The sequence below is a fragment of the Polypterus senegalus genome, chromosome 2, assembly GCF_016835505.1.
Source record: "Polypterus senegalus isolate Bchr_013 chromosome 2, ASM1683550v1, whole genome shotgun sequence".
Taxonomy (NCBI): Eukaryota; Metazoa; Chordata; class Cladistia; order Polypteriformes; family Polypteridae; genus Polypterus; species Polypterus senegalus.
In genome coordinates, this window is record NC_053155.1 from 96,671,826 (window position 1) to 96,793,721 (window position 121,896).

Sequence of the window (121,896 nt, forward strand, 5' to 3'; positions counted from 1 at the left end):
ACAAGTAAACATCAACAAAAGAAAGGCTGAAAGACAAAGAAAAATACGAGCAAATAGATCGATTGAAGAAAAAGAAAATGAGCGTCAGAAAAACGCTAAAAGAGAAAGACCCAGAAGAGCAAACCTTAGAAATAGTCGGCATTTACTTTCCAGAATCAGTATTCAGCCACGGTCAATTATATGTTGCATTGTCAAGAGTTAGAAGTTTTCCAGATGTTGTTGTCAAGGTTGTAGAGATTCCTGAACAAGGCAAACTGTTGCCAAACTCAGACAGAATATTTACAAGAAATGTTGTCTATAATGAAATTTTATAGAAAAATTTCATGAGGTAAAAAAATAGAAAATTTTACCTAAATATCTTCTTCAGATATTGTATATTACAGATTGTTACAAAGTTTTACACTAAGACAATATTAATTATACTTACTGTGTTGTCATATACGTTTCTATTTTATTTTTATTATTGTTTTACTTTAGGCTTCTTGCAAAAATATTTTTGACAAAAAAAAAATTAAGACAAGAAACAGAATGAGGTCAAGGTCCCTTGCCATTTAATATAGACTGTTCCTACTAATGTTTATGCACTACTGTTCTGGCACCCGTTATTGTAACGGGATTAATGTCTAGTAGTGGTATAACACGTGTCCATCATTTCACACTTGTTCATTGGAAGGTGGGAACATCTAGGCGATTTTAGAAAAAATGAGCGAATCAAAAATTACGAGTTCATTTAGACACAGAGTAATGTTATTCCAATGGAGAAAAGATCCGCACAGCCCAGTGATCAAGGGGAAAACACATGTAAATTACCCTGCATGGGCAAGCAGTTTACCTGAGGGGGCAGATACTGTTTTTGTTCCATCACCCCACATGTAATACAGATGATGTACAAAGCACTGAAAAATGCTAATCAATCCATCAAGTTTAAGCCATTGGAACAGGAAGTGTCTGAAATAAATTCATGACAGTTACAGTCAATGGTCAATTAACATTACAAGCAAGATAATGACATTAGTCATGCTAAACGGACAACTGTTACTAAGGGATTTCATATTTTAATTGAAAGTAATTTGACACATTTTTGATGTATTTTTCTAACCAGGCATACTATTTTTATGTTGCACTGTCAGTAACCTACAACACTGTGCCACTGCTAAACTTATTTTGAGTCAAAAAAACTTACAGGGTCTATGTGAATTCTTTTCAATAGGTAATTACATCAAGTTGATTTGAGCTAAGAGTATCACTGCTAATCTATGTTATCATTGTTGGTGTTCCAAAAAACTTCTTTGAAGAAACAGATTTGTCTTTTAAAAAATCAAGAAGTTGGCTCTACAGCTAGCATGCCAAAAAAGAGCAAAACGTATAGCTCTCAAAAAAGCAATGTTAATGTTAGGCTGGGTTCCGATCCCTGCTTTTGTTTCTTTTAATGCCTCTTTAGTCTAGTTTGAAGTATTTTTATGTTTGTTGTACTCCTGAGTTGGTTTGTCGTGTGGTGGGTGCGCCAATGTGGTATATCAGAACGTGGTCCTAACCTCCTCCTCCTATGTGTCATATATTTGGCTGAAGTTATGTGCATTTCATGTTATAGTGCTGTTTTTGTTACTTTTGAATGATCATTTCTTATGTCCCCTGTGATTATGTTGTATTAGAAAATGGTATGGTTTGGTATTCGTAATGTCTTCATATCATATCAAATGTCTTTCATATATGATGATATATATAACTGTATACTGTCTCTTTAAATGTAGTTTTGCCCCCTGTTTTTTGTAGATGGAGCCCGAGGAGGCAGGGCCACCCTTGTTTCACCACTCCTAAGCCCTCCATCTGGCTATTTAAACTGAATGAGACATTTGCAGAAAGTTTAGGTTAAAAAACTAACAAAGCAAGAATTCAACCTCCACCTGAGGAGAGCAAAGAGCATAGGAAATATTAATTTACAAAATACAAAAAGGGAAATAACCCCTCCCTCCAATATAATAAATTGTATTGATTAAACCTTGTCATGTTTTTAAAAAGTTTTGAAGAGATCCTCTATGCAAGAATTTGATTTTTTCCCATTTCAAATAGTATAGAACAACAGTTACCCAATTACTTTTAACAGGTGAGCTGGGGTTCTTAAAGTTAAGCAAAATAAATCTACTAGTCAAAATACTACTAGTAGTGTAGTATAGGCAATTACAATCAATTTGTTCTTCTCCACTTTAAGGCCATCTGGGAGTTCACCAAACACAGTTGTTAATGGATTAGAAGTGATTGTGATACCAAGGCTGTCTGCTAGGCATTCAAAGATTTTTGTCCAAACTGATGTTCATTTGGTGCATGCCCAAAACATGTGTCCTAGTGAGACTGTAGCTGGATTGTAAAAGCTAGATTCATAGGTTGAATCTTTCCCTGGATACATTTTAGACAATTTTAAATTAGATAATTGTGCTCAATAAAATGTTTTAAGTTGAACTATTGAATACTTTGTGCATATGGAGCTATAGTGTATTCTATGCATGGCTGCCTTCCCCTCTTTTTCTGAGATATTAACTGAAAAATCCTTTTCCCACCGTACACTGGGATGTTTGAAAGGAAGAGACTTTATGATGCTGTCTGAGTCTTCAAGACGGACCAGTATTTCTTCTGGAATAGAAATGGGTGAGCAGTGTGGATAATTGGGTAGGTTTCTTTTAGCAAAATATCTAATTTGAAAGTAGTGGAAACATTCTGTTACTGGGAAGTTATATTTGAAGCGCAATTATTCAAAAGATGCAAGACATTATCTAAATACAGCTCTCTAAATGTTTTAATCCTGAGTGTTTTCCGAAGATTAAATACCGTGTGGGATTCAGAGGGATGAAAAATGTGATTATTATATAGAGGAGCAATAGATTTAGTAAAATCTTCTTTGCCTTGTATTGCATTCTGCATTGGTTGCATATTTTGAGTGTTTGATTGACAATTACATCACTGGTATATTGACAATAATGAGTATTTACTAGGGCAAAAAGCAGGACATATAAAGAACTAAAACTAGATTTTATTTCTATTGCAAACCAGGCTTGTGTATACTCATCAATTTGTGTCGATTTCAAGGTCTTTATACATTGTATATTTGCCACCCAGTGAAAAAAATTGAAAGTTAGGTAGTGCCATGCCACCTTCTGCTCTAGGTTATAATTGAGTCTAGTTTCTTAAAGAATAATTTATTAATGCACAGTATATGGGGATGCTTTAAATATCTAAATGATATTTTTTACATGCTGATACCAAAATTGTGTTGAAAAAGATCTTTATATTTACTTCTGATGTTTAACCCTAGATATTTTTGTGAAAATATAGTTATTTAAATATATTCTTTGTTGCCCTTCAAGATAAGTCAAAGGATGATGGTTATCCTTCTCCTTGTGGGGTTCTCATTATAGGTTTTGAGATTTTTATAGTTGTTTTGCCAGCTCATCACTTTTGGAGCATGTTCCAACTAAAAATTAGCAGGTACTATAGAAGCTTGGCTAAAGTCCAGTGAACCTCTGCTAGGCAGATCAGATAAGGTTCTGATCTGCTCCCTATTTTGTTTGAATGCCTCATCTTTCTTGTTCTGAAGGAAAGTCCATTTTATGACACTATACCCCTTGTGTTTTGTGGATGCTATCCCAAGAGGCACGGTGACCCTGACATCACCATTTGGCTATTTAAGGAGAGCCAAGGGAGAGCTCAGGCATGATGCAGTGAAGTCTCTTGGAGTTACAATAAGTATTTGTCTTTGTTATTGATTGATTAATTTACTGACTTTTTGATATTTTACTGCTCTGTTTTTGGTTTATGATTTCTGAATCTTGTATTGAAATTTGTTAGCTGAGAATTGTCTTTAAGTTGTCTCTTTTCTTTTTTTCTTTAGCTAAATACCTTTTTTTTATAAAGATGCATTTTGTAGTTAGTCTCTCCAAGCCAAGGTGTTACGGTTTATCCCTCTCTTCAAAGGCACTTTGATATTTTGGGACATTTAAGTGTATTTTTGAAGCTTTAGCCTCTTTAGTCATGTGCAGGCTGAAGCAGGCATGTGGTCTTAGGAATCAAGCCAATTAGGGTGAGGCCTAATCCAGGCAGGCAAAGGAGGCCTGGGTTGGTTTGTGACGGCTTTTGGAGGTTTTACACCTTTTTGCTATGGATTAAATTCAAATTAATGACATGTAGAGGTTAACCATGTACAGCCCCTAGTGCATAATAACAAAATAATGGTCCTTTAAAATTTAGTTACATTAAAAAGTCTGAACTAGTGTAATCTTCCCGAATACAGGTCCATGAAAGGCTTGATCCCTAGTAAAGGATCAAAAATCTAAAACAGCACTCTTAAAATGGTACCCCACATGCTTATGTTTGAAATTTGTCATTTATATGCTTCTGGGTATGGCTCTTAGAGGGCCAGGACCACTGGTAAAGAATCAAGTATCAAAAATATTAACATACCTTGAAATAAAATAAAATGACACACAACACGCATATATTACCATACTCCATTATTTTCCAAAGTTTTGTGAAATGGTGTATCCCTTTGGCAGTGAACAATTTCAAGTCCTTCTAATAATTCTTGCTGAAGACTCCTATTGATTTACTTTTTATCATAAGGGTGTAATTTCCTACACAAAATATGTCAGAATTGGTAGAGTTCATTTAAATTTGTTGGATTACTTGCACAGACCCAGCTTTTAAGCACAGTTCACAAATTTTCAATAGGGTTGATGTCTGGGCTTTGGGAAAGCCAGTCCAAAAGCTTAATGTTAGCCTTCTTTATCCATTCCAAAACCAGTTTTGATGTGTTGGAACACAGAATTGTGTCCAAGTTGCAACCATCTATCTATTGATTTGAAGAATTTGGAGGTAGTCCTCCTTCTTTATTATTCCATCCACTTTGTGCATTGTACCAGTACTACTGAGATATGAGATAATTTGCAGTCAAAAAGAAAAAAAATTAATAGGTTCTGTGGCTGAATTGTTTGTTGTGAGTTGTGCGCTGTGATGGTGTCGAGGCTGTGGTATGAAAGACCTGAGCCGAAAGGTGAAGAAGTTAATGGGAGACCTTTTATCTCATTACCTGTGTCTATAGCTCTCAATGAGACTTCAGGCCAACTCTTCCTGAGCAAACTGCTCCAGCTGTGTTTGGTTTGAAAGGTTTCTTATTCAGACTGTTCGATAGGATTTAAATCTGTGCTCATAGAAGGCCACTTCAGAATATTCCAGTGTTTTGCTCTTTGCCATTCTTGGGTGCTTTTAGCTCTGTCTTTTGGGTCATTATCCTGTTGGAGGATCCGTGTCCTCCAACTGAAACAGAGCTTTCAGACACTTTTAGAACATACTGTTGTGGAGAAAACCTCTTCAGAAAAGATACTCAGAGTCTCTAGATGAGCAGTCAGAATAGACTTTATTGCAAAGCACATTAAAGCATAGTAGAGCATGCAAAATTGTCTCAGTTCAGTGAAGTGAGACCCTCACTCTAGATGAGCCTCATAGTTATTATAATCTTATTCCAAACTTCCCTGCTTCACACAGCTTCTCATCGTCCACTTTACATGTTTCCTCATGACAATGACCTCACTTTATACCTTTTCTCATAACAATCACATGGGACCTCATGTATAAATGGTGCATACGCACAAAAATGTTGTTTATGCCTGTTTCCACGCTCACATCACGATGTATAAAAACTGAACTTGGTTTAAACCCATGCACATTCTCGTGGCAGCATAATCCGTTGCGTACTCACGTTTTCTGCTTGTGTTTGCAAACTGGCAGCACCCAGCGTCACATCCCTGACGCTACTTTACCAAATACACTGAAATTAACCGCATATTGTTTATAAGTTTAAGGCATCTGATTGTAATCAACCTGTAACAATATAATGGTCTATGGAATGGCCAAACTATTCCAAATATCATAGCTGCTTTAGCGTTGTTACTCAGGGCGCCACTCAGTGTATTTTAACCCATTGTATCGGAGTGTGGAATCACAGCTGTACAGCAGCTGATCAGAAAGCTCTATGGCAGATTGTGTCAAGAATGCAGAGGATTATCAGGATACAGCATCTAGCCCTGGAGAACATTTATAGCACACACTGCCTCAGCCAAGCGCACAGTCTATTTAAATGTTTCCCATTCAGCAAATGCTTCAGAGCCTTTCCTGTAGGGACCTCTCATAGTTCAGAAGCAGTTTCATCTGATGAGCTATAAATGCACTCTGTCCATCTTTTGCTTCTGGTAGAGCTATTTGTACTTATAAGTACAATTACTGCACTGTAAACTTGCACTACAGTTGTAATATTGCATAACTTGAGCCACTTTATGGACCATTTGCACTATATGTACATGTATATTGTATTTATGCTTTCATATTGTATATTTTTAATTGTTTTTTTATCATATTATTATTATTGTTATTTTATCATTTTATAGGAAAATAAGTTAATGGAGGATTTGCATATTGAATCTCATTGTACCATAAATAACAATAAAATAATTCAATTCAATTCAATAGAAGAGAAGAGAGCGCATATTTATGGTTGATGACCACTGGCTTCTAAGTCGATTTAGATTTCCAAGAGCTATCTTCTTGGAGCTGTTGATATCATTTTTAAGATAAAATGCATTTAAGTATGTATATTACATCATACAGATAAATAAATTTAAATTCATTTAAATAATGTATACTTTTAAAAATGAAACGTATGGGCAGTGTTAGCTATGAGCTGGCACCCCGTCTATGAATTATTCCTGCCTTGATATTTATATTGATTTGCATATTAAAATATGCAAAATTATGGGAGGAGTCAGGGTGGGATGGTAGGCGTGTGCAGGTGTGTTACTTTTCACAGTGACCAGTAAAAGTGTGTGGAACTTGGCTTATACACAGTTTTGTGCATCTAAACTTTTTTTGTGTATGCACATTTCCACTTTTGTCTGTTCTAGTGTGAATTCTGTGCACGGCGTTATGCATAAGGCCCCTGGTCTTGCAGACTTTATCATAACAATAACCTTGCCCTGTAGACTTCTCCATAGCAATCTCCTTCGCATTAAAGCGAACAGTTATCTTGCTGACAGTAGGTTTCTATCCTTCCTTTGGAAGACATCAGCGCTACTATCCAAAATGCAAGTCACTGGCTCTTCTTTGGGATCACATTTAAATTGCATGGCATGTACCCAACTCTCATTAAGGTTCAAATCTTCTGTCACCAGCTCTGCTCCTCAATTTGAACATGGGTTTTTCAATTCTCAAACTCGACACTCATCACTCCATCCATAAGACAATAAATCTCCTTTAAGATGAATTATTACTTTGTTTGACTATCTTGTATAATACTTAGGCTTAATAAGCTATAAAATTAATCACTTGTCGCAATGAACATGTCAATCTAAACTATATCTTTATCTATATTAATGGATGTGGATGCTATCACACACGTGCGCTTAGGAGGCAGTCAACAAGCCCAGAGGTGAGTGAGATATCATCGGATGTCGGATCTCTGATGTTATAGAACCAAGGAAGATAAATAAACCTCCAATGTCATCAACAAGTCCTAACCTGGAAAACGACTCCACAACAAGACCCACTTCCGGTCCCTCCATGATGATGTCACTTCCATCCAGCCCGAATGATGCCACTTCCGGTTCCTCTGTGATGACGTCATTTCCTGCCACATCATCGCCGGTGGCCATTTTGACTACTGTATAAAACTAAGCCAAACTGTACTTATTTTTGTCGAAAGTTTGATTCTTTTTTGAGATCTATTTTGATCTTTTGGTGTCAACAGTCACCAGGGCTTGTTTGATGTAGGGACTCGTGGTCCCTTTAACTAGAACTTGAATATGTTGCAACAAGCAGAGGTCCGGTAGTCAAATGGTCAATGGCCTGGTCCACAGCTTGATTCCCCTTTCTGGCATGGCTTGTCTCCTCTTGGAGTCAAATGGCTCTGTGCAGTCCTTTAAAACAACCCAATCTCTCTGTTTAAATCCTTCAAGTGCATTTATTTCCAAAGTGTTAGGAAGAGCAGTTTCTATCTGCAGGTACAAAGAACTCAAAGGGTTTCGCTCAGTATTAGTCAGTATTGCATTTCTTCATCTTATAGTTACTTATGGATCCCAAAAAATAATATCTCATAAGGTGTTAAGTCTGTTTCATTGGGGATACCCCTTATCAACAAAAATGTAGCAGTAAAACAGATGGCCTTTTTAACCCAGTCTCTGATTGTATCTTGGTAAGCATAATGGTTAACATTTCTTTCAATATGGCTATTATATTAAAAAATAAATCACTAAATGAAAACTTTGCTTTTATATTTGTATTCTGCTGTTGCAAACTCCACTTACTTGAAAACATATTCATCATAACAAGTAAATCATCACAAAAATAAAGTCAATCTTTATATAATGTATATCAAGGGAAAAGTGTTCAATTGACCTCATAATATTAAACTTTTAGCCCATAACCTTTGCTGCTAGGAAAATAGCTTCAAAAACTAAAATTAATTTACTATAAACACACAATAAGTCCTTCCCCCCTTATTGACACTCTTGTCGATTTCGATATTATTATGCATTTATTATTTTTGGAGGAAATGTTGAGCAAGAAGGTATCAGGCTGTAAAAACCCTAAAACTGATCCTGTTACTATAACAACTTAATAAAAGGAGAATGCTGTAACTATTTAATACAGAATACAAATAAGTCCAGGAATGGAAAACAGAAGTAAATAGAAGGCAGACTGGAGATTCCAGTAGAAATTAAGAAATTTCCAATAATTATTTTAAAAAACAAACTTGTCTCTATGTTCTCTACATCCTCCCCTCAATAGATGATGTATACACCAGTGTCCCCGAGAGAGCATCTCCCAGTCGGCATAGGAAGCAGAAGTCAAAAAAGTAATTCATAGACTGGACAGATAAATTCCTAATTGCCTTTTGGAAATGAGACCAAATAACTAAAACAAATAGGCTCTATATCCCCTTTTACATTGTTCTAGTGACAGAAAGTTGTTCAAATATGTCAAGGCTCAGATTTTCAAGTTATTTGTAGAAGACATCTATATTTCACTATGTCTAAGGCTAACAGAGCAATTCATATAAGATATATTTTATCCTTCCCCATATAAAACCACTTAGATTATTTCAAAGGTCACTTAGATCAGAAGTAGTTACTTTGAAAAATATATATTGTGAAAGTGTACACATGACAAAGTTAACGGTTTGGGGATCCATCCCATATACTTGAATAAAGGTTGGTTAGGTAGGTCTTTACAGACTTGTGCTCAAAACAGAACTAAGAATAAAAGGAAAAATGGCTGCCATTTATAGCTGGTAGACGGGAACTGATATAACTGATAATGGACTCCTAGGAACTGGAAATGACATCAGGAGGTGGGATCTTGAGGACCGGATGTTGAAGTGATGTTGGCTGCCTTTTGAGGACTGGAAGTGACTTTAGGATGAGAGTTCATTGGCTGCTCTGCAGGCAAAGAGAAGAAAGATTTAGAGGGCAGCGCCAACCCCTGGTCTGGAAGGGACATACAGATATTCAAACCCATAAACCATTGGGTCAGGCGGTTCAAACCGAGAGGTCATGAACCTTTCCAAATTCTTCTCTTCTGACTTTTCTCAGGAATCAATTCAGCCTCATTACAATAGAACTACATTACCCAGAGGTTTCCATGTTTCATTTTCTCTCCCCTCACACACGTATACAGCTCTGTTCAAGCTTGCACACTAATAAGTTTCAACAAACTGTTTTCAACTTACACAGTACTATAGAGATGATAAGGAATTTAGAAGCAAGTTTACACCACAACCATAGCTGTACATGGGAGAGACGTGCACACACATTGAATATATTCAGCACAAACACACACAAACGCACAAGGATACACAGAACAATTAATAATACACACACAAATGTCAGTGTACGCCAAGCACTTCAGAACCAAATACGATACATGTTTCTTTTTGTCCCATTTAATTACAGGTACATTATTTTCCCACACAAATATATACATATACAAATGCACGCATAGTCTGTATGCTCTCAAATTTTTCTGTTGCCTCATCCTTCATTTAGTGCATTCTTCCTACTCCTCTCTCGGCAAACTGTAAATATGGCTCAAATTGTTCTTCAATAGGGACTCACATCACGCACAGGTATTTGGCTCGAGTTAACTCTTTCAGCACTTCTTTTAGGTTTTTATTATCCAAATTCTACTTAAAATACTTCTCCAATTCACATATACACACACTTTTTTTCTTATGCTTATTTCAGTTATGTTTCTTAATAACATGTTCTTACTGTCATCTATAAATTTCTGTTTTCTTTTTTATCAAATCCTAGTAGGCTACACTACAAAAATGAAATCTAATCCAAGTGAAAAGCATTTAAATCATGGCATTAAGCTTACTTTAAGAAATCTTGTCAAGTAAACTTTGCTAACTCCTTTGGTAGATTTCCTTTTTCTTTTCTTTTTTCTGCATATGCATTTTTTGCAGTGTATTCTCTGCTCTATCATTTTTTTTTCTGATATTCCATATACTGGCTGAAAGCAATCAGCTAGGCGTGTGCGATATACATAGTTTACGACTATATCTTAATTGCTGTTTTAACGATGTGCGAGATTAAATTATCGAGTATGTAACTCACTTTGCAAAAAAAAAAAAGAAACACAGAGTTAATTCACTAATGCAACAGTATAGACCACTGCGCGTGCGCAAAGCGGGTTGCATAGGCGTGCATGTCCAGCAAGCTGGAAGTTAGCGTCACTCCCTGCCTCAAAATAAGTGAACAAACAGCCTCCCCATTTACGTCGTCAGAGTTAATTGCCAGACGTGGTTCATTCTCACTCGCATGGCAGTGGTTTGGTTTTGAAAAGACTGATGTTGCTCAAAAGAAGGCAGTATGCAAACTATGTGGTAAATCGGTTGCCTTTAAAGACAGCTCGACAACTAACTTGTTTCACCATTTGCGAACTAACCACCTCACAGAATACGAAGAATACGAGAAGCTTAAGGAGTCAACTCTCCAGCACAAGTCTAAAGTAACCAAGGTACAAGCACAAAAACACACTCAGCAAACTTTAGAGGACTCATTCTGCAAAAAAGTGCCTTACGACAAGAAAAGCAACAGATGGCATGACATAACAAACGCCGTCACCAATTACATTGCAAAAGATATGGTGCCAATTCAAGTGGTTGAGAGAGATGGTTTTAAACAACTTTTTAATACTTTAGACCCAAGGTACAAACTGCCTGGCCGAAAATATTTCAGTAAAACAGCTCTGCCTAAATTGTATGATTTGTGTCGCCAAACTCTGACGCATAAACTGCAAAAGGTTTCACATTTTGCCACAACAACGGATTTATGGTCAAGCCGAACATCCGAGCCATACCTCTCCCTGACGGTGCATTTCATTGATAAAAACTGGCAACTGCAAAGCTTCTGTTTGCAAACATCCTACTTCCCACAAGATCACACTGACGACATCATTACGCAATGTCTGAAAGCTGCGCTGGCATCATGGTCACTGCGAGAAGACCACATGGTTTGCATGACAACAGACCACAGGGCTAACTTTGTCAATTTACTACGGATTAATAACTGGAAGAGGCTACCTTGTTTTGGGCATAGGCGTCATATTGCGATTGGTGAGTAATTTGGTGTTCCTCTATAAAATGCAGTTTAGGTTAAATTGATCTTATTTCTTATGATGTTTAAAAATACAAAAAGACCTGATATGTAAAGCTATACTGTAGATGACAAAAATATAATTCAATATAATTTCAAATAATACATTACATTATCTTGGAATTATCGTTATCGTCAAAGTCCCAGAAAATATCGATTTTTTTTTCCAATATCGCACACCCCTACAATCAGCACAAACATATCTCTTCTAAAATGCAATTAGTTTTGTCCTGCATGAACTTGGATACTCCCAATTGCCACCTTTCTCTTTTATAGTTATAATTTTTGCAATTTATACTCATCTAATTTGAACTAAATCACTCACATCTCTAGTTTATATTTCTTCTAACAGTGACACGGTTCATTTTACGACCACTGAAGGATAGCAGAGCACATACAAACACATCTATAGTATACAATCAGTCACACAAACATTCGTTATTTGGGGATAGGGAATTTAAAAAAATGTATATGTAAGGTTGTGCCTACACTTCACCCCCATTCCTTTAAATTAGTGATGTTAAGCTAAACCCAACCTACACCCTCAATTCATGCTTAATATCAGGGCTATACTAGCAATTGCTTACAGAAAATTACAACATAACCTATAATATACAGTATGTATACTCAAACCATTATAACCTACTAGCGAACCCGCGGCGTACCATACGCCGCATAACCAGGCCGGTTTTTTAATGAATTTTAAGTACAGGGAGAAAATTAACATTTGAAAAATCGGTAATGTAATAAATCGGCAAGAAAAGCAACATTGTAACAATGCACGGAACGAACCAACACACAATCGTCCGTGACTGAAAACCGGCGGATCGTCCTCGCGCCTTCTGCTGCCAGACGGAGGGATGGGGGTTCACGGCGCGGAGAGTGGAACGGAAGGAGAGAAGGACGTCCATTCAGCTCCGTCCGTCATGCTAGTCTGCTGATTTCTCGTTCAGTATGTACTGCCATCATGTGCCCACCTCCAACTTGTGACTTGAGTCGTCGTCTTTACACAGTCCAGATGTACATGTGACTGACGTGGACTTTTCATTGCTCTGTGCGGTTTTGGCCGCTTTTCTATATATAATCCACCAAGACACCTGACCACGGTAGTAGCGAGGTGGGAGGGGGGTGTGTACAAAGTGCAGGAGCATAAGAAGACGCATGTTTGTCGCGACGCAAACAGTGGGAGCGTCAGGGCCGATCCTGGGTAGACGGCGGCCTTTGTGCGAATGTGGTTTCGCCGCCCTACGTACCTATTTTCTATTATGATATGACGGATATTACTATTACATGTACTACTTCAAACAGGATTAAGACGGTGTTAGGGTTAGAGTCGGGATGTATAAATAAAATTTAATTTCAAACCAAACCAGCCTAGATTAGAAAGCCGGTTTATTGAATCGTTCTAAGCGACAGGCAGCTCTGCACACAGTGACAGTCAATTCAGAGATCGCCGCAGCCCCGCTGTCTTTTGCCGCTTCTCTTGACTCGCAATCCCGTTGAGGAACGACGCGTCTCACATGAAATCTATCGCCTTCGCGCAACTATGAAACATGCAAGTTGAACGTTGACTAAGGGACTACACACGTTTAGAGAGCGTGTCGTAAACACATGGTAAGCAATGGAACCGTTCAGACAGAGCGTGCGATGAGCCGGCGACCATCAAAGGCTTTTGCGCCCGCTGCGCGAGCAAATCGCTATGTATGTGCAGTCCCTAATAGGCATCAACGCATCGACTACAATACACGCCACACGCAACTTTGTCAAACTTTGCTCACTGCAAACGCCGCCGCCCTCAGACTTTAAAATTCAAAGGCGGACAGCCGCCAGTCGCAGGCTGCTGCACGTCTCCTCAACGGCCGCCTTTGAGTTTGGCCGCCCACGTCGCGGGCACGTTTTGCCCGTCGCCAGGATCGGCCCTGGAGAGCGTATGAGTCGCACTTAGTGGGAATTCCACGGTTTGCAGCCCGAATGGGGCTCAACGGCTTACCCACGCCGGGTAGACACACGGTCAATGTCATGCATAATTATTTATTGAATGCTAAACACTTCTGGGAAGACACAGTTGTCTAAAAAGGGAGGGTTTGAGGATACAACAGAAAGTGAATGAAAAGATGGAACTGTAGACTTTTCATTGCTCTGTGCGGTTTCGGCTGCCTTTCTATATATAATCCATCAAGACACCTGACCACGGTAGTAGCGAGGTGGGAGGGGGGTGTGAACAAAGTGCAGGAGCATCTAAGAAGACGCATGTTTGTCGCGGATGCGAATTGCTGTATGTAGCGTGTAAAACAGTTTGCCATGGAGCACGTGGTGGAGCGTCGTAACCGAAAACTCAGTTTTAAAGACTGCTCACTTCATTGTGTTTTGACCTCAGTTGTAAAGGATTGTTTTAAGGATCCCATGGGATACCCCTCGCAAACCGTTTGACACGCTGCACCATAGAGTCCGGACGTATTCATGTAATCAGCGTATTGTTGAGCAGACTGTATAACAATGCTTCTGTGACTAAGAACAACGGACACCACGTCACCGAAGTTATCCCAATGTTGGCAAACAAAGCTAAGAGCCATGTCACGAAGTTTGAGAGCAACAGTTTCGTCAATGACATTTCTCCAAAAAAAAACCCGACTGACAGAAACAGTTACCTGAAGCAAGAATTGAAAGAATTGTTGTTTCCATGAAATACATTTGAAGCGGCAGCCATGGAGGGCAAAAGAATAGTCAACGTGGCTCACAGCTGGGTTTGGACCGGAGCACAGACCAAAGCGAGTGAGTATGTGTTTGATGAGCTGTTTGATTTGGCGGGCAGTGGTCTGAGGTGCGTTCCTGAGCACGTGGGAGGAGGGGTAGAGTTTCTGGGCGGGGCCTCGTTGTTCCTTTCGCATGGTTTTTCATGATCTCGAAACCAAAAAGAATAATGAAAAGTCAACGTGGCTTAGACGTGCATGTGGACTCCTAGCACAGACGAAAGGGGCTAACTGGGTGGTCGGTGAGTTTTTGCGTCCAGGCACATGGGCAAGGCAGTGTGAATGCCTAGAGAGCGAGGGTAGACGCGGGCCGGTGAAAAAGGAGTGTTGGTGGGTAGGAAAACGTCTTCCGTGTTCCTGCAGGAGCATCTAAGAAGACGTATGTTTGTCGCGGATGCGAATTGCTGTATGTAGTGTGTAAAACAGTTTGCCATGGTGGAAGCGGTCATGCGTTGTAACCGAAAACTCGGTTTTTAAAGACTGCTTACTTCATTGTGTTTTAACCTCAGTTGTAAAGGATTGTTTTAAAGATCCCATGAGATACCCCTCACATGCTGCATATGGCGATTCACCTCCGCGAGAAACATGCCTCTATGAACAGTCAACGTAGCTCGGAGGTGCATGACATGAACATGACATTAACCTGCCCTGCACCGCATGTGGCCTCCACGACAGACGAATATAAATGACACCACTTTTTCTGTGTCCTCGCGTCCGACTTGGTGGGCGTGGCCCTGCGAGTTGTCGTCGTATCCAATGGAGTTGGTGGGCGTGGCTCCTTCCTTCGTGCACCATAGGTGTCTCACTTGTCGGCGGCTTAGTGAATCCACGCCCCTTCCGGCGTGCTTTTCATGGTTGTCTTGCCTTAGTGAATTATATATATAGATAATATACAGTATGTATACTCAAACCTGCATAGAAAGATATACTTACATCTGTGCAGAATTTACATTCTGTCAATTAGTCAGTTTCCTCACATACTTCATAACCCCTATTCTATCCTAGGGGTGCTCACCTTCACACTTTTTAAGGAATTGAGAGCAAACCAGCAAGACACTTTTACCTATGCGAGCAGGCCATTGTCTCTAATTCAAGGCAGTAACCATAGGACTCACACCCCATCATGTCAGCCCCCTCACCTGTAGACCTTTTATAGGATGCAGTGAGAAGGGAGGGCCAGACCCTGTGCACTGGCGGCTGTGACCGCTTCAACTGAATCATTCCCCTCAAACAACGCCTTGCAGCCTCCAGCCGGCTCAAGCACAGCAACTCCTCGGCAGACTCCTGCCCAACTGTCCTAAGCCTTGCACGAGGGAAACTGCTCAATTCACAACTGAGAGTGATACACAAGATTTCACCACAACTGTCTGATACAGCCCCTTGACTCTGGCAAGGCAGTATCCCACTGCTGGACAAAATTATTGGCACCCTCAACTTAATATTTGGTTGCACGCCCTTTGGAAACAATAACTGAAATTAAGTACTTCCTATAACCATCAACAAGCTTGTGACACCTCTCAACTGGAATTTCCGACCACTCTTCTTTTGCAAACTGCTCAAGGTCTGTCAGATTTGAAGGTGCCTTCTCCCAACAGCAATTTTGAGATCTCTCCATAAGTGTTCAATCGGATTTAGTTTTGGACTCATTGCTGGCCAGGGATAGTTCAAGCTGACACTGTTGCACCCTGAGTCTGCAGAACAGCTTGAATATGTTTTGAAGTGGATTGGGGCTGTTTATCCATCATTCAGACTATCCTTTGTTGCAGTCTTTTATCATTTTTCTCTTCCGTCCACATCCAGGGAGATTAGCTACAGTGCCATGTGTTGTGAACTTCTTGATTATGTTGCGCACAGTGGACAAAGGAACATGAAGATCTCTGGAGATGGACTTGTAGCCTTGAGATTGTTGATATTTTTCCACAATTTTTGTTCTCAAGTCCTCAGACAATTCTCTGCTCTTCTTTCTGTTCTCCATGCTTAGTGTGGCACACTCAGACACACAACAGAAAGGTTGAGTCAACTTTTCTCCATTTTAACTCGCTTCAGGTGTAATTACTATATTGCCAGCACATGTTTCTTGCCACAGGTGAGTTCAAATGAGCATCATATGCTTGAAATTAAGCGATTTACCCACAATTTTGAAAAGGTGCCAATAATTTTGTCTGGCTCATTTTTGGAGTTCTGTGTGACATGATGTCAGATTTGGCTTTTTTTCTCTGTTTTTTTGTGTTGTTCCAATGCACATAAAGGAAATAAACATGGTATACCAAAACATTTGTAATTGCAACAATTTTCTGGGAGAAATTGTGCATTTTCTGGGAAAATTCCTGGGGTGCCGATAATTTCGGCCATGACTGTAAGTAAAATCAAACCTGTCAAAATGCTCCATTATCAAATGTTAATGGAGAGTAAGGCAAGTGCTGAAAACAAAAAAACTGTAATATGTTTACTACATATTTAATTCTAAAAATTCCCAGACAGTTTCCCTGGGATAAGGCTAAGAGTCTCATTTATTCTGGTTGAGAAGAAAAACAATAAAGGACAAACAGAGGAAGAATACTTTTTATAGTAAGCAGGCTTCTGGGTTAAAGCTGAAACCTTCAGTGCATGAATTAAGTTAAATGAGAAGAAATAATTACAAACTTGGAAAAAATCCTGTTTCTATTTATAGCCCAAACTGCTTACCCTTTTGTTTATGGTATCCATTTAGGAAACTGAGAAATTCTGAGCTTCAGCAAGCCTTAGCAGTAAATTATTCATTCGATACAGTGCACTAAAAAATGTATTTGCCCCTTCTTTGTTTCCTCTTTTATTGCAAAACTTTGACGCTAAACATTTTCATGTCTTTAACCAGATCTGATAATAGATAAACAAATGACAAATAAACCTTCAGCTCTGTGTGAAAAAGTAACTGACCCCCAGTTCAGCCAATTTGATTCAAGGGTATTAGAGTTCAGCTGATTAAACACAGCCAGCTCAGTGTAAACCTCACTTGTTTTGACTCCTTCCGTTAGACTCAAAGTGACAGCACAAAGATAAAGCACAAACATATTTGCTATATTCAAAAGAAATTCTCCTGAAGAGAAAATGCTTACTGGTATCTGTCATTCTTTGAAAGGCTTAAAATTGACAGTATTTTTAAGGCTCTGGGACTCCCTCAAGACAGTGCGAGAGCACAATCTCCACATGGAAAATACTTGGAACAGTAGTCAGAATTAACAGGATCCAGCCAAAATGACTTTATGTGTACATCATATAATGAATTGTACAGGAAGTCACAAAGGATTTTAAAAATACATCCAAAGAACTGCATGTGTCTCCTTGCACAGTGAAAGTCAGTGCTCATGATTTCACAATCAGAAAGATGCGGGGCAAAAATGAGTTCATTGGAGAGATGAGAGATTAGATTAGTGATCTTTATTGTCACATACACTTCAACAGCATTGGGAAATTTTTGGGCACAGTTATGGGGGTTAGGTGGCAGGGAAGTATATACAGACAATAAGCGTTAGTACAATAAATTAAGAGTAGCAGAAGTATGGCCTAATGTACACATTTACAGTGTCTAATTGGCTGGAATTGCTAATTGGCTTGGATTGGAGAGCTGAAAGTCACGTGTGCTTTGTGCTGGCGTGTGCTTTGCAAACGCTAGAGTCTGTTGAGAGTTGTTGGTTTGTTCAGTGGTGTGAGATTTAAATAAAAAAAAATACATTTTACTCTTAAAAACTTGGGTTTTGGTTGCCGCTAAGGAACCGTGTAGGAATTTTTAAAGCTTTTTTTTTGCTTTTTTTTCCCGCACAAGAGCAAAGGTAGCTGGGTGTTTGGAAGTGCGCTTGAAAAAGTTATTTGTACTTGTTCTTTTTCTTGTTATCTGTATTTGAATTAGCATCGAGGCTGCAGGGTAGAAAGCAGCAGTAACTGGTATCGCCATTTCTAAATAAATAACCGCGTCGTCGTAACATCGATTCCTTAGTTTAAAGGAAAAGAAAAAAAGGCCGCGGCTGACTTCAAAGCAGTAAAAGGAGGAAACTCGGTAGTGCGCAGGTAAGCGGCCTGTGTTAAGGCACAAGGAGCAGTAGGAGCAAATAAGGTAGTAAAGTTTTATTTATTTGTTTATTTTAGATTAAACAGTCCTTAGCGGTCCAGAGGTAGAACAGTTAAGTGGGCGACAGCGTATTGGTTCATTAATACGGGGGAATACAAACAGTGCGAGTGAAGAGCTTATAAGTAAGAAGAGCGCAAAGTTAGGAGAAGAGACAGAGAAAAGTAAAGTTAACCTCATAGAAAGGCAAATAGCAGGCAGCTGAGAGGGAGAACAGTACAGGAGCTTAAGGGGAAAAGGTGTAAAATATCTGTAGCAGATCTTAGTGTTACCATTTAAGTTAAGGAGCAGCTGAAAGAAGAAGAAATTTAATTTTAAGAAAAAAAAAAAATAGTTAAGGCAGCTTAGTAATCCCAAATCAAATTTTAATAATGAGGCCAGTGCAATGCAAGTCCTGTTGGATGTTGGACTTTTTAGATGATGGTTTGGAAGAGCCAGTTGTCTATGAGGGCTACATCTGCAAGAGATGCCAGCTGATCCAGCACCTGAGCTCAGGGTCGCTGAACTGGAGGAGGAGTTGGCTGACCTGCGTTGTAATAGAGAATTGGCGGACTTGGCCCAGATGTCCTTTAGAGAGATAGTGTGCACCCCTAAGGTGGCGCGGGAGGAGATTCCAGACCAGACAGGTGGGTCACGGTCACAAGGCGTAAGGTAAAGGGTGCACACTGTCCTGGGGCATCAACCCCAGAATTAGAAGTGTCTAACGTTATCATGTCCTGCGGAGCTGGACGGTGACTCTGATAATTCTGAGGTGGTAGGCAGGGTTGAGGAGCCCCAACGGGCCACCTCAAAACCAGTTCCCAAAAAGAGAGAGGTAGTGATAGTTGGGGACTCAATCATTAGGGGGATTGAAGCGCAGGTGTGCTCCAGAGAGAGAGTCTCGACTGTGTGTTGCCTTCCGGGAGCACAGGTGGGAGACCTCCTGGAAGGGTGGATAGGCTCTTGGCCAGAGCGGGGGTGGATCCAGTTGTCATTGTCCACGTTGGAACAAATGACATACATAAGGGTAGTCTGTCAGTTCTGCGATCCAAATTCAAAGAGTTAGGTACCAAGCTGAGGAGCAGAACTGACAAGGTAGTCTCCGAAGTTCTGCCTGTGCCACGCGCCAGTCCAGGTAAAATTGAGGAGATTAGAAGGCTTAACGCTGGCTCAAATCTTGGTGCAGGGTAGAAGGGTATAGGTTTATGGGGCATTGGGACTCCTTTTGGAACAGATGGGACCTGTTCGCGTGACGGGTTACATCTGAACCGGAGGGGCACCAATGTATTGGGGAGGCGTATGTGTAGGCTAGTCGAGGATTGTTTAAACTAGGGAATGGGGGGGCAGGGAGTTTAGGACAGGCCAGATTTAGATCTATACATGGAAGAACAAACAATGGTGTAGAAATAAAAATGCATAGTAATGTAAATTTAAGCAAACACGTAAATGTAGAAGGATTAACACATTAAAAATAGCTTGCCTTAATGCTAGAAGTATCAAAAATAAGGTAAGTGAGTTGGAGTTGTATGTAGCAGAGCATAATTATGATATTATAGCAATAAAGGAAACCTGGCTAAATAACAAAGATGGGGATGAGTGTAACATAGAGGGATACACATTTTTAGGAAGGATAGACAGAACAGAAAAGGAGGTTGGGTTGCTGTTTATGCCAAACAGGGTTTAAATGTAAGTCATCTTCAGTTGGATGATGAGCCCCATCTTAGTGAGGACATGTGGCTGGCCTGGAAAATATTAGGAAAAAGGTCTTATTTTAGGAGTGTGTTATAGACCACCCAATTCAGACAGTAATTTCAACACACATCTTTTTAGTAATATCAAAAAGGCAAGTTTACAGGGGGATATTATAGTCATGGGGGACTTTAATTATCCAAATATTAACTGGGATAACCTTGCAGATGGAGGAGCACAAGAGCAGGAGTTTTTAGAAGTAATCAGCGACTGTTTTTTAACACAGCATGTTAATGCACCAACAAGGGGTGAAGCCTGTCTGGATTTAGTATTCTGTATAATTAGGATAGAATTGAGGGTGTAGAGGTGATTGAAGGACAGATACATACCTAAATTTGGAATTAATAGGAAACTAAAAAAAACTCCACGATGGATTAATAAAGATTTAAAAAAGAAGTTGCAAAGGAAAAAACTGCTGTATAAGGCATATAAGACTAATGACTGCAAAGAGAATCGTAGTGCGTATGAGAACATGAGGGCAACCATTAAGGATATCAGAGAGGCTAAAAGACAGATGGAGAGGAATATAGCAGATAACGCGAAAGAAGACTCCAAGAGATTCTTTCGGTATTTTAGTAGTAAAAGAACAGTCAAGGAGTAGGTCAAGTTCATCAGGAATAGTAAAGGGGTATTAAAAGATACAGACAATGAAATAGCAGATGCCCTAAACTTACATTTTTCTGAGGTGTTTACAAGTGAGCATGTGGATAACCTCCCAGAGGTAAACACGACTACTAAGGAGGTACTGAGGGATTTGGAAATTGTAGAGGGAGAAGTGCTGCTCAGATTAAATAAGATGAAATCAAACAAATCACCAGGACCAGATAATATTTATCCTCGTGTTCTTAAGGAGGCTAGTGAGTACATATATAAACCCTTGACACATATTTGTAGGAAGTAATTGAGCACTCTAGAGATTTCAAAGGACTGGAAAAAGTCAAATATCATTCCATTATATAAAAAGGGTGACAGGGCAGATCCAAGCAACTATAGGCCAGTAACCTTAACATGTATCACAGAAAAATTAATGGAAGGAATTATTAAGGATAAGATTGAGCAACACATGGCAAGGACAGGAGTTATTCTGAACAGTCAGCATGGGTTCAGAAGAGGGAGGTCGTGTTTTACTAAAATGTTGGAATTCTATGAGGTTGCAACAAAAGCATACGATCAAAGTGGAGCTTATGATATTATTTATCTGGACATAAATAATAAAGCATTTGATAAGGTGCCACATGAGAGGTTGGGCATCAAGTTAAAAGAAGTGGGAGTTCAGGGTGATGTTTTTAGATGGGTGCAGAATTGGCTCAGACACAGGAAGCAGAGGGTGATGGTGTGAGGAACCTCATCAGAACTGGCCGATGTTAAGAGTGGTGTTCCACAGGGGTCAGTGCTAGGGCCGTTGCTATTTTTAATATATATAAATGATTTAGATAGGAATATAAGTAACAAGCTGGTTAAGTTTGCATATGATACCAAGATAGGTGGATTAGCAGATAATTTGGAATCCGTTATATCATTACAGAAGGACTTGGATAGCATACAGGCTTGGGCAGATTTGTGGCAGATGAAATTTAATGTCAGTAAATGTAAAGTATTACACATAGGAAGTAAAAATGTTAGGTTTGAATACACAGTGGGCGGTCGGAAAATCGAGAGTACACCTTATGAGAAGGATTTAGGAGTCATAGTGGACTCTAAGCTATCAACTTCCCAATAGTGTTCAGAAGCCATTAAGAAGGCTAACAGAATGTTAGGTTATATAGCACGATTTGTGGAGTACAAGTCCAAGGAGGTTATGCTCAACCTTTATAATGCACTGGTGAGGCCTCATCTTGAGTACTGTGTGCAGTTTTGGTCTCCAGGCTACAAAAAGGACATAGCAGCACTAGAAAAGGTCCAGAGAAGAGCGACTAGGCTGATTCCAGGTCTACAGGGGTTGAATTATGAGGAAAGATTAAAAGAGCTGAGCCTTTACAGTTTAAGCAAAAGAAGATTAAGAGGTGACATGATTGAAGTGTTTAAAATTATGAAGGGAATTAGTACAGTGGATCGAGACTTGTATTTTAAAATGAGTTCATCAAGAACACGGGGACACAGTTGGAAACTTGTTAAGGGTAAATTTCTCACAAACATTAGGAAGTTTTTCTTTACACAAAGAACGATAGACACTTGGAATAAGACAGTAAGATGTTAGGGACTTTCAAAACTCGACTTGATGTTTTCTTGGAGGAAACCAGTGGATAGGACTGGCAAGCTTTGTTGGGCTGAATGGCCTGTTCTTGTCTAGATTGTTCTAATGTACACAAGGCAAAACAGAACTTTCCAAACATAGAGATAGTGTTGCTTGGGACTTGGGACTGTTGAAGCCAAAAAGAGGCATTCCTTGTGTGATTTAGGAATATACAAGAAATACATTGCTGCTGTTAAACAGTACGAAAAAAAGAAATGAGTTAGTAGTACATATGGATTGTACAGTACAATTACATGTAACCATAAAACTGTGGGTACAGTGCAGGATATGTAATATTAGGTTACCAAATTCAGTGAAGTGAGTGGAATGAGAGATGAGGCTCCCTTAGAATTTAAGAGATGGCAGAAGTGAAAACAGGATGAGCTGGGTGGCTGTCATCAGAAATGATGGATTCAGCTATCCTTACAAATTTGGTGGAGTAGATGGCATGAAGCTGTGGAACATCATCTCCAATGATTTTACTAGCTGTAGGAAAAGTCATTTGAAGAAGTTTGCAGTCCTTACAAATTAGGTTGTCAAACACACCATGATGCACTTGGTCAAGATACTTTCAGTAGTGCAGCAGTAGAAGTTCACTCGTATTAATGTTTCAAACCCCAAAGTGCTTTGGTCTCCTCAGGGAAAAAAAGCCTCTGTTTTACCTTTATGAGGATGTAGGTGGTGTTGATAGACCAAGAAAGGCAGTGGTGATATAGCAAAACGCAAACCAGTGCTAACCAAGAAGAACATAAATGCTTATCTCCCATTTGTGAAGAAGTTCCTGGATGATCTCCAAGATTTTTGGAAGAATCTTCTATGAATAGGATGAGTCAAAAGCGGAATGTTTTGGATGACATGACTTGCATTATGTTATGTTCTGTATCAAGCATTTTAGAGTTAGTGTGATGGTGTGCGTACCCTTTGCTGCCTCAGGACCAGGATGACTTGCTCCAGAGGAAGAACTTGTGAATTCTGTTCTGTAGCATACAATTACAGCCATTCTGTCCAGCAGAGTAATTTGGTCATGTAATAAGACAATGAACCAAAATGCAGAAGCATCCACATATGCATGGCTGGAAAGGCAAAATGAAAATTTTGCACTGGCCTAGTTTAATAGTACGGACAGTGCAACATACTGTAATTATGTTTTGGTTTTGGCCAATTGGTAAAAAGATTATTTTGGTTGCTGTATAATACAGATTCCTACCCCAATTTTAATGTGTAATATTATTGAACTTGTAAACATGTACCACGATTTCCAGGATGTTTTTAGGAAATGTTATGTATAGGTTCCACACTGTGTCTATGATTGTGCTATCAATATACTTCCTGCTGCATTGTTTTACTGAATTTTACTGAATCAGCCCACAATCTAGGAGTTATCTTTGATTCTAGCATGTCATTTAAAACGCATATTACAAAGTTATCTAAATCATGTTTCTTCTATTTTAAAAGTGTTGGGAAATTAAGGTGTTTTCTAAATAAGCAGGATTCATGCATTTATTTCTAGTAGGATTGAGAACTGCAATGTGGTGTTCACTGGATGTTCAAACCGTTCTTTATACAGTTTCTAGTTAATCAAAAATGCTGCTGCAAGAATTATTACAAGAACAAGAAAATATGAACACATAACTCCAGTTCTTAAATTCTTACACTGGCAACCGGTAACATTTAGGGCAGATTTCAAAATCCTTGTAACATATAAAGACTTAAATGGCCAAGGTCCAGCTTACTTGTCTGAACTTATCATGACTTACAAACCAGAGCGCACATTAAGATCTCAAGATGCCGGTCTGTTTATGATTCCAAGGTTTAATAAAATAACAGTGGGAGGATGAGCTTTTAGTTACAGGGCCCCTAAACTGTGGAATGGTCTGCCTGCTACTATAAAAGATTCCCCTTCGATCTCAGCTTTTAAAGACTCGCTACTTCAGTTTAGAATATCCTGACTAGAGCTGCTGAGAAACTGTATAGACTGCATCTCTGTTGTTAGTCATTAGCACTAAAACATAAGTAATATGATAGTTATAATTTGTTACTAACCCTCAACTATTCTGTTTCTCTTCTCGGTACTCCTATGTGGCACTTGGTGTCACTGCCCACCTGCCAAGTTGTTTTGCCTGCCTAAGGTAAAGTCATCTCTGATGGAGGATTGCAGGAATCATTGGGTAGAGGAGTCTTTTAATCGGATTGGCTGGCCCAGTGCTGACTCAGCTGTGGAATGGCCAAATGGGGGAGGCAGCTTGATGGCGGAGGTCCCCAGGACTCTGAACAAATCCAAATTGAATTATGTGATATCATCTACTGTTGAATTCTGCTCTGTACTTGTAATATTTCTGTTGCACCATTATATTATATTGAGGATTACTTATGTTCTGTTTGGAATATTGTATTGTATTTACCCCATTTTTTGACACCTACTGCATGCCCAACCTACCTGGAAAGGGGTCTCTCTTTGAACAGCCTTTCCCAAGGTTTCTTCCATTTTTTCCCTACAAGGGTTTTTTTTGGGAATTTTTCCTTCTCTTTCTAGAGAGTCAGGGTTGGGGGGCTGTCAAAAGGCAGGGCCTGTTAAAACCCATTGCGGCACTTCTTGTGTGATTCGGGTAATACAAAAATAAAATGAATTGTATTGTAATGATGGTAATGGGTGCCAAGTTCTAATTTCATTGCTAATTAGTCAAGTTGCTGGTTGTACTATCTCTGCTAAATTGGTTTTGAGAATAATACTTAATCTCCTCCCACAGTCCAAAGACATGCAGGTTAGGTGAACTGGTGATCCTAAATTGTCCCTAGTGTGTGCTTGGTGTGTGTGTGTGTGCCCTGCGGTGTGGGCTGGCACCCTGCCCGGGGTTTGTTCCTGCCTTGCTCCCTTTGCTGGCTGGGATTGGCTCCAGCAGACACCTGTAACCTTGTGTGTATATATAGGGTAGGATATATAGGATATAGCGGGTTGGATAATGGATGAATGGATGGATAATACATAATTTTATTAGAATTCTTTAAGTGTACAGATTGAAGACCACCTTTAATACAAATACTAGACACTATGAATATCTTTATATCACTTAGTTGAGGCACTGTTCCAGCATTTTTAAAACCTTTCTGAATAACATTGTCAGAGGTATCTTGGGTAAATATAAACTAGTTTATATAGGTGACATCTTAATATTTACCTGGATTTTGTCACCCATGTATCGCATGTATGAGTTTTAAGTTACCTGTGGAATAAGTAGTAGTTCTTAAAATTAGGGAAATGCAAGTTTTACAAACTGTCAGTGTTATTTCTTTATGTGATATTTCATGACAAGGTCTTAGTATGGACCAGACTAATGTAAAAGCCATTCAAGACTGGATGCTTCCTAGTTCAGTGAAATAGATTCAACAATCTGTTTGTTTGTCAAGCTATTCTGTATATTTTGTTAATGTATTATGTTAGTAGAGTGATTGTCCCTTTTATAGCCTTTAGGGGGACAAAAACCACAGAAAACAATTCCTGGATTACTGAAAACCAAGACTCTTTTGACAATTTGAAAAAAGCTTTGACGTTAACTCCTATACTTAGATGCCCATATACTTTTACTTACCTACAGTTTGAATTTGAAGTTAAAAATATTGGCATGGCAGTCATCCTGTTACAATAATTACAAGATGCAAGTTACACCTTTCTGCTTTCTTTTGTAGAAAACTGGCTAATACTGAGCATATTTATGATGTTGGTATTGGGGAGTTGTTGGCTTTAAAATGGCCTTTACAAGAATGGAGACATTGGCTTGAGGATACATATCACCCTTTTTAAATTTATAATCAATATGTATATGAAGTCCACTAAAGGCCTTAATACCCGACAGGGTTTCTGAGTTTACTTTTTCAGCAATTTTAATTTTGTCATTTCATTTTGGTCAGTGCACAGGAATGAAAAGACTGATGCAGTTACAATAATCTGACGTAAGTCATTGTTTCTGAAACTATAGGATTTGACCCAAATTGGGTCATTGGACATGTTCATAATGGGCCACAACAAGATTGTTCATTTAAATTAGATATCAAAAGGATGAGACAGCATTTAGCACAAAGCTTAGCATTAAATATTTCAATCTTGATGGTTCAGTGAATTCTTCAACATGATTTATCCTATCACTGGTTTAAAATTAAAACAGTGCATACATTTTTTAGGAATAATTTAGCTACACAACTCAACTTTTTACTCAGTTTATTGTTAATTGAAAACCAGGATATATTTCTCTCAACTTTACTAAATCTTAAACTAAGCATTTAGACTGGCATCTACTCGAACTGATTTACTATTTTGAATGATGATTACTATTTAATTAACAGTTTGATTTCCACTTTTCTATTTTAGTAACATTCATGTAATAAGTATGCTTGAATGGAAACAAAAATGTGTACAGTGGAACCTCGGGTCACGAACGTCTCAGTACACGTACAAATCGGGTTACGGCCAAAAAGTTTGCCAAACTTTTGCATCTGTTCACGGCCACACACTCGGGTGACGAACAAGCCAGTTTCCCTTCTGGTTCGTACACGCCAGTGATTTACGCACGTGTTCTGTCTCTCCACAGTACATCATTCTCGGTCAGACGTGCATCGCGCAGAGGGTTTACCACAAAACTATAATCTCCTCTCCACTTCCTTCATGCCAGAACTCGACTCATGCAAGGTTAGTTTTCTTTAAAAAAAAGTGTTTACAGCGATCGGTTCGTAAGGCTATAGTGTGAACTCCTGCAATGTTACTTTTATTGGTTGTTTATGGTTAGTTTTTGTATAAATTACAGATTTTTCAAATGTTCATTTTTTTCCCTGTGCTTAAAACTTATTAAAAAAAGTGTTTACAGCGAGCGGTTCGTAAGGCTGTAGCGTGAACTCTTGCTATGTTAGTTTTCGCTGTTCAGGGTTTTCTCAGTGTTATTCAATGTTTTTTACATTTAGTTTACTATTACACTGTGCATTCTATGGTATAATTAACTATTGTTGTGCTTAAAAATCTTTAAAAATATATATTTACATACAGCTCGTACAGTCTGAAATGAATTAATTGTATTTACATACAATCCTATGGGGGAAATTACTTCGGGTCACAACCAAATCGGGTTGCAACCAGAGTTTTGGAACGAATTACGGTTCCACTGTACTGTTCTTTATTACAGTGGCCATTGTTATTGGTCCATTTATGTCTCGGCTTTCATTATGTTAATAATCCTCTTTTGAGGTCCTAATATGGTACTCACTTTCTTATTTGAGTTCTCTGATTAAAAAGTTTAAGAACCCTGATTTAGATGAATAAGAGAATGAACCCGAAATTAGTGTCTGGAATTTGATTCAACCGACAGATTTACTAGAGAAAAAAAAAATCAGTACCTCCAACGTTGCACCTCCTCCAAAAGTCCCACCTGGGTTAATATGTATGCACCCAGTTTGGAGGAATTATGAAAACATACCAAACAATTCTGAAAGTTAGATTTTTGATGGTCCACATGCCTAACGATGTCAAGGACTTTGTGTCTGCCTGTGAGGCGTGTTCTATCTAAGGGTTGCTCAGGTTTTGCTGTTGGGTCATTGCAAGCATTACCCAATTGTCGAGACCATTGGAAGAAATTTCTTTAGGTTTTAATATGGACTTAGCCCCAACTAGTGATTTAACTACCATTTTTATTATTGTTGATAAATTTTCAATAAGTGAATAGTTTGCTCCATTGAAGAAAATCCTATCCGTTAAGGAATTCTGTTGTTGTTGAAAACATTGTTTAGCTGTATAACTGGATGCCATTTGGGCATTCAATTAAATTTAACACTTATGAATCACCCACAGACCAATGGGTAGAGTGAAAGAGTGAATTAGGAGTTGGAAAAATATTTGTGTTTCCTTGTAGATAATTCTCAGCCTGATTAGACAGAAATCCTGCTTTTTGAGCTAATGTCTAGAAATGCCCATCACAACACCGAAATTAGGATGTGCCATTTGAATGTTTGTATGGTTAATAATATCCTAGGCTTTTTGAGGTTCATTCCAAGCCCTTCAGAGTACTCTGGAGTTTTGAAAGAAAAAGTGTCAAGAGAACCCATTGACAAATGGAGACACTGTCCAGGTCAGGATGATGGCGTGGTTCTTGATAAGAGACATCCACCTGAAGTCCATCTCAACCACTAGTTGCAGTCAGGAAGTGCTTTGCTACAGCTTTGTCCAAATTGGCCACTTGTGCTGAGCATAGAAATGTGCTTGCTGTGTTCAGGAGATTGTTGTAAATGTTTTGCATTTTTAAATCTTTAATGTTATGCTTTAATTGATAAATCTCACTGTAAAAAATGAGCAATGAAAAAATTCAGATATTAGACTTAGACAGTCAAAAAATGAGGACTCCATAACCACCTACAGTCCAATCTTGACCAGACTGATTCATGGCCAAGCTAATAAAACGTTGATTCCCCTAGTAAGGCAGCCACTCACTGGATAAGCACAGAATAGAGTTGCATAACATAAATACATACAAAATTTATTCAACTTTATTCTCACAAACGTGAAAGTCAAACATTTATTCAAATGTAACAAGTGTACACAACCATATTGTGAGCAAACAATTGAACATTTTTCTTTTATTTATATACCTTGATGTGTTTAAAATTTGCTTTGTGTTTTTTTTTTTTGGTCATTAAAACATTGAACTTAATTTCTGTTTAATCAACTTACACATAATTTTATCACATGTATTTTATTATAGTCTTATTTTAGTGTTTCATGTTTAATGCATATATTTATATAGTATATGAATACATAAACACTCAGTTGTAGGTACCAAAATAAATACTTAAATATCTTGATTATTTTATCTGAAGGAATACATAAATGTATTTAATTATAACAAGAGTACAATACCATAACAGAACTACAAACTACACATCTTAATTATATGAGGCAGTAATTTTTTGGTTCTTTTTTATATGTTCCTCGTTCAAGGAATCTACACAAATATATTTCTGATAAATGAATTAACTAGAAGGTATGTAAGTAAAATGCAATCCTGTTTCCTATTCTGGAGTTTTATTGTAAATATTAATTAAATAAAACACTTCTTTATTCTACAGACTCATTAGACACAAATAATATGGACACAAACTCTGCTCAGTCATTTTTTTTTAACAATTTAGAGACCATTTTACGACAAAGTTCAAATAAAGAACAATATTATTGCATAAAACCTATTTCCACTCCTTGTGCTTGTGCCTAAGATATTTGTTTGTTATGCAAATAATAAAATTATTAGCCTGATTTGCAACTACAGAAGCAAAATGCAAAAAAATGAAAGGAAAACAAACAATAGTATCTTGTAGATGCCACCAAATTAAGGCTTCAGTGTAAGGCTGAAAACAGATTCATTTTTCACAACAAATCTGTTTCTTGTACTGTCCGTCATTTATTTGAGCCTCCTTATTCATGTACACTGGTGGTGAAGTGGTGTCCTGGCTCGACTGAATGTGAGGCAAGTACCAAACCGCAAGGGGTTGTCAGTCAGCTGAAGGGAATATTTAGCCTAAATCTAACACTTCAGAGGATCTCAAGAAAAGGCCGCGTGAACTGGGAGAATGGGTAAACTCCATACAGACAGAGCCAGGGTCTACATTGTAGGTACAATGTGAAAGGTCTTTGACTAGTACTGGTGAGGACGTCAATGAGTCTCAGTAATAATGACATTGGTTAATCGCATGTATGAGAAGAAATATGTAACTGACAATGTACTTTCCTGTATATTCTGTAAACTGTTCTAATTGTGGTTGACTAACAAAAGGGTAAAACCTCCCTCTCCTCGAATGCTGCCTGTGGGTCGTCAAGGAACTTAAAAAAGGTAAAACTGAGTAACGCTCATCTAAGATAAATGTTGTAAGCCAGAATGGAATTGTTATCCCAAAGTGGTTGAGAAAAAAAATGTAGCAATTGCTACTTTTAATGACATGGAGAGTATGTGGATGATCTTATTTAAACTCTGAGTGCTGATTAAATTGTCTGGAGTAGCGCACTGGCTGATGGGAACTAAGTATTTGCATAAGGATACACATAAAATGAAGGGGGTGAGTGATATATATTAAATACATTTCTTACTGGATCAGTTCCACAAAATTAACTACAGCCACGGCACCTGGCAAGCACTCATTAAATGCATCTTCTTTGAGCTTCGCCAAGCTTGGCTTCTTTCTCTTTGATTCTACAATCTACAAATGCATAAACGACATACACCATTTCTCTTTGAGATTATTGTCAGTGCCTTAGTGAAATGGGGAACCTTGAAATATTTTTATATTGAAATGTCCTTTCTTAGTGGATATCTACTGCCCTATGTGTATCATGTAGCTTTATTTAGCTTTTTAGCTAAATAGGAAATAGTGTTTTTATTAATGAGTGAGTGAATGACTGAATGAGTGAGTCAACTTTATGTATATATATATATATATATATATATATATATATATATATATATATATATATATATATACTGTATATATGGATATTTCATCAACTCTTAAAAAAAAGAATTTGAGGTATACACCTCCTTTATTAAAAGAAACTGAATTTCCCATCTGAAAAGCATGTGTAAGGAAGATCAACAACAAATGCCTAGTTTAAACAATCTTACTATCATAAGAAGCAGGCTGACGCTAATTTCATCCCAGACCTATAAAAAACAGTGATTTGGCTATTGAGGTCTAGTATGACTGCTTTACATTAACATTTTAATTAAATAAAACAAATAGATCAATACAACTATTTTTCTTATTTATAATTATTTAATTTGCATTAATTGCACTTACTGATGTGCACTATGTTAATTGAAGTAGCATTCCACAGATCTTTCTGATGAAACTAACAAAATTCACTCATACAGAGGCACAACTGCTATATCAGGCTGCATGCTCTTTGACAATATGTTGTAACGTTTGGGGGCATAAGATATTTTTGTAAATGCATTCTCTCTTTATTTAAAATATTAGAACCTTTGCAGTTTTGCAGTGACAGGCATGTACGTAATTTCTGACTATGCAACTTCTAAACCAATCCAATGCCTCATGAATGTACAGCTCAAAGTATGTTTAGTAATTTAAATGGTACAGAGCACTGGTGGTCTTCTTAACCTGGCCCAATCAACAGCAAACCTGTGGTTAAAACATACAAACCTTCTGAAATGTTTTCAAAAAACATATGTGTATCATAAGTGCAAAGAACACATTACACGTGTTAAAAATAAACATCACAAGTTGCAAGGAAAAAACCAGATATACTTTGGCTAATGGTAAAAGTAAACGATGCATTTTCACCAGTTCTATATACTCTTTTGTCACTCATTTATGATGATGAAATTGGAGTCAATGTGAGTTTGAAAGAATTGGCAGCTATGTTCGCTCACTAATGAATTCTAAAATATGCAATTGAACTATATTGTGGGCTCTCACAAACCAGGAAAAAAGAAGCCGAAAAGAACTGCTGAACTGATAAAGACGAGCCATGGGAGATGCAGAATTTGTTTCTCAATACAACTGAAAGTGTAAATGTGCCTAACATCAGTGACATTAATCCATGAATGAGGCTGCACTGCATCCACATTCTTACTACACATCTAAATGATTAACTAAAGTAAATTAACATTAGTTTCAGATTGGAAATACCAAGCAAGAAATATCAGAATACTGTACAGTTGCAGGCTTTTTAACATACATACATACAGTACTTCTCTACACCCTATTTTCTATTGTAATGCCATGTAGCAATGCAATAGTCAAAATGATAAGATACATAAATTAATGTATTAGGCTTTAGTTACCTTGTGTTACAAAGCTCTTGAATTGATAACTGGGCTGTGAACTGGACTAAGGGGATTGGCCCATCATCATGCTTTTCATGATCAACAAATTGCATGTTGTCTTTGTCCTGTGTTCCACCAGAATACATTGACCATTCCAGTATACATGGATTTATATCATTTCAAAGACAAAACCGAACTGCAGTTGATTTCTAGCTAGTGTCAGGCATGGGCAAAAAGAAACTGAAAGCCCTAGTAGACCTTAGCAATGGAAACTGCCTTTCAGAATGTGCAACGTCTGCCAGAAATAATACATATAATGTACCTATATCTGAAATCAATTAAATGTGTTCTTTACATATTCTTGTTTTACAAGCTTACTGAATTAATATGTTTAGGTTTAACAAATATATACTACAGTTAAAAAGGGATTATACATTAAAAGAACAAACAGAGACCAAGGACACCTCACCACATTCTAAAATATCAAGACTCTAAAATGCCTAATGCACAGATTTTGTTTATTTGGCAAGGGGCCTTGCCTGAACTTTGAGAGTGCTACTAACTGAATTGTTAGAGATCAGTTGCTGATATTTTCAATAAGCTTTTAATGTAATCTCATCAGATAACCTCATAATGAAATCAATTTTTTTTTTGCTTTTTCAAAATAAGCATTTGATGTTACTAGATCTAAGGTTACTTACTCTGATATGGCTCATTTTGGCTGACACAAATTGCCTTCACTTTGTTCAGTTTCAAACTTCAGGCATGTTGTGGCACATTACACAATGAAAAATAAGAATACTGCATATGAAGAATTATTAATGACGCGTTTTCTACAGTACAAACAAATAGTTCTTAGGGAGGTTTCCATTGCCATTGCTGACTAATGTTACTGTATATTCTTATATTAGTATTGTATCTCACAAAAGTGAGTACACCCCTCATATTTTTGTAAATATTTTATTATATCTTTTCATGGGACAACACTAAAGATATGACACTTTGTTACAATGTATACTCACTTTTGTTGCCAGCGGTTTAGACATTAATGGCTATGCATTGAGTTATTTGGATTGGCAGCAAATTTACACTGTTATACAAGCTGTACACTGACTACTTTACATTGTATCAAAGTGTCATATCTTTAGTGTTGTCCCATGAAAAGATATACGGTAATAAAATATTTACAAAAATGTGAGGGGTGTACTAACTTTTGTAAGATACTGTAAGTAAAGGCTGTAATGCATGACAGACCACTTAAGGTTTTACAATGTGTAAGAAAATTGTAAAGATTTACAGACCTCAATAGTTACAGCATCCTGAAAATATAACTGTGTGATTCAAGGCATACCCATATATCTATATTTAATAAATTATTGTACTTTGGGGTAATCTTATACTCAACTATACTGCATGGCAAATACAAATTATCATATGTGAATCTCCTTAGCATTTTGCTGTGAATGAACTAAGTGAAAGACACAGATGTAATGATTTTATCCCTAAAGCATAAATTCTTCAATTTTGTTCTTCAAATTTTCCACCATTTCCTCTGAACATCCTTAAATAAGCATAATGTAGAGTACTTTTATATACTGGACCGATTTAATCAAAAAGTATATTCTGAGATTAACTAACCGTTATTCCAAAAATGTCTACATGTCTGAGAAAGTCCCAAAAAGAATTGTGAGTGGTCAACAGGGCCACAACACTGCAGAAGTATACCACAAAATGTAATATTTTCCTATATATTTTTTTTTTTTTTTAAAGTCAACAAGTGTTATGTGGCTATATCTTAATTGATAAGTTTGTAAAGTACGTATATATGCACCAAGAAGTGGATATTGAACAATTTAAATATTCCACAACAGCTTCACAAAAGAATGTTGAACATTAGATAACGCAAGATTTGATACAAATTCTGATAATAACTAGCACTTTTTAAAAATCATACTTCTCACGCAAGTATAAACATTAAAAGCACTTTGAATTTCTAAGATTGGAACTAAGTTATCATAAATAAAAAAAGAAAAATTACTACTGGTGAAGAGCTAGTTGCTGGCCATCCTTCTGTAGTTGTAAGCGTTCTTTTTCCACTTGAAGCCTTTCTTTTTCAATCTGAAGTCTTCCTGACTCAAATTTAAAAAACTGCAGCCGCTCTTTCTCCAGCTGCAAACGTTCTTTCTCAAGTTTGAGTTTTTCTGTCTCCAAATCAACAGGCTGCCATGGTTTTCTCTCTATCTGCCCATGTTCACAATCTAGTGCAGGTCTCTCAGACTGAAACATCAGCAGCCTTAATCTCTCCCGCTCAATCTGCAGTCGCTCTTTCTCTAGCTGTAACCGTTCATGTTCAATGTCGATTCTGCGCAGCTTTTCTTTCTCAATCTGCAGACGTTCCTTCTCTACCTGCAGCCTTTCTGACTCCACATTCAGACGATGCTTCTCCAGGTCTAGCCTTTGCTTTTCCAAAGCAATCAGAATGTTAGTTCCATCTGCAGTGGCTTCCCTTGCTGCTGCTTTTGTGGCACTTAAAATCCCAAACTCATCAATATGAGCAAACACCTCTGGTACCCTGCCTTCTCTGTCAATATCAGGGAGGATAGAAGGGAAGCTCTCATCTTCTTCTTCTACAGATCCCCCAGTTGTTGCGCCTTCAAGCTAGATATAGGTATTAAAAGATACAAAAGAATGTTATTCAGATTCAGTCAAAAAGCATAAAGCATTCCAGTGAGACATGTTTATCTTCACTGAGATCTTAGTTAGGCTGTTTAAAACAAGGCCAAACCCAGTAAATAATGAAGCAGTGACTTGAGCCATGTCACAAACCCTTAGCAGGAAAAAACAGTCACAACATTTCCAGACATATTGCATATTTTAGTCTAAACAGTATATAACTGAATATTTTAAAAATCATAATCAAGCTGCACATGGTTGTTCATACATACATTATTCAGCCACTACCATCCTGGTGCTGCAAAGGTTTAGAAGCCATAATCTCACTGATAGTCTCTGTTTTCATAAAACTAACATAATGTGAGCATTTAAATGTTACATAATGGAATAAACTGAACATACTAAATGTCTGACTGCAATGGTTAGTGAGTGAGTGGTTCATCATCATTATTATTTTTTTTTTCTTGAGCGAATTCTTTTATCCAGTACAAGACCTACATAAATAGTTAGTCCCAAGGTTTAATGAAAATTAACAGTTGTTTAACAGATGGTAGCATCAGTACAGATGCAGGGACAATTTTAATTTTCAGTTAAAATGCAGAAATTATAACATTTCCTACTGAACACTATGAAGTAGTAACTTACGATGTTTACTCAGCAATATTACTTTTGTCATTTCTACAGCAATATTAGCTTCATTCTTTTGACATGTGGCAAAATACTTTCAAAAATCTCCTTTAATTGCTAATAAATAAATTTAAAAAATAAATGTCTTCAGAACACTGATAACACAAGTAAAAAGTAAAATCAAACAGAATACCCTATAATTCTGAGGCTCATCTTCAACTTTGATTCCAGAGGAAGGTAGACTGCTAGGCTCGCCAAACTCAGCCAAATCCTGCCAATCACAAGAAGAATCCTTCGGGAAGCCATTCAGATCCATACTTTGGTCACCACTAAGGGAATTCTCAATATCTGGTGAAGAAGGATTGAATTCATTTTTGATATCGGAGAGATCTGCCCTCATCTGCTTTCGTTTCATCAATGCTCGCCAGTCAAGATATCTCCGTTTCACTTCCACTGCAGTACGGAGCTCGCCTTCTCCAAGAGCATTCACACATTCAGCAACCTCATCCCAAGCCCTTCTTTTCAGCTCATTAATTGCAGTGTTCTGTTGCTTGGAAAAAAGTATATCTTTACGTTTCCTAATTTCTCTGATTAACGTCTGTGTTTCTTTGACACTATAATTGCTTTTCCTTTTCCGTTTCAGCTGCTTCATCTGTAAGAAATCCAGTTTGGCGTATGGAGAAAAGCCTTGCAAGGTAGAAATGATGTTCAGATCCAAAACTCTTGGATGAAAGGAAGAACTTCAGTCACTGAAGAATGCTCATTAAACCTGGAAAACCACAGACTTCTACAAGAATAACAAAATAGTTATAAGTAACTTATTCAACCTCTGCCCGGATTCCTTTCTTAGAAATTGTAAAATTAAGAGTTTATAAAACTCCAAGATGGCCAACATCAATTTTAATGAACCTACAGCAGATGTATTTCTATTTACATTTTTTTCACTAATTTTGTTTTAATTTACGCTTATTTATAGATATGACATTCTACTGTGTTCCTAATTATCCACTGTTTCAGTTTTTTTTTTCACCTTATCGCATTTAATTAACAATTTAATATATTCTTTAAATTCAGATTTTAAAAGGTAACCTTAATCTCAAAGGGAGGTAGAAAGTTTGATTTTAAAGAGATGTTTTAGTGAAAGAAGCACAAATGTTCTTTACCAATGGTTAACAAATGTCAGCAATAGTAAATTGTATATTCTTTAAAAGATAAAAGCAGTAGCTTCATACCAGACTCCCATAAATTTCCTTTTATGTCATTTGCCTTTCAACTTATTTATTTAACTTCATTTTACACAGCTATCCTTCTCATTATCTGTTCACTGTCACACGTTCTTTATATTTTGACCATCCAAGATTTACTTAATTCAGTGCTCAATCCCCAAGAACATCCTACATTCAAATGGTTCATGTTACAGTTTTATAAAATTCAGTAAAATATTATAAATCTGCTAGGAAAGGGTATGAATTTTCAGTTGATAATATCTGAATTGACTTATAAACACAGAAAAAAAAAATGATTACATGCTATCTTTTTTAAGTGAGGTGTTTTTGGCAAGGTGTTTACTCCTGCTACTTTTTGCAGCAAAATCTTGTAGGGAGACATGAAAATTTGCCAAAAAATATATTTGCTACCCTCCATTCTAAAAAAATGTTGATGAGAAGAAATGTTCAATGTGTTGTTTTACTATACATAAATACTGTCAACCACTCAATTTGTAAAATCTAGAGTTAAAGTGATCCCCACTGACAAATATGCTATTTGAAAACTTTTTTCAAGTATTTTCATTCCTTTATGAAGAAATACTTCCTACCATTTGTGCTTCCTCCTATGCCCCCCTTTTTAACTTAACTCATTTTTAAGAAACAGATGGCATGCATTTTGTTTACTGCCTACATAATTTTAAACATTCTAATATACTATAGCAGTTCAAAATCTCCTTTTGCATAAGCTAAGTAGATCTAAGCTAAAAAGATTAAACTCCCTCTTTTTTTGCACAGCTCACTCCCACTGTCTGGAGACCAATTTAGTAACACTTCTCTGCATTTTGTCTAGTGCTATTATGTCCTTTATGTAGTACAGAGACTAAAATTGCACCTACTACACCAGATGTGGCCTCATAAGTACATTACACACCTTAAGGATTTACTTGTACAGTACTCAACATAGTACACTATGGGATCCAATATTCTAGATTAGCTTGGTTAATTCTTTATATACATTCTCTACGCCAAAACGGTCAGAAATGTACCAGGACCCACAAGTATTTCTCTTAAAGAATTATTTCAAATATTATGTATAATTTCTCAATGGTGATGTCTTACATTTTTTATTTACTGTGTTTTAAATGCTAACTGACATGATGAATAAAATAATAATAATAATAATAATAATGGGATACTGTATGTTAAATTATTAAACTGTACCTGCCACAGACTATTTCTCTATAGGGCTCTAGCTAAAAATCATGCACTTTCCATCTCTTGAATGAAGCAGCCTGACTCCCCAGGATGTTACAGCTCCTCTTCTTAAGTGTGTAGGTGGTTAAGTTTACTGTAAAACATATGAACATGAAAAACAATGTGCTCATTGTCTCTATTTTAACTGCTACATAATGAGACTGCATAATAAACTTAATAATTTGCCATTTTAGGTCTTAATTGGAGGTTTCTCTGATTGATAAATTGTAAACAGTATGACACTGTGGATAAAGAATTGGGATCCAGACCACTACATTCTGGTTTAATTCTCATCAGTGTCTTAGTGTGCAACCCTGAGCAAATCATTTAACCTGAATGTGGTCTAAATGTTAACAACAAAAAAAACTGCAAAGTTTTATTATAGGACTGTACTTGTTAAGTTCCTTAGAATGAACTTAGTAATAGAAAAGGTCTATATCAAAATATATCATTGTTCAGTCTGTCTGCTGAGATAACTTTCAGGTTTTAAGACTTCATAGAAAAACATTCCATGCATAAATAGACCATTTAAATACAATATTTAAAAGAAGAAAAGTGTAATTATAAAGTCATAAGGTGAATAATTATTAAAACACATTCTTGCATTCATGTTTAATTTAATAAATTATTATTATTATATACGCATACATACAAAAACAAGTACATTTTATATAAGAAATATATTAATTCAATGACAGGTTGAAGGAATAACTGTTTAAAGGCCAGTCCCTTAACTCCAAAGGCATCTGTGTGAATATACAGTATAAATATAAAATGATATAATATTCAAACACACAAAATCAACTTAAATCAATACAAAGGAAAAAAGAAGTACATCGTCACAAAAAGAAAAAAAAAAACAAAATGGCTAATGAAGCCAAACAAGGCAAGAAACAAAAGATTAAACAGATACCTATAGCAAGTAGGAATAACATGTCCAGTATATAAGATGAGACTTTAGCATGCACTGAATTGGTTATTTGCAGAATCCAGTAATCATCTGCATGCAAGACAACTGACAAATAAAATTGTTGCAAAACTGGAGTAATGACACTCCTGTATGAGCTGAGTGAGCCGGGGCCTGAGCCTGAGGAACATTGAGTTAGAACTGGCTGCGTTTGTTTTAAGAGGGGCATTTCTTTAGACTTTGAAAATTCCCAAGATCATAACTGAAGACTTCACATATAATGGATTGCCAAGACCCTACTACCACTGCAGTTTTGATTTATATAAAATATTACATATATTTCCTTTCTTTTTTTTCCAAATCCTTCGCCATGTGCAATTTCTTGTATTAGGAATTTTTCATTTTTTGCATAACACAACTTACTCTCCAGAAAGTTTTTTGGGGGTCAGCTACTTGTATAGCATCCCTGAAGCAATTACAGGTTAAGGAACTTGCTCAAATGCCCAACGAAGCAGCATTCCTTCCGTCACTGTCAGGATTTGAACCGGCTTTCTATTATTATATATACAGTACTTTATATAACAGGGAACAAGTCCAACCCCCAAAACCCTGAATATGATTAAGCAATCTATTTAACGTAATGTTATTATATGGAAGGCTTTTAATAAAGTTTGCCCACTTTTGTTTATATAAAATTATTCTGATGAATTTCTATTGTGCTTTGAAGCAAAAGGCAGGAGCCATGGATGCGAACCGTCAGCAGAAACTTGATTTTGTTATTTATAAAGCATGTGAACAATCGCTTCTTTTAATGTCTGGTTGTGCAAATTAAAAAAAAAACTACACAAATAAGATAAACTTAACATAATACCAATATATAACCCCACTTTACATTTCTTGGTTTACTCTGCGATGCCAAGAACTAAAACCTAATAAAATATTCAGAGGTTTCGACACCTACAAAATTAGAGATGCCGTAAAACTAGATAAACCACTTCGATGAATGTATTAAATCAAAGCTACGCTTCCATGCATGACTGCTTTGCGCATGTAAAATAAATCACATCACAACAATATTATCTTTTGTATGCAGTGGAGTTGCAGCTATCCCACAAAATGTTCTGCCCCATCCACTTTTCTCAGGACTTTTAAAGGATGCAGGGTCCGGCCTGCAGCAGGTGGCACATCACTTGCTAGCAGACAGGGCTCCACAGCCCGCATGCCTGCAGTCTTATTTCCCGAAGCCTCTATTTGCAGATACCGAGAGCCAGGGCGATCGTTAAACAGAGAAAGCCTCGTTAAATTGCAAGCACATCTTTCTTGCAAACGTCCAAGTTTTGCACTCGAGTGAAATCATTTTTTAATCTGTTCTGGAAATAAAATCTCAAGAGACAAAGTAAAAGCCTAGCTGCCGCCTTGTATTTGCTGATGAAAATAATAACTTACCGGAATGGAGAGAGGGGAAAGCCTCAGTGGAGAATCTACCCCATTCACAAAGCTCAGCGGAGGGACCTCCGGTTGCAAGCAGGTAAACAAAGGTTTCCTACATCTATTGGATAATGTGAGCGTCACTCAAGTGATACCCCCACTGACCACACCTCGCCGCTCCGTAGTTGGCACCAATGCAAAGCCCAGTTGAATGTTGATTCGCAAGAAATCTCAAACGACCGGTTCGCGATTCGTGTATCTTCATGTCATTCAAAAAGGGCGGGTTAAAGTGTGGTTAACTCGTTTGCGCATGTGTAAAGCCATCAATGCTCTGCAAATATGGTGCTCTTCGTTATAAATATTGAATTGAAGATATTTACGTTTATTCACTTATAATACATGAACACCAGATTCTTCCTGTCTTCTTAAGTAATGGAAAGTGTACGCTGGGCATTTAGGTGCGGCAGTTGGTCGCCAAGTTGCTCTGAATGGCTTTTAGCGGCGCGATGTGTGCAGCGTGAAGAGAAAGACAGGATTGGACAGTTTGTCTTTGCCAAGGATTCCAAGTCAGCTATGGTAATAGTACCTAAGGTGATGGTACATGCTGGCTTATGTACCCTGAGTGAAAATGTAATTACTGTAGAAGCAATAGTAAAGGAAGTGCTGTAGTATGTAAAATATTGTGTATTTTCTTATGGCAAACTTAAAGGGAAAGCAAAAAGTTAAAACAGATTTGATGACTGTATAGTAAAAATGGTATTTGGATCCGAGTTAAAATACGGAAACGAGAAGTTTAAAAAGAAGCGGCTTGGAGGTAATACTGTACATATTTTCAGTAATGTCATTAAAATTGAAAAAGAGTAATGCGATGAATGAATCAGTACAAAAGGTTTGTAATGGGAAGTATATGGAGAAATGCTTTGGAGAGTGTCTTAAAATTAATGGATCAATTTTGTGAAATTTGCATCTTCTTTATGTGACCCATGTGTTGCCATTTTCCATTTAAAATAATGAATTCCTACTGCATAATGTTAGAACGATCAGGCCATAAATACAAATGTCAAATTGGTTACTGTCAAATGAAGTAACTGATTCATTTCAAGAACTGTCTAAAGAAAGTTTGTTAAATAACTCAAGCTACTTTATTATTATATAAGTGAAATATATTGTAACAAGGTTAAAGTGTTTACCAGTTATAATTGTCCACCTAATGACTGCACCATTCTGATTGAAGAAAAGTGATCACAAGCTTCGATTCCATTTTATCTATGGCCAGAGTACTTATTGCAGGGTTTAGGTTCAGGGGGTTCTGGTCTGCTGAAGGCTAGTTTATGAATTTTTTTTAAGTATCCTGTATAAATAAATTTATCACAGACTGCAGGCAGAAATCACTGAGGCGCTCATTAATACTTTTATTATTTTTAAATCTATAAAGAACAATCTGTTGTATTTTTGTAAAATGGAGTTAAAAGAAACAATGACAAACTTTTTATTCTAGATTTTTTTTCTTTCAAATGAGCAGCCCTAGTTATTCTTATGAAGATTACTGTAGTGGTTGGCAGTGCTGGCTCACAGTTCAAAAGACTGGGAATGGCACATTTCTTCATTTATTTGTGTGGGTTTTCTCTAATTATTCTGGCTGTTATATTTTCGGCCAGGGTTCCTTCCCTGACTAGGGTTCAAATCCATGTATTGTGCAGTTTTTTCTTTATTGAGCTTTTAATGTTAATGTTACTTTTGTTAACTGTCTGCTGTATTTTCTTAGTCTGTGTTATGTATTTTCTGGGTGGTCTCCCAAGAGGCTGTGCCACCTGCCAGTCACTGCCAGGAACTGCCCTCCGCTCTAGCTCTACTGTATACAACTGGATGGTCTCCCAGAGTTCCTGGCAGTTCATTTAGAATACACTTAGGAGTGGTGAGTTCTTGTGTTTTGCTGTGCTTGTGCTGAGTAATTTATTAGATTTCTGGACCTATTACTCTATTTTGACTAATTTCGACTGTTTTCATATTAAAACTTTTTTTGCTTTTGGATTTGCCTTAAACAGGCATTGTATGCCCTTTCCCATTGTCTACTATGACATACTCTGTAACTTATAAAATACTGATTACTTATACAGTTAATTATTATATAAGATAATATTTTAGAAAATTCTAATGATATATGCATATTATTTATTTGTTGTTCTGGGTTGTAATCTCTGTGTTCTTAATGTTGTTAAAAGTTTACTCTGATGTACTGTGGTTTTATTCTGCATCCCAAAGTTGTTGCAGTTAGGCTGGCTGTCGTTTTGCGCCTGGGCCAGCCCTAGTTGAGTTGATGTGTTAGCCAGTTTCTGGATACCGCACTCAAATATCCACACTTACTCATTGCGTATTAATTTAGATTTACCAGATAATATACCATACATTGGGGTTTTGAGAGGGAAAATAAGTATTTTTAAGAGAAGAACATCTCACTTTAAAAGCAAATGTTAAACTGGAGTGATTAAAAACAGGAAGATACACAGGCATATTAGTATATCAAATATTGTGGTCCAAAGTGACCTCGAAGTGATATAAAGACTTTTACTTTATTTTAAAATTAATTTTGTTTAAATAAAATCACCGCATTTATCTTGTATGTCGTGCTGTACATTGTGGATAATATCAGATTTGGGTCAAGGTGAAATAATGCATTTCATATGTACTGCATAAGCAACATATGTTAACTTTAAAACCAACAGATTACTGTAGTCCATCAAGAAACATACATGGTTACAACTTCATTCTTTGAATTACATCAATGACTCTTCCAGTTCTCTCAACATTTTCTTTTTCTGTTCCAGGCTGGTCGTTTGCTGATTAGAAAGTTGATTACTGAAAAAATGAACATACCATGGAATGAAATACATTTAGAAAGGACTCCTAAAGGAAAACCAGTTCTTGCAAAACCAGTCCTTCACAACATCTCTCAGAAATACAACTTTAACATATCACACCAAGGGGACTATGTTGTTCTTGCTGCAGAACCAGGGTTTCAAGTGGGGGTTGATGTCATGAAGACAAGCAGGCCAGGTAAAATAACATTTTAACAATGTTTATTATTATACATACTTTTTTAAGTAAATACAGTGCAGGAAAATATTGACCAAGATTGAATATAATGGAATTTTGCTATATATATTTATACTGGTTAATCTGTTTTTAATTAGAGTGGTCTTTTACTTTTTGTCAGATTAACACAGCTTGTAATTTGCAAAATGTTCATTTTGCAGAGACTTGCTGATTTTATGTTTTTGGTCAGTCTGCTGTATTCTTCTTAATGTCATGCTTATTATTTGTGGCATCGACAGATGAATGCTTTTTTTATCCCGTCAAACATTTAATTGTTAAGGCAACCCTTACCCTGAACACCAAAAGATACAGAAAATGAATTGCTGAATAGAGAAACACAGATGGGATCTTTCATTGGATGTAACAAAAAAGCTCTTCAGTGACCCACCACTAGATGTTGCTCTTGTTTTGCTGATAAGTAAATTATACAATTACTGTATCTCTAAGAGTTTCAGACTCTACCTCTTTTTACACCTTTAATTAGGGGTTTCCACCCATATGTTTGACTAAAATTAATATTTGTGAAATTTGACTGTTTTCTCATTTTGGTATGCTTGGTTACAACATTTGTTTTTGGTAATAAATTCTGTAGTTTCTTGTGTCTTTGAATGAACCAAAGACAATAAATCATCTTATCTGTTGTGGGTACTTATCAGAAATGTGGGTAGTCAGTTTTTCAAATGACATGTCATTAACATATTATTTATGTCAGTGATTTCATAAAGTAAGAGTGAACTAAAGAAAAAAGTCACTGATTCTATTCATCAGTAATAAATTCAGCACAGAGGATATTGAGAGTGTGACGCATAATACACTTGGAGCAAGATTATGCATCTGCTGCAAAAGATTTAATTAGGATTCCCTTTTGATGGCATTGTCCTTACTTTAGCTCTGATCATCCTTTAAATTTTTTTTAATGTACTGTATGGCCAAAAGCTCTGTCATAGTTGCTGTATAATTAATTGCATCTAAACCAAGCAATGTGTGAGGTTTGAGTTTTCTGACATTGCACAGATTGGGCTACATTTTTTAACAAGAAAAAGCATAAGTCACACTATGCTCTAAAATCTTTTAATTGGATTGTCTATGCTATAATGCAAGTACAGTTAACTGTTATTCATCATGTGCAGTTGATTGGGTGCATAAAATTTAGTGACCTAACTAATAAACATTATCAAGACGTTTGGAAATTTTTGACTTATATTGTTTTAATTGTCCAGTACATCTTCATCAGTCAGGTCAAATGGCTGCGAGTCTCTGTTAAAGCAAAGTGAAATGTCTCGAAATGGGTGGATTGGAGCATAGATACAGGGGTAGTGTGTAACTTTATGACTTACTCTGATAATGGCTATTTTGTGGATATTTCTACAGGTGATTGGCGAATACCCAGAATAGTTTTTGTGATAAATAAAACATTTTGAATGTGAACAATAACTATTGCAATATACAGCCAGTAATGCTTTTTGTACAATAGAGAGATTTTTTTTTCAATTAAAATGCAGTGAACAAGAATGCATAAGGAACTCTAAGAATCAACCAAGGCCTGCATTTTGGTGTAAGAAAAGAAAGTACATGTAAACAAGCAAAACTGAACTCAAAAGTGCTACAATATTCATATTCTTGCCAATTCTTAGTAGCATGTAACATACAGTAACTATGTCTGTGAATAGCATGAAAAGATAAGCTATAAAGTGCCATTGTTAAAACACATTCTTTTTCTGTACTGCTTTTTCTCCACTCTGATATTCCAGTTTGCCTGCCAATGAAACCATATGCTATATCACCTAACCTTCACTTTAACGCCGTTACTAGCTAGTTATCTAACATAATGTATTAACCCTTCATTTGTTTGTCTGTGTGTGTGTTTTTTCATGACACAGAATTTACTAGAATTTATATTAGCTGTCTCCTGATATGCATGTGAAATGAAGTAGAGACCTGCCTTCTCGTGGAACCTGATTTCATTGATTGCAGTTTAAGACATAATTTTAACGCTTAGTGCATAAGCAAGTGCTTTAGATTAAAATAATCTGAGTATTTAAATGTTTTTTAAGTTTACTGTTTAGTTGATACCTAAATCTTTATCATTGTCTTGATGATACAGCTCACTTTATTGGGAGGTCTCTGCAAGTACTCCACCAATGAGAATGGAGTCCGCAGAAGATACTAAAAACTGTACCTAGATCAGGCATAGCACCAGTATTCGCCTGATTTTTGCCTAGGCCCACCCACTTTGCTCATTGATCCAACCTGTTTTGTGGCTTATTATTTGTTATTGTTATTTTTATGCACACGAAAAGGAGCCTATATTCATAAATTGTATTTATTTCAACATCAATTCATTATAAACCTAATCTGCAAATTTTCCAGTGTTAAATTACTTTGTTTAGTAATAAAGTAGCTCTTAACAAAAGCATATGGAACATGTATATATTTATGGCGATTTTACTGTGTACATCCACCTGACAAATTCTTCAAAATAAGATTTTAAAGGTTACCAGTTACGATCACACTGTGCTTCTGATGTCAATGGAGGCTATCAATTAGTAACTTACTAAATATACTTATTATGTATGTTTATCCATTTGGAGAGAATCATGAAAAAGGCTAGTAGATGAACATAAACAATATCTTGACAAACAACCCTTTTAGGTTTTATTAGCTAAAGGAAACTAACAGAACAATGTTCTAGGGTCTGATGTCAGCAATACAAATTTTGGGTATGAAAGATGCATTTTTTTGCAAAACATAAAATCATGTTGGTGATAAACTAACTGAGGATAGATTCACTACTCAGTTCAGGCACTAGAAATGCAAGAACCAGGCATTTTCAAAACACAAGTCAAGTAGAACTCACAGGATTGGATTCCATTACAAGGAATGCGAACAGTCAGGCACCAAAACTGCCCTTAAGTGACTACATATCATATTGAAACAGTGAATTCTTGACTGATTGAAAACAACAGAAAGCATGTCAAAGACTTAGTTATGTCTTGTTTTAACAATAAATAGCACTTGGCGAACACAGGAAAAATGAGGTGGTGGAAAATACCGTATGTCGATCTTTAACAGACTTTTATGACTGCTATGTAACCTAATGATTTGTGGCTTTACCTAAGAATGCTTTCATGACAAGTTATGAAAACATTATGATCTAATTTAAGATGTAGCTGCTGATTCGTAAAATGGAGAATTAACTGCATGACAGGAAAGACATATATTATACAGTTTTAGTTGGTAAGTGCAAGAGATGGTCCAAAGTGAACTTGTAGCTATATGTTAGAAGTATTTATACAGGGGATCTATTAAAGAAAAGGCAGTGAGATTCATGGAAACCAGCAACATGACAGCAGAAGGAATAACTACTAAAACTGCCCAAGTATTAAACATTTTCAACTGGACCTGCAATTTGTAGGCTCCAGCTTCAGTGGCATGTTGGTAATGTCAAGATGCAAAGATGGTGTGCAGACTATTTTTTAACGCATTTTTACATGAGCAGATATGTCCAACGGTAGCGAACCCTGACTTCTGGAGGATGCTGAGTTTGCCAAAATATTTGCGTATCAATGAATTTGCCGAAATTGTAAAATGGAGTATGGATGAAATTAGGCCAGCACTTAAATCCTACAGTATCTTCACACCAATACCTGAATATTAACAGAACACACCAGAAAAATGTCCAATGAAATATATTACACACCAAATATATACATATTTAAAAACTCAGCAAAGAAAGAATATACCAAACATATATAACAAACTTCACAATTAACCCCCCACCCCACACCACCCCAAGACAACATATACAGTACTAAAAAGTCTTTACTGTAAGTGAATGGGGTGGCTCCTGAAGAGCAAACAACAGTTAATAGAAGGAAAGTTGTAGTGGAATAATCATCTGTTGTAAACTGTTTCCCAGAAAATTGATAGTGAATGTAGTCCTACCACCAGAGTTCAGAAGGTGAATGATCTTCTGAGGCATGCCTCTTCCACAAAGAGCATCTGCAGGCAGAAATTAAAAAAACAGTTTATAAAGCGTTCTTTGGGTGTTGCTAGTGATGAAGTTGGTGGAAAAGAGTTTTCAAGCATCAGTCAATGAGATTACTAGTCGGAGTACAACAGTGACTGCACCTGAACGCTCTGAGTCTGTCATGATTCAAGAAGAATTTAACAGCCTCTTTAGAATACAGTGGAATTGTTGATATATTCAAGACTAAGTCCTGCTTCCTACTGCTTTAAATATTATCAAAAGGTAGACATTCTCATTTCACCATCTATAAGTAGATTTCCGGTGCCGCATCCGAGTGGCAGCCTTTCCAGCAGCTCCGTGTATGACTTTATCTTTTTACCTTTTTATCTATTTTTTTTTCTCAATTTCACTGATCACTTCTACCACTTTATTTTATGTGGAATTGCTCCCTGGACACTTTTTACTATTTTTACTACTTGACATGGATTTTACACTCCGAGACTCGCCTATTCAAGTAGTCAGCTTAAAGCACTGAGAAGAAATGCTTATGCCGGTGTGGTTCCTTATTTACCTGACGAGGTAAGAAGACGATATCGGGGCAGCCGAGCTGGTGCAAAGATAAAAGATAAGATAAAAGCGAGACAACTTGAGAGAAAATGGCGTTATAAACCGCCGGTGCCTTCTGTGATCCTGGGAAATGTGAACTCACTACCAAATAAGATCGACGAACTGGCTGTGCTGGTGAAAAATGTCAGAACCTACAGAGAATGCAGCTTGCTGTGTTTTAGTGAAATGTGGCTAACAACTACTATTCCAGATGCTAACGTGGAGCTACCCGGATTTAGCACAGTTAGAGTGGACAAAGACGCAAGTACCTGCGGAAGAAGAAAGGAGGAGGACTCGCTCTCTATGTCAATACAAAGTGGTGCAACTCAGGACATGTAAACGTTAAAATCTCCAATTGCTGCAGGGACATCGAACTGTTGGCCGTAAGTCTGCGCCCCTATTACTTGCCCAGAGAGTTTGGACATGGATTGTTGTTATTGTTTACATCCCCCTCAAGCTTAACGCGAGAGCGAGTGACATCATCCATTCCGCAGTTGCTAAGTTACAAACGCAGCACCCTGAGGCACTTGTGCTAATCGCTGGAGACTTTAACCATGTAACGCTGGACAAAACATTACCTGCCTTCTCCCAGTATGTGGATTGTAACACCCGGGGAAACACGACTATCGACCTACTGTATGCAAACGTTAAAGACGCATACAGCGCCACCCCACTGCCTGCGCTTGGGAAAGCAGATCATAACCTGGTTCTGCTTCAGCCTCACTACAAACCAAGAGTGAGGGAACCACCTACAACCACATGTTCATTCAGAAAGTGGTCCCCTGAGGCAGAGCAAGCTCAGAGAGACTACTTTGGAACTACAGACTGGGATATATTGCTGGGTCACATAGTGAGAACATTGAAGAGGCTGTTGAATGCACAACTGATTACATCAACTTCTGTATGGACATTGTAGTTCCAGTAAGAACAGTACGCTGCTATGCTAACAACAAGCCATGGATTACAAGTGACATCAAGGGCCTTTTGAACCAGAAGAAAAGGGCTTTTAAAGGTGGTGATCAGCATGAGCTCAAGCGCGTGCAGAAGGAACTCCGAGTCCAGCTCAGGGCGGCGAAAGAGCAGTACAGGAGAAAGCTGGAGCAGAAGTTGCAGAACAACAGCATGAAGGAAGTGTGGGATGGGATGAAGATTATCACTGGCTGCAGCTCAGGGGTGCCGCCATCGAGACAGACGTGGAGAGAGCAAACCAAATGAACAACTTCTTTAATAGGTTTGATCACTAACCCACTCTCACCTCGAGTACTGCATCCTCCAACCATCCTTCTGCTGATACCAGCATAGGTGAGACATCCCCACCCACAATTACAGCAGCCCATGTGAGCAGAGAGCTGAGAAGACTTCGTGCCAGCAAAGCAGCGGGTCCAGATGGTGTATCGCCACGACTGCTGAAGGCCTGTGCGTTGGAACTGGGGAGTCCTCTACAGCGCATCTTCAACCTGAGCCTGGAACAGGGAGAGTCCCAAGGCTTTGGAAAACATCTTGTATCACCCCTGTCCCAAAGGTATCACGTCCTAGTGAGCTGAATGACTTCCGCCTGTTGCTCTGACGTCACATCTGATGAAGACCATGGAGCGCTGCTGCTTCACCACCTGAGGCCACAGGTCCGCCCGCCTCGACCCTCTGCAGTTCGCATACCAGGAGAAGGTGGGAGCGGAGGATGCCATCATCTATATGCTACACGATCCCTCTCCCACCTGGACAGAGGCAGTGGTGCTGTAAGAATTATGTTTTGGACTTCTCTAGCGCCTTCAACACCATCCAACCTCTGCTCCTTAGAGACAAGCTGACTGAGATGGGAGTAGACTCACACCTGGTGGCATGGATGTGGACTATCTTACAGACAGACCTCAATATGTGCGCCTTGGGAACTGCAGGTCTGACATTGTGTCAGCAATACAGGGCGCCGAGGGGACTGTACTTTCTCCGGTCCTGTTCAATCTATATACATCAGACTTCCAATATGACTCGAGTCCTGCCACGTGCAAAAGTTCGCTGATGACACTGCTATTGTGGGCTGCATCAGGAGTGGGCAGGAGGAGGAGTACAGGAAGCTAATCAAAGACTTTGTTAAATGGTGCACTCAAACCACTTACACCTTAACACCAGCAAAACCAAGGAGCTGGTGGTGGATTTTAGGAGGCCCAGGCCCCTCATGGACCCTGTGATCATCAGAGGTGACTGTGTGCAGAGGGTGCAGACCTATAAATATCTGGGAGTGCAGCTGGATGACAAATTGGACTGGACTGCCAATACTGATGCTCTATGTAAGAAAGGTCAGAGCAGACTATACTTTCTGAGAAGGTTGGCATCCTTCAACATCTGCAATAAGATGCTGCAGATCTTCTACCAGACGGTTGTGGCCAGTGCCCTCTTTCACGCGGTGGTGTGCTGGGGAGGCAGCATAAAGATGAAAGACGCCTCACGCCTGGACAAACTTGTTAAGAAGGCAGGCTCTATTGTAGGAGTAAAGTTGGACAGTTTAACATCTGTGGCAGAGCGACGGGCACTAAGCAAACTCCTGTCAATCATGAAGAATCCACTGCATCCACTGAACAGTGTCATCTCCAGGCAGAGGAGTAGCTTCAGTGACAGACTTTTGTCACTGTCTTGCTCCACTGACAGACTGAGGAGATCGTTCCTCCCCCACACTATGCGACTCTTCAATTCCACCCGGGGGAGTAAATGCTAACATTACTCAAAGTTATTGTCTGCTTTTTTCTTTTTTTTTATTACTATTTAATTTAATATTGTTTCTTTGTATCAGTATACTGCTGCTGGATTATGTGAATTTCCCCTTGGGATTAATAAAGTATCTATCATCTAGATTTCAGCATTAATAAAAACTAATTAAAACTAGGACAGTAAAATAAAAATGGACATCCCAGTTTACACAGGAATGCTTGTACTTCTAATTTTTTTATAAAATAATATATACACTAGGTAATAATAATAAAAATTAACATCAGGCCCACTAATGACAAATTTAGGCTCAATCTTTCATTAAATCATGGCAGTGGCACAGACAAAAGTTTTACTGGCATTGAAAAGGCTGTCGAAATGGTGATTTTAAATCCTATCGCAGCAAATAAAAAGTAGAATCAGTCATATGGCAGTAGTGTTCAACTGGTTTTGATAAAGAGGACAAGTAAACAGCAGCTGCTTTGATAACTATTTAGTATATAGTAAGCCAAGAGTAACCTACCTAACTCACGAAAAGAATAAACTTTCCTTACATTCACAGTAAACCAACAAAGAGAGGTGACCTAAAAATAAAATAAAAATAAGTTACTGGATTTTATTTGTAAATATATTTGATCATATGTTAAATCTTCATTACTAAATTGAAACAACACAGTTTCTGTCTGGAATCCTATAAGACCCTTAGGATCAAAATGTAATACTTTACTGCCTGAGATGTTGTCAGATTCTTTTATTTTGAAACTTTTTTTACATCCTGCCTGGATGTTCTTTTTGTAAAATGTCAGCTAAGTTGGGGATTTTGTACATCAAGGGATCTATTGGCTTCATTTATTCATGGTAGTTACTCTGTTTTTAATTTCTCAAATCTATTTATCATTGTCATTTGTCTTTACCAACAGAGCCTTTTTAACTTCTGTTTCAAGAGCTTCTCTGAGTATGCATATCCTCAGATATCGTGGTATTGACAATAACGACACAATGGGATAAAAGGCCATTGAAGAGAATACTTCTTCATTTGATTATACAGATTCCAAAACCCTTCAGACTGTTAGAACTGTTGCTTGTTTCGATTTGTCTGGTTTTTGAACTCTTAGCAATCTTTCCTGACTTTAATTTTGTCCCAAGATTCTTAGTTTTGTTTATCGTATTGTTTGTCTCCTGATTCTGACACTTGCTTCATTTTTTGACATCTTATTTCTCTTACAATTGTCCCTTTGGGCAGATTAATTGTAATTCTAGTGCGTTGGTCTGGACTTAAGTTGGATGTGCGTTTAAGTGGGTGGAAGTGGGTTAAAAAATGCAGCCCTCTAGACTGGAAAATGACTACCACACAATTATCATCAAGAATTTTACAGTAAATATTTAATGATTATCTGTATTATGTTATCTTTTCTTGCTACTTATTTGTATCTTGGCACTTTTAGATTTTAAGGAGCAAACGTTTGGAGCTGAAAATACATACATTGCCTGTATTGTCATAAAAAATGTATTCCCTTGAGCTACTCTTTAGGGATGTGCGAAGTTTTATAGTCAATCAATTTATTTCAGATTTATGATCTTGTGTACACAGTACAGTTACATTCCTGTTGCAGCAAACCTCTGTGTGAATGGAGGAAAAAAGGAAAATGTTGGTAGTGGAAATAATAATAAAAGAATTGAAGGTTTATTCTTGTTTAAGGTTGCAATAACAATTGAAAAAAGGAATTGTGCCTATAAGTGATATTACTGTAAAAAAAGAAAGTTGCAACTATTAATATCTCTCACTGCCTCGTCTCCATTGTTATGGCCATGGAGAATGCCCCGGATGCTGCTTTGGCATCTGTATCTTGCATACATTTGCTTCTTTCAGTTCCATTCGTTACTTGTTGAGTGTTCCAACTCCCACAGACTGTTTTTAACCATTTTGTCTCTTTGAATAGAGAGCCACATTGAGCCCTTTCCTGTGAATGTCCTCGGTTGCAGGGTGCCCAGTGAGATCAGTCCTTGGTTTATTTTTTTTTCAGCAATTGTAATTTGCACAGGCTGAAGTCTACTGGCTGCTACCCTTCGTACTGGCCGGGGCCAAAAACAAATGCTGAGCCAGCCACTTAAGCTTATAGACATTCTACTTCACAGTCAAGCGACTACATTATTTGCTTGCAAGCAGTGCTTGAGGTGCATGCAATTTATTGGCAATACTTATTATTTTGGCAGTAATGCTCCTCCCAATTCATTATCACTTTTACATGATGGGACGGGGGAGCTGCATCTTGGAGGTTGGCGTATTAATAATATGATATATGATATCATATGATAACATTATGATAATAGTTTAAATTGAATAAATATGATAATGTAATATATTCAAGAACCACTGGTAACAGCCCATTTCAAACACTCGGAGTATAAGAGCACCACAGCGTTGTGGTGCTACACATATGGCTGTGCTCTTACCATTCAGACTTTGTGCATGACAAACAAATCAGCCTACCATCCATTAGCTGCAGCATACTCCTGCCAAACAAGTTAAGCACAATAATCTCATTCCTGTTGTGAATTTGAGTGCCTGAGAGCTTTCTTGTGAGGTGCATAAGGTTTATTTAAAAAAAATAAGTGATCGCTGAACAATGTGTCCAGCCAGTCCATGATGGATGGTATCAGTCCATCTCCCCTTACATGAATGGATCTTTGCCAAATGTAGGGTCTTAATCCTAAACTCATGACAAAATACAGGCTGTGATTCTGAGAGGAACATATAAATGTTAGTCTAGTAACTTGCCTTGCTTTATATTTATATTTACTGCTGCAAAAGGGGAATCAAGTTGTCATAGTAATGGCATGTTAAACTGGATATCTGTGGTTTGGAGTGTTTGTGAATTTTAGTGCTACTACCAGCCATGAGTATCAGATATTTTATTTTTCATATTTTTTTAATTATTGTCAGGGCACCAAGAATTTATAGTTCAGATAACCAGTGGAGTGCTTTTTAACTGTTTTTTTAATTATTATGACTGTATAGCTGATGCCTTTATCCCAGGCATCTTACGAGATCAAGATGCATTGTAGCTGGATATAGGTATTTTTTTACAGTCAGAGTTTGGGTTAAGTCATTGGCTGAGGGTCAATAAAATGATAAAATTAGATACCCTATCATAAAAATTGAAATTGTTTATTTGATCGGGTATTCAGTCAGTGTAATTATTTTGATCTATTATTGTAAGATATTTTAAAAAGTTAACCAGAACTGTCCCTTGCACACACAAATAAGCGTGTATGACCAGAAGTCTATTCAAGTTGCATATTGCATGAATTTCAAAAAACAGAAAGATTGTTTCTTTAATTTTTGTCAAAATTGAATTATGTATTTAAATTATAAGGTTAACACATTGAATTTATTGGTCTTAAAGTCCATAAATTAAAGTAAGAAAAAGTACATTATTCTGAAAGCAGTAAAAGAGTGTTATTAAAAGCCCTGAAATAAAATATAAGTGATTGCAAAATAATTTCAGAAGTAAATTGCAAACTACCTTAGTACAAAAGAAGAGCATATAAATTTCACCTTTTAAAAGAAGAAGTTTAATTGAATGAGCTTATGATTCTAAAAGTGGTTGAATAAAACCTGCAAAGTTTAATTAGTGTTGAACATAGAATGAAATTAAATAATTAAAATGTCAATAATTTTAGCTGTTTATTCTGAGTATTCATGTTTTTCTTCCAATCTCAAGGACATGTAATAATTGGTTAACTGGCAACTGAAAACTGACCTGGAATAAGTGAAATTGGATTTTTGTTTAAGTGTGTCTAGCAATGGACTGGCTGTTATTACATGGTTGTCAGGAGTAAGTAATAATAATTTCACTAATAATTTAGCGGAATTTCATTATCACTCACAAATGATGGACACTGTAATCAGGCTAACATCAGAGGGTCATCTCAATTGAGTGGAAAAGGCAAGGAAACATTTTTTTAATGGACCAAGACAGGGAAGAGACAAAAGTTTATTCTCTGAAATACTGGAAAATCAGAAAGAAAACTACTAAGCCAAAAACATAATCAAATCTCAAAGTCAAAAATACATGCTAAAATCTTAAGTCCTAAATAACCCTCTTGTAAAATGCCACCTAACTCCACTACAGTTGTTTTTATTTTGGAATCTAAAATCTTGGACAATCAGAAGTTTGTGATGTTGACCTTTATACTTTTCCGCCAATGATGTCCGGTCATCCTATGGCAACAACAGTTAAAAGGGACTCTGTAAAACCCTATTAAAATGATGGCACAAGGAAATGTAAAAAATATTGAATTTAGTCAAAACTGAAAGAAAAACTAATGTTAAATTCAAACTTCCCATGCTTCAAAGCCCAATATAAAAATCTAAAGGGGAAATATATACATACTTGAACCAGGAAAAAAATAATCCAAATTAGCATAGTTATAGCACTTATCTAGAAGAGTATTGTAATTTCACTGTTTATGAAGCATATTTCATATGCAAAAATATTTCTACTATATGTATGTATGTATGTATGTAACTAAGATAGCTAAATTATGCATATTTGGACCTGGATAGTCAATGTTTATATTTTGTCTTCCATCTATTTTGGATGTAAAACCAGAATTTAGTGCTTGCTACTATCTGGCTATGTTGCATTTTCATTCATTTCTGTCAACATTATGAATTTGCAGTAGCCATAAAAGATTAAACTTCTGCAGCTTGATTTTTAAACATAATTGTTTTGCATTATTTTTACCATCTTTTAGTTATTTCTTTCTAACTTTTGTTTCAAAGGTTCACGACTATTTTGCAACAATGATTATCCAGTGTAAGGACTATTAAGTGTACCTTATATAGTCAAGTTTACTTTTAGCATTTTTTTCTTTATATAAGTTTTATGGAAGTATTATGGAAACAAGTCACTTAGAGTTAGAAAACAATGGAAAATATTATCCATTCATAACAAAATAAGTCTTTAGGCATCCAAATGGAAAATTATTACACATATTTGTTGATTCAGTATGTCTTAGTGGTTACTGTCTTGTTGTTTTATATATGTTTTTTACATTTTGTGTTTAATTTTAATGATATAACCTGTGTTTTTTTCAACTTGTACTTGAAACTCAAACATTTTCACCATCATATTTTATTGCCATTGTGGCAGTTTAATGTGTTGCAGCAAGCAAATGTCTATATCTGCAAAAGCATCCAGTCTAATTGACGGGTTTGTAGTGAGGCACATGTAGAGAGAGTTAAACTGTTCTGTAGAAACTTTGTTTGCTGCTTTTGTGGAGACAAATACACATGTAGATTTTAAAAGTTTACGTGTGTATATTATATACTGTATGTGTGGGTTCCTCGCAATTTATTTGTATTTTTTCATTTTTATGTTTCAATGTTATGTGTTGTATTTATGTTGTACATAGTCACTATGTTTGTAATATTTGTAGTTCTGTTTTTTTAAGTGGCAGTACATGTGATTAGAATAAATTGAATTGAGTAGAATTAAATGAACTGTTTTTCTATTGAGGATCCGTTCTTTTATAATGTTTATAATGGTATAATTGACTAGTGAATTTAAAAAAAAATAAAATGCACAACCTCTAAACTTAATAAGTGGCAGAAACCCAGTTTTCATAACACTCAACTAAATGAGTGTTTATATTGTAGCTAGAAAGTAAAACATCCGCTGTCGATAGATTTAAGAAGATAAAGAAAGTCAGCCAGGTTTCTTTTTGCAAAATCTCTGATATGCATGTAATGAAAGGAACGTTTTAATGAAAGGTTTTTCTTTCCAAACTCTAGAAACTCATTTTCTCAAGTACAGCTATACTTTTTAATTTTGGCTAGTCAATTTTCTTCTCTCAGTGCTAATTTTTTCATATTTCTTGTCCTTTCATTTTATATTTGCTTCAAACTGAAAGGTTTTCACTTTTCCTTAGCTTCTGAAAACCTCAGGGAATAAAGTGCTATGCTAAAGTCAAGTGGTATCACTAGTGTGTATGATATATCAACATTGCTAACTGCAGAGACCCATAATGTTTCTGGTAAACATCACCATCACATGACACCCAGAATACAGTATTTTGTCTAAATCTAATTGAAGGCTTAAATATATAAAGCAGTGAAATAGTTGCAAGAAGTGCTGATAAAATAAGTCCAAAGTTCCAAGATCTTGATGTTTGTGTGGACTTGTATTCTCTTTAGTGGAGTTAGTCCCCTGTCCAGCAACTCAGCTCAGAAGGAACAATTTTTTGTTTTCTGTATCCATTTATTTAATGTGCAGAAGGTTCTTACCAGAATGATTGCTACATGATGATATATCTGTTTAAATTTAACTTCTTGTGATCCAATTTATTCTGTGACAAGGGAACAACAGCACTGTTATCTACTGTAAATAGGTTTTTATAACACAGGTGCACACCTTACAACAGACAGTGAAAGACAAAACACATTATCATTTGAGAAAATCTAACTTGGTTTCACCTTAAAGGTTAGTCTAATTTTGCATTTGCAAGCTGCTTTAGAGCCAAGGGACCTCATGTATAAACAGTGGGTACACACAAAAATGCTGCATATGCCCTTTTCCATGCTCACTTCAAGATGTTTAAAAACTAAACTTGATGCAAAGCCACACACACTTTCACGGCAGCCTCAAACCATGTGTGCAAACTTTTCTGCTTGGTTTTGCAAACTGGCGACACACAGTTTGTGCACTGTTTCTGTGTGGTCTCTCTTTTTTAGATTCACATCCATGACACAAACAAATTTAAGGCACTTGATTGTAATCATTCTGTAACAACATAATGGTGCACGGAATGGCCAAACTATTCTAAATATCATAGCTGTTTTAGAGTTGTTATTGTCAGTGCGCCACTGAGAGTATTTTAACCCATTGTATTTGTGTGCGGTAACACAGCTGCACAGCAGCTGATTGGAAAGCTCTGTGGTTGCGTTGTGTCGAGAGAGCAGAGGATTATCGGGAAACAGCTTCCAGCTCTGGAGGACATTTACAGCACATGCTGAAGCCACAAGGAAGGCCACCAGCATCTGCATGGATTCCACTCACCTGTGCCACAGTCTGTTTGAATTTGTACCAACTGGCAAATGCTGCAGAGGCTCAGAAACAGTTTCATCCCAAGAGCTAAAAAGGACTCAATCAGTCCTTCAAGTGCTCCTGGTAGAACTATTTGTACTTACAATTGCAATTACCTCACTGAAAAAATTGCACTAGAAGTGTAGTATTGCACAGCCTGAGCCACTTTATGAACTATTTGCTCTATATGTACTTGTATATTGTACTTATACTTTCATATTGTATATTTTTCATTGATTTTTTTTTTATAATTTTATAGGAAAATAAGTTTAAGTTGCATATTGAATCTCATTGTGCCATAAAATGACAATAAAGGAATTCAATTCAATAGAAGAGAGCATGTATTTACAGAATATTATGACTGGCTTCTAACTATTTAGATTTCCAAGAGCTATCCTCTTGGAGCTGTGTGCTGTCGGAATACTAGGATATATACTTGATATAATTTTTGTGATGAAATGCATTAAAGTACGTGTATTACCGTTTACAGATAAATTGTTAACTTTATTTAAATAATGTATATGTTAATAATTAAACATGTGGGTGCACAGCCATAGGAAAGAGCCCCGTCCAGGGATTATTTCTGCCTCACACTTTATGCTTGCTGGGTCTGACGTGACCCTAGATGGATGGATGGAATCATTAAACATGTTTAAAGGTTTTTTCAGTGTTCCTTAAAAGTTTTGAAGAATCAATATTCTAAGCTTACAGCTGGTTTTACATTTTTTACAGATGCTTATTGTGTGGCAGTCACATATGTGGAGAAAGGAAACGGAAAGACAGGAATTGGGGGTTGGTACGTTTGACAGAGACAGTACTGCTGTAATAAATTATTCCATTATCCCTCATCTCTACTGCTGCGCCACTGTGCCCCCACATATTTAATACACACTTTAATGCATTTCATCATGAAAATGATATCAAGTATACATCTTAGTATTCTAAAACATTCAGAGAACTGTAATATCATGAATGTAATGTATTCTGTGTGGTGATCACTGCCTGTGTGTTCCTGTCAGTGTAAGAGAAAGCCTGTTTAAGAAACATGTAGCGATTAATGATTGGGCTGGGGAACACGTAGAATACGACACATTTAATGTGCTACTTTAGTTACAATGGGATTTGAAAAACTCTAGTAAATTAAACATTGATTTGAAGATGAAGTTTGCAACGTTCTACTTTAATGCCAAAATAAACTACGAGGTAAAAGTGGAAATTTAGAGATTAAAGGTGACATGATGACTTTAAGCTTGACATAGACCTTTTTTCATCACTGTGTCCCTATTTTGTTTTTCTCTGTAGCCCCAATACGCTTCCATATGTCACTCAGACACTCACCTTTTCATGTCAACTTTTACATCTTACCACTTATTTTTATTTTGGGCACTGTGCAACTTTCTGAACTTGACATCATCAAATTCATTCACATGAAGCCTGAAAGTCATAAGGACTGACTTAAATAATTTATGTCAGGCAGAATGCATAGTGGGGGTTGGGTTGTCTCCTGGCCTTGGAAACCCTGGATATTCTGTTTCTTTTCTTTTTTTCTGTTCTAGTGGCAATCTGACCTTACTTTATTTTTTGTTACTTAGTATTACATAATGTTATTTTTGTTTCATATTGTTATGATGTAAGATTTTGCATATAACTTGATAAATATTTTGTATGTCTTTATTTGTAATTTAGGCTAGGCAATGTAATTTAGTGTTTACCCCCCTTAGGAATGGGTCTCTTTGAATTTTATGACAGAGTTGGTGGAGGATGAGTATTTCTCTGCTAAAGTCTTTCAACACCTGCAAGGAAGCCAGGTTACATTAACATATGGTTTGGGGGCAGGTGTTAAGATGTTCTATTTCCCCCATTGGTCTGAGGTATGGCTGTTTGGAATATTGGCTCTAGGGGTTGGACAGAGAATCTATAAATCTGCTTGTTCAACCACATTCTCTCTCTTGCTAACCTGTGATGATGAAGAAGTATCTCTCTCTTACTGATCTTACTGATCGTGTGAATTTCCCCTTGGGATTAATAAAGTATCTATCTATCTATCTATCTATCTATCTATCTATCTATCTATCTATCTATCTATCTATCTATCTATCTATCTATCTATCTATCTATCTATCTAATGAAGAAGACCATCACACCATGAACTGAAGACAACACAATGAAGAGTACAGCTTCAGCCATATTGAACAGATATGTGGCTGAAAGCGGAGCACCAATGATGCCTTAACTAGAGACATTTTAAGTAACTACAAGTCTGTGTGCCGCCTGAACTTCATATCACCATTTAATCAGGTTGTACGGTTGCCAATATTTAAATGTACTTTGCATTTTATTATTTATGAATATTATCAGTAATACATTATTTTATGTGTAACTTGACTCCTGCCTGTCTTTTTACTACATCTATTTGCCTGAGGTTATAGATATAGAAGGGAAGGTGGGGATGACTTATATTGAATAATACCTTATAAACAGTGGTAAGTCTGTGAGATTAGGCATTCTAAGACTATATTACTCTACCAAGATAAAACACATATAAACTTTTATTTCTTCATCTTGTTGTTGATCTTTTCAGTACCACTCCATCAGTTTCATTTTGTTGCTCATACTATTACAAATATTAGTCCAATAGTTAGCCCAATTGTCCTTGGACAGCCCTTCATCTTCCTACTTCAAAATAAGTTCATGGTTATATAAAAAAAAAATCTTGTTTGGTATCCAGGTCTATCGTTTTCTGTAGTCTGCTGCTGGATGTGTACATTTGAGAAAACCTTGTCTTGCAGTCTAACAATTATTTTCATATCATCTAAATGTTCCTATTCTAAGCTTAAATACTTGTATGTGTGTGTATAAATGCAGAATAGTTTTGTGTTTCTGAGCCTTCTTAACAACAATCTGTACATACGTAATTTGGTTAAATATTATATCATTATGTTTGTGACATTTCTGCACTGCAACTTTGCTTTTTGATCTGAGCCATAGTTGCCACCTTTTTAATCTTTTTATTTTTTCTTTGTATTTAATTAATAATTTTGTAATGCTTTTTATGCTGCTCATAGCCACAGTTGTTTCATTGTCATCAGCGGTATGGCATTACATTTAAGGTGGCAGCATGCTACTCACTTTGTCCAAGTTTTAGGATGTGTTTCTTTTTTTTTATTTGCTGTCTGGCCTTGTCCGTAGCTTGCTTGATTTTTGGCTCATTTTTCTTGTCTTGCCTTACCTGCCAATTCTTCCATGGTAGATCGGAATTATACAAAAATTTCCATGTTTGTCTGCATAATGTTTGAGGAACAGATCACACAATTTTTTTAAATGATTGATTTCATTTATTTTTCACTACTCTAGAAATGGTCAGATTATTTTCAGGAATGCCTAAATATGCCTTAGCTTTGTGGCTCATTTATGTGACCTTAGGGCTGCTTACAAAACTATAGTAGATCTCATATTGATATTGGCTGTAAAAGCCCACCTTTTCTCTCTTTTATTTATTTTATTAGGATGTACTTCTGTCTTTACTATGCATAACTACAGAGTAATGGTGTATTCTGTGAAGGATGTATAAGTTAATTATACTGTTGGTTGGCACAATGAAGCAGTGGTTAACATAGCTACTACACCAGATTCTTGTGTTCGTATCCTTGCCGTCTCCCATATCTCCATGATGAGCAAGTTAGATTGCCAGCTGTCTTGTTATGATTGTGGCTTGTATGTTTGAGTGTGTTTGTGTATGCAAAATTGTCCAATAATTCAGGGTCCTTCGAACTTTGCAACATTAACAGTATATTTTATGTTATTTGAGAAAACGTAAAGCAAAGTTGTTATCTCTCGGACATCACTTTGTTTCTTTTCCTTTAAGAGATTAGTAATTATTTTTTGTTTGCCTGCAGTTTTTGCATTTTTTTCATCCCTTTTGTATTTTTACATTTATTGTGTGCTCATTAGGTGCTAGTTGTTTTAAGGAAGATAGTCAGTTCTAATACAATAAAACCTGGTGGATAAAACAAGACATGATTATTGAGAATCATAACAAACTAATGCACTATACGACATATTACCTTTGTCATGATTCTTTGTACACTTTATTCATGCTTTCTGCAGCACGCAAACAGTAATAGTGGAAATCAAAAAATGTAGAGGTAGATATACAGGTACAGTATATTACTTTTACATTTTCAGAGTATTTTATATTTACTGTAATTGTTTACATTAGAAAGCTCATTTGTGCTTAATAATTAACTAGCTAGAAGTATATTTTCACTCAGCTTGACAAGCAGTGTTTTTAAAAATTATTTTTCCTCCTCTCTGATTGACACACGTTGGAATTTAAAAGCATTCATTTGTACTTTGAAAACTGCCAGTTGACAGTTAATGTAAGTTTCTGAACTGCTTGCAATCTGCATATAATAGCAGGTTTCTTTATGATTTAATAAACCTCTCTTAGCATCAAGGATTTTGAAAGGAATTGTTTCTGAGAATTTTCCCTACCATTCCCTGTGAAAAAGTATTAATACACTGAAATGAAAAAATTGTCTCTTTTTCAAGTCAAGAATCAGTGCACCATCAAAGTGTTTAATTCTTATTTTGTAACTTATCATAAATAACAATTTAGTGAACATATATTTACTCAGTTACTGAAGGCTCATAGTAAATTACAACAACAGATTTTGCTTATTTATAATCAGATGCAGACAAATGTATCTTGGCCCAAAATTAAAGTGGACCTAAGCACAGTGAGATAATAGTACTGCCTTTTAATATTGTCAGAATTGGCCATTAGTACTTGTGATATTTTGAAGTATCATTTTATATTATTTTTATCTAAATAATTTGACCACCTTATCATTCATCAATCTTTTTCTTTTTTTTAAAAAAAAGCACTATAACCTAATCTAATCTTCTAATCTGTACCAAGATACCATTCATTATAGCAAAAATACTGTGCCTTATTGTATATTTTTTAAAGTGAATTTTTATACCTTTTTGTTTCTTTTGAATGACTTCAACAAAAAAAAACAATGTCTGGTATTCACCCCATTCCACAGTTATTTCAGTGTTTTAGAATGTAAGTAAAAAAATAGTTCTGTACAGTAATCCCTTGCTATATCGCGCTTCGACTTTCGCTGCTTCACTCTATCGCGGATTTTATATGTAAGCATATCTAAATATATAACGCGGATTTATCGCTGCTTCGCGGGTTTCTGCGGACAATGGGTCTTTTTATTTTTGGTACATGCTTCCTCAGTAGCTTTGCCCAGTTGATTTCATACAAGGGATGCTATTGGCAGATGGCTAAGAAGCTACCCAATCAGAGCGCGCAGTTAAGTTCCTGTGTGTTGATTGGCTCAGTGACAGAGTGCCGAATTCAATTGCGCTGTGTTAACCAGGAAGTCTCGTCTCGCTCATTCAGCAACAACGTGTTTCACTGTGTAAACAGTTAACTTTTGTGTTTATCTTTGTGCATAGTCAAGCCCTTCGTTATGGCTCCAAAACGATTTGCTCCTGCTACTGCTTCAGGGGCCGTGCCCAAGCACCAACGGAAGATGCTAACGATTGCCACAAAGGTAAAAGTTTTGGATATGTTGAAGGAAGGAAACGGCTACACCGCTGTAGGACACCATTACGGCATCAATGAGTCCACGATTCTTTTTATTTAAAAAGGAGGAAAAGAATATAAGATCTACGGCCACAGTGTCCTTTAACCAGGGCACAAAATGAGTTGTAAGTGTACGTAATAAGGCAGTAGTCCGGATGGAATCTTCTTTTGGGATTTGAATTGAAGACTGCTGAAAGAACAACCGCCTGAAGTCACCTGAAGAGGCTCCTTTAGAAGAGCTGTTATGCTCTCCTTTGTTGTGCAGTAAAATTAAACTCATCGTTATCGGACAAGTTGTCGTGTCATTGTTGGTGAGCAACCATAATTAATTTTCTACGTACAGTGGAACCTTGGTTCACGACCATAATTCATTCCAAAACTCTGGTCGTAAACCGAGTTGGTCGTGAACCGAAGCAATTTCCCCCATAGGATTGTATGTAAATACAATTAATCCGTTCCAGACCGTACAAATTGTATGTAAATATGTAAATACTAGGCTGAAATACTAGGCTGAAAGGGAAACTGGCTTGTTCGTATACCGAGTGTGTGGTCGTGAACCGAGGCAAAAGTTTGGCAAACTTTTTGGTTGTGAACCGAGGTTCCACTGTACAGTACTTAGTACATGTATGTACATTTAGTGTCACTGTACACACATTTTACTGTATACAATTTTTCTTGCATTGTACGTATTTATTGCTGGTGGCCTGTTATCGTAATGGCAGTAACATATGTGATATCGCAGACGCTCGATATCTTTAAAATAATATTTAGGTTTTGCTGTATATAAACAGTGTGTTTATATACATAATTTCAACTAATCTTACCTAATATCTAAGAGAATACAAAGGGTTTATGCTGTATAACTGTGCGGGAAATAATTATAAGAGTGTGGGAGAGTTTATGAGGGCTTAAAATATATAAAAATAACCATATGAACATATGGTTTTTACTTCGCGGATTTTCACCTTTCGCGGGGGGTTCTGGAACGCAACCCCCGCGATCGAGGAGGGATTACTGTGTAGCATTTTAACATGCACTTGGCTATTACCACTATCACACAAGCCTTGTCCCTTCTGCCTGTGTGTCAAGATGAATCAACTTTTTTGCTAGGAGCTTTAGTCCTTTAGATTCTGAAGATTACACAGAATTGCAACCTTATTATGTACACCTTCCTGAAAGCGTAATGGATGTGCATTGGCCCTGGAAACAGCCTGGGCCATGTACTAAATCAGTTGTCAAAAATGTGTCAAAATTAACTAGCAACATATTTATATCAAAATAGTTTGTGTGCTATAATTCCACAGCAATAATACTATTTTTAAATTGACAGGAATTGGACATAGGTTGACTGATCTCCTTCCATACCCAGATTATAATAAACTTTTTTTTTTTTTTCTTCTTCATGTTTTAGTGCTTCATTGGAAACCTGTGCTGTTACAGAAACTGGTGAAGAAACTGACAGAATGTGTAAACCTTACAAAGACAGTGATCTGGCTCTGTTCCATTAGCAGCTTAGCCAGGCAAGGTATATTGTAAGGAGCTTGATAGGATAAGCCAGTCAGTCAGTGCCTGTGTGTATTATTGTGTCTATACAATGCCAGTAACATGAGAGCTTGCTATATGAGTTTGTTTCTCCCAGCGCATTGCGATTGTAGTCTTTCTTTTATTAACGATGTAGAGAGCAATGAGGCAACTGAAGTGCATTCACAGTTGTAGTTATGTTACATTTAAATGTTACATTTAAATTAATCTTCCATATTCATTACAAAACATCCATCTCTCCAAATATGGTTTGCCCCCAGGATGGCATTGAACGTCGTTGATGTTTTAAAATGATGATTTGATTGTGTGAACTTATAAGACACTGCATACTTGCAACTTGATTTCAACTAAAATTAATTGACTCACATTGTAGCATCTTAAATATTATTTTTCAAATTGCATTATTTTAATTTAGATTCAGTTAATATACTCTTAATTGCTCCATACCTGCATAAGTCATCAGCTTGTTGGAGGGCAACAGCGATGGGGGGATCAGTGCCAGGGATCATCAATTTTGAACGTTTTCAGTTTTCTATAGACTACACTACACTGCAAACAGTGGAATGGCCATCTGCAAGATCTGCCAAAAATCACCAATACAATTTTCATAAAGACAGTTACCCTTGCTAGAAAGTTGGCCTTCAGATACAGTGATTAATGCGTCATTGTTCCAAATAATATATCTTATCCATCTTTCCCCTCGGCTGCATGTCAATTCCGCTGACCCCGCTCTGCACTCCCCCTTTTTAACTAGTATCCACGCTCTTCCATGCTGCTTTCATTCACCCACTGCTCACACCAGATGCAAGTGCAACACACACTTTATTTGTCTGCCCATCATGGCATCCCCAGGCTCTGGTGGGTGAAATCTTTTGTGGAAATCAGAGGATGTTTAGATTTGTATGTGATACCGAAGAGCTGGGGCAGGTACTCTAGTTGTTACAAACAGTGCATTTCAGTGACATTTGAAAGGATGGCAATGCCAAGATTGGATTTTCAGGGCACTTTTATTTAGTGTGCATGTCTATAGAAAAAAACTTAGGGGGACCGAAGATATTAATAATTACGATACTCTCACAAGAAAATAACATTAAAAAAACTTTTTCTATCTCTCCACATGGACAACTAGTCCAATTAACTTTAAAACTTTAAGACTTTAAAAATTGTGCTGGGGTTTGCACCACTTTGCGTTAATGGCAACGTTTGCACACTCCTGTATCTACAGTACAAGTTGGGCACAATGTTTAAAAGGCAGTCAATGGCTGAATTTACATTAGGTCACAGTCCTGAGTTAAACTGCATGTAAATATAGCTACGCTCAACACGAGTACTAGCATACTTGGCACACTCCCATATCAGTAGCACAAGGCTATACTGTTTAACTGGTTAAAAGGTTTAAAGGGGGTAAATCATGACATCATATATCATAAATCATATGTGCCATTTCATTTTTTCCCAAATAAAGATTATATAGCTGTTCTTGTTGGTGATATGTAAAACAGTAAAACTGCAAGAGGGTTCCTTTTCTTTTTCACGTTTCTGTAAACATGATAATGTGGCAAGTAAGCCACAGCATGCCTTATGCATTTTGGGGCTAAGCAAATATTCCCTACAAATTAACTTAAGAATCCATCTTTTCAAAAACGTGATGATAAAAATATGGAATCCCATTTGTGCCAAAATAAAAAAAAAAATTATAATAAAATGGAAACCAGCTCCTAATGATTAATACTTTGCTCCTTTCTAAAGTCAAATATAACAGTGGGCCACTTGAATCTGATAGTCATAAATTAATTTATTTTACGAAAGGTATTTATAATATACTATGATTCAAATCCAATTTTGGTAGATTTGTATTTCGAAGCTCTGTATCTGTGCCAGTGTAGTTGGTACTTCAGCAAGCGAAGGATGTGGGAGGTACATTGTAAAGGTATGAAAAACACTTTGTTTTTGCAGGTTTTCAGATCACAGTACACAAGCAATATGCCACAAAAAAGTACAGCAACAGACTTCAGAATTTGTTAAGGAAAATGCTTCAACATCTGGGATGATGTTACTGAGGGATCTGAAACAAGATTAAAAGACAAATTTCCTTATAACACTTTGTTTTGAAAATTCTAAACATTGATTGGTAAATGTGAAAGGAAATGTTAACTGATGCAACTTGTAATGTATATAAAACATTTATATGTTTATGTGTTGTATATGCACATTAAATACATTTTGCAAGGTTGCATAATTATTTTATTCTGAAATGGCTGGAAACTATATGTAGTTGTGTGCATGGCAGAACAGTAAACTGGTCACTACAGTTTTGGACACAGCAGCCTTGCTGAGAAACATAGAAGCGGAGAGTTTTCAGAAACTGCACAGTGGGAACAAGAGCATAATTCTGGTTTATTCATTTTTAAATTTCATCCTGCCCCAGGGCAGCCTATATTTCTGTAATAATTATTGATAACTAAGATGGTTCATTTCCACTTGCAAAACAGCATTTGGACCAACAATGTGGTTTCTTATAAAGTGTATATTACATGGAATATTGTATTTGGTTCGTCTTTGCTCAGATTCACTCTGACTTGTGTGATTCAGTCCAGCTCTGAATTTAGAATGTGTTCTACAGCTTTGTGTACATACTTCCAAGATGACTTATTTTTTTTTTTAAGTGTGTTCATGTTACTGGGCTCCCAGCTGACATCTGCTGGTGAATGGGGTGCAAAGCATTGAAAGACGATATTATGGCTCATGTCTTTGAAGCTGCCAATGTGGCGCGAGAGTCCATGCTAAACATTAGCATATCTTATCAAATATCTGGTAATGTACCTCAAAGTCAGTTGGGGTGGTTAGAAATGTACTGCAAAAGATGCACACAAATATATTTCCTGAGCAGCAGAAAAATGCACATGCAAATCATTTTGGTATGAATGAACAGTCCTTTGCTGTTAGCAAACATATGACTGTGCACACTTCATGTTTGCTGAACTGTGTTTAAAACCCAATAGCCTGATAGTACATGATGTCTCTCAAACATGAAGAAATTAATTCAAGACTTGGTAATGTCTTTAAAGAAAAATAAAAGTTTTGTTTATTTGAGTGAGAAGAAGATTTCTTTGTGAATAGTGTGCAGGATTTTCCAAGAAACCACATCTCAACTTGTATTATGTAATTGTTGTTGATGTAGCTTGAGTCCTGCATGTAGTAACTAGCATTTTCTTTGACTCTCACATCATATATTACATGCTAATATAGAAAGAGTCAATGTCTTTTTTTTTTTTATCCAAATTCGTTCATTCGCAAAAGTACTAAAAAACAGTGATAAAAACATGATTTTAAAATGGACGTTTTTATAAACAATATTTTAAGACCATTAGTCAAATATAACACAAGTAAACACAAAATGCAGTTTTTAAATGATGGTTTTTATTATTTAGGGAGAAAAAAAAAATCCAAACAATTACAAATAGTTGTAATTCAGCTTTATTTGAGGGGTTTCTAGCATGAACCGCCATTTTAAGCTCATGCCATAGCATCTCAATTGAATTCAGGTCAGGACTTTGACTAGGCCACTCGAAAGTCTTCATTTTGTTTTTCTTCAGCCATTCAGAGGTAGATTTGCTGGTGTGTTTTGGGTCATTGTCCTATTGCAGCACCCAAGATCGCTTCAGCTTGAGTTGACGAACAGATGGCCGGACATTCTCCTTCAGGATTTTTGGTAGACAGTAGAATTCATGGTTCCATCTATCACAGCAAGCCTTCCAGGTCCTGAAGCAGCAAAACAACCCCAGACCATCACACTACCACTACCATGTTTTACTGTTGGTATGATGTTCTTTTTCTGAAATGCTGTGTTCCTTTTACGCCAGATGTAACAGGACATTTGCCTTCCAAAAAGTTCAACTTTTGTCTCATCAGTCCACAAGGTGTTTTCCCAAAAGTCTTGGCAATCATTGAGATGTTTCTTAGCAAAATTGAGAAGAGCCCTAATGTTCTTTTTGCTTAACAGTGGTTTGCATCTTGGAAATCTGCCATGCAGGCCGTTTTTGCCCAGTCTCTTTCTTATGGTGGAGTCGTGAACACTGACCTTAATTGAGGCAAGTGAGGCCTGCAGTTCTTTAGATGTCCTGGGGTCTTTTGTGACCTCTCGGATGAGTCGTCTCTGCGCTCTTGGGGTAATTTTGGTCGGTCGGCCACTCCTGGGAAGGTTCACCACTGTTCATGTTTTTGCCATTTGTGGATAATGGCTCTCACTGTGGTTCGCTGGAGTCCAAAAGCTTTAGAAATGGCTTTATAACCTTTACCAGACTGATAGATCTCAATTACTTCTGTTCTCATTTGTTCCTGAATTTCTTTGGATCTTGGCATGATGTGTAGCTTTTGAGGTGCTTTTGGTCTACTTCTCTGTGTCAGGCAGCTCCTATTTAAGTGATTTCTTGATTGAAACAGGTGTGGCAGTAATCAGGCCTGGGGGTGGCTACGGAAATTGAACTCAGGTGTGATACACCACAGTTAGGTTATTTTTTAACAAGGGGCAATTACTTTTCACACAGGGCCATGTAGGTTTGGATTTTTTCTCCCTAAATAATAAAACCATCATTTAAAAACTGCATTTTGTGTTTACTTGTGTTATATTTGACTAATGGTTAAATGTGTTTGATGATCAGAAACATTTTGTGTGACAAACATGCAAAAGAAGAAACCAGGAAGGGGACAAATAGTTTTTCACACCACTGTATATGTGTGTATATATATAATATAGCAAAATACCCGCGCTTGGCAGCGGAGAAGTCAAAAGAAAAGGAAATATTTTAATAATAACGTAATATGATCGACAACGTTATTGTTTTGTCATTGTCATGAGTGTTGCTGGCATATATATATATATATACTGTATACATGTGTACATATATACACACACACATATACTATGGGGTGCCAAACAGGCAAATACATTGATTTTCTGAATATATAAAGTGGCGGAATATATAAAGTCAAAACCTGAATATATAAAGTCTAGTTAGATTTAGTCATCATTGCATAACTATTTCTTTACCATAGAAATTTAAAGACTAAATTCAACTTCCATTCCTACCAAAGATATTTCTAGGACCTAAATAGAATCTACTTATATCCAAATTCGAGCTATTGAGCTGTCGCCTGCCTGCCTGAATAAGTCACCCTCGCTTCGCTCTTACTTTTTTACGTTCATTTAATCATGGCTAGTGGCGGAAAATTTGTAAAATGGAAGGAGGATTACACTGAGTATGGCTTTACCAAAACAATTATTGATGGCGAATCGATTATTCATAAAGATTCAATTGGTGATCTGTTTTTCTTTGTTAACCTCATATTTTTTCATACTTCTTCTCAAACCAATTGGGTGCAAGGGTAAAATGAATCGGGAAACGCTGATCAATGTAATCGGTGTACCAGGAAGTCATGCATTGACAGAAGTTCCCCTTTGCTTGGAATTGAAAGTGTGATTAAATGCATTATTTTTTAACGCGTTATGGAGCACATGTATCGAAGCTTCTCAGCTGTGCTTGTGCTTAGAAAAGGAAAAATTTGAAAAATAACGTAACACGATTGTCGATGTAACCTTTTGTAAGTAGTGCCTGGAGGATTCAGTTTGGAGAAACTCTACAGACAGCGTGTGTATTAACTTGTGGATTTTTCTGTGAGTATTTGGTAGCAGCGTCACAAAGTCATTTCTGTAAGATGGCGTTAGCTTCGGAGCTCAGTTCAGAGCGAAATGAGGTGAATGGGAGGGGAGATGATGACGTGACTCCCCCACCCGCCTTAACTGTCAATCCCCCACAAACACAGTCTCTCGGAATTTGCATAAGCACAGCCCTTTACCTGCAATTTTAACTTAGTTACAAAGTGATCAAAACTTTCGTTTATATCCTGCGTGCTCTCATTAAACTTGTATCCCGCATTACCCGTGGGCATGACAAACGCCAGCAGCAGCGTGACTATAAACTTAATTTAAACTTTAGGTTTACACCGTGCTTTGTTTTCGAAGTAGCATCACTCATTAATATGGATGTATATGTAACTCGCTCGCTTATTATTGTTTCGCTGCCTTCTCAATTATATAATGCATGTTTTCTTCAGCGCTTTTTGGAGCTCTTCCTGGTTTTCCGTACTGCGTTGACAGTCAGTTCACGTGATTACGTGGGAGGCGTGATGATGTCACACGAAATTCCGCCCCCCACGGCTTTCGAGCTCAACTCCATTACAGTATATGGAGAAATATACCTTCCAGTTATGACCATTACGCGTAGAATTTCGAAATGAAACCTGCCCAACGTTTGTAAGGAAGCTGTAAGGAATGAGCCTGCCAAATTTCAGCCTTCTACCTACACGGGAAGTTGGAGAATTAGTGATGAGTGAGTGAATGAGTGAGTCAGTCAGTCAGTGAGGGCTTTGCCTTTTATTAGTATATATATATATATATATATATATATATATATATATATATATATATATATATATATATATATATATATATATATATATATATATATATATATATATATACACACACACACACACATATATATATATATATCCATATCTACATATATATATATATATATATTGATATACACATCTACATATATATGCATATATATATATACACATATATCAACATATATATATATACACATACATATACACACATACATACACACACACACATATACATATATATACTGCTCAAAAGAATTACATAAAGGAACACATCTTTTAATCATAGTATAGCATAAAGTCAATGAAACTTATGGGATATTAATCTGGTCAGTTAAGTAGCAAAGGGGTTGTTAATCAGTTTCAGCTGCTGTGGTGTTAATGAAATTAACAACAGATGCACTAGAGGGGCAACAATGAGATGACCCCCAAAACAGGAATGGTTTAACAGGTGGAGGCCACTGACATTTTTCCCTCCTCATCTTTTCTGACTGTTTCTTCACTAGTTTTGCATTTGGCTACAGTCAGTGTCACTACTGGTAGCATAAGGCGATACCTGGACCCTACAGAGGTTGCACAGGTAGTCCAACTTCTCCAGGATGGCACATCAATACGTGTCATTGCCAGAAGGTTTGCTGTGTCTCCCTGCACAGTCTCAAGGGCATGGAGGAGATTCTAGGAGACAAGCAGTTACTCTAGGAGAGCTGGAGAGGGCCATAGAAGGGCCATAACCCATCAGCAGGACCAGTATCTGCTCCTTTGGGCAAGGAGGAACAGGATGAGCACTGCCAGAGCCCTACAAAATGACCTCCAGCAGGCCACTGGTGTGAATGTCTCTGACCAAACAATCAGAAACAGACTTCATGAGGGTGGCCTGAGGGCCCAAATGTCTACTGCGCCCTGTGCTCACTGCACAGCACCGGGGAGCTCAATTGGCATTTGCCATAGAATACCAGAATTGGCAGGTCCACCACTGGCGTCCTGTGCTTTTCACAGATGAGAGCAGGTTCACCCTGAGTATATGTGAAAGGCGTGAAAGGGTCAGGAGAAGCCGTGGAGAATGTTATGCTGCCTGTAACATCGTTTAGCATGACTGGTTTGGTGGTGGGTCAGTGATGATCTTGGAGGCATATCCATGGAGCGACTCACAGACCTCTACAGGCTAGACAGCGGCATCTTGACTGCCATTAGGTATCAGGATGAAATCCTTGGACCCATTGTCAGACCTTACGCTGGTGCAGTAGGTCGTGGTTTCCTCCTAATGCACGACAATGCCCGGCCTCATGTGGCAAGAGTATGCAGGCAGTACCTGGAGGATGAAGGAATTGAAACAATTGAATGGCCTTCACGATCCCCTGACTTAAACCCAATAGAACATCTGTTGGACATTATGTTTCGGTCCATTAGGCGCCGCCAGGTTGCTCCTAAGACTGTACAACAGCTCAAGGATGCCCTCATACAGATCTGGGAGGAAATGCCACAAGACACCATCCGTCGTCTCATTAGGAGCATGCCCCGACGTTGTCAAGCATGCATACAAGCTCGTGGGGCCACACAAGATACTGAAAAGCATTTTGAGTAGCAGAAATTAAGTTTTTGAAAAAATGGACTAGCCTGCCACATCTTCATTTCACTCTGATTTTAGGGTGTCTACACAATTGAGCCCTCTGTAGGCAGAAAACTTTTATTTCCATTAAAAGACTTGGCATCCTTTTGTTCCTAAGACATTGCCCTGTCGTTATTTGTATAGATATCCAACTTCATATTGAGATCTGATGTATCTAATGTGTTTCTTTAAAGTGTTCCTTTAATTTTTGTGAGCAGTGTACATACACACAAATATACATATACTGTATATACACACATACACATACATACATATATATATATATATATATATATATACACACATACGTACATACATACATACATACAAACACACATATATATATATACACACAGACACACACATATATAAATATATATATATATACTGTATATTGCAAAATGCCCGCGCTTCGCAGCAACGAAGTTCTGCTTTTAAATTTTTATTAAGAAGAAAAGAAAACCTTTTTAAACTGAGGGAAATATACCAATAACTATTTGTTAAGGATCTCTTTGTATATCACGTTGTCAGTTCAGCACTCCGGTTGTAATATGACCAAGATGTGCGAGCTTACTCTTGAGAATGCAACGTATAGTTGTCCAGGAAAAAAGCAATTGTGCCTCAAATCAATGGCAACCTTTTGTAGGGTCTGTCCCTGAGACTTATTAATTGTCATCACGAAGCGGAGCCTTACTGGAAATTGGAGGCATTTGAATTGAAATGGGAGATCAGAGGGTATAACGGTGATGCGAGGAATACATTCAGAGTGTGGCGCACTGCTGTTTTTTTGTGAAGCTGCCTTTACACAGCTTTTCTGCTGTTTTATAAACAAACGCCATATAAGGCCGTTCTTTCTCCTTGCTTTGTGGTTCTGTACTATTTTATTGTTCGTTTATTATGATTGTTGTAGTTATTGTGTAGCTATTTGAGACTTACTTTACTGTTCAGGTACCCATTTCCTTTATTTAATCCGCGGCATCTTCGCTATTTTTTGTTCGTTTATTACGATTATAGATATTTATTGATCCCCTTCTTTAGCTGACTGCCTGCAAATATAATGCGCTCCGCTGTTTTTTTGTGAAGCAGCCTTTACACAGCTTCTCCGCTGTTTTATAAACGAACGACATATAAGGCCATCTTTTTTTCCTTGTTTCGCTAAGGAAGCAGCCTTTTTATTTAATCCACGGGTTCTCCCCTGTTTTATTGTTCGTTTATTACGATTGTTATAGTTCTCATTGTATAGCACGTTGTCAGTTCAGCAATCCGGTTGTAATAACATGAAGCTGTGCGAGCTTACTCTTGAGAATGCAACGTATAGTTGTCCAGGAGAAAAGCAATCTTGCCTCAAATCAATGGCAACCTTTTGTAGGGTCTGTCCCTGAGACTTATTACTTGTCATCGCGAAGCAGAGCCTTACTGGAAATTGGAGGCATTTTAATTGAAATGGGAGATCAGAGGGTATAACGGGGATGCGAGGAATACATTGAGTGTGGAGAAACTCTAGAGACAGCATGTGTATTAACTTGTGGATTTTTCTGTGAGTATTTGGTGGCAGCGTGATGAACTTGCTTCCGCAAGACCGCGTTAGCTGTGGAGCTCAGCTTGGAGCATATTTTTTTACTACCTTGTCAATTGTGTAATGCGTTTTTTGAACAGGTTTGATTCATGGAAGTGATCACTCGTACTGCGTTCAGTCAGTTCACGTGAGCTGCTCTCTTGTGTGATGTTGCGATGTCCACGGCTTTATTTAATGTTAGCTAAGACCCGGCACTTAAAAGTTTCTCGCTACAGCAATTTTAACTCCGTTACAAAGTGATCCAAAGTCTCGTTTATACCTCGCGTCTTCTCATTAAACTTGTATCTTGCGACTAAAGTGTTCGTCGAAGGCGTGACAAACAGCAGTGGGAGCGTGTCTATAAACTTAATTTAAACTTACGGTTTACACCGTGCTTTGTTTCCGCAGTAGCTGCATTTATGATTATGCTTGTATGCGTTTTTTCTTCAGTGCTCTTTGGAGCTCTTCCTTGTTTTCTACGTACTGCGTTCACAGTCAGTTGACGTGATTACGTGGGAGGCGTGATGATGCGACACGCAACTCCGCCTCCCATGGCCATCGAGCTGCAGTCTATTACAGTATATGGATAAAAATAGGTTCCAGTTATGACCATTATGCATAGAATTTCGAAATAAAACCTGCCCAACTTTTGTAAGTAAGCTGTAAGGAATGAGCCTGCCAAATTTCAGCCTTCTATCTACACAGGAAGTTGGAGAATTAGTGATGAGTGAGTGAGTCAGTCAGTGAGGGCTTTGCCTTTTATTAGTATAGATTTAGGTCTGTCTGTTTCATTATTATTGTTATTTAAATAGTTTGCACAGCTGCATTCACATGTATATTAAAATAATACAATTTAAAGTACTTAAATGCCACATGTTTGTTTTTTTCTTTATTGCAGGTAGCACTACCACAGTGGACTTTTTTAAGATCATGAAGAGACAGTTTACAGATCATGAATGGAAAGTTATTAAAAGTGCAGGCAGTGAATTAAAGCAGCTGGACATGTTTTATCGACATTGGGTAATTTATTGTAGTTTATTTTAACACTCCAGGGTAATAGTATAAAATGTATCAGTTACATTTTAAGATATGTGTAGCTTTTTACAAACTTAAAGACTTCTGGAACACCATTTGTGCCAACATAAAATGAATAATGATTATGACGTAATTGATCACATGAAAAAGTATAGAAATCTATATAAATCTGTGATTATTTTTTTAATTGATTCCCAGTACAATATTTTTATATTTAGATATAGATGTAAATATAGATATAAATGAGATATATATAGATAGATAGATTTATTCACAAAACATACTTCATATGTGCAAAATGTATAGCAATGCCTCAACCTGTTCGCTATCAATATTCAATACATGTAACATATGTGGCACATAAATTGTCCATAAAAATTGTATATAACTATATAGATAGCAGTATCTTTAGTGTTAACATAATTTTGACACTATCTATCTATCTATCTATCTATCTATCTATCTATCTATCTATCTATCTATCTATCTATCTATCTATCTATCTATCTATCTATCTATCTATCTATCTATCTATCTATCTATCTATCTATCTATCTATCCTTTGTAGGTTTTATTTCAAATTGGCCTTATGTTTAAAGAATGTTTTTATTTAGCAATTTGGCTTTTCTGAATAGTGTATTTCCAAATGACTCTTTTAATGAGCAATATTTATTTCAAAATGGATCTTTCATAATGGTTTCATCACTTCACAATCAACACAAAGACCAACACCTTGAACCCATTCCTACTGGTTAATCATTTGCTGTCCATTATTTTCACCTGATACAAAACACTGTGTATAGAAGGTGTCCATGAAGAAATCACATAAGTATGTGTTTATGGTAAATTTTTTGTGGGTGGAAATCCCAGGTGACCATCTGTGTGGACTGTGAGTACTGACATCTTCTTTTATCAGTGTAAACATTTTGGAGAGTGATGACTATCTGAGCATTCTCAAAATATCAAATTCATCATAATATAGTGTCATAATTTGGCCAACAGACTGCTCTCCGGAAAGGAGGAGCTAAGTGTTTAAGTGACTCATTAGACAGGGAGTCCTTGTGGTACCTCAGACCTGCATTCATAGTTACTTTTCTTTATGTGAAAGTGGTAGGGGCAGTTGGAGATAGTGGCAGTAGTATGTTAAGAAGGGGATGCAGCAGGAGACAAACATAATATTGTCCTTAATACATGTTTTTTTATGAGTATCTCCAATGTACTGTAATAGAGGACAAGTGTAACTATATTGTTTCGCTTTTAAAATACTGTTTATTGTGTTTAAGTAAAGATGCTGTTTACTTGGTACATATCACACAACATGTTAAATTATTTCTGTATAGTTCAAGTGCAAAACTATGGCATCTCTAGCTGCCTTAATGTTTTTGCATTGTTTGAGTATAAATACCACTAAAGATCTTTTGGTAGCTTACTTCCTACAATCAGGCAAAAGTAATCAACAAGAAATGATTAACCAATGTGAATAGATTCAGCCTGTTGGTCTTGATTAACAAGGGAAAAAATCCTGAAATGAAAAGAGGCATTCATAAATAAATTGCACTGGCATTAACAGAGCCATTAAGAAATGTGCATTTCAGAAAAATCACATTAAGTAATAACAAGCCATTTTGAAATAAACAAACTCATCAGTTTAGGTATGTTTACAAGTTTTACTCCATTGGCCATGCTCTCTTTCTTAGGGGTGGGGGTTAATTTTGTTTTCATTCTATTTTTTGTAAAAATTGATCTATTTGTATGGAATGATTACAATAAAATTAATAAAATTTAAAAAATAAATTAAAGTTGAGGGCTGTGTTTGAATTCCTTGAAGTAGCTTTTCTTGCTATTTGTTTAGTTGCACAGGATGACTTCTATGATTACTTTTTTTTTCCAGTTTGTTACTTCTCTGTCTTTAACGTAAAGGCTAATATATCAGTCGCCTCTCGTTCACTGATAAAATAAGCTTCCACTCACTGATCTTTGTTTACACTGCAGGAAGTTTGCTGCAAAAAAAAGATGCATACTGGCTCAGCTACTGTAACACCTTGAGTAAAGGAACACTGCAACTAAATTACCACAAAGCTTAGAAAAGCAGGGGCTGAAAATATATGTTTTTGTGATTGTCCTTTTTACCTTTCACCAATAGAATCTTTTGTTTAGTGAAAACTGTCCGATTCAATCGTTGGTCAATCAAGTGGAGCATCTCTAACAGAAACATTTGTTTAATGAACCTTCTGAAATAAAAATATAACAAAATATTAATTTCTTTTGCATGTTCATTCGTTATTCATTTCAGTCACTTCAATCAAAGGTTAGCTTATGCAAGTTCTTTTTTGCAGCTAGGTGTAGAAATGCAACTTATTCACTACTGTATGTATTTTCTTTAAGCAGGAGATAACTACAGACTGTGTACTTTTATTATTCTGGGCTGCCCAGTCGAAAACATAAATAAAACAACAAGCATTGTCAGATAGTATATAACTATTTTTGTGTGAATAGGGCCTTTAAAAATGAAAAAAGGTGAAGTGCATATAAAGATGTTTCTGTTTTGAATATGTAAAAATACATATTTTTGGTAATTTCTCTTTATAGACTTTAAAAGAAAGCTTCATTAAAGCCATTGGAACAGGTGTGAGCTTTAACCTACAGAGGATTGAATTCCATTTATCCACAAAACAAATGAATGTTGAAGAGGTGAAAAAGGATACAAAACTGCTTCTGGATGGTGAACAGGAAGACAATTGGGTTTTTGAGGTAAGACACTTCAAACATGTGAATGTTCTCTGCAACAAAATGTGCCTAAATGCTGTGTTTAAAGTATGTTAGGGGGTATAAGTTCAAAATAGGAGCCAGCAATTGTGGAGTTTTTATTGAAAATGTTTTCAAACTGCAGAGTTTTTATTTGATTACTAGACTTACTGACAAGCTCAGTGCCTGCTTTCCAATTTTCTGAATCATAAATGAAAAGTTCTTTGTTTAAAAGTGATTTTAGAATTTAATTTACTATTATTGCTTAAATTGAATCACTCATACTTCTGTACTTTCTTTCTAATTGCATATGTTGAAAAATAAAAAAAAAGGTATTTTTGTTCTGATGTTTTTCCTTAAAAAGCCATTGTTTAAAAAAAAAAAAGTTACATTATGAAATTAATGTTTCTATATCCATCCATTCATTATCCAACCCGCTATATCCTAACTACAGGGTCACGGGGTTGTTTCTATATATGCCATTATTTTGTAACTGCTATTATGTAGCATTGTAAACATATTTTCATTTGTTAATTAAAACAGCTGGTAATATATGAATTTGGGATGTTTCTATATACAAACTAAATTAGCATAGCTTTGTGTTAACACTAGAATCCCTGAAGCCTATGAAGAAACTCGTAATCCCGGGTCGCATTAAATTCCTTCACACCTCTTCATTAGCGTCTTTTGTTTTATAAATGTGTTGATCAGCACAAGCAGCAAGCAGCCTGCTATCCCATCCCCCCACCACCGCAGCTCAACTCAGGCAAAATGTTCTCCCAGCTCAAGGCTATTTATCTGGGTGTGAGGTGCCTGGAATTGTATCGGGTAAATAATATATCATTATTTGGAACACATACAATACATGTGTGTTCTGTGTCTACAATGATCTATGTAAATGTAGGATGGCAAGAAATGCGAGGCAAGAAATGTTGAACACATAGCTAAAACAGAAACTTTTTTCATGTTATTGTACTAATGACAAAAGTTTGACATGAAGTGTATAATGTGTGAAGACTGAAGTCGAAATGTGAAATAAACACTTTCACAAAAGGTACACATATAACAAAACAAGTGCACTTTTCTTCAAGAATATAACCAAAGAAAAAGAAATCAGGTTAAGGTACAACGCTGACATGACCACTTGGGTGGTGTAGCAGTAAGAACTGCTGACTTCTAATCAGTAGGTCGCGGCTTTGATTCCGGGCGCTTCCTAGAATTACTGTTTTGAGTAGTGAATTAGACCATAGTGTGTGCATACCTATACATCTATCCATGCCAAGAGCTTCTGTGAAAAGGTAAATTTTTCCCTGGGGACAAATAAAGTTCTATATATATTGATGCAAAGTTTTATCTATGTTTGCCATTTGCTTCATCTCCATCACTCAGCAAACTTTAGATATTTTTAGTATATTTTATTTTTCCAGTTTTTACACATGGTGAAGTATAGGTTACTTGGTCTACAGCAACCTTGAAAGTAAAAGTTAAAGCTCTTCATACCGAAAACCATGGTAAACTAATTCTCAATTAAGACAGAGCTTTCACTCAGAATATTGTGTAGACCAAAAAAATTTCTGCTTAAATATATTATTTAACTCAATAACGAGTTGCTTAAGCATTTAAGTACATATGCAACAAGCATTTGAACGTTCAAGTTACATGTGTAAATAGAAGCCTCTTTTTATCGATTTTTCTCATCCTTTTTTTGCAAGTATAGGCATAAGACTTGTGTACCCATCCAATATCATAGTAGTATTTCCATAGATTGCATGAGTGCTCTTACGTCTAATTACTTTCTTATAGTATTTTGCTTTCTTTGCATTGACATTCAGTCAGTCATTATCCAACCCACTATATCCTAACACAGGGTCACGGGGGTCTACTGGAGCCAATCCCAGCCAACACAGGGCACAAGGCAGGAACAATCCCCAGGCAGGGCTCCTTGCATTGTAATAGCCTTAAATGATTGGAATAATTAGTAGAAGCAAGAATTGTTTGTCTTTACTCTCTTAAGGATTGGCCACTGTGATGACAGCAGTAATGTTTTTTTGCTTGAGCTGCGTATTTTTTTAATTGTCTAAATTTTCATTTAACTGATACTGACGAGAGTTGCATGTTGTTGATGATACAGGTAATATTTGATAGGTATTTCTCATTGCAGGGCTCAACACTAACTTTTACAAGTGGTTGCTGGGTTTGGCATATGCCAATGTTTGGTTGCCAAAACTGAAAATATGGTTGCCATTTTTAACACAGCCACTACCATCCATCCATCCATCCATCCATTATCCAACCCGCTGTATCCTAACTGCAGGGTCACGGGGGTCTGCTGGAGCCAATTCCAGCCAACACAGGGCACAAGGCAGGAAACAAACCCTGGGCAAGGCGTCAGCCCACCACAGTCAACCACTACCACAAAACTATAAAAAACAATATAAATAATACGCTTACTAGGCAAATTATCAAAAGATAAAGTAAGCAGAACGCAAAAAGAGTATATTGTAAGGTTTCTAAACGCTTTTGGGACTCGCCCCAACGGGATAACACATGTCCGAAGCACGATCGTTGCTTCTGTGGAAGGTGGCTTATCTGTCGCCAGGGCAACCACAGACTCCCAGCCCTGCACCAGCTCACTGCGAAAGCAAATCCGAGCCAACCCCCGTTGCGCTAGAAGCGTCATTGTCGATGGGTGATGCAAGGAGCATTATAAATGCAGGGAACAGTATTAATTGGCCACTAACCTGGCCACGACCCTGCCTGATTGCTGTGTCTCTGTATAGGAGAGTGGTAGATCCCACTACAATAAATAACTGTGCTGTTCCTGTTTCAAGCTAAATAAAGCTGGCTTTGTTAAAGTACTGAGACTCAGCCTCGTGTTTTGGGGTGCAAGACAGGGACTCGTACGTCACAATATATATGTTTATTAAACGTATAAAAAGAAATAACTTAGTCACAGTATATAACTCTACTGAATAAGTTTTAAATAAAATAAAGGCATAAATTCTAGAATGGAGTAATAAACATAAAACAAAACTATTACCACAACCAAAAGCTATTACACAAAGTAACCATATTGAAAATTAGAATGTTCCCACCAAAAAAAAAAAAGACCCAAATATCCCACATGTAATACAACAATGTACACTCAGCAAAATATAACTCAATAAATAAATATATAAGTCAATAAATATACTGTACTGTACATGTCAGTGGATGATACAAAAAATTGTAAGTGCATATATAGTAAGTGTTTTGATTGTTCCTGAAATATACACTGCTAGTAGTTTGATGTACATAATATTGAGACACCATGCAAGATAGGCAGCAGTTCTTTGCCACTAAATACATGGGTTCAAAATATATGGATAAGTTGGTTATACAAAAAACAGTATTGTTGTTATTTCATTTGCTGAAATCCTGTTTAGTTATATTTACACAATAAAACATGAAAGTTGTTTTTTCAGTTACAACCAATAAAAGACAAAAATGAAATAGAAAAAAGGGCAAAAAAAAAAACTGAATCGGGGCCATAAGTATTTGGAAGGGTCACAATTTTCATAATTTTGGCTCTGTCCACAATAGATTTGAAATAAACCAATCATTATGTTATTGAAGTGTAGACTTTCAACTATAATTTAAGGGGTTTACCAAAAGTATCGCATGAGCCATTTAGGAATGACAGACATTTTTATTCATGTTCCCCCTATATTCAAGGTCTCAAAAGTATTTGGAAAAACAAACATAATCTTAAATATAATATAATCATTTTCAATATTGGGTCCTATACAGTCAATGACTGTCTGAAATCTGCAACCCTTGGCCATCTCCAAATGCTACGTTTCTACCTTTGTGATACTTTGCCTGGCCTTTACTGCATCCATCCATCCGCTTCCGCTTATCCGAGATCGGGTCCTGGGGACAGAAGCTTGAGCAGAGATGCCCAGACTTCCCTCTCCCCTGCCACTTCTTGTAGCTCTTACAGGGGAATCCCGAGGTGTTCCCAGGCCAGCCGGGAGACATAATCCCTCCAGTGTGTACTGGATCTTCCCCGGGGCCTCCTCCTGGTTAGACGTGCCCAGAACACCTCACCAAGGAGGCGTCCAGGAGGCATTCTGATCAGATGCCCGAGCCCCCTCATCTGACTCCTCTTGATGCAGAGGAGCAGTGGTTCTACTCTGAGCCCCTCCCGGATGACTGATCTTCTCACCCTGCCTTTGAGGGAAAGCCCAGACACCCTGTGGAGGAAACTCATTTCAGCCACTCGTATTCATAATCTTGTTCTTTGATGACCATAGGTGAGGGTAGGAACATAGATCGACTGGTAAATTGAGAGCCTTGCCTTACGGCTCAGCTCCTTTTTCACCACGACAGACCGATGCAGAGCCCACATCACTGTGGACGCCACACCCATCCGCCTGTCGATCTCACGCTCCATTCTTCCCTCACTCGTGAACAAGACCCCGAGATACTTGAACTCCTCCACTTGGGGCAGGATCTCGCTCCCAACCCTGATAGGACACTCCACCCTTTTCTGGCTGATGACCATGGTCTCGGATTTGGAGGTGCTGATTCCCATCCCATCCGCTTCACACTCAGCTGCGAACTGACCCAGAGAGAGCTGAAGATCACGGCCTGATGAAGCAAACAGGACAACATTATCTGCAAAAAGCAGTGACCCAATCATGAGTCCACCATACTGGACCCCCTCTCAACGCCCTGGCTGGGTGACAAAGGGCAGCCCTGGCGAAGTCCAGCTCTTACTGGAAACGGGTTCAACTTACTGCCGGCAATGTGGACCAAGCTCTGACACTGGTTGTACAGGGACCAAACCGCCCTTATCAGGGGGTCCGGTACCCCATACTCCCGGAACACCCCCCACAGGATTCCCAGAGGGTCACGGTCAAACGCCTTTTCCAAGTCCACATGTAGACTGGTTGGGCAAACTCCCATGCACCCTCGAGGACCCTGCTAAGGGTGTAGAGCTGGTCCACTGTTCCGCGACCAGGACAAAAACCACACTGTTTCTCCTGAATCCAAGGTTCGACTATCTAATAGACCCTCCTCTCCAGGACCCTCAAATAGACTTTTCCAGGAAAGCTGAGGAGTGTGATCCCTCTGTAGTTGGAACACACCCTCTGGTCCCCCTTCTTAAAGAGGGGGACGACCACCCCGGTCTGCCAATCCAGAGGCACTGTCCCCAATGTTCATGCGATGTTGCAGAGCCGTGTCAACCAGGACAGTCCTACAACATCCAGAGCCTTGAGGAACTCCGGGCGTATCTCATCCACCCCTGGGGCCCTGCCACCAAAGAGTTTTATGACCACCTCCTTGACCTTAGTCCCAGAGATGGGGGAGCCCACCTCCGAGTCCCCAGGCTCTGCTTCCTCATTGGAAGGCATGTTAGTGGGATTGAGGAGGTCTTCGAAGTACTCCCCCCACCGACCCACAATGTTCCAAGTTGAGGTCAGCAGCGCACCATGCCCACCATATACTGTGTTGACACTGCACTGCTTCCCCCTCCTGAGATGCCGGATGGTGGACCAGAATCTCCTCGAAGCCGTCTGAAAGTCGTTTTCCATGGTCTCCCCAAACTCCTCCCATGCCCGAGTTTTTGCCTCAGCAACCACCGAAGCCGCATTCCGCTTGGCCTGCCAGTACCTATCAGCTGCCTCCAGAGTCCCACAGGCAAAAGGGGTCCTGTAGGACTCCTTCTTCAGCTTAACGGCATCTCTCACCGCCGGTGTCCACCAATGGGTTCGGGGATTGCCGCCACGACAGGCACTGACCACCTTACGGCCACAGCTCTGGTCAGCCATCTCAACAATAGAGGCACGGAACATGGCCCATTCTGACTCAGTGACCCCCACCTCCCTCCCACAGATATCCAAGTAGAAGTTCAGCTGAACTAAAGCACAACAACCTTTTTTATTTTTATGATACAGTTCAAACAACCCTGATTCACTAGTACCCTTGCTCGGGTCCTGTTTTTCCTTATCATCTCTAGTAAACAAAGGTATATAGAAATACTAAAAGTAGTTATAAAAGATATTAAATAAAACAATGCACCTAACATAACAAAAATATAATGCCATGCCACCTATAGATTTTACTGTATACCTTTGGCAGTGTTTTACCTTATGTAATGTTTGAATGAAACAAAATAAATTTACCACATTACAATGAAACAGCACAAGGGCCATTAGTATGAGCACACTAATATGCAAGCAATTAATTAAGTAGTTAAAACAATCTTAACTTTGATATTAATTAGCTTACATTAATGATCTAAATTTGGTAAGCACACCATAGCATCTCAGTCCTTCTAAAAAAAATCTAACATCTCCAAGCTACAGATGGGACTTTGATATTGACCATAATATTAGTAGCTTTGAACAGCATTTAGGGAACAGCACTTATGGGACAATGCTTATTGTATACAGTATGATAAAGCACTAATGCACTGCAGCATTCCTTTGCAAGGCTTGGCAGTGGTACAGCAGTGCAGATCCTCACTTAGATCAGCAGTTTGCAGAGATGGGAAAACAAGCAGACCGTGTGTCTCCCTCACAACCATTGTGAGTGGTAGGTGACTTGAATCAGCACAGGAGAGTGTGTGTTGAGGCGGGGCAAAATAGGGTCAGTAGAGTTAACATATAGACAAGGAAAGAGGTGAAGGGTACTGCGGCTGGAGTATTATATTAATTGCCACAGTCACATGTCATTTACAGTAGCAAGCATAGCTGTCTTTATGAATCTTGAAATGACAACGTTTAAAGATGTTGTCATGTCAGTAATTTTGTTGACACCCAGATCTTGCAGATGACTATTCCATTGTTTGCAGTATAGTCTGCAGTAAATTGAAAATATTCAAAATTGATAATCCTTAGTCCTGATCTGTACATTGCTGTTGCCCACCAAAACACTGATTAGTCCTGATGACTTATCAAAGTATTTAGTGTGAAAAGTATATTACGGGTATGTAAAATAAAAGAATGAAGGAATTCAATTTGAAATAAATAATTGTGACGCTATTATATGAGACTTTGTAAATCATTTATCATAAGTCTGAATCAGGTCGCAGCTCATCATTAAGCAAGTCTTTACCAAGTTGAGTTATTTTTTAAGTATTGCTTAGCAAGTTACAAATTAAATTAATTAAAATAAATTGAGATTCAAGTTTCCCTCCTATACTTTAGAGTACTGTTTTTTGGAAGTGATCATTTTCATTGGAAGGCAATTTGGCTTTATTTTAGGAGAAATGGGGGTATAAAATATTTTTGACATTTGAACAAAATTAAAAATGTCAGCAGAGTTGGTTTAGTCTTGAGCCGTGCCTTTATCACTCCATTGTTATCCATTTGTTTAATTGGACCATGGAGTAAGCATCTAAGTTACTTACCTAACAGAATGGTCACTTTTCCCTTTCTGAAGCTGTCACAACTTTAGCAGTATTATTCTTCATATTTGCAAAACTCCCTTTCTTTAATAAATGGAATTAGAGTCGATAAATCTTATATATTTATTTTCAACATACCTTATTCCCCTTAGTTTCTTGCAAAATTTCATTCTGTGTGTCACTTTTAAGAATTTGGATTAATTGGGCAGATTTCAGTTGAAAAGTGAAAATACTCATTACTCATAATATGACTACCTATCTTACTTGGCTTGTACACAGCGACAGTAAAAGTAATTGCACTCTTTTGTGTTTTATTTCCCATATCAATGATAAACCATTTATAATGAAATATGTGCTTACATTTACAGTTTCTATTATACTTTTTGGCTTTACTATTGTATTATAGTGTACTTGTTTTTTCTTTTCACATTTGCAGTTTATGAAAAATTGCTACCTAAAACCTAAAATGCTGATACGTGTTTGAAAAATTATTACCTGGGATAGAGGGAAGAGTAACAAATACCTAGTTTAAATTTCAGGTGAGAAACATGTGTTTGATGCCAACCTTTAAGTATACTTTTGAAGGTTTGTTTATGGAAGCCTTCATACAGCCTTTAATTCCTTGCTCCATATTGGACCTGAGAAGCTATTGCAGGGGTCAGTAACATTCAAAAATTTGTCAGTGGTGATTTGCTTCCTAACAAAGTCACACCATTACATTACACAGTAGATTTTATTTTGTATCAAAAATAGTGGCCTGTATCAAGGACATATTATAGTCATTATGCCAAGAATTTCAACTGTTTTCACTTCACAGAACAACCATGTTAAATTTGAATCTCTCTCTCCTACTGGAGGTTGCACTGGAATTGTAAACTGTGCTTGATGTAGACTTCAAATACCAAACATGTGAACAATCAAAGTATGAAAGGCAAAACATTTCTTTTTACAAATCTTTCTGTTGCTTGAATTAAAATTTCAACTTTAAACACTATTGTATCTGTTAAGTTGATAAGGTAGGATCCAGTATGAGTCAAACACGTACCAAACATTTTTAAAAGTTTTAGTGAATAATCAAAGCAAACAGTTCACACAAAAATAGAGAGAGTTTTTACTCATGCTGAATAAAAGGCAAAAAAGGAAAAAATGTTTCTTCTTTAAACTTAACTTTTTTTTTGTTAAACTTCAGTTGTTTTCTCTACTTAAAGATGAGTGCACTTATGCTTTATTTAATAAATTCAGTATGTTCTATACGTACGATGCTGCACTTTTAATAGAGCATGTTCCGTTACTTACAACTGGGCACAGTTTGAAACTGTGTGCCCTCCATGCATTACCTACAGCAAAGCGGATCACTGAGTGAGACTAATCTGTAGTCTGAGGGACAAGAAATATAATATTCTGTTTTAATTTAGCTTGTAGGGATTATAGTACACCCTTCCATGTATTATGCACTAATATATAGGCAAACATTTAACTTAACTAAGAAAATACTTTTATCAACTATCTAATAAATGACAAATGGCTCTTACAACTATTTTTATTGTTACATAACAGAAAAGTAGCAAAAATCAATAAATGGAAAGCTGCACAGGCAAAAAGAGACCAAGAATTATTTTGTTCAACACCTTTGTTCATCATAATAATATATACGGTAGACCACAATATAAAATATTCTTTTATAGGAAGAAAAAATAATAATGAAACTGAAAGGGTCATGGATCAATTGATTTAAACTGTTCAAACAGGGTAAAATGTATAAAAGTATAGCTGTATACTAACATCACCATTGCAAAGCACAAAATGAGACTGAGACAGATACAGCAATTCTCCTATTTCTCTTGACATCATTATGGCATAGGTAGAAATATATACTTTTTTGTTGAAACAATTTTCTGTTGATACTGCCAGCAGTAGCAATACATCTTTGTGAAAAAAGATCATTATAATTATCTTCTTGAAAATGCTTAGCAACTGGCAGAATTATTTCATTTTACCCTGATAGCACTCATTAGGCTCTGTGCAATGGATCTTTAGCTGTCGGTTCGATTTATACACATGTCCTCTATTATTATGGCAGTGCAATAATGGGAAACCATTAGGCACTATTACAAATAATTATAAAAGAATGAATGTATTTTTTTCTTAATTCTGAATGAGTCTCTTATTCTCAACTAGACCACATCAAGTTACTGTCAAAGTTGTGTTCTGGTTAGTGTGGTGACTTAAGGCCTTTTATATAAGACTAGCAAAATACCCGCGCTTCGCAGCTAAGAAGTAGTGTGTTAAAGAAGTAATGAAAAAGAAAAGGAAACATTTTAATAATAACGTAACATGATTGACAATGTAATTGTTTTGTCATTATCATGAGTGTTGCTGGCATATATATATATATATATATATATATATATATATATATATATATATATATATATATATATATATATATATATATATATATACACACACGCATATAAACATATATATACATATACAAACCGGATTCCAAAAAAGATGGGACACTAAACAAATTGTGAATAAAAACTGAATGCAATGATATGGAGATGGCAAATGTCAATATTTTATTTGTAATAGAACGTAGGTGACAGATCAAACGTTTAATCCGAGTAAATGTATCATTTTAAAGGAAAAATATGTTGATTGAAAATTTCACGGTGTCAACAAATCCCAAAAAAGTTGGGACAAGTAGCAATAAGAGGCTGGAAAAAGTAAATTTGAGCATAACGAAGAGCTGGAAGACCAATTAACACTAATTAGGTCAATTGGCAACATGATTGGGTATAAAAAGAGCTTCTCAGAGTGGCAGTGTCTCTTAGAAGCCAAGATAGGTAGAGGATCACCAATTCCCACAATGCTGCGCAGAAAGATAGTGGAGCAATATCAGAAAGGTGTTACCCAGCGAAAAATTGCAAAGACTTTGCATCTATAATCATCAACTTTGCATAACATCATCCGAAGATTCAGAGAATCTGGAACAATCTCTGTGCGTAAGGGTCAAGGCCGTAAAACCATACTGGATGACCGTGATCTCCGGGCCCTTAAACGACACTGCACCACAAACAGGAATGCTACTGTAAAGGAAATCACAGAATGGGCTCAGGAATACTTCCAGAAACCATTGTCAGTGAACACAATCCACCGTGCCATCCGCCGTTGCCAGCTGAAACTCTACAGTGCAAAGAAGAAGCCATTTCTAAGCAAGATCCACAAGCTCAGGCGTTTTCACTGGGCCAGGGATCATTTAAAATGGAGTGTGGCAAAATGGAAGACTGTTCTGTGGTCAGACGAGTCACGATTCGAAGTTCTTTTTGGAAATCTGGGACGCCATGTCATCCGGACCAAAGAGGACAAGGACAACCCAAGTTGTTATCAACGCTCAGTTCAGAAGCCTGCATCTCTGATGGTATGGGGGTGCATGAGTGCGTGTGGCATGGGCAGCTTGCATGTCTGGAAAGGCACCATCAATGCAGGAAAATATATTCAGGTTCTAGAACAACATATGCTACCATTCAGACGTCATCTCTTTCAGGGAAGACCCTGCATTTTTCAACAAGATAATGCCAGACCACATTCTGCATCAATCACAACATCATGGCTGCATAGGAGAAGGATCCGGGTACTGAAATGGCCAGTCTGCAGTCCAGATCTTTCACCTATAGAGAGCATTTGGCGCATCATAAAGAGGAAGGTGCGACAAAGAAGGCCCAAGACAATTGAACAGTTAGAGGCCTGTATTAGATAAGAATGGGTGAGCATTCCTATTTCTAAACTTGAGAAACTGGTCTCCTCGGTCCCCAGACGTCTGTTGAGTGTTGTAAGAAGAAGGGGAGATGCCACAGTGGTGAAAATGGCCTTGTCCCAACTTTTTTGGGATTTGTTGACACAAAAGAAAAAGGTGAAATAACTAAAACCATTTCAGGTGACTACCTGTTGAAGCTCATCGAGAGAATGCCAAGAGTGTGCAAAGCAGTAATCAGAGCAAAGGGTGGCTATTTTGAAGAAACTAGAATACAAAACATGTTTTCAGTTATTTCACCTTTTTTGTTAAGTACATAACTCCACGTGTTCATTCATAGTTTTGATGCCTTCAGTGAGAATCTACCAATGTAAATGGTCATGAAAATAAAGAAAACACATTGAATGAGGAGGTGTGTCCAAACTTTTGGCCTGTACTGTGTATGTATGTATGTATGTATATGTATATATATATATATATATATATATATATATATATATATATATATATATATATATATATATATATATATATATATATATATATATATATATATATATATATATATATACACACACACACACACACACACATCTACACACATGTGTACATATACACATATATATATATATACATACAGTCCCTGACAATAGTCTTATCGCTTCTCTATTTTGTAGAAACTCCTGCTATTAACCTGACTTTTAATTAATCAACTGCTGTTAGAAATAGCTCATATGAAAAGCTAAAGCCCTCCCAAATGATGTTTAATGCATTGAAATAAATTAGTTTCACTGAAAAAAGATTTATCATTTAATCAAGACAGAAAGGTCAAATTTGGACAAGACAAAAGTTTTGTCACCTATACAGAAAATGAACAACTTTACTGCAAATCCAAAAATATGTCAGCAAATTAAGTAGTGGTGCTGTGAGATCCAAATTTAATATCTTGTATGATTTCCATGAGCTTGAAGGACATCATCCATGAGGTTTGGCAAGGATTCATACAATTTATTGATGAAGTCATCAGGAATAGCAAAGAAAACAGTCTTGCATGCCTCCCAGAGTTCATCAATATTCTTTGGTTTTGTCTTCCATGCTTCCTCTTTCATCCTACCCCACATATGCTCAATGATGTTCATGTCTGGTGACTGGGCTGGCCAATCCTGGAGCATCTTGATCTTCTTCACTTTATAGAACTTTGATGTGGAGATGGAAGTATGCGATGGAACACCATCCTGCTGCAGAATTTGGCCATTTTTATGGTTGGGAATATAAGAGGTAGCTAAGATTTCTTGGTATTTTAGACTATTGATGTTGCCTTCCACCCTGCAGATCCCTCGTATACCCCCATACTGGATGTAACCCCAGACCATGATTTTGCCTCCACCAAACTTCACTGTTTTCTGGGTAAATCTCAGCCCCATGTGGGTTCCAGTAGGTCTCCTGCAATATCTGCGGTGACTGTGGTGTAATTCAACAGAAGATTCATCTAAAAAATCCACCTTCTGCCGCTTTTCCAGCGTCCATCCTTTTAGCAGGCTGTGGGCCTTGTCAAATGCCACAAGGTTTTTCATTTGTCTTTTGTTTAGTGCTGGCTTATGGGCACTGATTCGACCATGGAGGCCATTTCGAGACAGAATCCGACAAACTGTTCTGGTTGCAGCTCTGCTGCAGTGGAAAATGGGCTGGCCTTGGATTTTCGAGCCAACAAACGGTCCTCTCGAGCAGTTGTCTTGCAAGGTCTTCCTGACCTGGGCTTGTCAAAAACGTCTCCAGTCTCTTCAAATCTTTTTTTTATCCTCTGAACTTGACGCTGAGACACATTGAAGGTGTTTGCCACATCAGCAGTGCATTTGGTCTTCAGCCTCTTGATAATCAACACTTTAGTCTCAGGGTGAATCTTAGCATGTTTGCAGAGGTCTAGTTGCAGTTGATGTGAAGGTTTAGTGTACTGGGGTTCTTTTTATACACACCTGAGACCTAATTGATCCATTATTAGTCACAGGTGAAGCCCATATGACAAGGCGACAACACTTATGTCTTGCCAAAAATTGACTCAATGGGCTTTACCAAGCTGTGAATATTGGAATACTTTTTGTCAGTTTCGTATTGCACTGAAACATTATTACAAAAGCTGATGGGATTAAAATGACCCATTTCTTGTAACAAAATCTTGATTAGAAATATATTTTAGTGGCACTTCAGGTCAATTTGTACATAAGCGACAAGACTTTTGTCAGGGACTTTATATATCTATCTATCTATCTATCTATCTATATATATATATATATATATATATATATATATATATATATATATATATATATATATATATATATATATATATATAGTCACAAGAACGAGATATGGACAGATAAAGGTTTGGGGCAGCCACCCGTATAATGTGGTATCCTGGCTGCAAAAGTCGTTTTAACAAATAATCAGCACTGAAGTGCATTAAACTGAGTCCAAAACAAGACTGAGGAAACAAAGGAAAAGGGGCAGGTTTTAAAGGGGAGTCAGGAAGTGAGATCATATGGATCTGGCACGTGGTCTTCCACCATTGGTTCATAGCCGGACGTGACATCAGAGGGACTGGAGCTGGTGTGGTCGACTTCCATTGGCTCAGTCCCAGAAGTGATGTCAGGAGAGCCAGGTGAAATCTCCCAGGAATGGTCTACAGGCAAGGGAGAAAAAGAGTCAGTGCACTCTGCCACTCTGCCTTCACTCAAGCCCTTTAGCTGCCTCCCATGCGCGTGTGTGACATATATATATATATATATATATATATATATATATATATATATATATATATATATATTTCTATATATATATATATATATATATATATATATATATATTTATATATATACACTGTGTGCACAATTATTAGGCAAGTGAGTATTTTGACCATATCATTTTTAATGCGTATATTCCAACTCCAAGCTGTATTAACTTGAATGCTTATTGGATTTAAGCACGCCAGGTGATGTGTATTTGTGTAATGAGGGAGGGTGTGGCCTAAGGAGATCAACACCCTATATCAAGGTGTGCAGAATTATTAGGCAGCTAGTTTTCCTCAGGCAAAATGGGCCAAAAAGAGATTTAACTGACTCTGAAAAGTCAAAAATTGTAAAAGTCTTTCAGAGGGATGCAGCACTTTTGGAATTGCTAAGATATTGGTGTGTGATCACAGAACCATCAAACATTTTGTTGCAAATAGTCAACAGGGTCGCAAGAAACGTGTTGAGAACAAAAGACGCAAATTAGCTGCCAAAGATTTGAGAAGAATCAAACGTGAAGCTACCAGGAACCCATTATCCTCCAGTACTTTCATATTCCAGAGCTGCAACCTACCTGGAGTGCCCAGAAGTACAAGGTGTTCAGTGCTCAAAGACATGGCCAAGGTAAGGAGGGCTGAAACCCAACCACCACTGAACAAGAAACATAAGTTGAAACGTCAAAACTGGGCCAAGAAATATCTGAAGACAGATTTTTTCAAAGGTTTTATGGACCGATGAGATGAGAGTGACTCTTGATGGACCAGATGGATGGACCTGTGGATCAGTAATGGCACAGAGCTCCACTCCAACGTGGAGGTGGGGTACTGGTATGAGCTGGTATTTTTAAAGATGAGCTAGTTGGACCTTTTGCATTGAAGATGAACTCAAAATCAACTCCCAAACCTACTGCCAGTTTTTCAAGACACTTTCTTCAAACAGTGATACAGGAAAAGACCATGATTTTTATGCAGGCCAATGCTCCATCACTTGCATCGAAGTTCTCCACTGCGTGGCCAGCCAGTAAAGGCCTTAAAGATGAAGGAATAATGACATGGCCCCCTTCCTCATCTGACCTAAACCCTATCGAGAACTTGTGGGCACTTCTTAAACGCTAGATTTACGGGGAGAAAAACAATACACCTCTCTGAAGAGTGTCTGGGAGGCTGTAGTCACTGCTCCACAAAAGCTGATCGTCAACAGATCAAGAAACTGACAGACTCCATGAATGGAAAGGCTTATGACTGTTATTGGAAAGAAGGGTGGCTATATTGGTCATTGATTGATTGATTTATTTTTTTGAAATGTCAGAGATGTTTATTTGTAAATTTTGAGGTGTTTGTTTATTATTCTCACTATAACAGATGAAAATAAACAAGTGAGATGGGAAAATTTTCATTTTTCCTTTAGTTGCATAATAAATCTGCACACTAATAGTTGCCTAATAATTGTGCACATATGTATTCCCCTGATGATGTTCACACTCACATTTCCGTTGTGAAACATTCAGGTTTCAGGTTTATTAACATTTTGGATTGACTGATAGCACTGTGTTTGTTCCATATTAAAATTAATCCTCAAAAATAAAACTTGCGTAATAATTCTGCACTCCCTGTATATGTATATATATATATATATATATATATATAAAATCTCCTTTGGGGTGCGAGCAGCTGTTGCTGGGGGTGCCAGAATCCATCGAAGGAAGAAAAATTAAAAGTGCTCACTTTGCATGGCAGAGAGACGCCACTTTTTGCAGACACGTTCATGTGATCAAAAGTCTCCATGCTCTTTGGAGGTCATTCATATATATATATATGATCACCCATTGGCCTCGCTCACTGAGTGCAAGGGAAAAAATAAAATGTAGTCTATCAGATATTAAACAGTAAAACATTAACATTTTAAGAAGTAAAGATACACTGAGCACCAGTGGAGTGGTTTCGGGTAAGCTACATTTTAAAGCCAGTATAACATAACAGGTAAGTAGTACTAACAGCAGCTAACATGTATATGGATCATCGCTTGGTAGTTGATCCCTTTTGAAAGGCGCTACACGACGGCTGTGGTATAGAAATTACACTTTCTATGTGAACGTCCAAATTTCTGCCTGTGGTAATGTGGCTTATCGGCATTACCAGCAATTAAAAGAAAATCATTTTTGTGCCCTCTGCAGTGTTAAGAGAGAAAGGCTTTGGTTTGGGATAAAAGGAAAAAGGTGTAAAGAAAGGAAACTTGCCTTTTTCTTTTATATAGTGAGAGAGGTCTTCGCTGACGATATGAGCGTGGCGGTGGGTCTCGTGTAGACTGGAGAGACGGCCCTGCTATTAACTGTCCGGGATGGCACTGTCGGTCCTCTATTCCTGTGCGTGTCTTTATAATCTGACCTGATGACCTCATTATCGTATACGTGTAAAAGAAAGTGTGAAGCGCCTTAATATTAGTTTGCCGCGGTCTAGAAATGGGATCCCGTGTTTACAGTCGTCTGGGCTATAGCTCATGGGAAGGGGGAAAAAAATGAAAAGTGTTTACTTTCTCTTAAGGCAGAAGCGCAGTCAGCGTCTCAAAGGCCGGCACAGCTATGCACGCATGCGCGCACGCCGGCTGCCCAACTTTTGTAGTATTTTTGCAGTGCTGGAAACGCGACTTTTTGCAGACACGTTCACGTGAGCAAAACTCTCCGCGCTCTTTAGAGTTCACATTTCCCAGGATCACAAAAGGTACTGACGGTTTATAACGCCATTTTCTCTCAAGTTGCCTGGCTTTTATCTTATCTTTTATCTTTGCGCCAGCTCGGCCGCCCCGATATCGTCTTCTTACCTTGTCAGGTAAATAAGGAACCACACCGGTATGAGCATTTCTTCTCAGTGCTTTAAGTTGACTACTTGAATAGGCGAGTCTCAGAGTGTAAAAATCCATGTCAAGTAGTAAAAATAGTAAAAGGTGTCCAGGGAGCGATTTCACATAAAACAAAGTGGTAGAATTGATCAGTGAAATAGAGAAAAAAAATAGAAAAAAGTTAAAAAGATAAAGTCATACACAGAGCTGCTGGAAAGGCTGCCACTCGGATGCGGCGCCGGAAATGATCAAAGTACAGTAAATTTCAAAGAATTAGATCATATATTTAGTACTGTGTGTATAATGGTCTGTGCTATGAGAAGATGAGTAAACTCCGTTGGAAGGGGTTGTTTATTTTAATATATGTATACATATCTAGTCTTCATTTCAGTACAGTAATCCCTCGCTGTATCGCGCTTCGACTTTCGTGGCTTCACTCCATCGCAGATTTTATATGTAAGCATATCTAAATATATATCACGGATTTTCTGCTGGTTCATGGATTTCTGCGGACAATAGGTCTATTAATTTCTGGTACATGCTTCCTCAGTTGGTTTGCCTAGTTGATTTCATACAAGGGACGCTATTGGCGGATGGCTGAGAAGCTACCCAATCAGAGCATGTATTACATATTAAATAAAACTCCTCAATGATATACAATATACTTCTCGTGTGGTGCTTTACATACTTAAAAGCTCTAACAGAACGTATTGATTTTTGATTGTTTGCTTTTCTCTGTCTCTCTCACTCTCTCTGACATTCTCTGCTCCTGACGGAGGGGGTGTGAGCAGAGGGGCTGTTCGCACACTGGCCTAGAGGATACAGACGCTCCTCTAAAAAATGCTGAAAGACTGCCATCACATTGCTCCCTTCCTTGCGGCTGCTTTGCCGGGGTGGTGCTTCGCATACTTAAAAGCACCTGTTGATTTTTGATTGTTTGCTTTTCTTTCTCTGTCTCTCTCTCTCTCTGACATTCTCTGCTTCTGACGTGCACTCCTTTGAAGAGGAACATATGTTTGCATTCTTTTAATTGTGAGACGGAACTGTCATCTCTGTCTTGTCATGGAGCACAGTTTAGACTTTTGAAAAAGAGACAAATGTTTATTTGCAGTGTTTTAAAGTCCCTGTCTCTACAGCCTCCTGTGTTTCTGTGCAAATCTGTGACCCAAGCGTGTCAATATAAAAATAACAATATAAACGTATGGTTTTTACTTCGCAGATTTTCACCTTTCCCGGGGGATTCTGGAATGCAAGGTTAACATCAGATAATCTGAAAGCATCATTTTCAAGTCTCTCGTGTCAACTTTCATAAACTGCATCCTTGATCAGTTTGAACAATTAGGAGGCAAGAATTTTCTGCTGTGAAGCAAGACCAATCAAGTATAGTTAAAGCCTCCCCAGAGATCATATAGGTATACAACATGAGAGAGAATTCAAAGTTGAAATTATTTTCCCACAGTCCCCCAGACTATGTTCAATTTCATTTTTACTGTCATGTATTCAGTACAATGAGCTTCTTACTTCCATGTTTAGCAGATTGGCATAAAGCAAAAACTGAATTTGAAGTTGAAGAAGTTAACTTCCTTTGTAATAGAGGCCTGGAAAAATGTCCCTAAATGCCCTTAAGAGAAACAGTGTGCATCAAAAAGCTGTAATGATAGGAGACTCTGTCCATATTGATGGAGACAGTTGAATTGCTGCCAGATATAAGTCCAGAGAAAGTGGTGCACATTGTCCAGGGTTCGTTAACCCCAAAATAAGAGGTGTGCAGCTCTTAACAGTAGTTTGGTGAGATGACAAGTGAATTGGATACCTTTGGGATGCTAGTTAAGATTGAGGAGCCCTCTAGGAAGTCACCTCTGAACCCACTCCCTTAAAGAACAAATTGTTAATATACGACAAACTCATTTCTTAGAGGTAGTTTTGCATGTTTGCACAAGTGACAGGAAATCTTGTAAAGTTTGGTGTCAGCCTAATGTGAATATAAATGATCTCCAGCATAAGCTTCCTGCCATACTTGTTTCAGGTACAGTCTGCTACTTCTAAGCTACTGTAGATTATATGCCTAGGAGCAGAATTGGCAACATATTTTTAAAAATGTTAACAGCTTTAACAGTGTTATGTGCTAGTCAAGGTAAGATAAGAAGGTTTAATGTTTGCTTAAATCCTGGTATAGGAAAATGGAGTTCAGATATACTGTACGCTTTTAAGTGATTTAAGGGGCATATAAGATGTATATGGTCAGTTGCATTCAATCACAGAAGCTCTAATTAATTCAAGAGGCACACGCATAGGTTACTTACAGTACATCCATCCATTATCCAACCCGCTATATCCTAACTACAGGGTCACGGGGGTCTGCTGGAGCCAATCCCAGCCATCACAGGGCACAAGGCAGGAAACAAACCCCGGGCAGGGTGCCAGCCCACCGCAGTAGGTTACTTACAGATTACCCTAATTTAAAATTAACTATCAGTTGAAACCAAGTGAGGCTAAAGAGCTTAAAATGATAGATATTCATAAACCAGAATGGTTTTCAATTGCTTCTTAAGTACATTGAGGGAGTCGGCATTGCAGATGGAGGTGGGTAGCTCATTCCACCAACTAGGAACTACACAGGAAAAGAATCTGGATTAAGACTCCATACAGTGCAGAGGCGGCATCACCAAGTGCTGTTCAATGGCGGACCTCAATGGGCGAGAAGGTTTATAGCACTTCACCAGTGTCTCTATATACTCAGGTGCTAACCCATTGAGTACTCTGTAGGCAAGAATCAGGGATTTGAACTTAATGTTCGCTGCTACAGGGAAATAATGTAGTGGCCTGAGTGACATTTGCCCGCTGGTTATATATAATACGGGCCACTATATTCTGAACCATTTGCAGTGACTTGATAGCACATGTGGGTACTCCTGCTAGAAGCGAGTTGCAGTAGTCCAGATGCGACAAGACCAAAGCTTGGACCAGAAGTTGTTCTGCATACTCTGTCAGATAAGGTCTGATCTTGCACATGTTGTACAGCGTGAAGCTGCATGAATGAAAAACAGTAGAAATGTGGTCAGAAAAAGATAGCTGCTCATCAGTGATCACCCCAAGGTTGCGTATTGACATGGCAGGGGTGAACAACAGTGAACCAAGCTGTACGGACTGGTTGGCTGTGATCACAAAAAGTATGTTCTCCAGTGGAAACGACCATAAAGCTATGTATCATCTGTATAGCACTAATAAGATAAACCCGTGGGATTGGGTGATGGAGCCCAGTGAGGTGGTGTACAGAGAGAAAAGTAAGGGACCCAGCACCAATCCTTGGAGTACACCTGTGCATGTCTGATGTGCCTTTGACAACTCTCCATGCCAGGACACACTATAAGATCTGCCGATATATAGAGCATTCCCAATGATGCCAAGGTCAGAGAGGGGGGCAAGAAGGTTGTCATGGTTGACTGTGTCAGAGGCAGAGTAGAGATAATTATAGAGAATAATTAGAGAGAGTAATTAATGTTGCATGATATAATATATAATTTGTACATGTAAATATTTTTCTTTTCAGGTTAAGTTTATACTTCAACAACAGATAACCTTGTCTAAGATTGAAGTTACAGAGGTATTAAACTGTTAGACTCCAGCGATCACAATATAATAGATGTAACTTGTGGATAATAATATTGGTAAAAGTGTATATCATAAAAATATTTGAATATTATAGCAATTAAAATAAATAAGTAATATTATATATTAATAACAGTAGAACAAGAATATGATTTGTCTAAAATCTGCAAAATGGTTAAATGCCAGAAAAGTTGCAATAGGTGGTCCCTGGTCTTCAACAGAATTAATTTTGTAATTTACTACAAGAAATCTTCTGAATTTTTAAAATCTTAAAGCAGATGCATTGTTAAGAAAGTAAATTATGTTTAGTACATAGCTGAACCTGGGGAGAGTTTTTTTGGTAAGTACTTCAACAGAAAGGCATACAGGTTTAATTTACCAAATTAGACTGGTACACCAAAGTTTCCCTGTACCTGATTTAATACCTGCTGCTTTGGAGGCTGTTCCCGAGTGAGTCTTATATTAATACTGTATATTAATATATGCATATTCTATATTATTAAAAGAATATGTACAATCATGTGAAACCTGTAACAGAGCTACAATAAAGCCAGGAAAGAGGAGAGTAGGAACAACATTCAAAACGAGCAACCGGTGCTGAACATTGGCAGCTGCATGATGGGACTTAATAAAGCCATTCTTGGTCATTCTTACTGTTTTTGTTTTCACATGGCTTACATAGCTTAAATATCAGTTATTATTGTTGATTTCCTTTTACTGTATTCCATTTTCATTTTATTAATAAAAAATTGATCACAAAAAAGATAAAAACTAAATAAAAACCAAAATTTGAAAATGGTGAAAAACTTAAACTAAGAAATAAACACTAAAAATATCTTAAAACTAGAAAACTGTTCAAATACTTAATAAGCACCATGAATATAGAGGCTTTTAATTCCTTTTTAGCATTGAAGTAAGCTATTGCACATTTCTTCAATTCTACACTGCTGAGCCAGCATCAACATATTAGATACCAAGTCATTAGAACAGTCTGCATAGTTTCAAATGCCATTATGAGCTGAGCCACAGAATTGTATATCTAATGTATGATTATTGAAATGCTGACTTAACACATTTTATTTTGAAATAAACATGAAGAGTAGCATATTTCTTCACCATTGTAGATTTGTCAGAGGTATAGAGATAGTCACTTGGTTTAAAACTTGTCTCACTTTTTACCTGCTACACCTGTGGTTGTCACTACCTATGTCAATGTCTTGCATGTTATTTAGCACAAACAATTAAGAATTTTACAATACTCTGTACAGGAGACAATAGTGACCCTACAAACATAAAAATATAAAAACATAACATATTGGTTACTGCTTACCTTTACTGCAGATCCAGCTATTTAACAAAGGTTATCTGCTTGGGAAAAATGTCTATGCACTAAAAGTCCTTGAAGTATTGTTGGCCGTTAACAATTTATTTAGATAAATTCTTGTTTAATTCTTCTGACTTTAAACTGCAATAAGATTGACTGGTTGTACTTCTTGTTACACTGCTTTTATATGTCCATGATCTGCCTGATTTGGTGAAGGGCCTAAACCGTCACCGGCCAGCTCAGGAAACTTGGTGAGACTTTGTAGTGGATTTGTATTCTTTTCTTGAAAATTCATCCCTAAAATGCCTAATGCTATGCAAATTTGAGTTTAGCACAATTGTTTTAATGTTATTTTTACTTTTGGAATTGGCCCAAAATACTGTGTTTTTTCAAAAAAATTGAACCAGCGAAAGCCCTTAGCAACCATCCACCACAAATACATAATATGAAGTCATAACTGTGAATTGTATGAGTAATGGTAGAGTTTGCCCTTTGAAGTAGTGGTGCCCAGTTTAAGGTTGCTTTCTGAATTATGTACAGTACTGCTATGATATACTCTGGCTCCCTGAGACCCTAAACTGGATGAGCAGGTTAGAAAATTAACAGTTGGATAGATAGACAACTGTAAGTATGTGCATTTTTTTGGTAGATTCTTTTTTATTGATTTTATTGCAATCATTCCATACAAATCAATCAATTTTCACAAAAAGTAAAATTGAGTTAAGAACAAGTCAACCCCCACCCCTGAGAGAGAGAGCTAGGCAAACGACGTAAAATTTAAGGCTTGTAAACATACCTAAATTAATAAGTTTGATAAGCCAATAGAGATGAATGCAGAAGACAAAGAAATACAGAAATAATTGCATCCTCTGTGCTTTAAGAGCTTATTTTAAAATATTACTGATTAGGTCCTGCCATGTTTTGAAGAAAGTCTGTACAGATCCTCTAACTGAGTATTTGATTTTTTCCAATTTCAAGTAGTATAAAACATTGGTTTCCCACTGACTTAAAAGAGGAGAGTTTGGGTTCTTCCAGTTTATCAGAATAAGTCTGCATGCCAAAAGTGTAGTGAATGCAATCACAGTTTGTTTGTCCTTCTGCACTTTAAACCCATCTGGAAGAACCCCAAACACAGCTGTTAGTGGATTAGGAGGGATTGTGAGACCAAGGCTGTCTGAAAGGTAATTAAAAATTTTGGTCCAGAATGATGTTAATTGGGTGCAGGCCCAGAACATGTGACCCAGTGAGGATGGGACTTGACTGCAGCATTCGCAGGTTGAATCATGCCCTGGAAACATTTTGGAGAGTTTTAGATGAGACAGATGTGCTCGATATATAATTTTGAGTTGTATAATTGTATTATTTGCGCATATGGAGCTCAAGTAAATTCTCTGCATTGCTACTTTCCACTTCCTTTCTGATATATTAATTGAGAGATCTTTTTCCCAGTGTCCTCTTGGATCTTTGAAAGGGAGGGACTGTAAAATGATTTTATATATTGCAGAGATGGAGTCTAATTCCTCAAAATCGAGCAATATTTTTTCCAGCATGGATGAGGGTGCAAGATGAGGAAAATCGGGAAGATTCTGTTTAACAAAGTTCCTAATTTGAAGATAGTGAAAGAAATGTGTAGATGGAATGTTAAATTTGGAATATAATTGTTCATAGGATGCAAAGACGTTGTCTATATAAAGATCTCTAAGCAAGTTAATCCCATATTTTTTCCAGGTATTAAAAACTGCACATGTTTGCGAAGGTTGAAAGAGGTGGTTCCCTTGCAGAGGTGCCACAGATAAAAGCTTCTCCGTCTTAAAATGCTTTCTACATTGGTTCCATATTCTGAGTGAGTGAAGCACAATTGGGTTATTAGTATATTGCCGATAACTTGCGTTTATTGGGGCACAGAGCAGGGAATTTTTTTGGTAGATTCTTTTCCCCTATGTGGTTGGTTGTATGGTGTTTTCATTTATACATTGCACTGTCATTAGTAATTCCCTCATTCAGTTGCAAGGTGCTGCAAATTAAAACAGTTACAGTTCCCAGTCGATAGGTCACATCATTCTCAAAATATTTCCAAATCATGTATTTTTATTTCATAACTAAAATCATAATGAAATAAATTCGACATTAACAAAAGCCTTATATTTTTTCGTAAATTTTGTTAACTTTTTTGAGGTTTCAGTTCAAGTTTGTCATTTTTACATAGTAAATTGAGAAGTCAAGCAAAATTACAGCTTTTATTGGCTAACTGAACTGATTACAATATGCAAGCTTTCGAGGCAATTGAGGCAGGTTGTAATACAGAAACTGGAGTTCCTTGTGTTAATATAGATAATAGGACAGAGACAGCACTGGAAAACCTTTAAGTGGGTCATCTTCAATGTAAAGAATTAACTGACCTCTCCAGCCTAAGATTCATTTAGCAGAAGAGGAGAACAATGTATATGTTTTTTAACACACTGGAAACAATAATACAGTATATGTATCTCAGCATTTAAGATCTGCCACTGTATAGGTGTTACATGTAATATTCAAAATGATATATTGTTTTTCTACTGACTAGATAGATAGATAGATACTTTATTAATCCCAAGGGGAAATTCAAATACTCCAGCAGCAGCAGACTAATATGTGAATAGTCTAGATGTATTCGATTCTAAGTAAATTAATGACTAATATGACTAAAAAATGAGATGATGAGTATTAAAAAACATTAAAAATATTCTAAATAATTTTGTTCTTTAGCTCAAGTCATAAATGTAGCATTAATGGCATGTGTAATCTTAATGTAGCCCTGCAGGAAGTCATTTTCATTTGCATGTCATGCACAGTTATCAGTTCATTTGGGTGATGAGGTGAAGAATTGGCAACAGGAAGACACTGAGGCTTGCTGATGGGAAATTAATAAGTTGCAAAATGCTATTTGTCAGGCATGTTCTTAAAGAGTCACACTTTCTAAAACTCTCACCTAAGTTTAACCAATGTAAGTTAAAACCATTTGGAAAAGCAGTCAACTGATACTAAACATGGGCTGAAATCACAATTTCCTTTTTGAAACAACCATAGCTAATTTTACAAGCTCTTACTACCAGTGTCTTGTTTAAATTCAGTTATTCTCTGTATATATCAGTCAAATTTCGTAAAGTATACATATTTGTAGCTTAACAATAAACTTATGTACTAAAGTACTTGAGAAGAAAAGTAAATTCACCATTGCCAATCAAAAACACAGAAGCCTAGTTTAACATAGATAATGGGTGATTAAATTTAACCCCTATAAATTACAGAAAATGGAATGTTCATAATCTTAACTCTTTGTGACAGTAGAATAGCCCATTGATTGATATTAGACAGCTAGAAACAAATATGAATGGTCAGATATCTATCTAGACATTAAGGGCATATATATTTTTCTGACTGTCCACTGCATAGAACAATGCATAGAAGCCTTAAGAAATGTAACCTAGATATTTAAGCAGAATATCACAAGTTCCCCCCTTTCCCTTTATTTGTGTGTGTATTATCAACCCTTTTCTCTATTTTTTGTGTGAACTTTTTTGCTTTGAATTTCACTAAAATCCTTAAAAACGAAGACACTTGAACTGTGGAGTATTTTTTGTATAGTGTAATGATGTCAATCTAGTAGATGCATTTGAACTATTTTGAACTACTGTATTTGGAATCTTTCGGCAAACGCAGCTACAATTTGGAAAACAAAAATTTCAATTATTTTAAACCAGCATTGAATATTATAATATATTTGTTTAATATGAAACCTTGACTGGAAAAAAACATGAAGGCAAAACTAAAATATTTGATAAAAAGATATTAAAGCATCTTGAGTACTTATTGTATTTTTATTGTTATTTTGAACTAATATTCTACTAATATTCAAGGTGGTCTTAAAGGGATTGTTTATATGTATTAATTATTGATCCTGAAGGCAAAGGTGTCATTTTTTTAGATCAAAAGTAGGAAATGAAAGAAAATTATATTATTTCATATAATAAATATATTCTTTTCCTCTTTAAAATACTATTCTTTTCAGAGCTCAAGGGAAATTAGCCCAAATGTAATATTAGTAAAATAAGATTAATTGCACTAAGATGCATTCCATAAATAATTGCATCATGCAGAAAGAGAACTGGAGTGTGTTGTGCTCCAATCAGCTATGGATGGTAACATTTTTATGACAAGCAGTGCACTGCCACGCTGTGTGATCTGACAGGTGACATTGCTGCTGTAGAGCCTAAAAGACTATAACTGAAAACCTGCTGCCACAACATTTGGATAACTGTTCATTATCTGCTCTGAAGTTTTGTTACCACTTTTACATAGTAGAGTGTGCCCCCAAGTGTTTATTAAAATAAAAAATCAATTATATTAATTGCATAGTAAAAAAACACACATGCAAAACAATTAAATATCCTTACAGGCACTTTCTTGATTAAAGGCAATTATTTTTCTGTAATAAAATTCTTAAGTGTTTTCTGTTTGTTTGTTTAAGGAGTGTATGCTGGATAGTAACCATCATGTTGCAGTTGCACTGGGAATGCAAGATAAAGTAAATCAAGTAAGCCATTTGACTTTGTATGTAATGCCAGTTAATCAGAGCTATGTGAAAGAGATATGTTTCACCTTTGAAGGTGCTGATTTTTGGATATCTAACCCACAAAAACAGACTGTAATCACGACCCTATCTGCTGTAATGCAGTGTTGTGCTGTGTTATTATGCAAGCTTCCTGATAACCAAACTAGTTAATGCATATGTGCTAATTTAAAATTTCATTATTAGGGGTCAATGATGGAGTGATTTTTTTTTTCTTTTCATCATTCTCATTTAATGTGTTGTGTGACTGTGTTCTGCTCTAGATGGATAATTGAAAGTGAAATGATTTTAATAGACCAGGAAATGAATAAGACAAAACATTTAGGTTAGGAAAAAACAGCAAACTTTTACCAAAGTCAAGTTTGCCAAAGATTATGCAAAATTAAATTCAAGTGGAGAAAAAATGCAAAAAGTCTAGGCCCTTAATATTGAATCACAACAGTAAATAACCACTGCAAAAATGTTTGATATGTATACAAAATCTTGGTCAACCAGGGAGTGCATGGGCACTGTCCTTAATACTGTATGAAATATATTATTAGCGGCACTCATGTTTAAAAAAAAACGGTTAAATAACTTAATTCAAAACAAGGCTTAAAAGTACAATAAAATAATAAATTTGCATTTCTCATACTTCAAAACCCAAAAGTAAGTGAAAAATGAAGACACTTCCTAAAAGTAAACCAGAAATAAATTAACATGCATTATTTTGGCCAAAAGACCCAGAGGCTAAACTATCTCTTTATAATTCTCTCATAGCTCACAGCCAGTAAGTTTTAAAAGTTGAGCAGGTCACCAGGACAAGTGTGCACTATATTATTATGATAAAGATAGTGTATTAAGCATTATTATCTCTTTTTGCCTAAATATGTGTTTAAACTTAAATGGAAAAGTTTCTCAAAATATATTAACAGCTTTCATTAATGATTAAAATGATAGAAAAGATATTCCTTCACCCTACAACTGGTGCATTTAAATACACAATGTAATAGTTAAATAGCACCAAAAGTTTAAATGATAAATAAAGTATATACTACTTTTAAATGTTTGTTTACTTCCTAAACATTTAAGCATCTTTTTCTGCAACCACTAAGTATGAAACATATAGATTGTATAAAAATGGTACTTAAGCAAAACAGCTTTGGAAGTATGAATGCTGGAGTGTTTCATCTTTTCATGCAGCAAATTAATGCAATTGACTTGCTAAAATGTATTCCCGCCTACATAAACACACAGATGAAATGGGTAGAATTAAAAAATACTGATGGTTGCCAATGTGCATATTGTTTTGGTTATAACTGATGGCTGCATCTCACCAATACCTACACCTCCTGCTTGTTGTTTTCATGGTTTGTTGTATATGGTAGCAGGGAAGAGGAGCAGAGCCATTCCCAAAAGTCAGAGAGAGACTGGAGCTGTGTTACAGGTTGCAGGGAATAAGGAGAATAAGCAGTTTTTGCCAAAGGTAGTAAGCTGGATTGTTTTTTTTTCTCTGAGGTAGGAGGGAATATATTGCAGAAGTTGAGTAAAATATAAAGGTTTTGTTTTGAACAAGGCACTATATGTCATTCAGAGTAGACTGTTTTATAGAGCTGTGCTTCAATCTTAGAAATAATTGTCATGTGTTTTATGAGCAATATACCAATGACTGAAATTCTCTTCTTACAGATATTTTGTTTTGGTTGTGGTTTGTTTTATTAATTATTTTTCCTGACAAATTAGTTTCCTTTCATTATAACCAACTATTCAATTAGCTGTATTACAAAAATATATCTTTGTTTTTATGAACTTAAGTAAGTAAAGAGTTTATGTTCAACTTTATCATTAGATTGTTAAATTTGCATTTTACATCTATACAGTACATGCATCAGACTGGGTCTCTGGTCTCTCTTCTCCTTGTTAAAAAGCTAGTAAAGGTCTCCGAGACTACTACTGCCAACCAAAGGGTGAAGTTTATTCCTTTCACAGTTTACCTAAAAGGACCTTGTATGTTAGTACATTTATGAGCCCCATCCAGACTGTCTTAATTGTGTCTTCTGATTAATGTTATTGTGCCTTTCGTAATATTTTGTCATATCATCATTACTATTACAGTGTTATTACTTCTATCACTTGTCTCATAATCTTTTAAACTGGTTTACAAAACATTAAAAAAAAGAATGCAAACAGTGTTGTGATGAAACATGCAGTAAAGGCTTTTGATTGGTATGCTTGATCAGTTAAACAATCAGTTAATTTCTCCCTGTCCCCAGCAACAGATTACACCTCTTTCTGGAGAATTCCCAGACTTTCCCAAACCAGCCAAGAAACATAACACCTCCAGTGTGTCCTGGGTCTTCTGCAGGGTTTCCATTCAATTGGATGTGCCCAAGACAGGTTTAGGGAGAGCCACACGGGGACATCCTTACGACATGCCCAAACCACTTCAACTGGCTCCTCTCATTCCACATCTGCAGCAACACTACTTTGAGTCTCTACTAAATCACTGAGCTTCTCACCCTGACACAGAGTGTCGAGCCAGCCATCCTGTAAAGAAACCTGATTTCAGCCGCTTGTACTCATGATCTGATTCATTCAGACATTACCCACAGCTCTTGACCAGGGGTAAGGATGTAGATCAACCAGCAAACTGAGAAATTTGTCTTTAGATTTCACTCCCACTTCACCAAAATTGTCCAATACAGCACTGCCAGAACAGCTGCTGCCACTCTATTCTGCATGTCAATTTCATGTTGCCTTTTTCTATTACTCGTGAATAAGATTCTGAGGTAATTGAACTTCTGTATTAATCTAATTAAGGGCATTTGTTCTGCCATCACCTGGAAAGAGCAATCCACTCTTTACAGAGAGAGAACCATGTCCTCAGACTCTTAAAGGTGCTGAGGCTCATCCCAGCTGCTTCACATTGCTTTAGTGAATCATTAAAGTGCATGCGTAAGGTCTTAGTCTTTCTACATAAAGTACCTTGATATCCTGTTCAAGAAAACCACAAACAGGAGTGGTAATAAGACACAGCCTTGATGGAGCCCAACACCACAATGAATGAATTCAACGTTACGCCAATTATATTTAGTCACAGGTCTCACTGCACTCATATAGGGAGTGAATTGCATGCAAGAGCAGCCCTGTTACCCCATATACCTACAGCACCTCCTACTGTTCCAAAGGACACAGTCATGTGCTTTTTCCAAATCTACAAAACTTGGTTATTATATTTCCATGCATCCTTCAGTAGCTGCATCACGGAGAAGAGCTGGTCTTCTGTTCTACAGCCACCACTGAATCCACATCATTCCTCCTATATCTTTGGCTCAATCATCGAATGGAGTCTTCCTTCCTGCACCCTTGCATATGCCTTACCTTGCAGGCTGAGGAATTTGATTCTTCTGTAATTGAAACACACCCTATGGTCACCCTTGTTAAATTTGGGGACCACCATACTAGTCTGCCATTCCAAGGCAGAACAGACACATTAACCAGAAGAGGTCAGCAACTCTCCATCCCAGTTTAACAGTTTGGGTGCACCGATCAATTAATTAACAGTCTTATATTGAATGAAGAACCCTAGTTATTGTGTGAGACATTGGGTGCTGCCAGATGACATGCTATTGAATCAAACCTGCTGGTAAGCTAAGAAGTTAATATGCTCCCTGCTGTTCTATGAAAGTAGGAGGGTCATCTGGACATTTTTGTCTGGTGTAAACCAATCAAGGTTATAAATGGCTGCTCTTTGCAAGAAGAAGATGAGTTTTGAGTCAGGAATGCAGTAGAATTCTTTAGTAGACAGCTCATGCAGACAGTATATTTGGAAGACAACTAGAATATACAGTGAAAAGGAACTGTTCTCAACTCAGCTTGATTTTATTGTAATTCATTGACATAGTATATGATTGAACTACATTTCGTCCCTTATAGTTCCTGTTGCACAGGCAAAACAACATACATTTAACATACACCATAACAATACAATATAATAAGACAAAAGGTGCAGGACCATAAATCTTGAACAATGCTCAATATCCATATTAAAGTTCAGAGTGCAACGTGACATAATTGAGGGAATGTTATAGTGGTGTGGTACTGGAGACATGTTGGGGTTCAAAAGTCTGACAGCTTGAGAAAAAAAGCTGTTATAGGACCTGGCTGAGGTGGTTCAGGTATCTTCTACCTGATGGCAGGAGGTCAAACAATGCATGTGACAGGTGAAAGACATCTTTCACAATTGCATAGGCTGTATGCAGGCAACATGTCTGACAGATATCTTGGATTGAGGATAGGGAGACATCTATGATCATCTCAGTGGTCGCCAATACACGCTGCAAAGTCTTGGCGCTATTGTACTTTGCCATTCCCAAACCACACGCTGATAGAGTTTGTCAAAATGCTTTCCACAGTTCCTCTGTAACAGGTGGTAATACTGGTTTGTACCTTCTTGACACCAGAGATGGTGTTGAGTATCCAGGAGAGGTCATCTGAAATAACAGCCTGATGGTATTAGATGTTCTACTGCCAATGCCCACTGACTGTGGCCTCTATTAAAAAGCCCATAATCCAGTTACACAGAGGAGTGTCAAGGCCCAGCAGAGTGAGTTTTCTCACCAACTGCTGGGGAATAATCGAGTTTTACGGTGAGCTGAAATAGCAAGCTGACATACATATCCCTGGTGTTCAGGTGAAGCAGTACAGCATGCAAGTTATAGGAAATGGCTTCATCAGTGGAGCAATTCGGTCAGTAAGCAAACTGGAGTGGGTCCAGAGAGGTGGAGAGGATAGAGTTGATGTGTCCAACTGCTCGAAGCATTTCATAACGATGGGAGTCAGTGCTACATTGTGATATATATTATGACATGTCACTGTTGACTTCTTTGGTTCTGGAATGTTAGTGATCTTTTTGAAGCACGTGGGAACCACGGCCTGCTCAAAGAGATTTTAAAGATTTCTATGAGGACATCAGCTAGTTGGTCAGGCCAGTCTATAAGCACACACTCAGGCATTTTGTCTGGTCCTTCAGCTTTCCATGGATTGACTCTGTAAAGTGCCCACCTTACATTGGCAGGGTCCAGATGGAGCACCATTCATTACATTCAAAACAGTCCTGCATTGCTGAGTTGGCTCTTTAAGGCCAGACTTTGATAGTTCTTTGTACTTGCCTGGATTGTTTCAGCAGTGACCTGTATGTTGGAACCAGCATGACAAAGAGGTGGTCTGAGAATCCCAAATAGGGGCAGGTTACAGCCTTGTGAGAATCTTTAATCTTTGTGTAAAAAATGTCCAGCATACTTTCACCCCTTGTGAAAAAGTAAACATGCTCATAAAACTTTGGTTGCATAGTTTTTAAGTTGACATGGTTGAAATTGCCAGCAATGATAAAAAAAAAGCTGTCGGGATGGGCCGTTTACTGCTCACTAATGATGTCATGTAGCCCGCATAGCACCTAATTTGTATTTGCAGTGGGGGGGATGCACACTGCAACAACTATATACTCTTGGCTGATAAATCAGCCAGCATTTCACCACTAAAAACTCCAGCTGCAGTGAGCAAAAAGTTGAGACTGCCAAGGCATCGACACACCAGTCATTGTTTACATAAACAGAGTCCCCCACCGCGAGTCTTACAGGAAGGAAGTAAGGCCTCTGTCTGCATGAAATGTTAGTCCTCGTAGCTGAATAGCTGAGTCAGGGACATTGTTCTGTAACCGTGTTCCAAGAAAATAAACATGCAATAAGTTATCGTTCTGGACTGGGTGTTGAATTGGAGTCTCAGATAGTCCATCTTATTTTGCAGAGAGCGTACGTTGGCCAGTAGCAATGATGGGAGCTCATTTGCTAGACTTGGCCTTCATCCTACAGTGGACTCCCGATTGCTTACCATGCTTCGCTTCCTCTTGCACCGCTTACAGTGCCTCCTAGCTCTGGCACCTAAGCTACATGTCACCATGGTGGAACTTTGTCTGCATAGCAGTCCTAGATCGCGTAGCCTCTCTGTTACCAATGTAGGAATTGTTGCAGTGTAGGTACCTCCATGTGAGTTCTTTAAATCCAAAGCCATAAGAATATTATGACTAAAACAAAAAAGGCATGCATTCCTGGAAATCCCAGAATGGACATTAACACAAACATTAGCAGCATACATGGGAGTAGAAGAGGCCTCTGTATCAGTGTCTGCCAACACTGTTGCTTCAGTGGGACCAGGGAAAAAATAAAGCCACTTACTAGGGAAAACCTAAGTAATACTTTAGATCCATAATTAACTGCCACACTTTAGTTTTTCATTACTGTTTCTATTTTCACTTATTGTGACCAAGGTGGATTTTCACTTGTCCAAAAATCAATAAACTAGCAAGGGTCAGTGTTCAAATACAAAAAAAAAACAAGCATCAGAAACAGATTTTAAGACCAAAGGATGAAATCAAAAAATATGGTCAAAAGGTCGTAATGGTAACTGTTTATCCTATCCCTAAACATGCTAAAGAATCACTATTTATTTTTAAGAGTATCCAAAGCTTGTACACCCAGTAACACTGACAAACTAGAAAATAATGCCATGATGATATAATTAAATTTAAAAAAATTATAAAAAATATAAAATATTATTAATTATTTTAATTATAAAAAATTTAAAAAATTTGTAACAATATGAAAAGCAAATGATTTTGAAAGTTCCCAAATGAGGTAATGCCAACACTGCAACTATTCACTGTGTTTAGAACAATCATTTTTACTTAGCTGTATTCCTTCCATCTTTTAGTTTAGCATTCCAAATCACATCAATTTTGTTTGCTACAAAATATCAGACAAAAGAAAAAAATATCTCATACAATAAGAAGAAGAATGACCATTCAAGTATGTTTTATTCTACGTCTCTGTACCTGTTATTCATTTAACAAGTAAATTACTTTAAGTTATACAGTGGTGTGAAAAACTATTTGCCCCCTTCCTGATTTCTTATTCTTTTGCATGTTTGTCACACAAAATGTTTCTGATAATCACACACATTTAACCATTAGTCAAATATAACACAAGTAAACACAAAATGCAGTTTTTAAATGATGGTTTTTATTATTTAGGGAGAAAAAAAATCCAAACCTACATTTCCCTGTGTGAAAAAGTAATTGCCCCCTGAACCTAATAACTGGTTGGGCCACCCTTAGCAGCAATAACTGCAATCAAGCATTTGCGATAACTTGCAATGAGTCTTTTACAGCGCTCTGGAGGAATTTTGGCCCACTCATCTTTGCAGAAGTGTTGTAATTCAGCTTTATTTGAGGGTTTTCTAGCATGAATCACCTTTTTAAGGTCATGCCATAGCATCTCAATTGGATTGAGGTCAGGACTTTGACTAGGCCACTCCAAAGTCTTCATTTTGTTTTTCTTCAGCCATTCAGAGGTGGATTTGCTGGTGTGTTTTGGGTCATTGTCCTATTGCAGCACCCAAGATCGCTTCAGCTTGAGTTGACGAATAGATGGCCGGACATTCTCCTTCAGGATTTTTTGGTAGACAGTAGAATTCATGGTTCCATCTATCACAGCAAGCCTTCCAGGTCCTGAAGCATCAAAACAACCCCAGACCATCACACTACCACCACCATATTTTACTGTTGGCATGATGTTCTTTTTCTGAAATGCTGTGTTCATTTTACGCCAGATGTAACAGGACATTTGCCTTCCAAAAAGTTCAACTTTTGTCTCATCAGTCCACAAGGTATTTTCCCAAAAGTCTTGGCAATCATTGAGATGTTTCTTAGCAAAATTGAGAAGAGCCCTAATGTTCTTTTTGCTTAACAGTGGTTTGCGTCTTGGAAATCTGCCATGCAGGCCGTTTTTGCCCAGTCTCATCTTATGGTGGAGTCATGAACACTGACCTTAATTGAGGCAAGTGAGGCCTGCAGTTCTTTAGACGTTGTCCTGGGGTCTTTTGTGACCTCTCGGATGAGTCGTCTCTGTGCTCTTGGGGTAATTTTGGTCAGCCGGCCACTCCTGGGAAGGTTCACCACTGTTCCATGTTTTTGCCATTTGTGGATAATGGCTCTCACTGTGGTTCGCTGGAGTCCCAAAGCTTTTGAAATGGCTTTATAACCTTTACCAGACTGATAGATCTCAATTACTTCTGTTCTCATTTGTTCCTGAATTTCTTTGGATCTTGGCATGATGTCTAGCTTTTGAGGTGCTTTTGGTCTACTTCTCTGTGTCAGGCAGCTCCTGTTTAAGTGATTTCTTGATTGAAACAGGTGTGGCAGTAATCAGGCCTGGGAGTGGCTATGGAAATTGAACTCAGGTGTGATGCACCACAGTTAGGTTATTTTATAAGGGGGCAATTACTTTTTCACACAGGGCCATGTAGGTTTGGATTTTTTTTCTCCCTAAATAATAAAACCATCATTTAAAACTGCATTTTGTGTTTACTTGTGTTATATTTGACTAATGGTTAAATGTGTTTGATGATCAGAAACATTTTGTGTGACAAACATGCAAAAGAATAAGAAATCAGGAAGGGGGCAAATAGTTTTTCACACCACTGTATATACTTGTTTGTGAATTATTTCAAGTTTTGTGCAAGTTTTACAGATTCATTTTTTCCAATGACTTTTAACTTTTTTCACACAGGAATCTTGTTCAGCATTTTCAGATCCTAATCCTGCACGATTCATTACATTGAATTTCAATGACCTTGTGACATCTGCCATTCCACTCACTGAAGAAGATTATGAATACTGGGAACATTTTCAAAAAAAGTCTGAATCTCCCTCACGTCAGCATACTTTAGTAAGAGATTAATGTTTCTGGTTGCAGTGGTTTGTAAGAATGAAGTGTGCCTAAACTAAAATGCATATTTGTCATAGAGAGAATAAAAGAATATTTAATTATTACAGTCCAAGCAATAATGTACAAATCATTTAATCTTTTCACTGGCATTGCAAGTATGTTGTTTTTTTCATCTTGGTATAAATTGTAATAAATAAATGTAAATTTATAACAGTAAGACAGACCTTTGTTTGTTGTGTATGTATATATTTTCAGGATTAAAGACAATAAGTAATTTTAATTGTGCTTTAAGAATATCATTGTGCTACATATGACAGTGAGACCTGGAAGGGCGTGATTGGGAGGAATGGCCCCCCCGATCTGAACCCGAGCAGTGTTTTGTTATTGGACTTCTGAGCTCGTCACGGATTGCCCGTAACGAACACCATGTTCAAGCATAAGGGTGTTCATATGTGCACTTGGCACCAAGACACCCTAGGCCTCAGTTCGATGATCGACTTTGTGGTCGTGTCGTCGGACTTGCAGCCATATGTCTTGGACACTCGGGTGAAGAGGGGGTGGAGCTGTCAACTGATCACCACCTGGTGGTGAGTTGGCATTGATGGTGGGGCAAGATGCCAGTCAGGCCTGGTAGGCCCAAACGTGTTGTGAGGGTCTGCTGGGAACGGCTGGCAGAGTCCCCTGTCAGAAGTAGCTTCAATTCCCACCTTGAGTCCGAATGGGCCACGTTCCGTGCCTCTATTGTTGAGGCGGCTGACCGGAGCTGTGGCCGTAAGGGGATCGGTGCCTGTCGTGGCAGCAATCCCCGAACCCGTTGGTGGACACCGGCGGTGAGGGATGCTGTCAAGCTGAAGAAGGAGTCCTATAGGACCTTTTCATCCTGTGGGTCTCTGGAGGCAGCTGATAGGTACCGGCAAGCCAAGCAGAATGTGGCTTCGGTGGTTGCTGAGGCAAAAACTCGGGCATGGGAGGAGTTTGGAGAGGCCATGGAGAACGACTTTCGGACATCGTCGAGGAGATTCTGGTCCACCGTCCGGCGTCTCAGGAGGGGGAAGCAGTGCAGTGTCAACACCGTATATGGTGGGGATGGTGCGCTGCTGACCTCGACTCGGGACGTTGTGGGTCGGTGGGGGGAGTACTTTGAAGACCTCCTCAATCCCACTAACATGCCTTCCAATGAGGAAGCAGAGCCTGGGGACTCTGAGGTGGGCTCTCCCATCACTGGGACTGAGGTCACCGAAGTGGTCAAAAAATTCCTTGGTGGCAGGGCCCCGGGGGTGGATGAGATACGCCTGGAGTTCCTCAAGGCTCTGGATGTTGTAGGACTGTCTTGGTTGACATGTCTCTGCAACATCGAATGGACATCGGGGACAGTGCCTCTGGATTGGCAGACCGGGGTGGTGGTCCCCCTCTTTAAAAAGGGGGACCAGAGTGTGTGTTCCAACTACAGAGGGATCACACTCCTCAGCCTCCCTGGAAAAGTCTATTCGGGGGTTCTGGAGAGGGTCCATCGGATAGTCGAACCTCAGATTCGGGAGGAACAGTGTGGTTTTCGTCCTGGTCGTGGAACAATGGACCAGCTCTACACTCTTAGCAGAGTCCTGGAGGGTGTATGGGAGTTTGCCCAACCAGTCTACATGTGTTTTGTGGACTTGGAAAAGGCGTTCGACCGTGTCCCTCGGGGAATCCTGTGTGGGGGTGCTCCGGGAGTATGGGGTACCTGACCCTTTAATAAGAGGTGTACGGTCCCTGTACAACAGGTGTCAGAGCTCGGTCCGCATTGCCGGCAGTAAGTCAAGCACGTTTCCAGTGAGAGTTGGATTCTGCCAGGGCTGCCCTTGTCACCGATTCTGTTCATAACTTTTATAGACAGAATTTCTAGGCGCAGCCAGGGTGTTGAAGGGGTCCGGTTTGGTGGACTCAGGATTGGGTCACTGCTTTTTGCAGATGATGTTGTCCTGTTTGCTTCATCAGGCCGTGATCTTCAGCTCTCTCTGAATCGGTTCGCAGCTGAGTGTGAAGTGGCTGGGATGAGAATCAGCACCTTCAAATCCGAGACCATGGTCCTCAGCCGGAAACGGGTGGAGTGCCCTCTCAGGGTTGAGGGAGAGATCCTGCCCCAAGTGGAGGAGTTCAAGTATCTCGGGGTCTTGTTCACAGGTGAGGGAAGAATGGACCGTGAGATCGACAGGCGGATCAGTACGGCATCCGCAGTGATGCAGGCTCTGCATCGGTCTGTCGTGGTGAAAAAAGAGCTGAGCCGTAAGGCAAAGCTCTCAATTTACCAGTTGATCTATGTTCCTACCCTCACCTATGGTCATGAGCTATGGGTAGTGACCGAAAGAATGAGATTGCGAATACAAGCGGCTGAAATGAGTTTCCTCCGCAGGGTGTCTGGGCTTTCCCTTAAAGATAGGGTGAGAAGCTCAGTCTTCTGGGAGTGGCTCAGAGTAGAGCCACTACTCCTCCGCATCGAGAGGAGTCAGATGAGGTGGCTCGGGCATCTGATCAGGATGCCTCCTGGACGCCTCCCTGGTGAGGTGTTCCGGGCACGTCCAACCGGGAAGAGGCCCCAGGGAAGACCCAGGACACACTGGAGGGACTATGTCTCCCGGCTGGCCTGGGAACGCCTTGGGATTCTCCCGGAATAGCTGGAAGAAGTGGCTGGGGAGAGGAAAGTCTGGGCCTCTCTGCTTAAGCTGCTGCCCCTGCGACCCGACCCCGGATAAGTGGAAGAGGATGGATGGATGGATTGATAATACCTAAAACATCATCAGATTTTCACTCAAGTCCTAGAAGTAGATAAAGAGAAACCAGTTAAACAAATGAGACAAAAAATATTATACTTGATAATTTATTTATTGAGGAAAATGATAGAATATTACATATTTGTGAGTGGAAAAAGTATGTGAACCTTTGCTAAAGGGTTCACAAGCTTTCAAGCACCACTGTACATGTCTGTTGGATATAAAACCAAAGAGAAACCCACACAGACAAAGGAAGAATGTGTCTACACAGACAGAGGCCAGTATTTGACTCTAAAATCGGGATTACAGACAAACCACTATGCCATGTCACACGTGGTCTTAATGCTTTGTAAAATAAATACAGTCGACCCTTCACATCTGTGGATTCCACCAACCATGGATCCAAAATACAGTATTTGAAAAAAAAAATGTATAAAGTTCCAAAAGGCTGAATCTGAATTTGCTGTGCATCAAGCAGTATGCTGTATCCACGCAAATATAGTGATGTATAGGCATACCCTGCTGTAGTCTCCTGCCTACCCAAGGGATAACAACATACCTACAACTACTGCAAGATTTTTTAAACATTGCAAAGAAAAAGAACAAACAGCATCCTGTAACAATGTTTTTAACTAAAGCATCTGCAATTTTGAAGCCTCAACTTTCAATGCTTAAAAATCCTCACCCCCTACAGTACAGGTGGCTGCAGACCACCTGCAAGTGCAGGAATACCGGGAGAAGTCAGCATGATGCAGACCTGTGTGTGGCATGAAAAGGAGGGCGCAGACACAGCACTTACAGAGCACTTTGATCGTGTCTGTTGCTTGCTATAGCCCATCGGGGTTGGACACTTGGTCACAGGTGAGTCTCAAATTTGAACTATGAGCTTGGGTTTGCTCACAGAGAACTGGGAGGACAGTGAAATATACAGGTTGCCCCTGACCCAAATAGTACAGTGGAATGGGGCAGTGTGTATGAAGTTATAAAGAGACAAACCACCTGGGAGCGTGTGGTGCCTCTGAATTCCTGAGCAGCATGACACTGTACTGAAAGAGCCAAAACATTAGCTCCCCGGGTCGTTACAGTATTTATGAGCATCCACCATGGTGTCAGCACCTGCAGTCTGAGTATTAACACATTGTGTGTGTGTGTGTGTGTGTGTGTGTGTGTGTGAGAGAGAGAGAGAATAAATTTATAATTTCTTTATTCATTATTATATTTTCTATGTACAGGTATGTGCTTGCATTTTAAAGTTTCTGTATTTTATTGTATGTATTTTTGTCAGTTCATTAATAGAGAGCAATCTGTAAGTGCTGAAAGAAAAAAATGTTACATTTCTACTAATATACTCTGTAGTTTGGCATACCCATAGTGTGTCTCTTCTGAGCATGTACAAATATTTTCTTGTCATTATTCCCTAAACAATACAGTATTGTATAACAACTGTTTACATAGTATTTGCATTGTATTAGGTATTGTCAGTAGTATAGAAATGATTTAAAGTATATGGGTGGATGTGCAGGTGCTCTAAACTTGCATTTTTTGAGGCTTTCACAAGTAACCTCTCATCAGTAACAGGGACTACTAGGAGGCTGTAAGTGATTTGGAAATTGTAGTTGGAGAAGTACTGCTTAGATTAAATAGGTTGAAAACAAACAAATCACCATGACCAGATATTTATTCTTGAGTTCTTAAGAAGGTTAGTGAGTAAAAAAAGTATACAAACCCTTTTCAAATCTTTGTAGGAAGTCGCTGTGCACTGGGAAAATTCTGAAGGACTAGAAAATGGCATGTTATTATTATTATCATGGTATATAAAAATGGTTATCCAATTATCTATAGGCCAGTAAGCTTAACATGCATCACAGGAAAATTAATGGAAGGAATTAATAGGGATAATGTAACAGCCAACCCCTTCACCCAGACCGGCAACTACACAATCAAGACTATTGACTTGGCTAACCTGAGAATTCTCTAGGTAATAACAAGCCATACTCCTTAGAAACAGTCCTTTTTCCCCAAATGACAAAATAGCAGGCAATGCAAATCAGAGATGTAAAATCAAGTGCAGGTATATTGAAAGTGAACGAATATGTGTGTGTGTATATATATATATATATATATATATATATATATATATATATACATACACAAGGACAGACAAATACTCAATATTATGTATATGTACACAATTCCCCCTATCCCAAAGACAACAGTGAAAAATTATATATATAATCTATTTACCCCAGACACTCGAATATACAGTAATAAACGAAAATACAAAGTCCTCCATTGCCCATAAACAATAAATGAATACACACAGAACACAAAACACAGATCAAAACAAACATCAATTGGAATGGATGTGATATATGAGTCCATAAAGTCCCAAATTAAATGAATACTGTCTGAAATAGTATTTTGCTCCTTCCCGAAAAACCACAAAACGATCTCACCTTGTGAGTCCTTGGCAATGGCTGAATGAAATTCGAACCCCGTGGTTTCTTCTCTCTGGCTGTCGCAGTGCAGTTCTGGAAAATGAAAAGCAAACAATAAAATTGCGCAGTGGCTGCAGGTGATGATTTGGAAGATGAACATGAAAATGACTCCTTTCTCCTCTCCGTCTCTCCTTTCTTTTCTTTCCCCCTCTTTTTACTCTCCATTTGTTTATATAACAAGTATCCCAGATGTATTTGGTGGCAACAGGAAATTCCAATCTCAGGCTCGCGGTCTCCCTGCACCATCCTTCTCCATTTGTTTTCCGGGGACAACATTTACTTACACACACATACGATAGTAAATGGGACGATGTAAACAAAATACGACTCAGCACAAACTCAAAAAAATACCTACTATTAAGTAGCCCTGCTACAATAAGACTGAGTACAGGTATTGTTCTGGGCAGTCAGCATGGGTTCAGAGGAGGGAGGTGATGTTTTTCTAATATTCTGGAATTCTATGAGGAAGAAACAAAAGGATATGATCAAAGTGGAGCATATTATATTATTTATCTTAACGTTCAGAAAGCATTTGAGAATTGGCTTAGGCACAGGAAGCAGAGGGTGATGGTGCAGGGAACCTTGTCAGAATTGGCTGATGTTAAGAGTGGTGTTCTGTAGGGGTCAGTGCTAGGGCCAATGATATATTTAATATATATAAATGATAGGAATATAAGTAACAACCTGATTAAGTTTGTAGATGATACCAAAACGGGTGAATTGGCAGATAATTTGGAATCTGTTAAAATATTGCAGAAGGACTTGGACAGCATACAGACTTGGGCAGATTTGTGGCAGATGAAATTTAATATCAGTAAATGTAACGTATTACACATAGGAAGTAAAAATGCTGGGGTTGAATACACAATGGGAAGTTTAAAAATCAAGAGTACACATTATAAGAAGGATTGAGGAGTCATAGTGGACTCTACGCTATCAACTTCCCAACGGTGTTAGGTTATATAACATGATATGTAGGGTACAAGTCCACAACGGTTGTGCTCAAGCTATGTAATGTACTGATGAGGCCTCATTTGGAGTACTGTGTTCAGTTTTAGTCTCCAGGCTAAAAGCAGCGCTAGAAAAGGTCAAGAGAAGAGTGACTAGGCTCATTCCTGGGCTAAAGTGGTTGAATTATGAAAAAAGATTAAAAGAGCTGAGTCTTTTCAGAAAAGAATATTAAGAGGTGACATGAATGAAGTGTTTAAAATTATGAAGGTAGTACAGTGGATCAAGACTGTTGTTTATGAATGAATTCATGAAGAACTTGGGGACACAGTTGGAAACCTGTTAGTGGTAAATTTGCACAAACATTAGGACGTTTTTATTTACACAGAGAACCATAGACACTTGGAATAAGCTACCAAGTAGTGTGGTAGACAGAAGGACTTTAGGAACCTTCAAAACTAGACTTGATGTTTTTTTAGAAGAATTAAGTGGATAGGACTGGCGAGCTTTGTTGTGCTAAATGGCCTGTTGTCATCTTGATTGTTCTAATGTTCTAACCTTGCACAAATAGTTCCTGTTTTAAATAAAACTAAACCTATTTGTGTATTTTAAAAAACCTATACCAAATTTGAAATGTTCCTTTTCTCTTCAGAACTTAACTTTTTGTTTTCAATTAAACAAGCACCTAATGAATAACCACTTGTTTCAGTATTTTCAATCAAGATGCTGACCACACCCAAGATTTATATACATTGTGAAAGATTCTACTGATTCTTACCCAGGTTGCTTTCAGTGGGATGGAAGACCCTTGGGGATAGGGGTTTGGAATATGTTTCACCACCCATTACCTTTTAAATTGGGATGCTACACTTTGAGTCTGTTCATTTTTTTTTTGTATTAAACTCAGCAATTCTACAGATCATTATGTATGCCTTAGTTAAGGAACATAATCCCCAAATTGATTGGGTTAATAGAGAGATTGTTAAGTGGAGTACGTTTTATAAAAGTAGTTGTGTTCATGAAGTCTCACGACTCCCAAATGTTTTTGGTAACTTGCATATATTTACCTTTTGAATGTCAAGGTTTTCAATAGGTCTTTAGTAAGGACTGATCTTTAAAATTACCACCTTATAGAATGTGATTGCACTATTAACCTGCTAATGGATGCCCCACTTCCTATAGGGAAAGTTTTTGCCTTGTTGAAACCTGAGACTGAGGCTATGGTGAAATATATTTAAGAGAATTTAGCAAATAGGTTTATCACACTGCCTTATGACCTGATATGGACAGAGTTTTCCTTTGTAAAAAAAAAAAAGGATGGGGGTTTAAGACCCTACATCGATTATCATGGCTTAAATAATATAACAGTCAAGAATACTACCCACTTATGCTTTTATCATCCCTGTCAAATCAAGTCATGGGATCTAATATCTTTACAAAAATTAGATTTAAGAGTTCAGTGTCAGGCAGAGAGTCTGGCTTGTCACTCATGATGTACACCTGAGAGTACCATCCTGCAAACTGGCCCCACATTATTTTGGCCCCTCTGTGATCCAAAGATGAGTTGGGTGGTATCTTATAGTCTAGCTCTCCCTGCACAATCTACTTTTCATGTATGCCTATTGGATATAGCCCTTTTTATGTTCCATAGAAATCTCATTCTGTTACGGTGTATAGTTCAGAGGAATTTGTTATCCACACTACTGGATTCACACTGTCAAGGGTCTGGTTTTGGGTACCTTGTTCACTGGAAGGGTTATTGTTCTTGGTTTCGTTATAAAGATAATCATGCGCCCTAGTTGTTGACCCAATTTAATGCTCGGTTTCCACAAAGATGCAATGGGTGCATTTAGAGACCACTCCAAGAGAAGATGACTCTATTATTATTGATGCATTTCATTATTTTTATGCAGCTTTTGGGGATTTTTTTTTTTTTTTTAATCTTGGCAGACATTCAGGGCTTTCTGTAGCCATGGGATTTTATTTTGACATTTATTTTGGTCTACATCATTTCCTGAGGAAGCCATAAAGTTTTAGCATCTTTCCACAATGCCATTTTGAATTTAACGCACTGCACCATTTTAAGATTTTCATATCATATGTAACCATTATTTTGTGTGCCAAGGTAACTTAACAGATTTCCGAAAGAACGTATATCATGTGACGTTATTGAAGCAACCCTATAAGTGGTGATATT

At 37.5% G+C, this 121,896-nt stretch overlaps 2 protein-coding genes across 6 annotated transcripts; one reads left to right on the top strand and one right to left on the bottom strand.

Moving 5' to 3' along the window:
- Positions 1-31,019: 31,019 nt before the first annotated feature.
- On the bottom strand, positions 31,020-40,521 carry msantd4 (Myb/SANT-like DNA-binding domain containing 4 with coiled-coils). 2 transcript variants are annotated; one of them, XM_039744187.1, is made up of 3 exons: positions 40,434-40,521; positions 35,812-36,405; positions 31,020-34,976 (listed from the first exon to the last, which is right to left on the bottom strand). In XM_039744187.1, exons 2-3 carry the CDS (start codon positions 36,268-36,270, stop codon positions 34,356-34,358), a joined length of 1,080 nt encoding a protein of 359 aa, XP_039600121.1. In that variant the 5' UTR covers positions 36,271-36,405; positions 40,434-40,521; the 3' UTR covers positions 31,020-34,355. The 2 variants fall into 2 exon arrangements, with proteins under 2 accessions (XP_039600121.1, XP_039600122.1); XM_039744188.1 differs by lacking the exon at positions 40,434-40,521 and adding an exon at positions 38,048-38,559.
- Positions 40,522-40,693: 172 nt separating this feature from the next.
- Positions 40,694-113,719, top strand: aasdhppt (aminoadipate-semialdehyde dehydrogenase-phosphopantetheinyl transferase). Of its 4 annotated transcripts, none has more exons than XM_039744189.1 (7): positions 40,694-41,006; positions 43,241-43,469; positions 64,889-65,002; positions 75,550-75,671; positions 78,276-78,437; positions 104,643-104,708; positions 113,348-113,719. In XM_039744189.1, exons 1-7 carry the CDS (start codon positions 40,848-40,850, stop codon positions 113,516-113,518), a joined length of 1,023 nt encoding a protein of 340 aa, XP_039600123.1. In that variant the 5' UTR covers positions 40,694-40,847; the 3' UTR covers positions 113,519-113,719. The 4 variants fall into 4 exon arrangements, with proteins under 4 accessions (XP_039600123.1, XP_039600124.1, XP_039600125.1 ...); XM_039744190.1 differs by having other exon boundaries at positions 40,695-40,991; positions 113,348-113,717; XM_039744191.1 differs by lacking the exon at positions 64,889-65,002 and having other exon boundaries at positions 40,695-41,006; positions 113,348-113,715.
- Positions 113,720-121,896: the final 8,177 nt, after the last annotated feature.

Excerpts from the sequence above, each read along its gene's own strand:
- msantd4 (XM_039744187.1), bottom strand. The coding sequence starts at position 36,270 with ATGAAGCAGCTGAAACGGAAAAGGAAAAGCAATTATAGTGTCAAAGAA. Across the intron at positions 34,977-35,811 it reads ATGAGCCTCAGAATTATAGG|CTTGAAGGCGCAACAACTGG; the intron begins GTATTCTGTTTG and ends ACCTATATCTAG.
- aasdhppt (XM_039744189.1), top strand. The coding sequence starts at position 40,848 with ATGGAAAGTGTACGCTGGGCATTTAGGTGCGGCAGTTGGTCGCCAAGT. Across the intron at positions 43,470-64,888 it reads CATGAAGACAAGCAGGCCAG|TGCTTCATTGGAAACCTGTG; the intron begins GTAAAATAACAT and ends TTCATGTTTTAG. Across the intron at positions 78,438-104,642 it reads AAGACAATTGGGTTTTTGAG|GAGTGTATGCTGGATAGTAA; the intron begins GTAAGACACTTC and ends TGTTTGTTTAAG.